The 144,179-nt window shown below is 43.2% G+C and overlaps 2 protein-coding genes across 17 annotated transcripts in view; both read right to left on the bottom strand.

The window, feature by feature from the left end:
• BICD1 (BICD cargo adaptor 1) overlaps nt 1-10,313 on the bottom strand; it is a 398,310-nt gene extending 387,997 nt beyond the window's left edge. For 3 of the 16 annotated variants that reach the window (XM_084617596.1, XM_084617582.1, XM_084617595.1), the window contains exon 1: nt 9,288-10,308. In XM_084617596.1, coding sequence (XP_084473722.1) covers nt 9,288-9,500 — 213 coding nt within the window. In that variant the 5' untranslated portion in view covers nt 9,501-10,308. Of the gene's footprint in view, nt 1-9,287 lie in introns of all 16 variants that reach the window. The other 13 variants (XM_084617584.1, XM_084617586.1, XM_084617585.1 and 10 more) reach the window with 9 other exon arrangements.
• Nucleotides 10,314-57,026: 46,713 nt separating this feature from the next.
• RESF1 (retroelement silencing factor 1) lies at nt 57,027-111,859 on the bottom strand. Its single transcript, XM_084623542.1, is given in 8 exon segments — nt 57,027-58,315; nt 58,318-58,431; nt 59,072-59,146; nt 59,915-65,743; nt 66,484-66,563; nt 70,517-70,603; nt 78,266-78,307; nt 111,555-111,859. Coding segments are annotated over 4 exon segments (5,997 nt in total). The 5' UTR covers nt 65,697-65,743; nt 66,484-66,563; nt 70,517-70,603; nt 78,266-78,307; nt 111,555-111,859; the 3' UTR covers nt 57,027-58,289.
• Nucleotides 111,860-144,179: the final 32,320 nt, after the last annotated feature.

The following is a 144,179-nucleotide window of genomic DNA, read 5'->3' as shown; positions in this document are numbered from 1 at the left end:
TATGAATTACTACAAAGCTTTCACCTGAGGTTTATCTATAACAATTACTTCGAGGCAAGCTGAAGTGTGAATGCAAGAGAGGTTAAGTGACATGGGGCTTGTCTACACAATCAATTAGTTTTGGGGAAGCTGGGGTGTGAATGTAGCCTGCTGCAGACAGTCCATGTGGAACCTGCTGTGTCCATTAACAGTTTGTTAATGAGCTTTGATCTAGTCTTTTTGAAACAGGAGTAGATCAGAGCACATTAAACTGTTATCACAGATCAGCAGGGTCTACACAAACAATTAGTCTGCAGCAGGCTAGTTCAGGGCACATTCACATCCCAGTTTCCCACAAACTAATTGTTCATGTAGACAAGCCCTATGTCACTTAACTGCTTTCTGCCTCAGTTTCCCCATATGTAAAAAAGGGTAATAAAACTTGCCTGTTTAATAGGAAAATGTGGCTAAATGTATTTTCCCTGTGCTCTCCCCCTCATCCAACAGAATTTTACAAATCCCGTAGGCAGTGGTTATCAAAGCCGGTCCGCTGCTTGTTCAGGGAAAGCCCCCGGTGCGCCGGACCGATTTGTTTACCTGCTGCGTCCACAGGTTCAACCGATCGCAGCTCCCACTGGCCGCGGTTCGCTACTCCAGGCCAATGGGGGCTGCGGGAAGCGGCACGGGCCAAGGGATGTGCTGGCCGCCCTTCCCGCAGCCCCCATTGGCCTGGAGCGGCGAACCGCGGCCAGTGGGAGCCGTGATCGGCCGAACCTGCGGACGCGGCAGGTAAATAAACCTATCCAGCACGCCAGGGGCTTTCCCTGAACAACGGCTTTGAGAACCACGGCCGTAAGGGACTATCCCACAAAGGAGGATCATGATGGTGATACTTCCACAGAGCGAAGCAGCCAAAAACCTACATAGGTTCACTCTCAGTCTCTGGCAGGCCTACTGAAAGAATTGAGAATGTATCTAGCACTTGTACGTCCCCACTCCAGTCATTGTTGTATCTGTGCACAATATGGAAGAACACAAGCCTAGTCTGTTTCAAGGCCTCTAGGGCCTTGAGGTGGGACAGCCCCAGACCTCAGGCTGCAGCCCAAGCCCAAGTGTCTACTCCACAATTAAACAACCTCTTAGCCTGAGCCCCGCAAACCTGACTCAGCTGGCACAGGTCAGCTGTGGGTGTCTAACTGCAGTGTAGACATACCCAATGTGACCTTGAAATATTTTCCTCCAAATGCCAGTGGCACAGTGTAAATAAAAGCTACCCAGGTGCTGATTTAACCTTTATATCTGACTTTGAGAATTTTCCTAATCTTACTCTGATAAATTTACACAAATTGTTACTTTTGGCCAGAACTTCCTTTTCCCCACCACAGTCTCGCCCCAATCACACTTGCAAGAGAGCTCCATGTTCAGCTCCAAGTACAACAAATATCCAGATTGCACATGTCATGCCCTCAAGAAGGCAAAACTGCTGAAAAGCCATGAGGCAGAAGATTATTTTTTCATAACAGATTCAAAGAAAGGATGGCAGCCAAATTATATAAAACAATTCTAATACCAAGGGCCTAATTTCACACAGATTAAGACCCTTAGACTTAAAATTATTCAACCATCCATAACCTTAATTCCCAAGTTTAAACAGGAAATATTTAACTTAACAATAATAATGCATGTTCCACCCATTAACACCTTTATCAATCATTTCAGATTTTGTACTAATACAAGATTTTATTGAAAATCTATGGAAAATTAAAGTTCAAATAACATATGGCACAAGTTCCCACTCTTAATAGTTTAGGAGTTAAAATCTGACCATTTGTGTCGTCAGGATCCCATAAATTGACAGTATTTCTCAGAGGGAATAGAGAAAGGTAAAAATGGCTTAATTAAGGAAAAGGGAAACAAGTCATATTCCAGCTGGATTTAGTACAGCAGAGTGCATCTCCACTATCAGGCTAAGCATCGCTGCTTTCTGTTTAAAGGTCCACTATTGTAAGTGTGTTAAAATACACACGCTTATTTGGCTTGTTTTGAAATTTGCTGTGGCTCATGGGGACACGGGGTAGAGTTAGTGGTTCACACTTGAGCAGGAGGTCCCGCTAAAATCAGCTGTTTACAAAATCACCTAGTTCTACCTTTTTCTGAGCACACCTGGGCCACAAATTATGTGTGATCCCTGACCAACATTGCTGTGCTGGCAGAAGTCCCTCGTGTAGATGCAGCTGTACAGGCAAAGCTGTGCTTTTACTGGTATAATGCACTTCACTCGCGGGACGTGGTTTTACTATCACTGGCAAAGCTGTGCTTTGTATCAGAAGAAGGAATGTTGGGAGCGGGGAAGATTGGAGCAGTGAAGGGATGTGGGGTTTGGGAAGTTACAGGATGGGGACTCTGGCACAGCTATTGAAGGGCCAGCACACCCTTAGACAACAACTTTTATTAGTGCCCCACATTCTCCCTTCTTGTTTGAAGCTGCCCCTTCCCTCCCTTGCTCTTCTTGTCCCAGGCACTCGGCGTTAAGGGGAAATGCCTCCCATTCACACCCCCTCTCTCAGGACATTGGTTGCTTCACTCCTACCTGGGGTCATTCCTCCAGACTCCTCACCCGTTTCCAGCCTCTGTAAAGTTGTCCTCCCACTCTTGTGCAGAGCAATGCCTTTCAGGGCTTTCTCCCTCCCTGGTGGTAAGGTCCAAACTCAGTAGTTCTTGTCCCCTTTGCGTTTTCTGGTAGACTGGAAGGGAAACCCAGACCCTCCCTCTGCTCTGGGTTCCAGTCTAGGAACCCTGTAGAAGACTTCCTCCTACCTTGGCCTTCCTTCAGGCCCTTTTCCATGACCCTCCCCGTCCCCGGTCTTACTGTACCTCTGCCTCTTTCTAGCCCTTCTTTCACCCTCTAGCAACCACAGAGGTATTGAAGAGATCTTTCCCTAGCTATCTCCCTGCAGCTCCCTCCCTTCAGGCTTCCACCCCAGCTCCTCCCACAGCTGGGATGCCTCTTTAGTTGGGCCTGGCCCACTCTTTAGGAGCAACCTGGTGTTTTAACTGAGGTCTCTAGTGCCTGTTAACTTTTTAGTGAAAAAGTGATTTTAGTGAAAAAGTAATTACAAAAATTATTCTTATTGCAGGAATTGCACTGCAAGTGCTAATATGTGAGCATGCAAAAACACAAACTCTATTAAAAAAAAAAAAACAGAATAGTTTCCAGAAAACAATTAAATGTAGGCAGTTAAGCCCCCAGTTTAACAAGATATTTTAAGCACATGCATAACTTTAAGCATTTAAATAGTCCTACTGAATCCCTACTCGCATGATTACAGGTACACATGTGCTTAAGTACCTTGCTGACTTGGTGCCTAAAAGCAAGACATTGCCACTGCAAGCCTAAAATTCAGTTTTTATACTTGAAATGTAAACTAGTGATGAACAGAAACCTTATTTATAAGATGGGGAAAAAATCAACAGAACTAAAAGAGCTTTTAAAATGATAAAATTCATGGACATTTGGCATACTGTTACACTATTCTGCCAATCCTCCCTTAAAACCTACAGCTATTACAACTCCATGTTACAACCTTGAAAGCTGTAAACTCAGCAAAGCAGCATCTCTGTTTTCACCTTCCTACTAATTGCTTCAACTCTTGGAAAACAAAAGATAATAGCTGATTGATTCCTCATTTCTTCCCACCAAATGCTCTTAAACCTGGACGGCAGACTTAATGTAATAACTACTTCACTTACTGGAAGTCAAGTTTGCTATTAGCTCATTGATTACAGCCTCATATCTTTTGTATCATGTAACATCATGACACCTCAAAACACCAAACTCTTTGTTTAAAATATGGCCATTTTAACTACTGTACAAGAAATGTCATGGGCCACCACAGTGATTTGTATTTTAATGGTGGCACAGCAAAAATCACATGTACAGAAATTAATATTTAATGCAATGCATTACAATTGATTGCACTGCTACTCCCTACCGTGGATTTACTTTCCCGTCTCACTGACCCATAATACTGAAAAATATTTCATTCTTTCAAATTTGAGGCTTCCTACTGCAGTCCTTATAGAAAAGTCCCTTTGAAGTGATGGGAGTTTTGAAAGTGTAAGGACTGTAGGATTGAGTTTCATGGTATGTTTCTTGCATCCAATGGGGCACATCCAGTAGGGAGGCAAAGGTTAAAGTGACAGGTCTGTCTGATCAGTGATAACATGCAAAGAGTTGCTAATAGCAGAATGTAAGGGTATAATAATGAAATAATTCATTAATTGAATGAATACCTGTGTCAGTACAAATATAGACCCAAATTCTATCCCAGTGTGCAAATGAATTCAGAACGTGGCAAATATACAGTGAAAATAGCTTGAAACCCAGTCCTTCCTCCCATGCACAAACCACACACATACACACACAGATAATTCTTGTAGAAGCAAAATAATCTGTCTTGGGAGTTCCACCTCTACCAGGAGTGGATTTACCATGAAACAAACACGGAAACCTGCTGACCCCCTCCCCCCAAGGGGAGGCACAAAAATGTGACAGCTGCAGGGCTAAGGCGGCTTCCTGCCCGCTCTGCCTCCCTCCCTCCCTCCCTGCCGCGCTGCTCCCAGAAGTGGCCGGCATGGCTCTGCGTGCTGCCCCGCCCTGAGCACTGACTCCACAGCTCCCATTGGCAGGCCAATGGGAGCTGCAGGGGCAGCGCCTGAGGGCAGAAGCACACGTAGACCCCCTGACCCCACCCCCACCTATGAGCTGCTGCCAGAGGGGTGTGTGTGCCGGTCACTTCGGGAGCCGCGCTGCCCAAGGTAAGCACCACCCCCCTACCCCCCTCCCGCATCCCAACCCCCTGCCCCAGCCCAGAGCCCGCACTCAGCACCCAAACTTCCTCACAGAGCCCAACCCCCACACCCAATTCTGCACCCCAACCCTCTGCCCCAATCAAGGTACCGCACTTTATTTTCATTTACTTTGCATTACTTATAATATAGGAGGATTGAAGAAAAAAAGAATGAAAAACAGGGAGGAGATAAGATAGAATGTTCCTTTTCTTGGCTGGGTCCTGGGGGGTGGGGGGGGAGGTCTGAAAATGAAGCTGCACACAGGGCCCCACTAACTCTAAATCTGCCACTGACTTCTACCATTGCTTAGTCAAAGGTCTTAGTTGCCTGCATGTGCAGCCCACACCCCAGAATACCCTCTGCAGTGCATGTTTCAGAAGACACACAGAGGCCATTTTTCATAGGTTTTGGAGGGAACCTGAATTGGGGCAACTGACTTTATCCCTACAACACTATCCTGTCTGTGCATACTGCTGCACAGGAACAGACTGGTTTAACACAACAGTATGGGACACCTTCCTCCTTTTTAAGTTTTCATTGTATTGTACACGTCAGTAACTGATCACCAGTGAAATAAGGGTTCACATTCTGGGCCACAATCAGGATGCACCTAATGCAAGTCTGACAGCATTTTTCTTTCAGTCTTACTGACTTGTTTCCATTGCATGTGTCACAGATCCACAGGATCTGTGCTATGCTCCAGTTTTTAATCAGTCTCTTAGAGGAATCCCTTTAGTGTGGCAGATCCCCAAGGAGTCCTACTCTTCCTTCAGGCCAGGGCAGGCCACACAGCCTCACCACATCCTAGACTGAGCATCTGCTGACCTCTGCCCAGTGCTGGTGGAAATCCAACTGAGGTAGCCTTCTGCTAAAGACTTATACACTCTTCAGAGACTAAGGCAAGTATTTGCAGGGACAGCCAAGCAGCATTGTCAAAACACAGTGGGATTTGTTAGTCCACTGGAACACAGCACTGGAAGTCCTTAGGTCAGTGTAGAGAAATAGAAAGGTTAAATCACAGTCCATTCTGGTCAAGCCAGAGCAATTCACCAGCCAAGCTGTAGAGAACTCCATTTCAGCCTCTTTCTCTCTCTGACCATCTTAGTCAGTCACAAGAGAGAGCAGCCACGCTCCCCCAGAACCAGAAGCCCACACTCTATCCTCTGCGGGTCACATCTCAGTTTTTGTTCCTGAGCTGGGGACTTGGTTGTGGTTTCCTAGGTGTCAATGTTTAAGTCACTGGGGATTTCTATTGTCTCGTTGGGATTCTGCATTGATATGGAATCGCTTTCAGCAGGTTCCAGCCAGTTCCTCAACAATTCTATTCACTGTGGATACCCACTTTATTTCTGTGGATGCGGATACCTGCTTTACTTCTGTGGATGTGGATACCCGCTTCACTTCTGCATATGCGGATATCCATGGACCATGTTTGTAGATCGCGGATCGGATGTGAATATAAATTTTGTATCCATGCAAAGCTCTACTTATATGTAACAGAATCAGTAGCTCTTCTGCAGGGAGCAGGAGGAAGAATAGAATTCTGGTAGCCTGTTGAGAGGGTTTAAATGCCCTGTACACCACAATGTACAGCTCAGGGGAGTTGCCCTCCTCTCCAGAATTGATATATACGCCAGAGAGAGCCAGGATCCTGGAACTCAATTAGCAACTGTGGAATAGTTTCACTGCCATTTCATGTCCGGGAGCAAAAGGATTCTTCCCCTTCCTCCCTCAATGGTTATTTCCTATCATAGAATCATAGAATATCAGGACTGGAAGGGACCTCAGGAGGTCATCTAGTCCAACCCCCTGCTCAAAGCAGGACTGATCCCCAATTAGATCATTCCAGCCAGGGCTTTGTCAAGCCTGACCTTAAAAACTTCTAAGGAAGGAGATTCCACCACCTCCCTAGGTAACGCATTCCAGTGCTTCACCACCCTCCTAGTGAAAAAGTTTTTCCTAATATCCAACCTAAATCTCCCCCACTGCAACTTGAGACCATTACTCCTTGTTCTGTCATCTGCTACCATTGAGAACAGTCTACAGCCATCCTCTTTGGAACCCCCTTTCAGGTAGTTGAAAGCAGCTATCAAATCCCCCCTCATTCTTCTCTTCCGTAGACTAAACATCCCCAGCCTCTCCTCATAAGTCATGTGTTCCAGTCCCCTAATCATTTTTGTTGCCCTCCGCTGGACTCTTTCCAATTTTTCCACATCCTTCTTGTAGTGTGGGGCCCAAAACTGGACACAGTACTCCAGATGAGGCCTCACCAGTGTCGAATAGAGGGGAACGATCACATCCCTCGATCTGCTGGCAATGCCCCTCTTATACATCCCAAAATGCCATTGGCCTTCTTGGCAACAAGAGCACACTGTTGACTCATATCCAGCTTCTCGTCCACTGTAACCCCTAGGTCCTTTTCTGCAGAACTGCTGCCTAGCCATTCGGTCCCTAGTCTGTAGCGATGCATTGGATTCTTCGGTCCTAAGTGCAGGACTCTGCACTTGTCCTTGTTGAACCTCATCAGATTTCTTTTGGCCCAATCCTCCACAGCCTGTGGGTCCAGAGACAAGGATTTGGTTCTGTGGACTCAATTCTGTGCTGATAGGCACCCCGTGCAATCCCATAGGCTTCAGTGGGGTGTAAATCAGAACAGAATTTATACCTATAGGTTTTCTAATGTCAACAAATCTTGTCAACACAGACATCAGGAGCTGAATAACTGCTCAAGCTTAATTTTTTCACATTTAATTTAATTTCTTGCATTAATCATTGCCCCTCTGTTAATGCCCAACCCTGTGTCCTCAGTAGTTCCTGATCAGCACTGATGTACACTGCTTTGAGAAGATCACAGCCAGATGCTGTTACTTATATCTCCTTTTTCCCTATCAATTACATTTTATAATTGCACCTTCGTTATAGTTCCCTTTTACTACTGGACCACTTTTACCAGCTCAGCCCTCATGACAGCACAAGTTACCCATCCCAATCCAGGAAGCTGAGGTCACTGGTTTCAAATCCTGAGCCCACTGCACTGGACCAGCGAGTTTTGGAGGAAAACCTCAGCTCTACCTTTTATATAAGAGCTTAATAAGAGCGTGAGTGTGAGCAGCACAACAAATCAGATAACTCTGTTACAAAAATATTATTTCTGAAAACTATCCTGGTCACTGGAACAAAGTATTTAACTTATCACATTTATCAGGAGGTAAAACAAAACCTTTTCATGTATAAACAAATATTTATAAAAGTGCATACAGCTTAGTGTCTGAACACATATGTAGATACGTTATTTATAAGCTTGGTCAACAAATTACTGTTCTCAATGAGAAATATCTAGTTCATTGTTTCTCACTGAATAGATCTTCCCTATATTTGATTATAAATGGCAATATAATTTTACAGAAGAAAAACATTACTTTAAATGTTCAGAAAAGATCATTCTTATACGTTTCCTCCTCTTCTCCAAAGGTTTACTTAATTACATCAATGTAATTTTTGTGTGTGAATTAATTTGCTCTGTCTTTATAAACAAAGATGAGACCATTTTAAAATTTAGAGATTAGATAGGATAATACTGGCTATGCAAACACATGCTACCATAGATGGACTGTATGCTCATTGTATGAATCTTTGTTACTTCTCTTAATGATAAATATAGGTAGCAGGATGACAATCCAAAGGTGAGGAATAAATAAAAGGTTACATGATAAAGGTTATGTGTAACACTCATAATTATACTTTCCATGTTATACAAACTCAGCTGAAAGACATATCCAAAAATATGTATTAGATCAAATACTTCATCCTTTAAGTATGAGCTAGAAGTTTAATTTTCACTGATTAATGTGATCTCATAACTATCTTCTGGCTGCTTTGCCCCTGCTGAATGAGAGGCTGCCCCCTAAATGTATCTAAGTAACCCAGAGAAGGTGTCTCTGTTTCCACATATTACAACATACTGTATACATAACACCCATAATATTATAGACTGAGATTGTCCAGGTTTCACCAAGTGTTTCTCTTTAAATAAGGGCCAAACATTCATGTATGGCTGAAGTATTTCCCAGTGCTGCCAATGTCTGCTATTAGAAGTTGTGGTTCCCAGTTGTTATCTTGCTACACAGGTTAGGGCAATGCCTAGGTATCATTGGCATCTTAAGTAGTTTAAAACGTCATATAATCCACTCTAAACTCTACAGTCATTGCTGACTCTTGGGCCCCGAAATAAATCACTCCTCCCCATCTCATCAATTCATGCCTCTAGGGTTCTTTACACACATTCTCCACAAGGCCATTTTTGCTTCCATGTCTGATCAAGGGGCTCAGGTAGATTATCAGAGGGCATCAGTAAGAAGAGCTCCTTAGGCACCTTTCCTTATTTCGTTTCGTTTAGTGCATGGGGTTTATTCGGGAGGGAGAAGAAGAAGGGGAGAGAAAAGCATCCGCTAACTCACCTCCCTCAGCTGCTCCAGCTCCTGTTTAAGGCAATCATAGTCAGCCTCCAGCTCGTCATATTGCTGCTTCAGGGTGAGTTTTTCCTCCAGCACCACCAGCCCATATTCAGCAGCCTGGATCTTTTCGCGGGTTGTTTCGGTGAGCTCCTTAGTCAGCCTTTCGATCTCAGTCTTGTAGTGATCCACGGCCTGCAACACCTCTTCTGCAGCCATAGCCCCTGTGGATGGCTGGCGGGCTGGACGGACAGATAGATGGAGAGGGGGTGGGGGAAGGGAGGGCTGGGTGGCACTGTCCCTGGATGCTCCTGCTAGCAGCAGCGGCTACACGGACTGAAGCACCGAAGAGAGATGCAACATGGAGAAGAAGGGGAGGAAATCAAAGAAAAGGCTGCAGCACCATTTGTCCTCTGGCCGCTTCTCTCCTGCTCCTTGGCCTGGCAGCAGCCGCCCAGCGAGCCGGGGCTGGGAGCGGAGGCGGCTTGGGGATCTTTTTGCTTCCTCAGAGGCACTGATCCGCCATGTCTCGAGGGCAGCTTCACTGCAGTCTCTGAACTCTCCACCTGCTCCCGCTCTCCCCGCTGCTGCTGCAGCCGGTGCAAAAAAATGATGCAGTCTGTCTGCTGCCTGCCTGGAACCAAACGAGAGGAGGAGAAAGCAGATGGGGAGGAAAGCTGGGCTGGGGGGGAAGGGACAATTATTACCATAGCACAGCAAGAGAGAGACTACAGCCACCTCCCCAGCCAGCCACCCCCCTACACACCTCTCCCCAGCGGCCAGGAGGAAGGAGAGGCAGAAAGGACGAAGGAAGGGAGGAGAGATGGGAAAGTAGCAGTGATGTCGCCTCTCTCTCCCCTCGAGGGCAGGAGTGTTTGTGGTTGCCTCCACAGAGGTTTGTTCATATGTATACATCTCTCTCTCTGGCTCGCTCGCTCGCTTTCCCTCCCACCCCCAGCCCAGAAATCCCACACAGACGCCCACCAGGTTATTCTCTGGCAGGTTTGCAAAAGGAGACGAGCAGGAAACAATCCTCATCTACTTCCTGTCAATGCATCTGCACTCTTGCAAACAGAGCGTTGCAAAGAGGATATCAGAAGGGGGACAGCTTAGACCCCCTAAAAATTCACTGTAAGGCAACACCCCCCTCAGTACACACATATTACTGAACCCCAAAGTCATTCATCCTCCTACCCTAGAACACACAAACACATTGGGGGGGGGGGGGAGGGATAGCTCAGTGGTTTGAGCATTGGCCTGCTAAACCCAGGGTTGTGAGTTCAATCCTTGAGGGGGCCATTTAGGGATCTGGGGCAAACACTGGGGACTGGTCCTGCTTTGAGCAGGGGGTTGGACTAGATGACCTCCTGAGGTCCCTTCCAACTCTGTGATTCTATGATTGCGGCTCCCACCCTCACTGGGATTAGGCTGAAATCTTCATGGAAGGCAGGATTCTTAGACCGTCCTTTGAGGTATCTGATGTTGGCCACTGTCAGAGATACTATACCGCACCGGTTGGACTTGGGGTATGTGTCAGTATGGCAAATCCTGTATCCTATGGGAGATGTCAGTCTCCCCAGGCTGTCTCAGTACAACTCTGTCCTAACCATACTGAATGTAGGACGTGTGTTTATGGGAATGGAAACACTCATTAGTCTGAATAATTTAGCCACCGAGAAGAAAGCGCCCTGTTTCTCTTCCTCTTCCTCGCAAGAAAGGAACAGAGCCTGCCACCCTGCCTACACAACCCCGACCCTGTGACAGTGCGGCCCCAAGGTTTGGAATTCTCCACTTCATTGTCTAATAAATTGAAAAATCAGGGAGATTATTATAATACACACAGAGTGTATTATGGATACAAACTGACCTCTGTGTTGTGCACATCATACCCACAGCATACATGCACCCTGAGAGTACTAAGTCCTGTGTTCGTATTTCTAAGATGCTGCATGTTTAGTAAGATCAGCCACTGTAATTTTGAAGTCTTGCCGGTACATATTCATTAAATCTCTTAATGACTAGCCCTTTTGCTTTTTGAGCATGTTTCTCTGATGGTGACAGTACTGACTGTGCTGTTAAAAACAGAAGCTGAGACTCACTCCAGTCCATTACATGGACAAGAGCACAGCCTGTAGCTTTCACAGGCTTGTTATGGAATAACTGACTGGTCCTTCACTGGGGAAACACCTACATGGAACAGAATTTGGATTGTGGCTCTAATTTTCATATAAAGTCAGTGTTGAAAACTAAGAATGGAGTCCTAATCCCTACTAAACCCTATTGCATCAGGTTTTCCTGAAAATCTTCTATTTTCAAAATATTAGGAAAATTAGATTTACTAACTAGAATATGATTTGTCTGAGAAAGACTAATTGTATTTTAAATGCTGTCTTTAAAACCAGGGATAATATTGTCCAGTGGACAGAGCACTATACTAGGAGTCAGGAGAGCTGCATTCTAATCGCAGCGCTGCCACTGACCTGCTGTGTGACTTTGGACAAGTTATGTCATCTCTGTGCCTCAGTTTCTCCATTTGTAAAATGAGATAATGATACTTTTTTTCTTGTGTAAGGTACTTTGAGATTTGTTACTAGACATATTAGAGTTCAATGTTATTATTCCAACATGGTCCATCTGCTTAAAATACTAAAATTGTGTTTATTTCCTGCTTCCTTGAAAACAAAAATGAGATAAATAAAGAAAGCAATAATTATTTGTTAAAAACACCAAACAAACTTTGCTACATTATTGTGTAGTTGGAAAGTAGCTTTTAAGCAAACAAGGAAACTTCTAACAAATTGAAGTTGAGAAATAAGAGTGAATATTCACAGCAAAGTAGACAAATCAGTGACAGGCTTCTGCACGTAATTAAACATCAAAACAAGGCCAAAAAGCCAGTTACTCCATGCTTGCTTCATCCAGCAACATTTTTTCCTAAAACAGGATGAAAGATACAAGAAACCAACAATAAAATGGGTTGGGGGAGGGAAGGGAGCATGTATTTTCCTTGACTTGCTAGGGTTTGAAAGTGCTGTGTTGCTGTTCTCTTGAACTTTCTACTCATGCCACTTTAGAAGCAAAGCTTACATAAATAATTGTTCAACAATAGATTGAAAAACAAACTGTTTAAGTTCAAAGCTAAAAAATACATGGTTGTTGAGAGATACTAGACCGTTATATGTGTTCATGACAAAGATCTGTATGGAAATCGATGGATGCAACTGGATGTACAGGGCTACTCCAGCCTTGGTCTAACTCCACTGAAATCAGTTTGTTCATTGTCTCATACACAAGCACCACCACGCCACATGCACAAACCCAGTCTGGGCACCGTAAAAGAGATGAGGGGCCTGACTGATTACATTTTGGCATCTTGCTGCCATATTTCTTTCCACACAGTAGGCGAGTGAGATTTTTTTTTTTTTAACTGAGATTCCTAGCACTGGGTTGACAGAGGCAATGTAGGGAGACTTATGCTGCCCCTTCCCCATAGAGTCCTTGATTTTTGGGAGCGGAGGTGGGAGGATGCAGGGAAGCCACGAGTGGGAGATGGAGTGAACTCCAGCTGTTCGGGACTGTGGAGCAGCTCCCTGGCAGTTGGGGGAAAGTTGTCCTAACTGAGAATAACTCCTACGGCTGCTCTAATTATGCTAGGGGCTATTCCACCCCCAGTATAGCCCATCATTTGCCACCATTATCTCCTCACTCTCCTGGGCTGTGCCTCCTGCACTGCATCTCCTAGCAGTTGCAGCATAGTGCCCCATTCTGGGGTACAATCCAGACCCATGAAGAGTTGTGTCACCTCTTACCCTGTAACCCACACAATGCCTTGTCCCTGTGGCTCTCTGTCTGGGACACAAAGTCAGCAACAAGCATGCACTCTGTGTATGTATTGGGCAGCCCTGGTCCAGTGCTTTGAATCCTGGACCCTGTGTGCAATACCACAGATTTCCACTGCCTTCCATCAGCCTTGGTTAACAACTGGAATGGTGACTTCACACTCTCCCCAGCCCTGAATTTTCCCAAAAGTGTGAGTTCTGAAATGTCTAGCCCTGTCCTGGAACAATCAGGGGGATATTAAGATTCATTGGCCCTTTAAGGAGTCAATAGTCAACAGTTTATTATTTTAACTCATGGTACCAAACAGTTTAGTTCAAACTCAGCACACGGTTAGTTTAGATTAAAAATAAAACAAGTTTATTAACAAAAGAAGATAGGCTTTTAAGTGAATTCCAGTATAAGAAAGAAAGTTAGAAAATAGTTCCCAGCAAATAAAAGTGAAAACACACATCTGCAAATCGAAAACTTAATCTAGCAAGTTTTGGTTCAAGGCTTTGTTCTAGATGGTCTCTCTCAACTACATTTTCCTGCAAGACAATGACTGACCCTCTCCTCAGTCAGGATCTCTCCCAGAGGCCTAAAGGTGCTGGGTCCTTTGTCTCCTTTGGTGAAGCAGATAACTTGTGGTTCTAAGGGGGAGGGATAGCTCAGTGGTTTGAGCATTGGCCTGCTAAACCCAAGGTTGTGAGCTCAATCCTTGAGGGGGCCATTTAAGGATCTGGGGCAAAAATTGGGGATTAGTCAGGGGGTTGGACTAAATGACCTCTTGAGATCCCTTCCAACCCTGATAGTCTAGGATTCTCTGCTCCTTTCTTTTATAGCCCTTTGAAGTGCAATCTGCTGAAGGTTACCCTTCAAAGTAAAATTTATCTAAGCAGTGAGAAAGGCACAGGCCAAGGAACGTACTCACCGTCACTTCCAGCAGCTCCCATTGGCCTGGAGCAGCGAACTGCAGCCACTGGGAGCTGCGCTCAGCCAAACCAGCAAACACGGCAGGTAAACAAACCAGCCCGGCCCACCAGGGGCTTTCCCAGCACAAGCAGCAGAACAAGTTCGGGAACCACTGCACTAGGAAATCATATTTCTGGTGATGACCCATTCAGATGAGAGGGAGTTGCTACCTTCTCTGACTAGCCAATTATGTAATGCATTGCTCAGTGTCCACCTTTGCACCAACCCAGAAAAGTCAATGGAAACCCATCAAAGAAACTATAAACATCAAAACCACTTGGGAGTGAAAAGGAATGATAGCAAGGGATCACTCTCTCTGTGAATAAAGACAAAAGACTGATTCAGTATATCACATGATAGAGAAAGACACTAGGGGACCATTCACTGAGGAGGGACCTTGATGAACAGGGATACTTCATGAAAGACTGATAGTACCTCTGTGGGGCTAGCAAGCACTGCAAAAACTGTACTTAGGGATGGGAATCTACTTTATTAGATAGGAAAGGTAACTTCTTGTTTAGGATTTTGTTTTTTATGAAACCACTTGTTTCCATCACTCACACTTGTTTCTGTCCAAATCTCTATTCTTTCTTAAATAAATTTCCTATTGTTTTGCCATAACTGAACTCACGTGTTGTGTGATATACAGGACCGATGGTCTAAGAGGTAAAACTGGTAAACTGGGATACACTGTTCCTTTGGTAACAGATTTCAGAGTAGCAGCCATGTTAGTCTGTATTCTCAAAAAGAAAAGGAGTCCTTGTGGTACCTTAGAGACTAACAAATTTATTTGAGCATAAGCTTTCATGAGCTACAGCTCACTTCATCGGATGCATGTAGTGGAAAATACAGCGGGAGATTTATATACATAGAGAACATAAAACAATGGGTGTTACCATACACACTGTAATGAGAGTGATCACTTAAGGTGAGCTATTACCAGCAGGAGAGTGGGGGGGGAGGAACCTTTTCTAGTGATAATCAAGGTGGGCCATTTCCAGCAGTTGACAAGAAAGTCTGAGGAACAGTGGGGTGGGAGTGGGGGAAATAAACATGTGTCAATTTATTCTTTTACGTAGAGACTGTCCAGTTTGACCAATGTACATGGCAGAGGGGCATTGCTGGCACATGATGGCATATATCACATTGGTAGATATGCAGGTGAACGAGCCTCTGATTGTGTGGCTGATGTGATTAGGCCCTATGATGGTGTCCCCTGAATAGATATGTGGACACAGTTGGCAACAGGCTTTGTTGCAAGGATAGGTTCCTGGGTTAGTGGTTCTGTGATATATGCCATCATGTGCCAGCAATGCCCCTCTCCCATGTACATTGGTCAAACTGGACAGTCTCTTCGTAAAAGAATAAATGGACACAAATCAGACGTCAAGAATTATAACATTCAAAAACCAGTCGGAGAACACTTCAATCTCTTTGGTCACTTGATTACAGACCTAAAAGTTAAGGAGTACTTGTGGCATCTTAGAGACTAACTAATTTATTTGAGCATAAGCTTTCATGAGCTACAGCTCACTTCATTGGATGCATACTGTGGAAAATACAGAGATGTTTTTATACATACAAACCATGAAAAAATGGGTGTTTATCACTACAAAAAGTTTTCTCTCCCCCCACCCCACTGTCCTGCTGGTAATAGCTTATCTAAAGTGATCACTCTCCTTACAATGTGTATGATAATCAAGGTGGGCCATTTCCAGCACAAATCCAGATTTTCTCCCACCCCACCCCCGTCACAAACCCACTCTCCTGTTGGTAATAGCTTATCTAAAGTGATTACTCTCCTTACAATGTGTATGATAATCAAGGTGGGCCATTTCCAGCACAAATCCGGTTTTCTCCCCACCCCACCCCAAACCTAAAAGTTGCAATTCTTCAACAAAAAAACTTCAAAAACAGACTCCAATGAGAGACTGCTGAATTGGAATTAATTTGCAAACTGGATACAATTAACTTAGGCTTGAATAAAGACTGGGAGTGGATGGGTCATTACACAAAGTAAAACTATTTCTCCACGTTTATTCCCCCCCCCCCCCACTGTTTCTCAGACGTTCTTGTCAACTGCTGGAAATGGCCCACCTTGATTATCACAACAAAAGGTTCCGCCCCCCCCCGCTCTCCTGCTGGTAATAGCTCGCCTTACCTGATCACTCGTTACAGTGTGTATGGTAACACCCATTGTTTCATGTTCTGTGTGTATATAAATCTCCCCACAGTATTTTCCACTGAATGCATCCAATGAAGTGAGCTGTAGCTCACGAAAGCTTATATTCAAATAAATTTGTTAGTCTCTAAGGTGCCACAAGTACTCCTTTTCTTTCTGGGAACAGAGAATCTGGGATATATGTGGGTATCCAGTGATCAGGGAGGCTGGACACTACAGAGGGACACTTTGAAGAGACTCAGGGGTGCATCTATTGTCAATCTGCAGGGCAGAGGCAGGGCTGATATGGCCCAGCGAAGAAAGCTTGCATGGCTCATTATGGAGCTAACACCCAACTGGCATAGGCAAGACTCCTCCATGCTGGATGCAAGTGGCAACAAGGTGAGTCTCAGCCCTGGCTGCCATGTGAAGCATCACAGCACGGCACCTGATGCTGTAAATGGCATTCTGCTGATGATGGCTTTATCAAAGAAGGTGTTGCAGTGTGAGATAAAGGTACTCACATTCTGGATTTGTCTAATCTTTTCTGGAAATCCACTCAACTGGATCCCCCTTGGCTGAGACCCCCCTGATCCCATCCTTATTTCCCATGAAAAATAAAAGTTAAGGCTAGCTACATGGAGGTGCAAATTAAGCACTGGTTCTAGGCCACAGTTCTGGGGCCATCAGGTATTTACTTAATAGTCAAAGTGCACAGCCCTAAGCATACTGTGACTATTTTATATAATTTCATTGCATAAACATAAGTTATCTCATGGACTTTTATGCCCTGCCCAGATCTCTCTTTATGCTTTCTGCCTTTGACAGCTCAGAACCCGTGTGCCTGCATCTTATTAAGAGTTGACAGATCTGATTTACCTGTATTATTATTTCTTCTTCACTTTTATTCTTTGGAGTTAGTTTTCTCTTGTGTAATGATTTCAGCCAGTCACCCTGTAGAAGGCTTGAACAGTAATAGTTAGTACTACTAGTGGGTTGAATAATACCTCTTATAGGAGGATCTCAAAGCACTTTACTGATATTAAATAACCTCCGTTAGCCGATGGCCAAGGATGTTTGGTGAGGTGCCAGCTATGCCCGTTTTATACCATCCGTGACTTTAACCGCTAGGACGCACTGTCCCTTCGCGGCAGGCAGCCCGGGCTAGGCTGACGGATGCCCCAAGGTCCTAAACACCCGTGACTTTAACTGCTAGAGCTCAGAGCTCCTTTGCAGTGGGCAGTCAACACTGACTGATAGGTGCCGCAATGGCAGCACTAAGAGCCTCTCCACACCCGTGACTTTAACTGCTAGAGCTCAGAGCTCCTTCGCAGCGGGCAGTCAGGATTGACTGACAGGCGCCCCAAGAGTTTGCCCCGTGGAGGCGGCACAACTCAACACTAGGCTCTTCGTACTCTCACCTAATGGCCAGGCTTTATAGCCAAAACGGCTGAGGTTCTTTAATTGTGTTGGCTGCTTTACAGTAAACCAGAGAAACAAGTCAGGCTTATGCACAAATGGTTACCAAAATTTATTAAACTAGATTCTAATCATGTGGTTACAAAATTGCTAGTGCCTACTTATTTAAATGTAGAGATGTTACACACACAAACAAGTTACAAAACTGAAGCCACAATCCCAAAGAAAGAAAACAAAGTATAGAGCTCTATTTCAAAATATGTGTACACTAAAGATAGGAGATCAGGTGTGGGTGCTTCTTACCCTCCTTGCATCTCTCGATTCCAGCGGTGCCAAGCCAGGATCGGTCACTCAATTCCGCGGAAAGACGAATAAGGGACAAGGCTTAGGGACCCTCTTAGCTGCAGAAGCCTTGGGAGGCTGTCACTTATCTGACCAGCAGATAGATAGTGAAAAGCACTCAAAAATCATGGTGCTGTAGGTCCCATACTTATACCTCTGTACTCCTTTATTCTCTTTCTCCTTTCTTATGCCAAACTGAGGCTGGTCTGTCTGGGCGACGCCAGCTTTCGCAAGAGTAGTTTACACTTGCAAGGGAGAGAAACAATAAGTTTCGACTACTGGACATTCCTTTTATTAGGGTAAATATTTTCCCACCTAGGATGTTGGGGTGTGTGCATCACGCTATTTAGTAGGGGCTAAGAGCCATGTCTGTCACAGCTTCTCTGTCTGCTGTGAGCCTAATCGTTGTATATGTTCCCAGAGGCACATTGTAGCAGCACACCTGTGCTTCTCACAGCTTCAAAGGCTGTGCTGGAATTTATGTTAAGTGCCCTGTTGTTTTGGCTCCCTTGTGTTCCCAGCAATGCTGGTCTGAGAGGGGGGGCGCTGGCTGTCTGGCTACAACCTCCCATGACGCAAGTATTATCATCATATCCATTTTACATACAGAAGTTGCCCTTTATATGCTTTGAAAATGGCACTGTTATTTTTTGTGCTAGAAACAATAGATCATGCAATGAAGTGCAGATTTTTGAGGCAGCCAAGCATTCAAGGACTGGTAATAGGATATAATTCAAATCTAGCTCAGGTCAGTACTATCAAAAGTCATTACCATCCAGAGGGTACTCAGTGGCCTGTGTGAAATGAGCAGTCAGTTTTAGTCCACATCCTAGTGGTCATTGCAATGTAGACAAGTCATAAAGGCCCTGATTCTGCAAACTGTTCCAGATGGGCACATCTCTGTGCCTGCATTGAGTCCCATTTGTTTGCCAGGTGCAGGGGTCTGTATAGAGCCTCTTGCAGGATCAGGGCCACATCTGCTATTGGGCATCCTATGTAGCAGGCTCAGCATATTAGCCAAAGAATGACTAGGTATGGGGACTAAACAGTCCTCTCACCAAGAGATGTGGTTCCCTGCAGATTGAAATTGAAGGAGGCTGCAGGCCAATGGAGGAAACAGGCACTACCATGGCCTGTGCTAAACAAGTGAATAAACAAGTGACTTCACACTCCCTAGCTGACAAGCCTGCACCTTCCTGGAGCATTACATGGACACAACATGCTCTTGCAGCATACTCTAAGTTCCTAGCCTATGTAAAAAGCAGGCACTGGGGAGAAAATATAATTCAAGAACATGTTTGAAAAGTGTCGTGTAGTAGAAGGAGCCATAGAATGTTAAGTAAAAACATTTCTAGGGAATGTTAAGGGAAGCTTTAGACAAAAATTAATAAAAGGGAAATTATATTATACTCATGAGCATACCTCTTGTGACAGAATATAAAATGGCAAAAAGGAAAGAGCAGGATAAAACTGAAGAGGTTAGCGAGAAACTATGGAAAAGAAGAGCACATAGAAGAGCCAAGAAAATTCAGATCTAATGAGGAGATGGGGGGAAATCACTAACATTTGTGACAAAGTTCCTGCTCTACCTTGGTGGGTCTTGCGCTTATTGGCGGATTTGCTCACCTTGGAGCTTCACGGCAGCCCTCAGCTTGGCCATTTTTCTGAATTCACAGTCCAGGTCAACTCCTCCTGTGTCTGACCAGGAGTTGGGAGGATTTGGGGGGAACCCAGGCCAGCCCTCTACTCCGGGTTCCAGCCCAGGGCCCTGTGGAATGCAGCTGTCTAGAGTGCCTCCTGGAACAGCTGTGTGACAGCTACAACTCCCTGGCCTACTTACCCATGGCCTCCTCCCAACACCTTCTTTATCCTCACCATAGGACCTTCCTCCTCGTGTCTGATGATGTTTGTACTCCTCAGTCCTCCAACAGTCCGCGTTCTCACTCTCAGCTCCTAGTGCCTCTTGCTCCCAGCTCCTCACACGCACACCACAAACTGAAGTGAGCTCCTTTTTAAAACCCAGGTGCCCTGATTAGCCTGCCTTAATTGATTCTAGCAGTTTCTTGATTGGCTGCAGGTGTTCTAATCAGCCTGTCTTAATTGTCTCCAGAAGGTTCCTGATTGTTCTGGAACCTTCCCTGTTACCTTACCCGGGAAAAGGAACCTACTTAGCCTGGGGCTTATATATCTGCCTTCTATTACTCTCCTATAGCCATCTGGCCTGACCCTGTCACACCTTATTTTAAGAAAAAAATTGCAAGGCAAAAAATAGTACAGTGATAATTACAGACAAAAAGCAGCAAGAATAAAGGTGATTCCTGATGTGGGAAAAATATATAATAATAATAAAGAATCTGACAGTTATTTAACATTTAACTAAACTAACTACTCAGTTTTAAATGTTGTTTTCCACAAGCTTTGTGCTCATGGGGCCAGACACAGCTCCTCTGAAGTCAGCTGAAGTCTTTTCAGTGACTTCAATGGTCACAAGATCAGGCCCTTGGCTAGGAACTACTTCCATGTTCTACAAAGAACCCTAGAATACAGGAAGAGCCCAAGGCAGCAAAGAGGATCAGAAAGGATTCTTAAATATTCATTACTATTTTAAAGTCCTAGGGCCTGTCTTTGTGGGAGAAATTTTCTAACTAATTTCTAATTTTTTAAAGTTTTAAACCATTTCATCTAAAACTATTAGAATCTTAGCATGGGCCCACTTTTCCTGAACTGGTTTACCATCAGGAAGAGGTGAGAGGGACGACATTTATTGCAGACCAATAAAGCCAGCATCCAGTACTCAGCTTTCAGCCAGTCAATGTCTTTGGAGCAAGCAGACATACAGAATTCATTTGCAGACAGAACATTTTCTTCTTCTTGCATTGCTACACATGACCAGGAAAAGAAGCATGATTAGATGAGCTAATAGCCTTAAAGATCTATGAAACTAAGAAAGAGAAAATAAATTGCATTTAATATCCCTTCAAAAGGAGCATTACCTTCTTCAATTTATCAGCCTCCTCTCCCCACCTTTTAATAACTACTTATTGAAAAATTTGGATTGGCGTTTGATCAGTTTCTTTAAGTCGAAACCAAAAATCCAGAATCTGTAGCATGCCTATATCAAAACATTATTTTTCTATGTAATTTAGTATTTGCTTGACTAACAGTTAGCACAATTATAAATTAAACATCTGTATTTTTAAAACCTTTAAAGGCAGCAATTATTGATAGAGAAAAATGGAGATTTTCACAAGAAACTAATTTGGTTAATAAATGAGGCACAATTGTAGCTGATTTTTTTAGATAGAAATAAGCTAACATAAGCATCTAGCTTAATTGTAGGATTCTTTCAAATGCAGCCTGCTAAACCAACATTATCATAATGGATGCAGGATACACATAATAAAGAAAATTATATTATGTTTAAATTTAGTGTTTAGGACAGGTGCAAGATTTATGGGCATTATCCCTTAAACTTCTGGCTCGTTCCAAACGTTTGTCCTAACATTCAGTACAGAACTTGTGGTGTTTGTTTCGATATTTACAAAATAACATGAGGGCTTACACAGAAGGCATGTGGGCCCATATGGCACATATTTTCCTCAGGAAAGAAGGGTGCCACTGACCCTTTTGGAAGATTATGGCCCCAATCTTGCAAAGACTGACACAGATGGTTAACTGTACATACACAAGTAGGCCCATGGAAGTCAAGTGTCAGAGTTAAGCACATGCCCAAGTCTTTGCAGGACTGGGGCCTAACGGATGGTCTAATATACTGCAGAGAATCACAAACCTGGCAGATTTGTTTATTTTTGTACTTTGAACTCTGGCTTATGCAACAACGGTAAATGAACAATGAACAACATTATTCAACACTCATAGAAAGAGCTCAGAAAGATGAAACCCATATTTCATAAACCTATTTCATGTGGTTTCAATTTCTGTCAACCCCAGAGGATAAAAAAATCAGGCCCCATAATATCATGAGATTACATTTCGTTCATGATGTTTAGCCAAACTAATAAATTTTGGGTTGTTTTAATTTGTCTTCTTGTTTTTGAGCCTTCAGGATACACTTAGGTCACAATTTCAAGCTTTTCCCTGCAACCATGAGGTCTAAACACTTATTTCTTTTCAATGAAAGCAGAAAATCTCACATAATCACTTATCTCTAGGATCTAGGACTTTAAGTAAAACACCGTCATGAGACTTATGATAAAAAGCACAAGATTTGGCAACACAAGGTTTGTAGTTCAGAGCATTTGACTGAATGCTCAGAATATCATGGAAAGGAATGGATGGATTTGGGAAGGAGACTATTTAAAACAAGAAGGCCACTATGAGCAAGTGTGGAAAGACTTGTGTCACTGTGATAGCTTCATAAGTCCTAGCTAAATGCATCTAGCAGGGAAACAACAACAATATGGGGTTTTTCTCCCTAAAAAGGCTGAACCCGATACTGCCAGTGGGCCTGAGCTCCTTATCTTATGTGAAACCCATGAGAAGGGAACAGAGTTAACTGGTAACTTCTAGAAGGTGAAAGCCTCATGAGTTGTCTTTCCCTCCCATGAAGGGGGAGAGGTTTCTCAAAGTGCTGCAGAATCAGTGTTTTCCCCAGGAATTGAAATGGGTATTTTTTGTTTTTTTTTTCAAATTTACAGGGCGGGGTCAGGGCCGACAAGGGGTGAGACTGTGAGGGTGAAGTTGGGCTGTATGGCACCATAATAAAAACTGAAAAATGTTTCATGACCATTTTATTAGATTTTAAAATCATCACACAAATTAAAGTTGGCTACTCAAGCCTTCTGTGAAGGACTACATCTACATCCTTCTTGGTTTCTTGTTATAATTTTGCACAACTCTGTTAATGAACTTCTTGAATGCAATGCGTTCATCTTCGGTGGCTTCTCGTGTGTCCGGTTCTTCCATTCCTTCAATTGATATGTTCATTAGTTCATTCACATGATCAGGCAGAAGGCGACTTCTTTCAAAACACAAAATTCTATTCAATGATGAAAAAGAATGCTCAACTGTAGCTGTTATGACTGGGAGTAACAAGAGATGAATTCCTACTTCTTTCAGCACAGGAAACACAGCATAAAGATTGGGTCGAGCCACTACTGATGATAAAAAAGAAGTTGAAGTCAAATCTTCATTCATTCGTCAGATGATATTCCACTCTGTGTTTAAATTCTCTATTCTGTCCTGAGCACATGCCAGCCCCATTGCTGGTAGTGCCTCACTCCACTCAACTGTCAATGTTTTATAAGACAGTGATCTGTAAAAGCTACGTAGAGGTTGAGTAGAATCCAGAAGTCGCTGTTGTAGATTTTTAAGAATCAAGTCTGTGTACTTTTTCAGTTGTCTTAACAAACACTTCTTGTCCTCTTCACTTAAGGATTCAATATAAACGCCTTCATTAGTCAACTTCTGGACTGAAGACTTTGCTTCTTCCAATGTACTTTTTCAATGGATAGCTCTCTGATTGATCCAAATGTAGCTTCTATTGCTGGACAAAGATCTACTAGTGTTATAGCAGATGCCTGGATGGCATTGTTTAATGATCCAAGTGGTTTCAACAAGAGAGAGAATGGCAATAGTCTTCTCTGAATGTAGTAGAAAAAGTAATCCACCAGCCTCACTACTTAGATTCATCCCATCTTGGTAGATACTTTCCAAAGCAATTAATAATGGCTGGAGTAATTTTAAGAAAACAGCCAAGGATCGCTCACGAGAAAGCCAGAGGGTTTTCCCAGGTTGGACTAATTTGAACTTCAGTCCCAGTGTGTCTTCTATATTTTCCAAGATATTCAGTCTTTTTGGACTCTTGCTGAAAAAAAGAATATAATGAAGACATTAAATTTATAGCTTTTTAAATGTCTTTTGAAGATTCTGCAGCTCAGTACTAGCGCTAGTTGGAGTAGATGGCTTCTGCAGCATGTATAGGAGAGGTTAAGGTTACACTTTTCTCTGGGCAAAGCTTGTGCTCCACCATGTCTTCCAGAGAATTTTGCAGCTCCATCAAATGCACAAGCAACAATCTGTTTGGGGTCCCATTGACAAGCATTTAACTCTTCTAAGATGTGGGTTGTCACAGATGCAGCCAATCTGTCTTCTTTAACTTGAACATCTAGAAATGCATCTACTGGCCTACCACTGACATCAAGATAACATACACAGTGACTTAATACTTGATGACCATTTGCATAGGTGCATTCATCAGCCATGTATGCAAATTTTTTGAATGTGGTGAGAGAGTTCTTCACTTTTTCAACTGTTGAGTCTTTCACTGTTGCACCACATGTGTCTAGCCAGTCAGTTCAGTTTCTTGCAGAAAGATAGTGAGCATTTGCTGGTCTTGTTCAGAACCAGTGTTCAACTTCAGGATGAACAAGTGACAATGCACTTAACACGGGCCTCCAGTTTGTAGTATGTGGTATCTCTTGCTTAAACAGAAAGTATGATGCCATAGCCATGTTTGTTCGCATGAACTATATTGTGTCTCCAGCATTCTTAACAGCCTCATTAACACTCATCGGTGTTGTCCTTGGTCAGTGGAGACTCAGAGTTCAGAGCTGTTTTCACATGAGTTCACCTCCCATGTGAGGGGCATGAAGGTGCCTTGCTCGTTCCTCCAGCTGCTCACTGTTCGCTCTGGCCACTGTTGTTCATTGTGCCACTGTTCACTCCATCACTCTGTTGCCAATGGCCCTGCGCCATCACCTTCTGCTGCCACCTGCCACTGTGACCTCTGCGAGTTGGTCTCTTGAAGTTCCACCCAGCTCTCAGGGATTTCAGCTGAGCTCTAAGTGGGGGAACCTCGCTGCTAGTACAGACTGGGCCGTCTCTTCCACAAAAACGCTGTCCCACAGCAGGTCTAAGCACTTAGACCTGATTATAGGTGATTTCAGCTGTCGTGGTCACTTAACAGAACAAAAGACTATCTATGGAGCCTAATCAGCTCTGTCTTTAAACAGTGGAGAGGGGCAGGTCAAATAGTACTTGTGACTCAGGCAGACCATCAATCAAAACACCTGCCCCCACCCTCTCTCTCTCTCTCCAGGTAGATTAGGTGTGAATGTAAATACAATCTGGTCCTGAAGCCTTTCCCCCCAGCCCCCAGCTCATCACTAGCTGTCAGGGAGAGCTCATTTAGACTTTGCTTATAAATCATAATTTGAAATTATTAGGTTGGCCAACAATCACCGAAATGAATGCACTGACGTTGTCATAAAAAACAACAGCTGTATAAGGAAGCTAGTCTATGTTCATACCTTTCAAATCTATTATACTTTTTCAGATACATGTATTTTATGACAGGTTTCAGAGTAACAGCCGTGTTAGTCTGTATTCGCAAAAAGAAAAGGAGTACTTGTGACACCTTAGAGACTAACCAATTTATTTGAGCATGAGCTTTCGTGAGCTACAGCTCACTTCATCAGATGCATGCCGTGGAAACTGCAGCAGACTTTATATATACACAGAGAATATGAAAAAATACCTCCTCCCACCCCATTGTCCAGCTGGTAATAGCTTATCTAAAGTGATCATCAGGTGGGCCATTTCCAGCACAAATCCAGATGCTTTTAAAGTGTGTATTAATGTTTCAATTTCAATTCACATTTCCGAACAATCACTAAATTGGCAATACTGCATGTAATGAGTTCTCAAAACTGGGGGGGGGGGGATGTTGGGGAAATTCAGAGGGGAGGGGGTAAACACCCCCATGGGGGGGTGTAGGGAAATCCCTGCTGCAGATAGTGCAGCTTGGGAAATCTATCAAGCATTAGCCATAAATACTGCTCCATAGTCCATTGATACCACAGGTTCAGGGGTGCTTGCAGGAGCTCTTTCTCCCATAGGGAAAAAGGCAGGTCCCAAAACATGATGTCCTTCACCTATCGCTGACTGGCCTGTGGATGATTGGGCAGCAGAGGAAAGCCTGAGTTCTGGAGCAATTCACACACAAGGATACAACTGTGGGTCACTGAGGCTTTCCAGTTTTATCTCTACCCCTGCCTCTGCCTGATTTCCTACTGCTTTTGCTCTCCTCTGCCATCTTACACAGAAGGGGCATCTGGACTATGTCCAGAGGCAATTGAACAGATGGGAAACATACATCGAGGGCAAGATAGGCCTCCAGGGATGCAGGCCATATAGGTACCTAGACAGAGCTATAGGGGTTTGTACGATCTGTTTCAAGTGTTAGAATTCACTTTCCTTAATCTAGTAAGAAAGCAAAATGGTAGCTGCTACATTTTCAGAGATTAGGCAATTAGCTGCTTTATTGAAGACATCAAAGGGAGGGCTGATTTGCAAACTTGTCTCAGATTGTCTTTATATACTTTATACCTCTTCACAGTTATGCATGAAAAGGCAATATTCTTGCCACTTGTCATTGCTTTATGGTATCTTTAGTATTTCACATTCTCCCAAGATATTTGACAGGCAGTGTGTAGTATTAAATGAATGAACATTCATTGTAAAAGAGACAGTGAAAATGTATGTATTTGGGCAGAGGGAAATTGGTAGGGAATGATGGCTTTGGCAATATGGTAACAAGAAGAGAACTAGCAGTTATGGTGGGAGAAATGAGACAATAGTTGTTATATTCATGACATTAACTCAGCAAAGTTAGATAAAAACGTGAATGCTCTGTTTGGAAAGTTGCAATGTAACACTACTTTATTTGTTAGACTCCAAAATAATAGAACTCCAAGAACCCCAAACCAGAAAGAGACAAAGCAGGCTGCTCCCTAAAACAGAGAAGCACAACTCACCCTACCTAGCGTAGGCTGGCTGGCTGCAGATTGACTGCTGCTAGACCCAGATCACTTGCTTCCCCATAGAGCACTCCAGGATGCAAGCTGGACCAGGAAAGCCCCTGAGAATTTAAAGTGATAGCATATTTTTAATAGTTTTCAATATACCACAGTACTGAAGATGCTACAGCTCAGAAGGGAACATACCACAAGCACCAGGGAAACAAAGAATTGGAAAGAGCCTAACAGAGCTCACAGGTGAATTAGTACTCCCTTTCCTGGTAGTCTTTTGGGGAATGGCTGGTTCCTGCAACCCACTCCTCTCTCCCACAAATATTTTGGGAAACAGTCAGCTGGGCCCCTCTCCCTTCCTGAATCTCTAGAAGATCTGTCCATTAAGTGTACAGCTTCCTCCAACCTCACGGGAAAGATTTTTATGGAAACAGGCAGCTTGATAGTTACAATTCTGCAGCATCCCACATGATTCAGTTTTTACCTCAGTCTCTTTCTTGTATGCAGTCATCAGAACTCAATGTCCAGGTTCTGTAACCAGATGTTGGCAGCAGTATCAAAGAGATGCTAGGGAAGCTTGAACAGAAATCCCAAAAGGAAAATTATTGATGTGTGAACTCCCCCCCCCCCCCCCAAAAAGAAGAAAATCGGAGAGGCCTACTATTTATTACCTCCAGACTGGTAGAATGAAACCCAGTGCTGAAAAATGATATTGTACTCAGGGAAAACCTGTTAGGCGCTGTAACGATGCTGGTTCTGGCAGGACCCCACTGAGAGAGCCAATTCAGGACAAATTGCTTAAAGCAGGGCAGTTACAGCCCAAGGCTGAGGTTTTTCCACCTCTAAGACAAACCAAACCAATCAGACAGAGAGGACTTTGGTTTTATCCCACTGGCTAACCACAAGTCACACAAGCAATTCCCTTAGACACTCCAGTTTCCCAGTATCACCACCAGTGCCACTCGTTATGGGGATGAATGGTTACGAAAACCAATACCGCAGTAAAAGAAAAAAGGTTCTCCCGATCCCAAAGGATCAAGCCCCAGACCCAGGTCAATATACAAATCAGATCTTACCCACAAATCACGCTGTTGCCAATCCTTTAGAATCTAAAGGTTTATTCATAAAAGGAAAAAGATATAGATGAGAACTAGAATCGGTTAAATGGAATCAATTACATACAGTAATGGCAAAGTTCTTGGTTCAGGCTTGTAGCAGTGATAGAATAAACTGCAGGTTCAAATCAAGTCTCTGGGATGGGTCTTTCAGTCCTTGGTTCAAAGCTTCAGTGTAGCAAAGTTCCTCCAGAGGTAAGAAGCAGGATTGAAGACAACATGGAGATGAGGCTATAGTCTTTACCAAGTGTAAGAACACTTCTTTGTTCTTACTGTGGAAAATTACAGCAAAATGGAGTTTGGAGTTACATGGGCAAGTCCCTGCATACTTTGCTGAGTTACAAGGCGTGTCTGCCTTCTCTCAATGGGTCAGTTGTATAGCTGATGGTCCTTAATGGGCCATCAAGCAGGCTAGGCAGAGATGATACCAACTTGTCTGGGGTGTCACCCAGAAGCATGGCATAAGTTTGAAATACAGACAGTATAGAGCCAATATTCATCACTTTAACTACAAAATTGATACACATATAGACAGCATATTTATAACCAGCAAACCATAACCTTGTCTTAGACACCTTATTTGACCCGCTTTATACAAGATTTGGTGCGACTACAGGACCTTGGTTGCAACAATGTTCTATACAGTCCCAGTTCAAGTCAATAACGTCACAGGAGCGTACATGTTGCTGTTCAAAAGTATTTTAAATGTCACTTTTTCTATATTATACAGGTGAAGAAGGGATCAGAGTAAGTCAAAATATATTAGCATATTAAATAAGAAATAGCTTTGTGTGTATTTATCCAAGGCAGCAATACTCAACTCCTTTCTCTTCATAATCCTGCAAGCAGATTTCTTCCAGGGTTTGAGTGGTGTCATGTCTGCAGCTGCAATTTGCTAGTAGCTTTCCCAAATATAAGTAGTTTTGCATCACTGGAATTCACTCTGTTGGTTTGGTAATAAGCTTCTTACTCAAGTGCCTCTGGGTCACACACTTACAGGCACTTTCTCTTCAATCTTTCACTGTGCTGTGAAGCCAACTTTCTGATTTTAACTGTGCAACTCTAGGAATGCATTGACATACCGTTGTTGTTCATGGTGGGGGAGGGATTGTTTGTTCGTTCGTTCTGGCACCCTAAGTAGTTTTGGTTCCCCCTTATTAAAGAAACATAGAAGCATAAATTTAAAAAAATTAAAAAGGAGGCAGAGATAAAAATGATGACTGGTGCCAGCTTATTTTGTGCATAAATCTGCTCATAGTGAATTCATTAGAGCCAAGATTTTCAAGACTGGATATTGAGCAAAGGGGCCTGCTAAAGCTACTCAGTACTCTGCACTTTTGAAAAATCAGGCCACTTAGGTATATTTCTAGGAATGGATTTAGGAGCCTAATTTTGAATTTGTCTACAATGTCTACTTGTCTGCTCATTTGGGCTCTGACTGGAATCAATGGAACTTCCATTGATTTCAAAGGGCTCTAAACCAGGCCCATAATTTTTGTTTGCATTTAGATACATACTGAACTGACTGGTGGATCATAAATACCTAGAAGGATATTCCAACTTTTTGGTTATCACTTTATCTATCTATCTCTTTCCTCTTCCTGCCTTCGCATTTAAATCACACCCTGGACTGAAGAAGAGGTGAACAGATTGCATCCTTGCAATGTGTTACCTTTTATTTTCACACTAATCTGATTTTGTTCCCTGACCAGTGATAGGACTTCCTTACAATGTTCACTGACTTCTCTTTGGGACACTGAATACTGTTAGGATTTTCCATAGCTCTTCCATACAGAGTAATCCTATGTTTTGTTAATGTCAAGAAAACCTAAGGAAAAGGATCTCCTTTTGGTTACATCCTCATTTTTTCCTGATATTGTTAACATACTAACCAGCTTTATATTTATGGTAAGGATTCCCTCAATTAAGAATTACATTTAAATGAAAGCAATGCTAATGTACAAAAAGAAAAACAATTTAATGTGGAATTTTGCAGATAATGAGTTGCAGTACCTGCTGATGCACAAGGGAGATTAAATATATCTTTCCTAGAAGCCAGCATGACATTTCAAAGTTAAACCATTAAAATACCTTCCATACTGATCCTCAAGGGTAGCTGAATTACAAGAAAGCTAGTATAGGTTATTAATATTTTAAATTAAGAGAGTAGTTCAAGTTGTTAGTTTTTGTCAATAGAGGTTATATGTATTCATATAAGTAGCGCAGACTCCAAGGCTATCAAGATGGTTGGGAAACCAGAAATTTCATGTCAGAAAATTATGGGTTTCCTCAGAACAGTTAGAAATTAAATGAAAAAATATTTTTTGTTGGAAAATAAACAATCATTTTAATTTAATTTCAGCTTAAACTGTCATTTCAATTTGGTTTTCAGAAACCAAAATATTTTATCTTGTTCTGATTTTCCCATCTGGAAATGAAAAATGTAATGGGAAAATGTCAATTTTGATGAAACCACACTTCCTGATGGGAAGATTTGTTGACCAAAAATTTCAACTGGCTTTACTTAGAGACATATTAACACATATTTCTTATTTGATGTATTAATATATTTTGATTCAATATAACCTGATAGTGAATGGTTTGTGAGAACATTAGGGTAGATACAGTAAAAGGGTCCAATTCTGCCAAACTTACCTATGTGAATAGTTCTATAGACTTCAGTGGGGACAACTCACATGCACAACATTAACAACGTCTGTAATTCCTAGCAGAATTGGGGCCTGAGACACATTTGTTAAGTCATTTTAATTAACCAGTTTCCCATACCATGTGTCTTATGTATTCATTGAACTTTCACTTGCTTAGCTGAAGAACAGACCAGACTATATTATACATTTATGTTTTATTAATCAAAATTAAAATAAAAAATAAAAAATTACAGAGGGTAAAATATAGGGGATTAAATAAAAGTGTTTACAAGGTGTTTACAACCCAATTCAAGAAAGCATGTTGGACATGATTGTGCCTAGTGAACAGAGCATTGGATTGGGACACAGGAGACCTGGGTTCTATTTGCAATTCTGCCACTGGCCTGCTGAGTGACCTTGGGGAAGTCACTTTACTACCCCATGTCTCAGTTTCCCTATCTGTAAAATGAGGATAATGATTCTTACCAACTCTTTGAGCGCTGCTGACAAAAAGTGCATTATACAAGCTAGGTATTCAGAAAGTACTTAACTCATGCTTAAGATCACTCCTGAATAAGGATGGACTTAAGCACTTGCTTAACTGCTTTCCTGAATCAGGGCCTATAGGAATCAATTTAACATGAAAAAAATACAAATGATAATAAATCAAATCACAATAAATAAGTCTTATTACATAGTAGTAACCTTTTTGTGATTCTGTACTACTCTAGGAAGATGGTTTTCGTTTCAACACATACCTATGAATCCATAGTACAGGTCCTTGTCAATCTGCCATTCAAGCTCCATAACAATCAAATTGCTGGGAAATTAAAGTGGTCTGATTTTCAAAATTTTCTGAACATGAGGCCCCTTTAAAGTGTCTCAGACTGAGCAACCAAGAAACGGAGGCCCCTAAAATAATTAGTTACTATAGAACATTTGTGCTATGCTTTTTTACATTTCTTCGTTTTTCACATTTCTTTTCTTTCTTGCAATCCACACAGTAAGTTAAAAAGAAAAAATTAACTCCTAAATATACGTACATAACTTTCCAAAAAGGTACAGATGGTTACTGAATAGTATAAAAGATCATCAACAAACTGGTTATTAAACTTAATGTCAGGTGTGGTTTTACATTTTTTACTACAACTCTTTTAAAGATATTACTCAGTGATAGTGAGAGCAGATAGAGAGACAGCTCATAAATATTGAAGAATTAATTTGCCACAGGCACTAATTCTTTGAACTTCTGCCTTTTTCCTCTCCATGGGCATCTATGTCAACAGTTTCCAAGCTACTTTTCAGTCTCTTACTTAGGATACAAAAATGCAATTTGTTTGGTCTTTGAAAGACCTTGTTTTCCTTAAATCCCATTTTTTCACATCACGCATAAAACTCTTTTCCCTGTTCCCTCTCTTCCTCTTCCTGTCCTCCATCCTTTTCTATTATCATTTGCATCCCCTGCTTTCCTCAGATTTCTTCTGCAGACATGCTAACTATTCTGTCAAATAACTTTAGAAAAACTACATTTTTCCAGATAAGTTAGTTTCACATTTACCTTGTGTAAAGATTAAACTGGAAAATCTGTATTTTCTAGAGCCATAGCATTGCTATATACTATTCTACTCTCGATATATTGACCTCTTACAGGGGGCAACAGATGTCTAAGATCTGGACTGTCCAGAAGAACACATGTTTTGGAGGAAAATCTGGGGCTGGGAGTGTGTTAGGGTCAACCTGCAAGTGATAACCAAGGTGGATGGAAGCCAGAGTGTTGACTGGAGTGTTGCTGGCAAACTCCAACTATACGCAGATACTTAGGATGTGACCTGCAGGCTGTTTCTGAGGGGCCCAGGTTGGGAGTACAGCACCAAAGCATTGTGAGGCACCCAAGGCTGCAGGTCAAGTTGTGACACAGGCCCTCACTAGTCTGGATTTCCCCCAGGATTGTGATACTCCCCGAATAGCTTAAACACCCCTTTTCTCAGATCTCCACCTGAAGGTATGAGCCTTCTGGTTTAGCTCCTCAAGGGGCCACATGGAAGGTGTAACACATGAAATTTACAGACACTGTGCACAGGATTCTAGCACACTATCTATCTTTCTTTAAAAGCATGAAAAATACACAGATTGATACAAAAATAATGAACCCCACATTCACTTCCCTGCCTCAGTTTCATTGCCACTCTAGAGCATTCGTTGGGCTGTGGTCAGAGCTATTTGGGCCCATCTAGTGTCCTGCAGCTGCAGAGCACAATATGGGTTCTGAAACCTGGAGTCTTTTCTCCCCACTATGCCTTCTTTCACCTTAGCTGGTTCAACCCCTTCCCCTCTCCTGCCCATAATTTCTTGTGTGTCTCCTTGAATCTTCCCTCCTGCTTTGTCACCTCTGTCCCTTTGTCCTGCTTGGGGAATTTCCACTCTCCAAACTCCAGCCCCCTACAGATAACGTGAAGGAAATGGCTTCTCCCAGCTCTAGACAACCTATCTATTGACTGGTCTAAGTACAGTCATTAAAGTTAAGTAGTCTCCATTGCCCCTACTCTGGTGGGTATGGCACACCCTTGCCAGCAATGGTGGATACACATAGACATAGAGGCAGTCCATGATACAGAAATTTCATAACTTCACATCAACTAGAATTGATAAACTGTACAGACAGATTCCCCAAATCATCACAATATGGAAAGAGCAAAATAAATTACTAGTTCATTTGAAATTGGCCCTTGAATGAGTTATGTGATTTTATAATATCTAGTAATTTGATATTTTGCCCTACGTGTATAATTTTGCCAGTTTTGGGCTTGAGCCTATACCACTGAAGTCAATGGAAGCTTTGCTAGTTGCTAAAATGGGTGTAGGATCAGGTAATTAATTCGGAGGTCATGTTGGGTTTGTGGTGTAAATTCCCTCTCAGCAGCAGGATCAGCAAGGCAGCACTTTTATAAGAGGACTGGCGAAACTTAGGTCATGCCAGTTGCTCTTACCTCCCTTGTTGTTCTTTTCCTTCTTTGTGCCCCCTTGTCCTCACCCGTTCATGAACCATTCAGAGACAAGGTAGAGGCATCAACCCATGCAAAAAAGAACTGGGGATAGAATAAAAGAACAGGAGTACTTGTGGCACCTTAGAGACTAACAAATTTATTAGAACATAAGCTTTCGTGGACTACAGAATAGATAGAATGCAAGGACCTTTCCAAAGAAACAGAACTTCACTATATGGGTGAAATCCTGGCCCTATTGAAATCAATGGGAATTTTCCCATTGACTTTAATAGGGCTATGCTTTCACCCTAAGGCTTTCATTTTCTGTAGAATAACCATTAGGGGCAGTGGTATATATACATACTAAGCAGTCCACTTCCAACCCAGAACGTGGCAAAAATGAGAATATTTTTCAAAGTCACCTGATTTCAGAATTCAACTGATAAATAACATTTCCCATCACTTGAGCAGTTATACAATTAGTAAGCACTGAAGTTGCAACGTCAAACCTAGTACACTTTTTCACATCATATGTGAATGTCAGATCAAGGTAATCCAGGGTGAGGTTATCAAAAGAATTGCCATAGTATCAGTATTTAACCTATCCCACCCTTTATGTCCCAGTCACACCAAATATATAGTAGGAAATTTGTCAGTGAGAGATCTGATATTAAGGAAAGTTAATTACTGAGAGTCATCATGACAGATAGCTACTTTAAGAAATTATTACAAGGATAAAATCTATTTCTCTAGTTAAAATAATAGACTATCCTACGGTAATGACTAGCAGCTCTGGAGAAAATATCCTTTAAATTATACAATGTGCATGAGAGAGATTTTTAATATGAAGTAGTCTTCCTACTTAGACATCTGTGATTAATTATGTCAACTGTGTAACATGCAAATGTACCCAAGAAATGCGTTCTTAATAATTCAGGTAAATACTGGTGATTCTTTACTCTCTACTGGAAGCTTGCAACATTTTCCATTCTGGACAGACTATTCACCGTACATCACTTTTCTTTTTACATCGATAATTGAAAATTGAATCAAACTATTATATATGAAGAAAGAGTTGATTATAGAGTGGTTCTGACAGTGCAATGGCCATTTAATTAGTGCAGATGAGGAGGAAAACATTGAAATGCACTTAATTCATTTCTCTGACTAAAGTGAAATATGGCGGTAGCTATTTAAAGCAGCTGATTTTTCCCAGTGTCCAAGACTTATGAATAGCTAGTTGATGTAATTCCATTTGAGCTTGTAAGCAGGACAAATAAGTGTTTCAATATCTTTTCAGGGGGCTAGTAACAGTTATGAATTATTTAGTAGAAATTCCAATAGATTCTGTGAGCATCTTTCAGCGGGACTCTTTTGCCCTAGTAGACCCAGTAGCATGAGTAGACTAAGGACACTTTACTTCTGAATAAGAGCATTCATACAGGGGTATAACGTGCTTTAATTAATGCTCTTTAAATTCTTTTGTTGATGTGACTTAACTTTCCTGAGTATCACCTAGTAGACAAGCCCTAATATATCGTTTGCATCGTTCCCTAATAGATCATTTGCAGGAAAGAGAGGGATCAGGTGGAATTTTTCAACTGAAATTTCCACTAGAGTTACATTCCTTGTGCTTCCATAATACTTTACAGTACAAGAGAACAAACAATGATAAATTGTCATCAAATCATAATCATCAAAATATCAGTAGTTATTTGATGTATATGAATGAGGATAGAGGTTTCTGCTGAGAAGAATTTGAGAGATAGATAAACTGTTCCTTTTAAAATCAAGGTATATGCAGGACAAGTTTTAACTGTTTAGACCACAACCATTTTAAGAACTTCTGACAGTTTTGAGAGGTCTAGAAGCATTTTATCATAACATGATTGTTCAGAATATAATTACTTGGATATTTTGCCATGTGAAACTTTCAGTTAGTAAAAGGCCAAATTCTGCTCTCTGTTACACCCATACGATCCCATTAACATTAACACTTTAACTGGGGTTCCATTGGTTTACTGGGGTTGCACAAGTGTACGTGAGAACAGAATTTGGCCTAACAACATGGGTTACCATTGCTTGATTAATAACTGCTTACCAGTGTAAAAGGGGGTGGGGAAAGGCAATATGTCCCTATATTAATAATAATAAAAGTTTGTTCATAAACTATATTTTGACAAGTGCCTAACATATTATATGGGTCAGGGCATATCTTTTAGCTGAATACGGAATCAGATAGGAATGCTGTGGAGAAAATAAAAACTGATCACAAACCTTACTGAAGATATCACACATCTGGATAGAATAGTAACAAATGGGAGATTGGGTAGAATACCTTTCAGCTCTAATTATTTCATTAACAGACAAATAACCTCAGAGAACTGTAAAATGTATAAATTAAAAGGCCTATTAGATCATCTTCTCTTTTTCCATGTCAGTGCAGGATTACATTTATTACTAACTTTTTGTCCAACATAGTTTTACATGTGCCAGGTAATGAGGCTTCCGTGACTTCCTTTGAAAAGTATTCCAGAGGCAAAAAGATCAGACTAAATATGCTAATATGAAGGCTTTCCCTTAGATGCCTATCCTAAACTTGTCCTGAGTTAATTTTTTGTCTTTAATATTTCAGTTGCATGTTCTTATAAATAATCCATCACTGGAGCACGATGTAGACATTTTATGGTATTTTACCACAACATAGACAAGATGAGAAGCCACACAATTACAACCAGGAATTATGGCAGCGGTTTCCAAACTGCAGGTTGTGACCTCAAATGGGGTCACGCCCTCAGCAGATGGGATCATGGTGATCCCTAGTGTGCGGAGGACACCATTTTGTGTTGAACAGTGTGACCTCTCCTGTACAGTGTGTGTGAAGTCACACTGCATAGAGGACACCATTTTGCTCTACAAAATGGTTACTGTGCATGCACCAGGCAACACGGTGTGCAGGACTCCATTTTGTAGAGCAAACTGGCATCCTCCATGTGTTGTGACTGGACATGCACCATATATGCGAGGTCACATGGTCAGGAGCAAAATGGAAGATCTTCACACACTAGGGATCTCACACATACAATGCGTATGAGGTCACGCTGAGCAGAGAACACCTTCTGTGCTACAAAATGGCATCCTCCTTGCTGTCTGGGGTCCTGGCAGGAAATATTTCATTCAAATGGGTTTGTGCAGCTTGGGAACCCCTGAATTATGACTTTTTGGGCTGGTTGCACACTCCATTGGCACAATAAATCTATAATGTGAATGTTTCCACATACCTCATAGGAAGAATAAAGAGCTTTCTGGCATATGTTGGATTCTCTAGGAAAGCTCAGGAACTAGTAGGCTTACAGTGACCAGACATCCTGATATTACGGGCTTTGTCTTATATAGGACCCTATTACCCCACCACCACCCCAGTACCAATTTTTCAGACTTTCTGTCTGGTCACCTTAAGTAGGCTGTTTGTGTTACATCCCACCAAGACCATTCAGCTTGCTTTCCCATTTTCTTACCTAGCGAGTAAGTGGGGAAAGGAATGTTAGATTATATTCTTGTTACAATTTACAATGTTTGCAAGTTCCCAAAAGAATATGAGTGACTCGTCTCACATGAAGCTTCTTTAATACTGAACACCTTGGCGGCTATTTGGATTTGTTTTTTTTTTTTAAATGGGACTGGAATTAGTTATCCTGGAGATATTTTTGGAAGAAGATTAATTAAGCAGTCTCCATTAGCTTGACAGCTACTGCTTATTCCCCAAACATCACACTGCTGACTTTCTTGGAGACAGTGGGGAAGATTTTCAAAAGCAGAAGGGGGAGTCAGGCATCCAAATCCCATTAAAAGTAAACTCCCCTGTATGCCTTTGAAAGTCTCCCACAAATATCCTTTTCCCACGTTTCTGCTTCTAGCAAGGCCCTTCAGGCCTTTTTTTTTTTTTTTTTTTTTTAAAGGAAAACTTCTTAAAATGTGAAAGGCCCAAGTACAGTTCAGAAAAGGCTCCATTTTGTAACTCTTATGCACATAACATCTGATCCAAAGGCCACTGAAGACACATTGAGCAAATTACTCAGTGAGAGCACCCGCAATACTGCTCTCCTCTTCTGTGCAAGTATAGGCTGCAGAATCAGTCCCCAACATTTGGCAAATTAAAAATAATGAGGGAATATTGATTTTCACTGCCTTGATTCCACAGCCAGCAGGCGGTTTCACGAAGAGATAGTCTGTTAAACTGACTTTGCACACTGAAACAATTTAAAATAAGACACACACACACAATATGAAGGATTCATAAAACAAATAACTCATTAAAAGGGAGCACTAGGGAGCTATTCTGACAAAGGGCACCCTAACAGTTTTTATTCAAAAGACACTTTAACTAACAATAATACTATGTTTGAGGCATGAAGTGACGATGTGAATACTTCATTGAATTATAATCTAAATTAATTTTTGAAACACAAAGACAGATGAAGCTCATTCAAAGGATGTGCCAAATCATCCTCTACATGGAAATAAGAGTGGAATTTCCTTCAATTATTCCATATAAAAGCAAGTTTCTCCACCCTGTGGAACACAAGAGGGGTTTGGCCCACTAAATCCATGGCTGTTGAAAGGTTATTGGGTCACTTCCCAGAGGTTACGGCCATATTCAAGGATAATGTGTGTCCAGCAGCATCATGGCTAAGGCACAATCTGAGGGTATTATAGAATTCCAACTGCTAGTGGGTGTCAGGCCCAGAACAAGCTGCCCCACAATCAGTGGCACTTGCAAGCTGACATTTCATGGGACATAACAAAACTAACCCTTAGCAAGCAGATATCAGAGGGAAGGGATAGGATAAAAAGTTCTCAGGCTCTCAGTGACAGGGTCAGTATTAAGTTTGCTTGTGCCCTGAGCAGTACATCAAGCTCATTTCAGTGCTGCAGAACAACTAGTGATGGACAACAACACTTCACTCTAGCAGAATTTCTCATTCAAAATGAAACATGATTTTGGTCATATTACTAGGAGAGCACCCTTTACCCACAAGTGACTGGAGAGGCTGCAAGAGCTGTACAGGAAGCCAAGAAAATCCTATAGCAGGGAGATCCATTCCTTGCTCTTCCAAATTACAATTACATCCGACATCATGCAGTTAGAGAACTGCCATGTCTAGAACCTGGTGACCACGTTCATGCCAAACTGGATGGAGAAAGGATGGACTATGCCAGCTGTCACAAAGAAAAAGAACTCAGTGCCCAGATCATATGTGGTCAAGACCGACAGTGGAGAGTTCAACAGAAACTGTACAATCAACAGAACAAATTCTACAAATAGCAGATGTAGACCAACAAGACTACCCAAGGATTCCAAACCAATCACACCCAGTCATTGCAACTAATGGACAGCCAGAAGACCAATTTGTTACACGCTCAGGTCACGTAATAAAAAAAAACAGTATAATTCAGAGACACTTAGTAGACTAATACCTACTGAACTTCAAAGATAATGTGATAGTGTAAATATTGTAAATGGTAAGAATGTAGAATTTAAAGGGGAGAGATGTAATGAAATGCTAATCTGTTATATTGATCAGCCACTAGGTGGCAGTGTGTGTAAAACACCTTATTTAAAGCTAACCTTAGCCATAACTTGCAGATCATTACAAGATCATATGATGAACACATCAGATGTGTATAAGCAAGCTCTATAGCTAGTCCATATCTGGTGCAGAAGTACATGCCGGTGTCCACTAAAACTACAATTCACTATACCTGGAAAAATAGTCTGCTATAACCAAGTAATGATTTTCTCTAAATTCAAGTAAATCTGCAGCTAACCTCTTCCAATGTTTGAACACTGTATTGTTAATAATTGTCTCAATTTAATTTGTACTGGATCTCCTTTAAAAAGCCGAATGTCATCAATCCTCCATTAAGTTCTTCCACATTTCTCACTAGGCCCATCACAGCTCCACTCTGCAGCTGAGAAAGTTGTTGGTCTTTTACCCTATGATCATATGCATCCTGAATACAGAACTTTTATCTTTGTAAGTTGTTTCTGTGGTGGACTGGCCCATGCAATTCACTTCAGAATACCTGCAGGTCTAGTCAGAACTGTGTCAAAGTGACTTCAACTCTGGGTTGAAGGTGATTCTAAGTCCCTTCTGAGATGACTGTGACATCACACTCATCAGTTTCTGACTCAATTTTGAAGTCAATAGTCTTGCCATGAATATTCAGTTTCATTCTCCAAGCAGCTTCTGTGTTGTCACAAGTGATAGATCCCAGAAAAAACAGCTCTTGAGTGTTCGTAATGAGGGTCAGTTCCCTGACTGCTTTGGTGCTGCAAATAGCTGCAAAATGTCCATATTTTATGCATGTATTACACTGGGTGCCTCTGGCTGGACATGAATCATCTCTCGGGATATGACTTTTTCCAACATCTTGAGCATGTGGGCTGGAATTTGTCCCTCTTAGCTTGGAAGTTGTCTCTCCTTGTCTCAGGGGTCTTATGGTGGTAACTTTTAGCACTCAAGCTGCATTTGCTAAAAGCTTCTAACCTAGTTTCTTGTTTGGCAAGTTGCTCTTGGTTTTGCAGTCTCCTGAGCTCAAACCCCTTTACTATTTGAATAGCTGTGGCTACGGTTAATTCTCTCTTCAATTGTAGCTGCTGTGAAAGTTTTTTAATTTGTTAACTCAATCACTAGCCTGTCTCTGGTATTTTCATGTTTTGCATTCGCCAAAATCACATTTTTCAGCCAATGTATGCAATTTTCTTATAAAAAACCCACTGAATATTTTCCCCTGGTCCTTGAATTCTCTAATGAAAGCTTCTCTTTGTACCTCAGAGAAATGTGTTTTATGAAAGTATGCATCAATCATACCCTTTAATAGTTACCATTGTGACTGTCTTCAGTAAAGTCAAAGGATTTAAAGATATGCTCTGCTTGCTTCCCCACGGCATAAATTAAAGAAAATACCTGTATATCTCGAGTTTCTTTGTGGAGCTTGGTAGCAATGCAAAATCTTGCAAAATATTGTTTCCAGTCTGTCCATTCTGAAGGTTTGTCAAAGCTCCGGTTCTCTTAGTAATTGGAGAGTGGCCATTGTTGCTTTGTTCCTTCTGTCTGCAACCTTTCCTGCTGTTTTCCTTCGGTTTAGTTTACTTCTGACAATGTTATGTACTTCTGTACCAGAAATAGACTGACCACAGAGCTTGCTTATACACACCAGATGTGTTCATCGTAGCATCCTTTAATGCTTTGCTGGGCATGGCTAAGATTAGCTTAAATAAGGTATTTTACAGACAGTGCCACCTAGAGTGCCATTCTTTGCACCTTTCCAGTGCCATTCTTTGGCAGGAAAAAGGATGTGGGTGAAAATTTACATCTTGATAAAGAAGCAACTGGGGGTTCCTAGCCACACAGACTTGCTGTCTTCTGAGTCTCAGCTGAAGATGGTTCTCAAAGAAGAGGAAAAAAAACATAAGAAGGGATAGTAAGCATCCCAGATCATCTCTTTCCTTCCTCTCTGCCCATGGCATGGACAACACTTGAGGAACACAGGAAAGATCGGGGGGAAGGGAAGGGAAGGGTGGGCGGAATCCTGACTGAAAGGAATTCAGCCAGTAAGACTGCTGGAATATGTGGTGAAGGAGACATTTGCTTTGAATTCACTTAGCTTGTTAAATTAGACATTTGTGTTTTACTTTCATTTTCTTGTAACCAGTTCTGACTTTTTATGCCTTATTACTTGTAACCACTTAAAATCTATCTTTCTGTAGTTAATACATTTGTTTTATTGTTTTATCTACACCAGTGTGTTTGGATTGAAATGTTTGAGAAATTCCATTTGGGATAACAGGATTTGTGCATATCATTTTCTAGTAATAAAGTGACAGAATTTATACGAGCTTGTATTGTCCAGTGGAAGCTCACACAGTAAAGCAGTGTAAAAGGCACCCCAGGTTGGAGAACTGAGGGGACACAGCTATTCATTGGTCCAGATTGTACCCCGGGTAATGTTACAAACCTCTAGGATCTTTTTCTTTGGGCTGGTATGATGTCCTTAACTTCCGCTGGCTCCCTATGTTCAACCAGTGATTGCAGGTTGCCACCTCTCTTCTTCTCTTGGATAGTTGGATCTTTCCTTTAAGATCAAAAAGATAGAAGTTTCTTGTCTGCACAGAGTTAATGCCCCTGTGCATTTACGTACCACAGGTGACTCCAGGTTCCCTTCTGGCTCACTTCCAGTCTTCTCCAAAACTGGCTGCTATGAGTCTGAGCATACTGGCTGGTGTATGGCGATGGTGCATCTTCATTCCTTTTTTCCAAGATGGCCTCTACTCTTTCTATAAAGCACCTTTTGGCTCAGACTACCTGGAGTCTCATACTCTGAGAAATTTCTGGATTCTGCTTGTTTTTTGTCAACACACCCCATCTAGTCAATCAGTGGCACGGAAATACATAAGAAATGTTATAGTATTATTATTTATATTATCGTAGTGACTATGTGCCCCAGTCATAGACCAGGATGCCATTTTGCTAGGCACTGTACAAACACAGCACCAAACCTGGTCCCTGCCAAACAACAACCTTCCTACAGATCTTCAGTCATTTATCCAGGTCTTACAACAAGGAAGGAAAGGTGATCTGCGAAGGAAAGGTGATCTCCATTTTAAAGTTAGAGGAACTGAGGAAAAAGGCTAGGTGACTTATGAAAGGCCACAATGGGGAGTAAAAGCTCATTCAGATTACAGTTGCAGTTGTGTTTATTTAACTGGTTAGAAGGACTTGCATCTTCATGGTTTGCAAATAACAAGGCTTGGTTTGTATGCACACAATAGCGTTCTCCCATCACAGTCATGCTTTGGCATTCATACCAAGCAGTAACTGTGGGGCGGGTTGTGGGGTTTTTCCTTTGGTTGGGTTTTTGTTTTCTAGATGAGTGCATTTGGGCCATTATATCTCAGAAGCAACCGCCTGCATGCTGCCAAGGATCAAGTGTGGTGTGGTTTTGGTTTTTATAGAATTACCCTCACCTTCCAACCCTTCCACTTAAGATTATGGGAAGGAGATGTAGTTGCTCTGCAGCCCAGACTAGTCAGATATCTCAACAACATTGTGAGCACCGTGTCCAGCAAAAGAAAGTGCTGGAAATTTTAAGCTGGCCGGTGTCCTCTGGTTAACACAGCCAGGAAAGCCCTCTGGGATAGCTTATACACATGGGCAATAGTCTTGAGATGCCATGCACATGGAATGGTATCTTCATCACACAGCAAAGGCACCATAAATTGTTTAGTCACAAAGAGCTGGAGGTGGGCCTAATATTACCCGTTATAGGGCACAGTTAGAAATGGCCATCAGCACAGCAAAATAACCTCAAACCTGACATGTTATAGGAATATGCCAGACAAGACAGCTAGTCAGACACAGCTAAGATTCTCTGGTTAAGGGATTATGAATCATGCAATATGGATGCCCACCATAATTCCCCTGGGGAGAGGATGAGAGAGAGAATGAACCACACATAGCAGTAGCTTAATGCAGTACAGGAAGAAATTAAGATACTATGGAGTTGAGGGTGATATAAGAACCTATATCAATAATAATTATAATTTTGTAAATTTCAAGTTTATTTTTCTAATAATTGAACTGTACTCACTATGATTTTTAAAAGAATAAACCTCAAGCAATTACACAGCACCATGTTATTCTGCATTGTGTGTTTACTACAAATTGTATTCCAAAGCACTTGAGTTAAGAATTCAGTTACATATAATAGACTGAGGGAGGGAGATATTGGTATGGGCCAGGTAGAAAAGATTTTCAGATGAGATTTAAAAATAGACAGTGGAGAAATACAGGAAGTCTGTTCCAGGTGGAAGGAACATGTTATGAACTGTTAATACCATAGGAACCTAACAATAATGACTGCCTACAAACAAAACAGGAAGCCGTACAAATCTCAGTAATTTTAAGACAGAATTACTCGTATGAATGATTAAAGACAGAATTACAATGTTAAACCAGATATTATTAAGAAGCGCTAACTATTGTAAATACAAATAAGATCAGTAAAGCTGGAGTTAGAAGGATGTCATGTCTTTCTGCAGTTGAAAGATATCTTTGACATGTTGACTTGAAATGCCAATAATTATTATTAACTCTTTTACAAAGTGCCTGGAAAATACCACACAATTCTTGTAGGAAAAGCAAAGTTCTAGGAAAGAGGCTTGAAAAGGCAGATCTCTAAGTGTAACATGTACGGCACCATCCTGAGAACTGTGCAGGCGGATCAGACTGCAGGATCACAGCCTCTGTTAAGAAAAGTTTGAGTTACTATTATGGAAAACTTGAAGATACATTAAAAAAATTATAATGTAACAAGCTGCAATTAATCAGCATGGATTAATGAAATGTAAATCATGTCAGACAAATTGGCTGCTTTGTTGTTTTAAATAGCAACTTGTTCATCATTTAGACAGTTGCAACTCTGACTTAGCTTTACTGGCTCTGATCTTTTATTATCTCATCTGCTCATTATTTATTGCTGTCATCCAATTTTAAGTTTAAAATACTTGTTTTCAGCTGCAAAGATCACATACCTCCAACCACGTCCGATCTGTCAGACCTTGCTGCTTTTCATGTCCCACAGCTCATCTTCCTCATACCAGAAACAATGCCAGTGATGAAACAATTCTATGCCTTCTCCCACTCCTATCTCTTTGCTTTCTTCCATAGCAGTTTGTTTCTATATAGAGAATGACTTCACAAACTTAGCTGCCCGTTTTCTCTTCAGGCAAATCCATTGGGTCCTGACCACTTGATCATTAAAGATCCAGTGGCACCTTTTGAATTAGGTAATAAGATTGTATTGAGTACACCTTTATATTTTAAATGAATAAAACATCAATTTTTCAATTTAGCCGCAGAGTTCAGTGTCAGAGTGCTGAAGAAAGCAGAGACCTTGTTCATGTGGAATTCTACTCTATAGAAGTTTGTACTCCATGCCCATCGCTACAGTAGGCAAATGCTTTACAATTTCTCCTATAATATATGCACCATAAGGATAATATTTTCTCTTTCTGTTCATTTTATAGGAAAGCTAAGCTGAAGTGCATATTACATTTAAGTTTGGAATGACCAGCATCAAACTCATTTCGATTTCATTAGACGGACTTCCACAATTACATACCAGCTGATGAGACGGTTTCATCTCCCTCAAAGTCTCAGAGGACCAGCCATGATTATCAAAGAGTTTTGGTCTATCCCATGAAGAGTCTTGAAGATTAAAACTGAAAGCTTGACTTCAACTTGATAGGAAACAGAGATCCAGAGTAAAGAGCAGAATACTGGGCTGTACGTAAAGCACTTTGGTACCATAAGCAGAGATGGTGGCACTGAGCATTGTTAAGGTTGCCTGACTCTTGTCATTATAGTATGCAGTGTTGTTGTAGCCATGTTGGTTCCAGGATGTCATATTTCATTTCAGTTGTTTATAATACTGCCAAACTTTAACTGTTCCATCTGAAATTTTTCCATGCCAGCTGTTTGCCGCAGGCTGAATTTGCTCTTCCAATGAAAAAACACTCAATTCTGGCTAAATTAAAAGCCTCTAAAAATATCACTTACCACATACTCAGTAGAGACTTGTTAGAGTTTGGCAGCAAAATTCTCCAAAGATTCCATCAGTCCTGAGCATGCTCCAGCCCAGGACTGCAGGGACTGAGAAGGACTTTCCCTCTAATTGCTTCACTGGGCACAGGAACTGAGAGTGAGGAAATGGTTTTTCCTGTGTTCTCAATGCTGGCACCCTGGCAGCAAAGAAGAGGAAGTTGCCTGACTTGAATGCAGAGGGGGCAAGAGTCAGACTGGGGTGAGGGAGCAGGGGATGGATAGCTCAGTGGTTTGAGCATTGGCCTGCTAAACCCAGAGTTGTGAATTCAATCCTTGAGGGGGCCATTTAGGGATCTGGGGCAAAAATTGAGGATTGGTCCTACTTCAAGCAGGGGGTTGGACTAGATGACCTCCTGAGGTCCCTTCCAACCCTGATATTCTATGATTCTATGGGGGGGGATGCAGAGAAAGTAAAGTGGGACAAGGAGTATGGGAGAAGGGCAGGGCACTGGGGGGAATGTAAGGAAACACATAATGAACTGTTAAACAGATAAATATTAAATAATGTTAGAGAAGTATCTATTATATAGTTAATAGCATTTTAAGAAAATGTAAAAGGAAACTTCTGCTTTCTTGTTAACACAGCTTTCAAAGGTTGTAAAAAAAATCAGAAAGTTTGCTTGTGTCTTATCTACACTGAATTCTTGGTTTGTGTAAACAACATGTCAAAGCAAACCAAACAAAAGTGTAATTTACTAGCCAGGTGAAGTTGTGCCTACTAAGAGACTAGGAATTATGGGTACTGACTGAACAGAAATAGATAACCCAGGCAGTAACTTCAAGGTCACAAAATGAAAATAAGTATGACTAAAACAACTGTTTTAAAAAAAACCAACAGATTAACTGAAAGCAATGAAAAGATAGCTGGATTGAGTAAGGAGGGAAATAGCAATGGCTAAAAGTCAAAGGGAAAGATAAGGAGATGCATTTTTATTTATCCTGTTAAAACTCTAATAGGTATCAATTAAAAGGATTTTGGGATACTATTATGAAAATATATTTAGAATAGAAGTTTTATAGATGAGGTGGTTTTAATAAGATGTGCCTGCGTAATGTTATGAAACAAGGTATAAAGAATGTGTTTCACAAATGGGGATGGAGCAATGGAGGACTCACCCCTGATTGGACCACCATAAATCTCATAATGACAGAAACAGCCTACTTGTGCCCCAGGATTGTGTAATTAATCATTACGCTATCCTGTTTTACTTTACTTATGCACTATGTTTAACTAAGGCAATTATATACTGCCAAAATGCTGGAATACACTCAGGTCCACGCCACCAAGAATTGAAGGAAAAATTTGAAGTGAAGGGAACAAATGGGACAATTCCTTCCACATAACTGTCCTGTGGCAGCCGTGATGGGTGCCCCACCAGGCATGGTGAAAAGAGTAGGAAATCCAAATCTCCTTCTCATGATGGAGCGTTTCTCTCCAGCTTGAGAAGTGGGGACACTCCCTCAGCGAGGCTTGGATAGGAGATGTTTGACAAACAGTTTTAATGGATATTGGGGCGTCACTTCTGATTTATTATGAGAAACAACCAAGAACAGGACTCTGAACAAATGACATCGCAAATATTTGATGGTAGTGATTCAATGGCATGTATTTAAATGCCAACCTCCATTAAAATTGGCTCGTGGAAAGCACAAGCCACATTTCCTTCAGCGAATTTGCCCACAAGACAGTCAATTGTGAAGTCTGATATCATGGTCAAACATGGGCTCATGGTGGATCTGCTAATATGTGCCTCCAGATCATCTCTGCTGCTAAGAGTGGACAGTGGGTTATACCAGTTGCTCACCCAATGTATATTGTGAAGGGGTGTGCTCCCTCAGCAGTACAATGACCTCACTTTAGAATATGGACTGAAGAGTGTGATGCAGACATGTAAAGGCAACAGCAAGCATTTACCTCCTCCAAGCATGAATGCGGGAGGATACAAGCTTCTATGGTATCTCTCCATGGGTGCGCCACTGTAGGTGTATCTGTGTCCCTCTGCCTCGGATCGGATATTTTACATAGCAGTGTTCATTTGAGCTGCCCATGCACTGTCTCTCTCATGCTCTGCCTTAAGGCTAATTAGAACTGTGCGAGTGAACCACCCTCAATTCCTTCTTTATCGCAGAGCCATTATTGAGAACTCTGAAGCAGAGGGGAGGAGGGTGAGTTGCGAAGCACCCATAGGGACACTCATCTTGAAGAACCATCATTACTGCACAAGGTGAGTAACAACTTCTTCAAGGAGTAGTGTCCTTATGAGTGGCTCTACTGGAGGTGACTCCCGAGCGGTATCCCCGATGCAGGGCTGAGGTTTCAGATTCGAATCTGTTTTGGACGACAATGCTGTGGAGCCAAAGACAGCACTGGAAGCTGAGTTGCTAAAGATTATGTAGTGTTCTGCAAAAGTATGAGCAGATGCCCAAGGCACTGCCCTGTAGATTTCCGAGATGGGAACATCTTTAAGGAAGACAACTGAGGTGGAAACTGATCTCGTGCATACGTATGCATTCAGGATGGAGGTAGCAAATTACAAGTATGATAACAATAGTTAATACAGTTTGAGACCCATTTGGAAAGCGTCTGAGCTGGTACTGCAGCGCCTTTCGACCTGTCCGCAATTGAGAGGAACAGCGTAGGAGATTTCCTGAAGACCTTTGTCCTGTTCAAATAAAAAGCCAAGGCTCTCCTAATGTCAAGCGTATGAAGCATAGTCTCCCTATTGTCACAGCAAGGTTTTGGGTAGCAGGTGGGAAGGTGAATGAGCTGGTTCATGTGGAAAGATGAGGTCATCTTAGGGAGGAACTTTGTGTGTGGCCTCAGGGTGACTTTGTCTTTAAAGAAAATTGTGAAGGGTTGTGTGTGCCATTAATGCCACAATTTCCCCTATTTGACGTGCCAAGGTGATGGCTACTAGGAATGCTGTCTTCATGGACAGATATATAAGAGAATAAGAGGCCAGAGGTTCAAAGGACAGTCTAGTTAGGCTCTTTAGAACTAAATTCAGATCCCACGTTGGAGTGGGGTGTCTGGTTTGTGGGAAGAGATTTTTCAATCCCCTTGATGAATCTCTTTGTTGTTGAATGGGCAAAAAGTGAGTGTCCATCTATCTGTTGGCAGAAGGCCGTGATGGCCATAAGATGTACCTTGAAAGAGCTAAGAGATAACCCCACTCTCTTGAGGCCAAGCATGTAGTCCAGCACAAAGGGGAAGGAGGAAGATATCAAGGCAATTTGCTTGGAATTACATCAGACCTGGAATCTTTTCCATTTTTGCAGGTAAGTGCAGTGGGTAGCCGATTTTCTACCATGTAATAACACTTCTTTCACCTCCTCAGAACAGCAGCTCTCTATGTATTGGAACCATGAAGGAGCCAAGCCTTGAGCTGGAGAGCGCATGTGCGGGCTGAACGGACACTGCTATCAAAATCTCCTATCAGAGATGCAAGGGTGCAGATACACCTATAGTGGAGCACCCATTGGACACTACTCGAAGAAGCAGCTTTCTGGCTGATTTTAAATACCAGCAGAATCTCATAGTATATGTGGATGGTTTGTCAATACTCACTGTAATATTCACTCAAGCTTTGTTAACCAAATTAATACAAGGAGATTGAAAATTAAATCCACTGCGGGCACAATTGGTAAAGCAGAAGGCAAACGTCTTGAGACTAACGCTGCAGCATAAGGAAAGATCTGTGGATCAGCAAAAGGTAAAAGTAATTCTATCTTTGCCACTGCCCACTTCTGAAACTACTAAAAACAATTTTTGGGAATGTTGGAGTTTTCCTGGGATTTTATACCAGGATATGCAGAAATAGAAGCTCCATTATATGCTTTGCTTAAAAAAATGCAGCAGTTAGGAGTGGAATCCACAATTAACTGCAGCAGGCTCTGGCCTCAGTGCCTATGTTAATTCAACCTAATTATTCACAACCATTTGTGTTGGAATTAGCTGCTGCTGTGATAGCATTAGCAGCCACCCTGGGTCAACATAAAAACTCGAAGTTAAGGCCAACTGCTTATGCATCCAAGGTTCTAACCTTTATGAAACAAAAATATTCGTGATGTAAAAAACAAATGCTAGCAACCCTGGATGCAAAGTGGAATGAACAAAGCTGACATGGCAGCGAAAGAAGCAGCTATAAAGCCTCCAGAATGGAAATTACAATTCAGCACAACTCCTGTTAACACTGGTAAGGCACAATGGAAGAATTTTAATTTGTTGGCCCTGCAAAACCAGGATACCACCATACAAAAACGTGTTCCAGGCAGGAATTGAAATAAGGGGACCCCACTAAAGGTAATCCTAGCCCCCTCAGGAGAAAATTTATGAATGGCTCAACCCTCAAATCAGAGGGGGTAGTTGTTCCTAAACTGCTACAATTTGCACTAATATATATGTGCCATGACTTGCCCAATGGGGAGCATCAGGACGTTGAAAAGAGAGTGGCCCACATATAACAAGTTGGTTGGTGGCCACAAATAAAGTAAAATGTTAAACGTTATGTTAAAAACTGCCTGGTATGGGCTTGAACTAACCGAGGTCCTACAAACCGGAAGGCCAAATAAGGACATCAACAATAACAAAAAAAAGGACCTTGGGTCCAGTTAAAATGAATTACACTAGTCCCTTATCTAAGACGGTTCAAGAAAATATATTTGCTTGGTAATTGTTAAAGCTTTTTCTAAATGGGTTGACGCTATTCCCATGAAATCTAACAGAGCAGCTGCAACTGCTAAAATTCTGCTACAGCAGGTCTTTACCAAATGGGGCTCTCATGGGTAATAAACTCAAATCAAAGGACACACTTTACCTGGGAATCACATCAATGATTTTACTGAGTACACAGCAAAAATATCATGGTCTATCATCCTCAATCTTTTAAAATAGTTTTAAAAAATCGTACCCTAAAGCTAATACTCACTAAAGACCTATAAAATTAAAAAGAACTGAGATGTTAAGTTGCCACGAATACTAATGGACTTGTGAGCTACCTTTAGATCTCTTTAAAATGATAACTGGGTGTAAAACAACACTTCCAAAACACTGTTAGCCCAGAGCTTGTACAGCAGGGGACACTAATGAATCAATGGCTGTCACAGTTAAAATGACAACTTAAAGAAGTTGGGCAGCTAAAAATGTAGGGGTATGACAGCAAAAAGAAGCTCAATAATTCAGTCACTGTAAAAAAGTGGCAAGTAGGAAATAGGGTAATGGTAAAACTGTATAATACTAAAAAAACAAAAACCAACCTTGCAACCTAGCAAAGGAAAGGTATTTATAGTGAAAAGAAACAGCCCTCTTGTCCCCCGATAGGCATTAATAAAGAAAAGTGAAAGTGGAACAAATGGGTTCATATTAACCTGTTAATTTTTTCTTTTTTTTAAGAAAAGCATAATACTGCTATTAATATTTTACAGAATAGACGTGTACTGGAATATTTTGTTGAACTATGAACTTGAACTATACAAATTAACCAAACAAATCAAATCATCCAGACCTTCCGACCAACAAACTTTGCAAACTCATCACAAACTACAACTACAAGTGGGCAATTGGACAGCGCCAAGGACAACAGGAATGTCAGTGCCTGTCACAAATAAGCTGGGTACTAAAAAATAAATGTAGTCAAAAGGTTGCATAGTAACATTTCATTAAAACTACACTAAAAACACTTGTAAAAGAGACTTAACAGTACCATATTCTCAATGTGAAGAAGGGATGTCAAATTTCTATAACATGAAGATACAAAATGGGGGCACAACTCCTCAACATTGTAAAATTACAGTGCAGTTTTAGAGCCAATGTACTACCTAGAATGTAATGGGCACAATCCCACTAAAAACGTCTGAAAAGGCAGTCCAAATAAAAACTTATATTGTCCCTAAATAAATAAAATAAATAAAAAAAGTAAAGCCAAACAATTAACTTGCTAGAAACCAACTTTAAAACGTATAACTTAACAGGAATGTGTATTGGAAAATCAGGAACATTTTAAGTTATATCTATAGGATGTATATATATATATAAAAAAAAAAAAGAGTTAAAAGACAAATCCTCCCAAATTTTTACTTATGGAATCCAGATCGTTCAGAAGTTGTGTGTAGAGTCATTTGGCAAAACAGCAATGGAAGTGGGTACCATCTGGGTTTAATAGGACTTGGTCTGCTCCATCTGAACAAGTAGCATGTTGGGGCATTCATAAATTGGCAAAAGTACTTTGATACAACCATGAAAACAAAAATAGTTAAGAGGAACCAATGCAACTGGCTACCAGTATATATACCAATTTAATCTCTCTTTAAACTGGTGTTTTAAACCTGAGGTGTTCTGAGGGCTGCCCTAAAATAATTCCAGAACGAAAAAGTGATTTAAATCAGTTCCCCATCAAAAATAAAAATAGCATATTATACAATAATATGCATCGGTTCTATGTCCCGGTAATTCTTAATATCACTCAATGGAATCTTTAAAAGGTCAGTGTTTGTACAGGTAGCCAACTAAAAATTTGTGTACAAAAATTCATACAGCAATGATAAAACAGCCCTAAAAAACTAAAAATAATAATAAATTAGTAAAATAATATGGGCTTTCAGTTCATTGTTTAAATAAAAAATGTCCTTAATAAACCAAGGTAATATACAAAAGAACAAAGCCAGATAAATAAAGTAATGACTCAAAATAAGGTGCTCAATCCCCTCGCTAAAGTTAAAAATAAATTGATTGTAAAAGCCTATTAATAAAGAAACATACATCACATTACCACATCACTTAAAAAAAATAAAATAAGGTTAACCACTTCATTAGTCATAACAACAAGGCTGAAATCCATGCTATGGCTAAAAAAGTAATGTGTAGGACAGTAAGTGCTCATGAGGTGGGTTTGCCAGTGTGATGCCCTTGAGGCCATGCAATCAGCTTGTAGCATGAATCATAGTAACAATGAGATAGGACCCTTGGAAAGGGCCCATCTTACGTGCTCAGTATGGCTAATTGGCTGAAATGGACATAAAACCAGAACCTCGTGGATGAAAAAATAAAAAGCACTGTGCAGTTACACAGCAAGTAAAATACAATTATACAAAAAAGGGGTCTAACTTATCAACTTAATTTGTGTTTTACGCTTACATTTAAAACTGTAATTGAATAAATCCCATACCTAAATTTATTAATCCAATAGTAATCAAAAATCAGCCAAATTTTTGTAATAAAGTTACTTTGGTGGCTCCTTAACTTTACACCATTGCTAAAATAAATTTATATTTAAAATCTCTTCTACTGTATAAAAAAATAAATTAGGTAAATAAAACAAGTGTTACCACCAGTCAACTGGTAAAAACAAATAATCTTAAAAAAAGATCCAGGTAGTGCTTTGCTGCTGGTGCCAAGAATACTCATTGTAATAATGCTTGCCCTTGTGCTGTAAAATAAAATATATGCTTTAAACAAAACAAAAAACAAACACAAATATTAAAGTCACACAGCCCCACTGCACAGTTCTAAATGAAGTAAAGCCCCTGTCAAAAAAATAAAAACCCAAAGGTGAGGTCGATAAAAAAAGTATAAATTAGGGTAAATATATATATATATATATATAAAAAATAATGTTTAAAATAGATTTTTAATAGTTTTATAAAAATGTAAAAAAATATTTTCTGCTCTCTGTTTTGTTGACAGCTTCCAACAGCTGTAAAAACAAGATTAAAATAGTTGGTTTGTGTCTTATCTGAAGTGAATTTTTGGTCTGTGCAAATAACATGGCAAACCAAACCAAACCAAAGTGCAATTTACTAGCCAGTACATCTCCCAAGGAAAAAAAAACCTAACCCCTCCCCTCATTAAATAAACAACACTAGCCAAACAGTAACGCCAAGGCTATAAAAAGCAAATAAGTAAAAATAAAAGTTATACCAAAAAAAAAAAAGCTACAGAAAATAGCTAGAATAAGTAAAAAATAGGTTAAAAAATAAAATTTTAGCAAAATAAGTAAAAAAGGTTATCAATAAAAAAACTGGGAGTATACAAAAATATTTATACATTTTCTTTTTGAAATAGAATTTAGTTTTAATAATCGGCACCAGGCCAATATTACAAAACAAAGTTTAAAAATATATGCTTAACAAAAAGATGGTGAAGCAACATGAAACTCACACCAAATAGAACCAGTGCAAAATTAAATAATGACCAAAACAGCCTACTTGCACTTTAGGATTGGGTAATTAATCATTAGTCTAATTAGCTATCCTGCTCTATCTGCTTTACTTATGCTCTATGCTTAAATAAGGTGGCAACAGAATGTCCTAAAATTCTTCAAGTTTAAAACTAGTTAAGTTTACCAATTGGTGTAAACTGAGCTTTTTACCAGACAGGAGGGACCTCTGACTGACTAGTCAAGTAGACAGGCTAGGAGCCAGTGCGCAGGGGAAGGCAGATCCTGCAAAGTCCAGGGGCAGAAGCGAAGAAAGCGGGGGATTGGCTGAGCACAAGGAAACTGGGACAAGGAAGCTGAGGGAGTGGAGACTACTGAGATTAGATGAGAAACTGTGGAGAGGGGGGAGGACTATGAAGAGCCTCTAGAAGAATACTGGAGAGAGGGTGGGTCGATACTGAGACAGGATAGGTGAAGAAACTAGGACTGGCACAAGGAGCTGGTAGGGAGCATGAAGGAGGAGGGGAAGACACAGGGCTGGGTCAGTGATAGACTAAAGGGGACAGGATCAGAAATGTCTGTGAACACAACAAATCTTCCCTTCAGGAGTCCATCACCAGCAGTATTCAGTGACAAAAGAACTTTCTTAAAACCACTGGATTTTTTATTTTAACAGTGGGAACAAAGCATTTAGGGAAAAGGATTTCAAAACAGTCCACATGCATGCCTATCTTACCACCAACCTCTCGACGAGGTGGCTGCCTCCTGGAGTGCCCCCTCTCAGACTGGGGAGGCCCTGCCCCAGTTCCCTCCTCAATAACTGCACAAAGGCTTGTGTCCAGTAACAACCCTTCTCGGGGTCTCGTTTGTTAACATAAAATTCAAAACAAACACACAAGTCTTCTATCCCAGATTCAAGCTGGGCACAGCCCCTCTTTCCTGAGGACTGTTTCTAAGCGGGGCACAGCTTTTCCACTCTTCCCAGTCTCTGCTTAGTCTCTCCCCTCAGCCAGCTCGGAGCAATTTTGCGCGACTCTGCAATCTTCTGAGCGGCCACACCCTAGCTTCTCGACCTAGTCTTCCAAAGGCACGGAGTGACCAAGATGCTCTCCAGGGTCAAACATGCTCTCCCCCTCCCTCCTGATCTCTTCAGCACCTGCCTCAGCTTCCTCTCCTTGTTTCCTGTTCCCCTCTGGCTCTCTCTAAAAACCAGATGTTCTCTCTCAGACTCCATCAAAGAGGATGTTAATGAGGCAGAGTTGGGCTAGACCGGTTTCCTCTTAAAGGTTTCAGTCCACCCTGTGAGGCATCCTCTGATGGCCAAAAAGGCAGGCCTAGCTTCTTCCAACACCCCACTGAATGCCTGCATCTTAGGCTGGTACCCACAAACAACTTCTCCCTCTCTTGCAAGAGGATTCCTTTTTAAAACAGCCAAACCTAGTAATTTTGTTCAGCGTTATCAGGCTTTGGGCTTTCTGGAAAATGATAAACACCACCTCCCTATTTTTTCCGGTTGGCTCGGGAGGAGGTAAAATCTGCAAAGCCAACAGATCACGCATTGTTCTTTAACAAGTATTTGAGGGATGATTTATCCTGAGCCATTCTTTGCCTTTCCCACTTATTTCCCTTACAGCCCTGTAGAACTAAACCAATATATTCATACAGTAACCATCGCAAAAACCAGCTCGACATACAGTATTAATAAATTAGAGCAGCTCCACTTCTGTCCAATGTTATGAAAGAGGCAAGGGGTTACAGGAAGAGAACGGATGCTAATATAGGTCAGGCAGTTGTATGCTACCCTGGACAACTGGATTCTGTCCATGCCTCTGCTGCAGATTACCTGTGAGATACTAGGCATGTCTATAAACCAGACTTCTCACAGGTGGCCAGTAACTGTTTTTCAGCATGCCCAACATGTGACCTTGGGGTCTGATTTTGTAGAAGTGCTGAGCATTTACAGCTGCAGCTGACCAGGAGATGTGCTTTGGACATATAAAATGTTAAGTACTCTGAAAAATCAGGTCTAGGTGCCTCAAATTGGGCATCCAAAATTCATGGAGCACGTTTGACCTTAATTTCTGTACTTCATCTGTAAAATTGGGATACCTCACAGATGTGTTGTGAAAATGAAATCATTAATGATTGTGAAGTACTCAGTTACTACAGTGATGAGCACCATAGAAAAGCCCATCAGAAAATAATTCTACCTTCATAATAGAGATGTAATAGTGGATGGTAAATACAAGGCCACACACTGAAAAATGAAAGTAAGACAGAATATTGTATATCTTCTCATTTGGTGAGCACGGTCCATCCTGCACACTCAATGAGGCAGGGGACTTGTGGAAAAAGTAATATGCAACCATGTAGAGAAAAAAAAAATGCAGGGAGCCCAAATTAAAGTTGCACAAGCAACCTCAATTCTGACATTTCCTAGATTCTGCAACCTTATTGTTCCTTTCATGTATTTCTTGTGTGTAATGTACATTTTATTGTCATATAGTAAGCTGTTAGCCTCACTAGGTCAGTCATCCAGATAGAGAGAATCATAGGGATACCTTCTGGAGGACCATCATAATACTACAAAATGGGGCCAAGAACATCCCAAAATATAGAGCACGAGTCCAGTCTGGTGGAAGCCTACTATTGATGACCATGTGCAACTAATCCATGTATCTTAAATATTTTTAAAGGCCTATATACACACAACAGCCATAGGCTGATTGCTCAAATTGTATCTTATTGGAGGGTCCTCTCAAACTAAAACAAAAAAATACCATTCATTCATTTTTTATTATTCATCTAACTCAGATGAACACCTTCAGATTTTCTGAAGCAGAACAAATCTACCCAATGAAGTTCTGGACATGAAATGGGTACCATTAGCAATTTGGTAACTAATACATGTGAGACTAGAGACGAACTTTTTCTTCATGGGGTGGGGGTCAGAAAGGTGACGGTAAGCTTCAAGGTTAAAAAAAAAAGCGAACACACCAATAATTCCCAATAGTATTAAAAATCGTCCAGGGACAACACTTCCTGTAAGCCACCAGAGGTTGTGCATCTTAATATGGAGAACTTAACATGTTATTAGGATAGTACACTCTCTCCTGCCCTCTACCCTTCAAAATCAAACACTTGCAAAGCCCCTTTTATATTTTGAAAGAAGAGAACACAGGTTTTAAATGGTAGTGGGATTGGTCTGTTGGATAACTCGTAGATTGTTCACATCCAAAGTCCAACACAACCAATGGGCAGGTCTTCTGAGTGTTGGTGCCAATTCATGACCAACTCATCTATGGGCTTCTTCCCCAGGCAAAGAAAGAGAAAAAAATGCCAAACAAGAAAGATGATCCTGAATGTCACCAATCTGTTGTTCAGATGCAGAAGCTCAGGACCAAATCCCACCCTCAGTTACATCTATGCAACCTTTAAGGAAATCAGAGTTGAACACTAACTAAGGGCATTCTCTGGTACTTAATTTTGCGTTGCCTTTAAAATAGTCTTTTTGAGCAATTTTAAGAAATAAATTTTCATACAATTTTTGGTCTCCTTCAGTATCCGTTCAGCTCGTTAAAAAAATTCAGACAGCTACAATTAACAGCAATCAGTAAATGAGAAAAATAACCTGGCGGGGAAATACCAAAACGTAATGCTCAAAATAAGTTTATTTAATATATGAAAAAGGTTCAGTTAATTATCCACACTGGCTATATTTTCAGTATAAAGGTTTAAACATGTAAAAAATCAAATGCCAAAAATTCTGAAAAAATACAATTAAATTCAAAATTCTGAACATTGTAAGCAAAAGGAACAAAAAACAACAATGAATATAATCCATCAGTGTGTGTGTAGTTTTAAACATTAGCTAATGTAGCTTAGAAACATAGAAATCCACTTTATTCACTTTAACCAGTGACTGTAATAGCTTAGACAACATGAATTCAAACTTCCTAGAATTTAACTACTGCTCCTTTTCTTTCAAATATAAAGAAAGTAGGAGAAAATTACCCTAAATTAAGGATGAAAAGCATCAGCTGGTCATCAACTTGCAGTACAAAGTTAAGATAAGGAATTAGTGATTAAGGGCTAATCTACACTACTGCGCTACACTCTGGTGAATATGCGCTACGGTGACAGGAGAGTGCTCTCCTGTCAGCATAATTACTCCACCTCAGTAAGAGGTGGAAGATATGTTGCTAGGAGTGCATCTCCCGCCAATACAGCACTAGCCTGGACAGTGCTTAGGTCGCTGTAACTTGCGTCACTTAGGGGGTGGCTTTTTCACACCCCTGAGTGATGTAAGTTACATTGACTTAAACTGTAGTGTAGACAAGCCCTTATATTTTCTAACAAGTTTTATAAAGTTCAGTTTAGTAAAACTGAGTAGCAGCATAAATACTTCATGGTATCCCTTGATCAGTATGCTCAGGTTCAGTTACTTTGTTACATTGTACACTGTAAGTATGTAAAAAAATACTAACATCTCACCCTTCCCCCCTACCCGGCCTCAAATAAGAAAGCCTTGTTAAAAACAGAACTAATTAGAACAGCATAAATAGAAGATATTATGTAATGCTTAGGAATCTACCATTGATCCCTTTGCACTGGTCATATTATTTCCATTGCCAGCAATGGAAAGTCTCTGAGGAGAGGAGATTTTCCAGAACCAGAAAGTAAAGCAGTTGATCTATTGATAAAACAACAATCTCGATGGTTTAAATGCTCTTGAGATTTTGCTAGCTTCAATTAAAGCCTGTAGTTTGAAAAAGAAAAAAATATCAAATATATTTGAAAAGGGATAACATTTTTAACACCAACATTTTCAGCATAAGATCTTATTTGCTTAACAAAAAACAAATGTATAGTGAAGATCAGCAACACACAAATTTAGTTCGCACAAATGCATTTTTGTTGGTTTATGACTAAAGACGACCTATTTTGAACAGCTATCATCTAGGCTTCTGCTTCTTTTTGCCAGATACATTTTCCTGTAGGTCTGAAACATTGCTTTCGAGTCTTTGACTGGAACATGAAGAGCCTCATTTCCTTCCAGGATTTCCATTGCCGCATCAAGTGGAATATTATCATCAACTGAAAGACAGATATGAAGTCAGTTACACTGAAAGTCACTGCTGTTCTTTTTGCAGATACAGACTAACACGGATGCTACTCTGAAACCTGAATACTGAACATTCATCACTTACTTATAAATTTCAGCAAGCTACGTTTTACCTTTTAAAATAAAGTGACATACAAACACAAATATTTATGAGCATTTTACCTGTGTGGTATTTAAGACCATCCACTGTGAAAACAACAATTACATAACCTGATTTACTAAACAATCTAGCATTTAATTCCTTTCCCCACAACCATTTTTAATACTGAATTGTAACTGCAAGAAGAAGTGTGGACAAAAAGGTTTAGGCCTTGTCTACACTATGGAATTATAACAAAATATTCCCACCGATGCTACCGTGGGTTCAGCTGCATCCAGCTGGAGCTGAAATGTAGATGAAGCTTCACAAGCCATTACCACTTTATTAGGACAGTAGATCTCCAGAAAGCACCAGAGCCACATCTGCATTCAGACTCCCATTAGTGCAGCTGAACTAGTGGTAGCACCAGCGATAATATTTTGCTAAAATGTCTTAGCGTACATTAACAGTTTTTGAAGCCAAGCAAACAGTATTTGATATTTATTCCAAAATGAATAATCAAGTCATTTCACCTTGAGCTGTTCCTTCAGTTTTTCTTTGCTTCATTGGGATGTAATTTAACCAATCTTCCTTTTTGCTTTTGACCCCTGAAAATTAAAAAAAGATAAAAAATTGAAGGGAGGGATAAATCGTACAATCACCACTAATTCTTACCTCTCACGTTATAAGCACACAGCCAGGCATAACAGGAGAGCCAGTAAGTGTTTAGTCTTAAATTGTTCTATATAGCTTATTGGCTATTTATAGCAGGGGTGGGCGCAGCTGGCGAGCCACATGTGGCTCTTTTACAGTTAGAGTGCAGCTTGCAGATCCCCCCAAATCCCCACTCCATTCTTCACTTACCAGACTGGGAGGCGGGAGAGCTCAGTGCTTGTGCCCTGCAGCAGGGTGATTGGGTGAGGGGCTTTTCCCTGGGGAGGGGGTCTCAGGACTTCAGCCCTGCAAGATGCGTCTGTCAGGGCTTCAGCAAGAGTGGGGCTGAAACTCTGAGCCCCAGCTGGCGCACCTGGCTCTAGAACTTTTGAAGATTATTGTATGCGGCTCAGAGGGACAGTAAGTTCGGCCACCCTGATTTATAGTTTTGTATAATATGAAATCTAAAAGACTGGAATTTCTACTGTTTTACTTAACTTCACAGGAGAACAATAAATCCTAAAATTATATTAAATTCCCTTTCCCCACCGTCAAAAAAAATACCGAGGGTATGTGGTTTTAAGCCCAATACCAGCAACAAACTGCTCTTGGCTTTGCATCACAACATTCAACCTAATTTTTGCCTCATTTCATATGCAATACCCCACGTTATTGTTTATATGGTTTCACAGAAAAGGAGAAAACTTTAATTTATACTGCACCTGCCACAAGGGATGTGTCTCTTTCAGAGGAGTGTGCAATATCCAAACTCTCTCCATCAGTGGCTGTATTTCTGAACAGTATCTCTGGACACAATTTAAACTCAAGCATTTGTGGTCTGTGTAATTTATCCTCTTCTGAAGGTGAGCTATCAGTTTTCCAGTCCTGGCGGGGCTCTGGAACTTTATTCAACGATTTTATATGCCATACAGGTTTGGCAGGTGATGTGTCTAGTTTTGTCAGACAAATGCTTTCTTGGGCAGTACGTATAAACGCAACTCTATTCAGATAGGTTTTTTGTTGTTCTCTTTGAAGAAAAATTTTCAGTCTACTAGTTTTTCTATTTAAATACTGTGGATTTTTTTCAGAATGTTTCTCTCTGTTCTGAACATCCAGGTCTTTCTCTCTGCCAGAAAAGTAGGTTTTAGACTTTTTAGAAGGGCGCCCTTTTTTGTCTTGTGGTTTGGGGATATAATTATGATTTGCTAAGAAGTTTTTATATTTCCAGACATTTTCTTCTTTCGATGTCGCAGACTTCTCAAAATATGCCACATCAGTTGTTTGTTTATTATATCCCGCATGTTCAAAAGTGTTTGTTTCATATTTGATTCTTTCACTTTCCAATGTTGGTTTTTTTGAGTCTCTCTTCCCAATCATATTTTCTTTCCGTTTTCGTCTGTATAAACGTTCCTGTGAAGGTAGGACATTTATAGATTTATGCTGAGAATATTCATACTTTCTTGAGCTTGCATTTGGGGATTTTCTTGTGGCTCCATGATTATCCGACTTATGTTTTATTTCTGTTGACAATTTTGTCTTCTCTTTAATTTGTATGTTCTTGCTAAATGTGTAATTATGTCTCTTAACTCTGTGTGCTTCACCTGCACTCTGTTCAAGCTTTTTATATTTATGTTCTTCATATATTTTAGTTTGTTTGACCTCAATGGTCTCTGAAATTTTTGAATTGTGGACATGTGTATTGGATTTCATGGCCAAGCCTTCTGTTTGATCTTTTTCAAAAGATTCCATCTTACAAACTTTTTCTTTTTGTTTAGTTGATATTATAGAGTGTTCTACATTTGTGTGATGGACCTTTCCTGAAGCAAATTCCTCCCTTGTGCATTTCTGAGAATCTGTTTCAGTAGTCCAAACCTCTTTCCCTGAAGAGGGAGTTAATACATGGAGTTGCAACTCTCCCCTCCACTGGCCATTTATTCTTTTGAATTTATCAATTTCTCTTTCCTCAGAAGGATGAAAAAATCTGATTATTTCTTGGTGTGCTTTAGCAGATTCGTTACTTACTTTTAGCTTAATATCTTTGTTTGTTGTAGAGTTTGGGGCATATTTTCTATCTTTGTCTACTGTGGGAAGATTTTTGCTTGTATCATGTAATTTGACAGGAAGCTGCAGGTTGTTTTCCACTATACAGTTAGTCTTTGTTATGCGACCGGTTCTACTTGTCATTTCCTGTCTCCCTTTAAAGCCAGTGTTTTCAGATTCTAAACACAGATACTCACCATCCTGTTTCTCTGAAGTAACATCCTCTCGAGATTTGCATGAGCACCCTGGCACTGCATAAACTGCAGCTAACCAACCCATTAAACAACAATATGTAAATTTTTTCTCTTGTTTTGGGGTTGTGATTTCCTGTGTATTCTTTTCCCTCTCCATGCCTAGATTCCGATCTGGCTGGATATGGCTTTCTAAAGTCTCTCTTTCTGATGAACTGATTTCCAGTTGTTGATTTTCAGTGTTTTCCACCATGACTTTGTTACAGGATTGGTGACTATGTTCAGGGAACAGTTCTTTCATTTGCTCCGAATTTAGTATTGTGATTTTTATTTGGTCTATTGGGTCTGTAGGATCACAGCTTTTGCTATTAGCTTGAGTTCCTTTTTCAACTTGATTCTCTGTTGGCTCAATCACAGAATCTTCATTTTTAGTTAGCTCTCTCATCAGTACATCTGCACCTTCAATCCCATAAGGAAACTCTTTTAAAAGTTCAGTCAGCTGATCATTTAGAAAGGTTACAGGTACTGCTCTATTACCACTAATCCCATCATCCACTGTATTTTCACCTTCACTGGATATATGTTCTTGTGTATTTTCTTCCTTTGCGGTAGAATAGACATCTGTTTCACCTATTACATTAAATGACAGGTCTTGTTTGTTTCTGATCAACTCCTGGTTAACATCAACAATGTTCTCTCCATTCCTGGAAACTATATTTTGTACCATTTTTTGTTCCGAGCTACAAATAGTTTTAGAAGTGTCTTCATTTTTTTCTTCCTCCAAACTGCTTACATTTACATCATCCAAAATCCTTTTATTACACTGCTTTGTATCACATGAAAACGTCTCTAAACTTGGTACTCCTAATGACTTTGTTGTGGAAACAGATTTAGACAGTTTTTTTTGCAATGGCAGAAGCCTCTCCCCCTCAAACACATTGGTTTGCATTTCAGATTCTCCTTTAGAAGTGTCCAATTGTTGTTCTTTATGCTTTGTATTAGAGGTATTTTCTTCTAACAAGGCACCATTTTTCGTTAAATGCATCAAAGGGACAGAACTGAACATACTGGCTATTTGTGAATTATAAGATGCATCACTTTCAACAAGTGAACATACACTGGAAATCTGTAACATGTCATCCTCTGATACAATCGTGGTAGTGCCCCCCCTGGGTTCTACAAAGTCCTCACAATCTTTATTCTTTGTTAGATCTTCTTGAGACACTAGACTAGAACCATTTGTGCTTGTTTTGGGCAGAGAAGTTTTGTTTTGTAAACTGAGCTGCATATTAGCTTTTTTCACTTCTTGTGCAAACTGATCAGCTTTCCTTTTGTTTACATCATACGAGCAGTTTGAATTTACAGCATCTTTTACTATTTTGTTTCCATTAGCTGATTTGGTGTACTGCATATCTGAATCCACTTTCTGTATTGGAATACATTTGTCTGATAGTAAGTAAGTAGCTTCCACTATCTCTTTATTGGTATTTGCCACTACAGAAACATCTTTTTGTTTATCTTCTTGTAGGCTACACACACTACCTCCTTCAATCACTGGATAAATTATTTCAGCAGAAAATGTTGAACTTTTTTCTTGATGTTCACTTGAAGTTCTCTCTTTAGAAAGTATCAAAGGAGAAACTACAGCAACTTGGGGTTCAGAACCCTTGATCAAATTGGAACCCAGCGTATCATGTTTTTGCCCAGCAGAAGGAGTTGTGGAAGACAGAGTTGTTTCATTTGTACTTATTGTAACTTTATTTAGGTCATCTTTAGCTACTGCAGTTTGGTTGTTTTCCAAGATACGACACGTACTCTGATCATGAAATCCTACATCAGATGATGAAATCAGATTTGACTCTATGCTTTTATTTGACTGACTATACTGAACATCCAGAGATTCTGAAGGACACTTTCTCCACAAAGCAAGACATGCTGCTATCTCTTCCATAGAAGTAGTACAGCTGTTAATTTTAGAAAATGAGTTTCCAGTAACAACTGGTGGTGGTGTATTCTCAGGTAAACCATTAGTTACACCTAGTTCAGCTGTTTCTGAAGCAAGAGGATTTATGTGAGAAGTACTGAGTATCTTCTCATTGTTCAAAGTTTTGGTGTTCTCTGTTGGCTGAGAACAAATGCCTTTAGAGTGCTGATCCAATTTAGGACATGCAGATATGGAATACTGCACGGTCTCTACAGCACCTTTTGCTTCTCTTTTGCTGGCCAGTGAACTTCCTCCTGAGAGTGTTAAATTTGAAGTTATTTTTTCATTCTGAAGGAGGCTAGGCATTTTATTAGCAAGAGCATCAGACTTTTTTTCTTGCAAAATACTCACGCTGCTTAGAACAGAGTGGAGAAGCGAAGCTTCCCCAGTGCTAACCGATATATTTTTTGGTAGGACTCTGTCAGAGCTACTAAGTTTGGTAAAACCCGAAGTGTTTTCAGTGCATTTCATGGTCTCTTGAGTAGGACCTGCAGCTGGTGCATTCTTTGGGCCTAATACTGAATTTTTCTCAAGATTATTTAAATGAACTGGGAGTTTATCCTGATAGGCAATCAAAACAGAGCTTGAAGCAGAATTTCCTTGGTTAATCCAACGACTATTCTGAGTCTTACCTAATCCTTCACTGCCAGCGTTGGTAACGTTTTTGTCGTTTCTTTCTTCAAGTGAAGACTGACGAAATGGCAGTTGTTGACTCTTCATTCCCACTGTACCAGAGTGTGAAAATGTTTCAGTCTGACTGGCCACATGTGGAAAAAGTTTAAGGTTAGTGTTTTGATTATGTGGAGGAAGGTCACAAGTCATTTTATTATGTTCTGAAGATGCCAAGAGTTTTTGTTTTATTAAAAAAACCCTTTCAAGTATTGCATATTTTTTTTTAATGTCCAACAATTTCTGAGCTTCCACAGCCAGACTCTCTTTTGTTACTTTCAATCTACCATCTGTTGATGAAATAGTTTTAGAATTATCGGGCAAATCTGTTGAACCACTCATTGGGCTTTCTTGTACTGAAGCTATTTTATTCGGTGGCTCAGAAGGAACTGTCACAACTTCTTGCATGCTGTTAAAATACCTTTCTAAAATGTATGTTGAAGGCTTAGCGGGCTCATTAAAAGACTGATTTGCTGTCATATTTCCACTTAAATTATATACATTTCCAGTTCCCTGACTGGTTTCTCTAGACTCTAGTTTCTGCCAGTGCTGTTGTACATCTTTAATGTAAGAAACATTACTTTGATCTGACATAGGTTTCTGCTGGTTTTGGATTTGTTCATTAGATATACTTGGAACTACCTGTTGAAGACCTGTCAAAGATTGTGCTGTAGCTCTACAATCATAACTAGAAGGATAGTGTGGAGGATTTCCATTATGATCTTCAGAGCCAATTTGTGCCGATGCATACTGTTGCGATTGTACACCTATTGCAGTGTTTGGACTTGATGAATGTGTATCCTGAAATGTAGTGCTTGAACAGTGTACTTGTTGCTGGAGATGTTGTGTAGGCAAAGCAAAAGCCAAAGAGTTCTGTTGAGAATTTACACACTCATTTGATGACTGATTAATAGGTACTGTAGTACATTGTTGAGAAGATGCAGGCCCATTCAAGTTATATTGTAGTACCCATTCTACTGGCTGTTCCTGTGAAGAAGTATTGCATGCTTGGTTACCTTTATAAAACATCACAGTTCTTGTAAAATCAGGTTGTGCTATTTGAGGCTGTATAGGATAGGCATTTGTGGTCACATACTGATTCTGTGGCTTCTGAGGTATACTCTGTATATTGTTTGCAGGGTTTGTTTGTGTTGATGCAGGAGCTATTCTTGATTGGGAAAAAACATGCATGTTGGACACAGAGTTTGGCCAAAGATTTAGAGTAGTCTCTACTGGCACATGTGTAGCCTGTTTAGGGACATGCTGCCTGATTTGTACACGTGAAGGTGGATGCCTCTCAAATGAACGTTGTGAGGTAACAAAAACTCCACCAGCGACAGATTCTTTTGGAAATGCTTGCTGCAATGTTTTGTATCCCTCAGTATTTTGAAAAGGCAATCGATTTGTAACCATGTTCATGTTGTTAGACTGCAGAAATACTGTCTGGTTACTTCCAGGATAAGTACAAGCATTCTGAGTAGAGTACGTGCTTGTCTGAGGGAAAGCACATGCATTAGAAAACATGTGAGAAAAATGAATTCCTTGACTTTGCAAACTATTTTGACACTGCAAGTTATTCTGATTAGCAGCGTTTTGGGGTGGTCTTACATTCCAGTCCATCCTGTCTTGGTGTTGCTTTTATTTCTGTTGAGTTTAAATTCAGAATTCTAAAAAGAAGTCAAAATATTAATTATATTTATGCCAATAAATGTTTTTATTCTAACTTCCAAACATCCACTAACAGAACTGTTTGAATGAAATGAAGTTGCTAGATAAAACTTCACTTATGAGACATAATACTGATATCAAAAATCCCAAATGCTAAAAAGTATGTTAAAGTTCTTTCCCAGAATATAAATATGTTATGAAAAATGGTCACAGCATATGAATTTGGATTTTTATATTTATTTTCACTCTTTTTGCTTAAACAGGGAAATGTATGCAATAATAGGCTAAAATAAGCAACAAGTAAAAACAGTTGAACTCAAACACTTACAAAGCATAATGTCAACTCAAGGACTAATAAAACATAAAACATTTTATAAAAACAAGGCTTCCCTTTGAAAAGTCCGTGATATACAGAGAAGCAGACTTCCAAATATGAAAAAAAAATGGAAAAGAAAATCATTTGTAGTTAAAAGATTTCCCCTCAAATGTGTGTCCTATTTTTCTCCAGTTCTATTGGAGATGTAATTTCACCCTCCTTGCAGTTAGGGGCAGCCACTAATTTCTGTATGCAAAGTTGTAAAATTCAGTATCATCAGTTTGACACTCTTAACTACAAAGTATAAATACACCTCTTCCTTTCTTAATATTGTTTGTCAACATTAACTTATTCAATAGCCAGAAGGAATGGAGTCAAGCACATATATGACATCAAGAGAAAACAGTAATTTGTAAAATTTACATTTGATAAAGGGCTTTGGTGTCCAAAATTTCTGTTTCATATAGATATTTCAGATACCCAATATCACGCCATAAAGTTTCCTGAAAATCAGAGAAAAAAAACATATTTGCTTTCAAGATCTGAATTAAATAACTACTGGACTGCTCAAGCATTTGTATACATTTCAAGAAAGATGACTAAATAATTTTAAAGACTAAAATACCAATTAATATAGCAAGTTGCAAGACAATTGATAGACTATACAAACTAATAAAAACTAAGCAGCTACAGAGATTGTACTCAAAAAATTCCTAAAAAATGAGATAAGAGCAAACTATAGTCGTTGGTACTAGTAAGAAGAAATTTATGAATTAAAACGGTAGTATGAATCTCTCAAATGACTATGGGGTAGAATTAAGGCTGTTTGTAAACTGTACTCTCAACCTTAAAATTTTGTCTACATTTTTTTTTTTTTTTTTAAAATAAAGCAAATTATACTAGTCTCCAAACAAAGGGCACTTATGTTCTTATTTAGGAGAAAGCATTATTTTCCTGACTTTCTGAGGTTTGCAGGAGAGGAGCCAATTTCGTGCAGATGTTAGAAAGCACACAATAAAGGAGCTTCCCCAGAGCATCAACTCTCTGGGAAACCTTCCACAGTTCACGGTTTCCTCCTTCCCTCAATCCTTTGTAACAAGCCTTTAGGAAGGTCACTGAGGAGCTCCCATAATCCCATTCTGTGAATCTCAGAATGTTCTTTAGGGGTGCCAATCAATCCCTCCTCTTCCATGCAAGCCCAAGACAGCTTATTTCCCTTTCTAAACTAGAACAGGAGAGTCATTCAAGAGCCCATCTGGGGCTTGTATCTTTTTTGGCTGTTTCAGATCTGCCAATCCCAAAGTGACTCCCAGATGGTGAGGTTGTTTGTACCCCAACAAGCCTTTAAAGTTCCTTCAGTTCCAGACGAGTTTAAGGGGGCAACTGCTTCAATTAAACTCCTAAAAAGCACTGCATGGAGGGGTTTACAAATATCCTGAAAAGCCTCCATAAATCAGTAAGAGGAGTGAAATAATTCCCGGGCCTTCTTTCTCCACTACTCCCTCCTATAGCTGCATACTCATCCTGCCCACTCCACCGCCCCATCACCACCAAAACCTGCTAAAGTGGACCACTTGCTGGCCATTTAGAGCCATAAAGAGGAAGGGAAGCCCAGCGAGCTTGGAACAGGCAGAAAAGTTATAACTAGATAAATCCCCGGCTAGATGAATACAATTAGTTTAATTGCTTACTTTAAGAGGCCTCTCACAAAGAGCTATAGAGATGAACTTAAAAAAAATTAAAGGAAGACAGTTTTCCAGCAGACCTATCATCTTTTGATATCTTATTTTAAATCTATTGGAGCAGACAAGCCATTCTGATATTACTATTTAAAATCTTAATAACTTACCAAATTAGTATTTAATTGACCCGTCTGTATACTCATTAAAGTCATTGGTAAAACTCCCATTGACTTCAGTGAATGCAGAATCAGGCAATCATCTCCACTGAATGAATCTAATAAATTAAATTTTAGACTTTTTCCTTCCTCCACCACTCTTTAAAAGCGACCAGAAGTTTGAGATATTTTTGCCTCTACAGAACCCCTCTCATTTTTAATTTTAAGACAAATAGGAATTCACACAGAGTCAAGACATAACCTACCAATTGTGAAGGTTAATTTCTCAGTTCATCAGGGAAAACAAATGTGTCAAAGCAACCCCTCCTGGCACACCCTCCTCTGGGAGGGCGCAGGATGGCAAGTGATACTGCCATAGTTTACCCTTGGCCCAGCCATAAAAAGGAACACAGCCCCAACGATTCAGCCCCATTCGGCCTCTCTTGCTCAGGAAGGTCAATAAGCTAGCCCCTCCACTGGTCTCCTAGCCAGTTCTTCCCTATTCCTGGGAAGACCTTTCCATTCTCTGGAGACTTTCTCCCAGGCAGCTCTCACATCTGCCAGCCTATGCTCTCAGTGAATGTCTAATCAGGAATTAGACACCTGCAGCTGGCCTGTGCCAGCCGACTTGGGCTCACGGGACTCAGGCTGTTTCACTGTTGTTGTTGACTTCTAGGCTTAAGCTCCAGCCTGACCTCTGGGACCCTGTGCGGTGGGAGGGTCCCAGAGTTTGAGCTCCAGCCCGAGTCCAGAAGTCTACACAGCAATGCAGCCTGAGCCCAATAAGCCAGAGTCAGCTGACACAGGCCAAAAGGGGTGTCTAGTTGCTGTGTAGACATACTCTCAGTCAGCCTTGACTCACTAGGTCTCCCCTCCCCTCTAGGGCCCATCTGCCCTCTTTAAGTCTAATCAGGAGGCAGCTAAAAAAATGCACTGGCGTCTTCCCTCTTAAAGGGCCAGGGCAACCCTGTGATAATGGAATTCCTCTTTTTTGGAGGGAGGAGAGCACTTATAAGAAAAGGTCAGTTGGAATGAATAAACTGATCACTGCCAATTCATAATTCAACATCTAGTGTAAAAAGAATTGTCTATTGTGACAGGGTCAGGCCAGATGGCTACAGGAGAGTGATAGAAGGCAGATATATTAGCCCCAGGTTAAGTAGGTCTCTTTTCCATGGGTAAGGTAACAGGGAAGGTTCCAGAACAATCAGGAACTTTCTGGAAACAATTAAGACAGGTTGATTAGAACACCTGCAGCCCATCAAGAAGCTGCCAGAATCAAGACAGGCAGGCTAATCAGAGCACCTGGGTTTAAAAAGGAGCTCACTTCAGTTTGCGGTGTGCGTGCGAGGAGCTGGGAGCAAGAGGCGCAAGGAACTGAGTGTGAGAGGGCGTGCTGCTGGAAATCTGAGGAGTACAAACACTATCTGGCATCAGGAGGAAGGTCCTGTGGTGAGGATAAAAAAGGTGTTGGGAGGAGGCCATGGGGAAGTAGCCCAGGGAGTTGTAGCTGTCACACAGCTATTACAGGAGCCACTGTAGACAGCTGCAATCCACAGGGCCTTGGGCTGGAACCCAGAGCAGAGGGCGGGCCTGGGTTCCCTCCATACCCCCAACTCCATACTTGATACCGGAGGAGTTGACCTTGACTGTGGGTTCCACCAGAGGGGAAGGTCTCTGGCCTGTTTCCCAATCCACTAGGTTGATCAGCAGAGACTGCAGGGATTATTGTTCTTCCTTTTCCCCATGCTGGCCAGTGATGAGGCTAACTGAGCGAACAGCAGATTTGAGCCACGAAAGAGGCCAAACTGAGGGCTGCCGTGAAACTCTGAGGTGAGCAAATCCGCCAATCATTGCAGGACCCACCAAGGTAGAGGAGGAACTTTGTCACACTATCTTAAATCCATCCAAGAACTATTGTGCATGCCATTCTACTGTGAAAACTGATTGCATCAGACAGCACCTTCAAACTCTCATTTAGTCCCTGTGTTTGTTCAAAGTCATATCTTCTTACTGTAGTGTCAAAAACAAACATTTAGTACTTTTTCCTTATTAGCATTATAGCATCAATACAGTCAAAAGAGGGAAGCATAGTCACTTTTGAAAATTTTGCCCAAGTGACTCATGAGCTTAAGTGCCATTTTCAAAAATCACAGGTTCCTAAGTGCCTAAGCTAGGTCTACACTTGGAAGGCTTTGATGATATAGCTATACTGCCAATGTGCTCAAAGCATGGGTGCAGCTACACTATTGCTGGTATAATTGCACCCACACAAGGAGATTCTGCTGGCACAACTATTTCTGTCACAAATTACATGTCATCCCCTGCACACACACACAGACCTAGGTATGCTGGCAAAGATCTGTAGTGCAGATCTGGTCTAAGTCTCATTAAAAATCCATGGGATTTAGGTGCCCAGCTGCACAGGCCATTTCTGAAAGTGGGACTTACAAATATTATAAAATATTTATCCTATATTCCCTTTGTGTGCATTGGTACAATTGTAAGCAAGTTCAAACTGAAGTGCCAAAAAACAAACAAAAAAAACCTACCAACCACGCAGCAATTACATTTGTGACATGTCAGTTGCACTGTAGGGACTGACCTTCACTCTCTTACCTGATTTGAAGTAACTGTGTTATTTAGTGACAGGCAAAGGGAATCCAATTTATATTTCAATTCCTAAGGGTCATCCACTCGCAGTACCTGGTAAAATTAAAAGTAGAAAGTAGAAACGTATTTGAGGGTCTTCCTGAAGTTGGCCTTTGATTTCTGAATATTTTAAAATAGCTGAACTATATACTTGAGTACTAATTTTAAGGATTGAATGCTGTTATATGTAGACAAAATCAATACGTAATACAGCACTATACAGAAAGGAAAAAACATATATACCAGTCTCAGACTGCAGAAGTTTGGTGGCTCACTTCACTTCTGACCAACTCCCCAAAATTCATCCCTTTATATAGCAGTAGGTCAAACAAAATCCTCTCATGCTTTGAATTTTATTTTGAATCAATAAGCCAAACAACATTTGTAACTAATTTAGCACTACCAGGACCATCAGTGGCCACAATTAACTCTTAATGAATGGACATTAATCAATGCATTACTCAGTGGTTTGCTATTATACTGATTCTAGTACACATTTGTTATAACAAATGTTCCCTCTCCATGTTGTTAATTACTAGTAACTTATTAATAACAGTGTGCATTTATAAGCATCCCTTATTACACAGTCCTGTCCATTACAACACACATCTATTAGTTGCCAGGGATCCGTTCCTGGACATCTGAACTAAATTAGCAAGGTGAGGGGAAAAAACAGATTAGATCATTAAGTACAGTCCAACTTGATTACAGGCATCCATTTATCTAAAATCACATACAAGATTCTGGGATTTTGGGCCAAGGAATCAAGAGAGTTTAATATACAAAAGAATCATAAGATTAATATTTACTAACAAAGCAAACATCTGATGTCTGTTCCATAATTTTTAGAGGCACATTAGTATCTCCTCCTTCTAGTTCTTTCTGTCCTACTTTGTTCCCAAGCAGCCACAAAAACTGAAAGTAACTACATTCACTCCCTACTACTTTCACAGCCCATCAACACATTATTAAACTGTCATAGGCACAATATAAAAGACTTAAAAAGGAAAAGAGGAGGTTACTTACCTGTAACTGAAGGTTCTTCAAGATATCTGGCCCACATCTGAATTCCACTGAGAGTTATCCATGCACATCATGCATCAGAAGTCAGAGAATTTGAAAGTAGTGTCCACTGGTCTACGCACATGCCCTGGCTCACCTCATGCTTCCATCAGAGGCAATAAAGGGGGAGTGGATAGACCACACCTTTAGTTCCTTCTCCACTGTAAATTGACCAATCTGCAGCAGAGGGAAAGGTGGGCAGGAAGTGGAATACAGATAAGAACCACACATCTTGAAGAACCTCCACTTACAGGTAAGAATCCTCTGCTTCTTCTTCGAGTGATGGTCCCTATTGTATTCCACTGAGGGTAATTAACAAGCAGTACCTAAGTTGGAGGAAGGTGCAAGATTGAGGATGAAGTGGTCATGTGGAGAACTGCCATGATGAAGGAAGCATTGACTGCAGAGTCCTGCACTAAGGTGCAATGTGCAGCAAAGATGTGCAAAGAACTCCGCCTGGTTACTCTACATATGTCTACAAGAAGCACATCCTGCAGGGAGGCCATGGTTGAAGCCTGAGCTCTTGTGGAGCGAGCCTGCAACAGTCAGGAGAGGTAGGCCTGACAACTGGTAGAAGAGTTTAATGCAAATCAAAATCCACTTCGAGATTCTCTTCGTGGAGATGGTTTGCCCAGAGTATCTCTGCTATTGAAACAAATAGTCTAGACGACTTCCTAATTGGTTTCATTCTCTGCAAGTAGAATGCCAGAGTTTGCTGGATGTCGTGGGACTGGATAGACATTCCTCTGTAGTTGCATGCAGTTTCTGGAAGAAAATAGTAAGAGAATGGCTTTCCTGCTGCTCAATAGGATGTTGCACACTTTTGATGAACACGCCTGTTCTAGAGAAGATGCCCATCCACATACCACACTCTGAGGTAAAGCATCTGAGGATCGGGATGTCTGATTCTGCCATTGTGCTGTGTCAGTAGCTCAGGGAAAATGGGGATGGGAACTGGGGGACGAGTGGACATGAGGAGGAGGTTGGGAAAAAGGAAATGTCTGGGCCAGCAGAGGGTGATAAGGATGACTGTCGTCTGTCCCATCTGATCTGTCCCATCTGATCTTGTGGAGTACTCATGGCAGAAGGTGAAGAGGAGGGAAGACATAGTTGATCTGTCTAACCAGCAGAGTATGAGAGCATCATTCTAAGAATGGCAATCAATACCCCCGCAGAGCAGTATGTGCTGCATCTGTTGTTGATGGGGAGGCGAAGAGGTCCATGGCCGGAGTTCCCCATTGGTCGAAGATGTCGTGAACCACGGTGTTGAGAGTTCCCACTCATGGTTGATCACAAACCATTTGCTGAGTGAGTCTGTGATCACATTCTGAGTGTCCAGAAGACAAGCTGCAGAGAACAGGATCCAGTAGGCAATGCACCATTTCCAGAGGTTGACTGCCTCTATACACAGAGTGATGGATTTTGTGCCCCCGTTTGTGGATGTAATGAAACAGTAGTGGTATTGTCCAACATACTAAGAACATGATGGGACTGGATGGATGAGAGATATGCTTGGCATGCCCTCCTTACCACCTGGAGTTCCAGGATGTTGATATGCCTCCTTGATTCCTAAGGAATCCATATGTCCAGTGTCATGTGGTCTCCCATGTGTGCTCCCCATACTATGTGAGATGTGTCAGTGATGACTGTCCTGTCCAGGGAGGAGAGGAGAAAGGGGACTCCCAGGCAAATCCGCCGGGGATCCATTCACCACTGCACAAAAGAGAGTACCATGGGGGCAACTGTCAGCATAAGGTCCACGGTGTGCTACATGGGTGAGTAAACTCTCAGGAGCCATATCTGAAGGCAGAGGCATATGTGCATGAGGCCAGGTTGCCAAGGAGGCATAAGGCAAGTCCTGGCTGGGGCAGAAGGACTGTTGACTACTTGGACTATGATTTCCTGTAGAGTCTGGAACCTGTCCCTTGGAAGGTAAGTTTGTGTTGATGAATCCCTCTATAAAGTCTTGGGATTGCGTGGGGATTCATTGTTGATTTTTCTATGTTGATGCAGACTCTGAGGGACGAAAGGAGTCCGTGCAACATGGAGGTTGAAAGCTGATCTTCCTCCCTGGATCACGCCGCTAGGAGCTAGTCATCTAGACAGGGGAATACAAGCACCACATAATGCCTGAGGTAGGGTACCACAATGGAGAAAATCCTTGGTGAAGATCCTGGGAGCAGCAGTGAGTCCAAATGGCAAGACCTTGTATTGAAAATGTGGTGGACCAACTATGAACCTCAGGAACAATCCGTGGATAAGATGAATGCCTGCGTGAAAATAAGCATCTGGCATAGTGAGAGCCATAAACAACAAGACAGTCTAATGATGGGGTGATTATTGCTAATGTGACCATAGAAAACTTGAGTTTGCAGATGAAGTGATTGAGATGGTGGGAGTTCCAAAATTGGTCTCCATGCATCTTTTTGGAGGGGGGAATCAGGAAATAAGTTGAATAGAAACCAGTCCCTTGATATTCTGGAGAAACCTGCTCTATTGCCCCTCTTTGTAGTAGGGAGTCCACCACTAAAGTGAGGATGCTGTTGTGAGAGTGGGCCCTGCGCCTCTAGTCAGAGAATTTTGACAGAACTACCCGGCTGGGCTGCACATGCACTCTCCCTATCTCACACCTGCAGCGGCAGTTAACTAGTGCTGTGCAGCTGCGCCCCTTTCCCTCCTTCCCTCAGTCCCTTCTCTACTGCAGAGGACTTCAGTTAGAACTCCCAAGTAAAGGGGAGGAGAGTGGGTAGTGAAGCACCCACAGGAAGACACACCTTGAAGAACATCAGTTACTGCAAAAAGTGAGTAACCCCCTCTTCTTTCTTCAAGTGTTGTCCCTGTGGGTACTCCACTTTAGGTGACAGTAGAGCAGCACCCCTCAGAGGGATGGAGGAGCTTCGGAGTTAGGTCTGAATGGATGATAAGATTGTCTCTCTCAGCCAAGTGACAGATGGTGAATCCTGGTCAATGACAGTGTTGTATGAATGTGTGAGACGATGTCCAAGTGACTGCTTTACATATGTCAGTAATAGGTACGTCATTCAAGAAGGCTATCAATGTTTCAACTGATCTTGTGGAATGTGTTTTGACTCATGATGGGAGTTGTAGCTCATGTTGACAGAAGCAAAGCTGGATACAACTTGAAATCCTTTTGGAAAGTCTCTGCTTACATATAGGTTTGCCTTTAACCCCTCTGTAGTGGAGAGAAACAATTTAGGAGTTTTTCTGAATGGTTTGATCTGTTTGAGATAAAAGGTTAGTGTCCTTCTGATGTCCAGGGTCTGGAATGCCGCCTCTTGTCTGTTCCTGTGAAGTTTAGGGAAGAATGTGGGACGATGAATGGGTTGGTTGAGGTAGAAAGAAGGACTTTAGGTAAATATGGAGGATGTAGTCTTAGGGTGACTTTATTCTTGAGAAAGATCATATATGGTGGGTACACCATAAGGGCCCCAAGATGTCCTACACGCCTTGCGGACACGATGGCAATGAGAGAGGCTACTTTCATGGAAAGGTATAGTAGTGAGCATGAAGCCAAAGGTTCAAATGGGACGCTTGTGAGAGATCGAAACACTAAAGTGAGGTCCCATGGAGGAGTTGGGGCTCTGGGTTGTAGGTAGAGATTGCGTACGCCCTGTAGAAATCTTTGGTAATTGGATGACCAAACACTGAAACCTCATCCACCTTATGGTGGAAGGTTGTGACTGCTGCCAGGTGTACTTGGAGCGAACTCACTGAGAGACCAGATTTCTTAAGATGAAGTATGTAGTCCAGGACTAATGGCAAGGTAGACATGGAGGCTTCAATTTGTTTGTTTAGGTACCATGTTTGAAATCTCTTCCATTTGTGGAGGTATGTTGAGCGTGTAGTTGACTGTCTACTGTTTAACAAAATGTCTGACTTCCTCATAGCAGATCATCTCCTTGCCTTGGAACCACTGAGGAGACAAGCTCTCAAGTGGAGTATCTCCAGGTTCAGATGCAAGGTCTGACCTATATCCTGTGAAAGGAGATTTGGAAGAAGTGGGAGGACATGTGGAGGGCATGCTGACATCCACTGTAGGTATGAATACCAGGTTTGCTTGGCGATGCAGCGGCTATCAGGATGACTTTGGCTTAGCTGGTCCTTGTATGACCACAGACAGCAACAGGGTAGAAAGGAAGGTATACAGGAGACGTGTGTTCCATAGGATGAAAAAGGCATCGCCTGTGGATCTTGGTCCCAGGATCCTATTAAAGTTGCAAAGTGAAGAACTCAAACATTAGGAAATGTCAGAATTACCTGTGCACCCTTGGCAGCTTTGTTTCCCCTCCACGTCCAGGCCGCCCACTCTGGTTCCCAGTCCCAGTCTTCTCATACTGGGAGTCTCAGTTTCCTTCACCTCCCAGCTCATAATTTGCCTTGCTGGCTCCCAGACCTAGTCTTTTTACTCAGTCTATTCCAGTCTCCACCCCCTACCAGCCTCCAGCTCCAGTCTCCATCCCAGGATTCTTGTCTATTCCTCTGGTCCTCCCCAACATGTCCTACATCTGGCTCTTATCCCCTCTGCATTTGAGTCAGTCTTCTCCACAATGCTGCGGTGCCCGCAGTGGGGAGCATGTGTCATTGAGAACACTGAAGAAACAGGCTCCCTGCTCTCATTTCCAGTGCCTGGCCCTACCTCAACCTAGAGCAACCATTACAGGGAAAGACTGTCTTCACTCCTGTAGCCTTAGGCTGAAGCATGCTCACTCACTCTGGAGACAGCACTTGTAGTCTGGTCACATGTAGAAGCTGCGAGAGGAAGAAGCATGTTCAGCTGCTCTATTGCCAAATCTATAGCCTGGTCAGCATTAGGAGCCTGGTCAGCATTTGGAGCTGTGAGGAGATGGTGCATACTCAGTATGGGCAGAATCTTCAGAGATTTTAGCTGTTAAGCTCTAACGAGTTTCCACTGAGCATGTGTGAACAACAATTTTTAACGGCTTATAACTTGACCAAATTTGAGTGCATTTTCACGGGAACAACAAAAGATGTATCACTAATACAAAGCCACCTCCCTGCCAAGTTTCAAGTCCCTGCTCCAAGTCAGGGGAACACCAAAGCTTTCCTAAGAAAAGGTAACCAGGGATTTTTTCAACAGTGAAAAACAAGCTCCATTCTCTCTAGCTCCACTCTCAGAAACAGTTGAACTGTTTTGGTTGAAGTCTTCCAAAAACATTCAGACTGGGAAACCTTAGTAACAGGCAGTGCTACCTGCTCCATCTAGAATGAAAATTCCCATAATCTTTATGAGGTAGTTTGATATTATCTTCATTTTACAAAAGGGGAATCTGAGACAGAGTGGCTTGCCCATAACAACCAAGGGCGAGTCCCCTGGCACCCAGAGTTGTGGTTTAGATCTCGAGAACATTTAGTTCAAGTCTAGCAGAAATAAGGCCTGAAGTTGATAAACTGCAAGAGTGCTAGCCTGAACTGGATCATACAGTAAGAATATTCAATAGGATGCTTTTCGCAATTATAGAAGGAAGGATAGTCTTGTGGTTGAGGCTTAGGACAGGGAACCAAGAGATCTGGATTTGCTCCCAATTCTGAGCAAGACACTTACAACTGTGGGGGAAATTACTGTTGACCTAACCCCTTCCCATTCTGCGGCACAATCTATGCATTATATGCAACATATGCAAGAGCTGTAAGGCAAGAGGCCTACAGGCCTGTATACTGTAAGACTTGGCTTAAGCTAAAAGCATTTACGTATGCTGGGCTGTGGCACTTGACACAGATAATGGACTAGGCCAATCTCTAACTAGAAAAGAGCCAAAAGGGCCTCCAGAAGAGTCCCTAGCTGTCCATTATATGCACCCTCCACCCTGCAAAAGTCCCTAGTCAAAACGCTGCCACAGCAAACCACAGATCTTGATAATAACAAGGTGCGTCAGCACAGTGCTAATTATGAAATGGTCTTTCCATTATCTCCTCATAAGGCTTTATTAATAATGCTTGAGTGGTGAAAAATAACTAATAAGGAAATGTATCATTTGGCTTGGATTTGGACCTATATAAGACTGGTATTATAGGGGCAGAGTAGAAAGAGACCAGGGTGGTACCTGCGTGTGACCATCTCTGTCTCCCTCTCCCTGCATGCTTGTATTCAATAAAAGGCCTCAGATTGTTTGAGCCAAACAGATGGTGTGACTCGTTTTCCACAACACACTCTACCCTATAAAGTGGAAATACTGTTTAAGTTCATGGAGTAGTGAGAGGCTGAAGTCAGTGTTTGTAAAGCCATTTTGTGATCCTTTATTAACTTTCTGTACCTTTTTAGCATCTGCTAGGTTCAAGGACAGTCACTTGCAGATACTTATTTAAGCAAGTATTACAGACCTACATATACAGAGAGATGCATAACGACAGTGACAATCAAAGGAATACAAAAGCCAAAATAAGATTCTGCAGAAAGAGTAAAAACAAAAAAACCCCCCAAACCCTGAATGTATATGAGGAAACCTAAATGCCAGATTTGAACAAGCACGTTTTAGATACATGAACCTTATTCTTCCTCCAAATTAGGTTATGTTTTGTGAGTTATAAAATAATTTCACACTTACCGAAACCATGACAAACAAACTCATTGATCAAATTCATTATTAAGTTTGTGTAACAATGAAAACCACTTACTCTGATGGTATTTCGGACAGGAGGCTTCCCTCTTCATACAATCTGCAATATAACAAAAATTAGACACTAGAAGCCAACAGAAGTTGAGAATAGCAGCCCCTAGTCAAAAGGAATTTTAAATTACCTGTGCTTACCTCAAGCTAATTTGAGAGCTTCTGTTTATGGTTTGTTTTTGTTTTTTTAATAAATACAACATTTAGACCAGTGGAGTTTTATTTGTCCATCCCCTTCCTTAGTTTACTACTTCATGCATATAGACAGGTAGTATTCTCTAAATTGCAGTTAAGTTATCAGGCTGTGGCTCTTCAAGACACTGTCAAAAAAACAGACCATATAGCTTAACTGGGCTTTGATTTATTTAGTTTAATAGTGCTTTAGAGAATATGGTTATCTTCTTGGAAGATTACCACTTTATTTCATCACCATCATTGGTACTTATTAACCCCATTTGGTATTTGCCTTTTCTCCTTTAAAACATCTAAACCTAAAAGCTTCTCTCTTTTGAGAGTGAGTGGGGAAGGAAAGGGAATTTTGTCCCCTTATACATGTCACCCTTGGCCTACATAGAGTTCTGCTTCTTCAGGTAGCAGATTGATTTGTTAGAGAGCTCAAGGAACTTATCTTCCTCCATAAGGCCTATGGTTAGCCACCTGCAAGTGCAGATCTAATACTGAATTAATACATTTGGAAGTTTCTACATCTCCTGGGTGTCTTGTTTTTAGAGATTCTCATCAGGAACTTCAGGCACTCTATCCAAGGGCTTTATATTAACAGAGCCTCATCCATGTGTCATGTGGCTCATATAGATCACAGCATGATGCTACAACAACAAACTGCCTTGAGATCAAACCAGGAAAATGTCTTGAACCTGTAAATTCAAGTAAAAAAACCTCCAAATCATTTCTCCAGAATCATCCTTATTGCCTTACCACACTATAAAAGTTAAAGGAAGGTCATTAATGATGCATAACTCCTAAGATTTATTTCCCATACTTCAGGGAAAGGGAAGAAGAGAGACTGGTTCATGACGAAAATACAGTGTAGCGTCTATGTTTACCAAGCAGTTGTATTTTTAAATTGTTGCAACTTTTTGGGGAGAAGGGTGGAAAAGTAGAAGACAGTGATCAGAATGGGAAAGTGTGTATCTGCAACATGTAAAACTGTCACATTTCTCTCCGTCTACAATCAGAATTGTTGTAAACATGTAGGATATAAATATAGCTATGTGAGCGAGTGATTTTTGGAACACTGTGAAGCTGCGAACCTTTCCCCGGAATGGTCAAAGTTTTAACGCTTTCCATATTGAGTTATCTAAATCAAACCCTCTTACATTCCTTTTGTCAAACCATTTCCAAATTTTAGGAGCTTTACTAGTGGTTTCCCTTCAATTTGCTACTCACTGAAAATGAACAGTTTTTGCAAGCAAAAGGAAACTGACTTCCTATTTTGGCAGAGCCCAGCCACGACTGATTTTTCAAGCTACCAGCAGCCTTATCTTTGCCTCAAATATCAAAATGTTCATAATTCTTTAGATTGGGAGTAATAAAATACTGTTATTGGAATTTTTAGTATTTTTTGTTCTTTCCACTACAATTAACAATGATTTCAGTAATCTTCACTCTAATATACTCTGTACTCTAGGGGTGGATCCAGCCTGCAAGCCATTTTAAACCAGCCCACGAGCCACAAACTAAACTAAACTCAATTTAAGAAAAGGTATTTACAAAGGAAATCTACTATTAACATTAAACTAAACTTAAAAAAAAAAGCATTGCAACTATCAAACCAAACAAGTAATTCTCAATATTGGATTGGAGGTTAAATCAAATCAAATTAATATAAAAATTAGTTAATCACTCCAAGGATTAAGGATTCCAAGAAGATGTCTACCTATTTGCTTATAAATCCCAACTAAAGATTTACCAGGCTCAATTAAATCTACAATTTGAATGATTAAACATCTTAATATGAAATCAAATTACCTAATGTCTGAATCACTATCTCAGAGCCAATTATAAAGCTTCCTTAAGATATCAGTTCTTATGTGGTAGCTAACCCTTTCTACTCCCCATATTTCCCCAAGAGATATTGATCAGAACACTTTTGATAAACAGAAGTTTGACAACTCTTATTTACCATAAATTACAGATGACAATCTGAATTTCTCAAGACTTTAAAACATAAAACACAGAACACATTTTAATGAATAATTTTGTGAGAAAGTATTTAAAGCTGTTTAACCCTGCAAAACATTTGAGGCCTTCCCCAGGTGGACTTTATGGGTGTTATCATGCACATAGCCACACTTTCACATCCTACCCTAAAAAAACCCACCACGAAAGAAGACTTGGACATCTGCAACTAAAAAAAAAAAGACAAAAGGAGGTTTGCCAACTCTTCATTCAGCTCTGAGTCTTCTGGTCTCTCAGAGTAAGAGCTAGAACTGCAGACAAGGATCCAGATGGTGATGTTCTCCTGGCACAGTGCTTCTTGCTAGCAGTTCTTTGGGTGCAGAGAAAGAATTTGGTTAAAAGCCTGGAGTGGCTTGTTTGTTGACATCATAACTTCTCCCCAAGCTCTTAGGATTTCTGAAATGTCAGTCTTCCTTCAGATGGCTTGTTGACCTGTAAAGTGAGGTTTCTCAAACTCACCCTTGATTCTTAATAGTTTGTGAACTTTGCTTCCTCCACCTTGCATTGCCTTTCTCTTTAGACAAATCAGGTGTGAAACATACTGTGCAACTTGGTCCAATCAAAATTAGGTTATCCTTAGCAAGAGTTGTGTCTGAGTTAATGACTACTTGATTTTTGAACAACAGACTCAACAAGTTATTTAACCAAAGATTATCAATCAGATTAGTACAGCACTATACAGAATACAGCAAGAAGAGATGCATTATCACCCTTGATGTGATAAAGAGCTGGTTCTGTGTCTCTTCTTCACTGCAACTGGTGGGAAGCACAGTTTCATTCCCGAAATTCCAAAAACACTGTCATTATATCGGGTTTTTAAAACAAAAACCCTATATAATTCTTTGCCAAAAGAAACATACGTTCTGATTTCATTTCTTATACATTCTCAGTTTACCTGATTTATGTGTGAAGGCATAATTATTTACAGCTGAGAGGACTAACAATTCACCAAGATAATATCTTTCAGTGGGTCTTTCTTCCCCCATAATCATAATCATTCCCTAATAGGAAACATCTGTTTAACAATCATCCGTCATCAGTTTCCCAGGTTTATATATGCTTATGTAAGGATTATATAATTTATTTCTTTTAAGAGAATGGTTTCTAAGACTATCTGGAGTTTTACAGACATGGAGATGCCAAGGATTCTTAGATACAGCCTAATACATACAATTCCTGAGTAGGGTTATTTACAGGTCAAGAGCTAGTATTCTGGGCTTTAGAATTCAAACACACACTCTGCTAATATCAAAGATTCTAAAGAATAATTTATTTTTATGTTAATGAAATATGCAGAAAGGAAAGGACTAAAAGGGTTAATATTTACTAACAGGTAGGTATTAACACAAGCATCAATTTGTAAGAGCCCCACTTAAATCAGTGATGCAAAAAAATTTGGTGTTATTTGTATCTCAAAGACTATAGGTTTGTGACCTCCGAAAAACAGTAACAAAAGCAACATGTGACCACTTTTAAGGAAGCTGGCATGGTCTCATGTGAATGAAAAGTCATAAGATGACATTGTATCACCAGTTTAAGGACACAAAAAATATATAAAATGGTATAAAAATTGATGATTGGGAAAAACTAGCAACAAAATATACTCTCCATTCATCAGCAAAATTCAAAAGTTCAAACTTATGATCAGTTCCATCATCTACAGTTTCTCCTCCACTAATTTAGAACCAGACAATTGATCCTATCAGCAAGGCATTTATGCAGTAAGCTTCTTATGCTGCGTTATAGATCAAACAGCTTATCTTTTGAAATCAACATCTTGATAAAAAAAATTTTTTTAAGCTTAGAATGAAACTCATTTGAAACACAGAAGACTTAAATTAATATTTTAGCTGAGGTTTGTATACCCACACATGCTATTCTCCTCAAAACATTTCAGAATTAGGGACCAAGAACATTTCAGTGTTTTGTGACACACAAATCTCAGATCATATCTGCTACTATCTTACATCTGGCTCCGTCAAACACACTAGATGCTAAATCTCACACCACATTCTGCGCAGTCCAACCCCAGAAACTTGAGATCCTCAAAACACTTGTTTTGATGAGATGCCTGATGTTGGCATTGCTATCCCATCTGCATTGGATCCAGCTAGCTCACAAAAGCTTATGCTCAAATCAATTGGATAGTCTCTAAGGTGCCACAAGTACTCCTTTTCTTTTTGCGAATACAGACTAACACGGCTGTAACTCTGAAAGCTACATCCTTGTTCTCCAACTGCCTCTCCTGCTTCCTGGATGCCTGGACTCAGATTACTTCAAATTGCTGGGTTCTCAGCACAGCAGAACTGGGTTACACCATTCAATTCCCAGACAGCTGCCGTGGCACCAGGTGAAGTCCTGGCAACAACTCCCCGATGCTTGAGGGCACCAGTGGTGCCAAGTCTTGCCCCTCTGGGGACGCCGGTACCAGTAGGGTAAGAAGGTCCCTGGCTGCTGCGAATGCCTCAGGAGCCGACAATACTATGAACTGTGCAGTATGCTGTCTGCCCCAAGGAAGCTGTTCCTGTGCCAGTGGAGCTTGCGGCAGCACTGGAGTTGCGGCGACCTGAGTTGCAGTTCTGGGAGAGAAGAGCAGGTCTCACTCTCACGGTCTTTTTGCCTTTGGCATCGGGGACTGACTCTTCTCTTGGTGCTTACGGTGCTTCTTCTTAGGCACCGGGGAAGACAATTGGTGCTGTGAATCCAGAGGTTGGGAGAGCTGCTTGGTGTGAAGTTCAAGCGTGGCTCCAAGGCAGGTCTTAAGGCTGCCTCCATGAGGAGGACCTTCAGTCTTGCTACTCAGTCCTTTTCAGTTTGCAGTCTGAAGTCCCTGCAGATTTGGCAGCGGTCCTTCCTATGAGATTCCCCCAAGCACTTGAAACAGCTCAAGTGCGGGTCTGTCATAAATATAAAGGGAAGGGTAAACACCTTTAAATCCCTCCTGGCCAGAGGAAAAACCCTTTCACTTTAAAGGGTTAAGAAGCTAGGATAACCTCGCTGGCACCTGACCAAAATGACCAATGAGGAGACAAGATACTTTCAAAGCTGGAGTGGGGGGAGAAACAAAGGTTCTCTCGGTCTGTGTGAGGCTTTTGCCAGGAACAGAAAAGGAATGGAGTCTTAGAACTTAGTAAGTAATCTAGTTAGATATACATTAGATTCTGTTTTGTTTAAATGGCTGATAAAATAAGTTGTGCTGAATGAAATGTATATTCTTGTTTTTGTGTCTTTTTGTAACTTAAGGTTTTGCCTAAAGGGATTCTCTACGTTTTGAATCTGATTACCCTGTAAGGTATTTACCATCCTGATTTTACAGAGGTGATTCTTTTACTTTTTCTTCTATTAAAATTCTTCTTTTAAGAACCTGATTGCTTTTTCATTGTTCTTAAGATCCAAGGGTTTGGGTCTGTGTTCACCTATGCAAATTGGTGAGGATTTTTATCAACCCTTCCCCAGGAAAGGGGGTGTAGGGTTTGGGAGGATTTTTTTGGGGAAAGACGTTTCCAAGCAGGCTCTTTCCCTGTTATATTTTTGTTAGACGCTTGGTGGTGGCAGCAATCAAGTCCAGGGGGGAAAGGAAAAATAGTTTGTACCTTGGGGAAGTTTTAACCTAAGCTGGTAAAAATAAGCTTAGGGGGTTTTTCATGCAGGTCCCCGCATTTGTACCCTGGAGTTCAGAGTGGGGAAGGAACCTTGACAGGTCACCCAAAGGAACAGACTTACCACAGAAGGCGCAGGGCTTGAGACACAGCGACTAAGGTATGCCCTGGAACTGGGAATGCAAATTACCCCACTAGCTAAGCACGGAGGCGTCCAAAACTATTAAATTTACTCAACTAATTCCTAACAAACTACAATAACCATTTACACTAAGAATTGGAGAAAAAACCACTAGGAGGATTGGCTGAGCAAAGAGGGGTTCCAGCAACCAACACAGGCGGTAAGAAGAAACTGAAGGGGAGGGGGGTCAGCAGGGTCCTTTATATGAGCACTATGAGGGTGTGGCACCAGAGGACACTGTAGCCAACTCGACAGATACCACTGGGGAAAAAAATTCTCAAAACTGTGGTCTGGGCGCACACGCACCTACATTGGAATAGACATGTGCAAGCACTCGAACAAGAACAAGTGTTAAAAGCCTACAATGTGTCTTAAATTGTAATCAGTTGTTTGTTCTCTTATCATTGGAAGGCAAAAATAGGTTACCCAGGGTAACTCTCCCGAGTTTACCAAGGGTTCCCTCAAAACAGCCCACCTGTTCACCAGTTATCCTGAAGTATGGGTCTCCAGGGCCAGCGAGCATCTTGGGTTTGCCAGGGGTTCCCCATTTAGAAGCTCTCCAGAATAGCTTGGACCTGTGACCCCCAGTGGACACACACACAGCCCTCCAACGACTGACACAAGCAGTGTTCTTTTCTAAAATAAGGCACCCTTTTATTGGTGCAAACAACAATCCAACACAACAATATAAAACACAAATCCCTTATAAGTTAAGGAGTACTCCAAATCATGTTGCCTTACGGAAGTGACGCTAAGCGATACGTCCCGCTTCAGATTGCTAGTCTTCCACTAGTCGCTGACAGCAGTTCTTAGATGTTCTTTAGATCTTACAACACTATATATATAAATAAAAAATATGTGTGTGTGGGGGGGTAATAAAGATAATGGGTGAGTGTGTGTTGACTGTAAGAGGCCTTTATATATATAAGGCCTTTTACAATCAACACAAAAACGCCCATTCATCTTTATTAACCTCTCCGAACACATATATACACAAAACACTCTACTATATCTGTGACCATAGCAGTAACTAAGTTTTTCTGACAGACTTACTCCAGTGACTATGCTGCATTATCTCTCCCACGCGTACTCAGAATCTTTGTTCATCTCTCTCCTCAACTGTCCCCCTCTCTCAACTGCCAGACTGACCTTTATACCGTTTTTCAATTCTATTTTTAGACAGGACAGCATCCTACTTATTTACCTTCTTTTGCTAATTGTCAGTTCTATTTTTAGACTTGCAACCGTTATTTACCTCAGTGTTATGATCTTAAGTCATTGTTTACCACCCTTTTACTGCCAATTCTCTATTTAGCCCAATGCGATCTGCAGTTTCCATCTAATGGTGGAGTGACTATTACTTATTGAAAATGGAAGCCAGGGACACAAAACAGAATCTGGGGACTTTCACTGGCATCAGTCCTAGTTTTAGTCAGTTATGCTGATCACAAACTACTGCCTGTAAGACTTGCACTGCTAATATTATCCTATCTCAGTTCAGCAAAGCCTAAATCCCTCTGTGAGCATTACTTACTTGCCCTGTGCATGTTCCAAGTTAATAAGTTATAACAAATTTTATCAGTATTATAGCCTGCTTCAGGAGACCCTCATTGAGAAAAAGGTTGGGGTCTGGAAGTCAGAGCCAGAAGGCTGAGCTCCAGCTAGGAAGAGCAGGGAGTGGTAGCTTCACAGACTGTGACAGAAGAATAGCTCTGGGTGTGATGGAAGATTCCAGAGCCAAGTATGAACTTTGTGTGTGGGGTGGACTTTATTTTGAGACCTTGAGGATTGTACTTGATTTTTTTTGTTATTAAACCAGTTCCAGGCAGGGATGGTGGTAGTCATGAGGCTGTTTGGAGTTCTTAGAGGGCCCTGAAGAGGGGAAATAGAGGCATGGTGCCTCAGAGCCACCACTGGCCATAAGAGTGCGCTTTGGAGACAGCTGAACTTGTTATAGGCTTAAAAAAAGTCCCCAACTTCTGTGAATCTTGAATCTTCTAGCTGTCAAACAACTCTATTGATCTATGACCCTTCCCTCTCATATTTCACTAGTACAGCTGGGACAACAGACACTTCTCACTGAGTTAACATTTTTTAATGGATCCCCATTTCATCATCATTTCAGAAAACATCTGCAATAACAACTGGCGATTGAAAAGGAACCAGCCCTGCTCATATTTCTGTAGACACCTTTAGCAGTTTGAGTGGCCTCTTTCCCAGACATCTGTTTTCCCATAGACTTGGGCTAGCCATAATGAAGTACAGTCCAATATTCAATATTCAATTCCTAAATATAGGTCATTCACAGATTATAAACCAACACTTTGGCCTTACAACTTATACACATTCTTTGCTAATACCATGAAGATTTTGGGAGAATGAATAATATGGGAATTTAAAATACAAAAAGGAAAAGAGGACTAAAAGGATTAATATTTACTAACTAATACTAATACCATCAATTGACAAACTAAGGTTCAGCTAAAGTACAAGGAATTGTAGATATGAGCATTATGACTTTGGTTCATGCATAAAGGATCATGGGAACCTGGTTCAACTGCTAACAGCAATGATGACTGAATAACCTAGAGGTCATCTTCTGTCTAGCAACTCTTTCCCCCTTTACATTGCTTCTTTTGTTGCTGCTTACAAAGAGAGGACAGGACGAGTGGCAACACTTGTTGCTTCTTCTGATGAGGCTGCGTCAAATCTAAGAACTGATTAGGACATCAAAACTTTCATTCAAACCTCACTATCACAGGTGCAGTCTTCATAATGCACGGTAAAGCAGGTCCTCCACACTGGACTGTGTTTTCACGGACAGATGATGACATGAGCCAAGAGTGTCAAGAACAATCACAGATGCCACAGTTCTACACTGGGTCAGATGCATTAATAAGGAGGACTTTGGGCAACATCATCCTCTGCCAGTTACTGGATCACCTGACCAAACAGCAGAAGATAACCTGGATTCCTATGTTCCTGTTCCCTCTCTGTCAAGTCATCATTACTGGCGCTAGATACTATTTTTGTCCTTGATATCAGACACGACTGAAGAGTTAGAAGCTCAGAGGATTAAAATGGCTTGATAATTGACCGGCCATGTGCCCTCTAACAAGTCATTTCGCCTCTCTGTGCCTTCGTTTCCTCCTCCATGCATTGTCTGTCTTTTTTATTTAGAATGAAAAGCTCTTTTGGAGGCAGGGATGGTCTCTCACTATGTGTTCATACAGTGCTTCATGCAAATGGGCCATGATTTCAGTTGCGATCTTTAAATGTTACCAGAATACAAAATAAATTTGAAAACCAACAAAATTCTGCTGAGACACAATAAAGTCAGCTGCAACCAACACTGATATTAGCTAGATGTCTTGTGGGTTACTTTTCCTTTCATTCAAAAGTGTTCAAGAAAAAAAACCTTTTTTAAAAAAAGTAAGATTCTATGTTTTGTATCTACTAAACAAGACAACACAACAGTTGTTGAAATTGCCTGTAACTGTCTGGTGGTGACAGATGTAAAGACATGTAAAGAGCTTCCTGGTAACTGGGATTGGAGAAAGCCACATCATTCTCAAACACTGACATGTCACTTGGCATATTAGTTAAGAATGTCAGGAAGGAACAAGCTCTGTCTGCAGCAGGAAATGGTCCTGACCTTGTGGGGTAACCTAGTAACTGTTTGAGCCATAGTTTAAGTTAGAGAGCAGTGCCAAGGTCGTTATTTCGGTGGGGGTGGGTGGTTCATCACCAGAGCACAAAACACACTGGCCTCATATCCCCATGGATTTCCCTACACAAGGCCAATTTCCAGTTGCCCTGTTAAGGCAGCTTTCAAGGTACAAAGATGATGAAATGAAGACTGAGAATCTGGTCTTTTCTCTGCCATGCTTGTGTTCTCTCTCACACACACACACACACACACACTCACACTCTTCTCCCCACCCTCCCCTCCCACCAACCTGGCTTCACTCCACTTCCTGTCATTGATCATAATGCAGAAAAAGATACATTATTTACAGCTCTTCCCTTTTCTCTCACATTCTCCCTATCAGTAGTGTTCTTTATCTCTTCGCCTATATTTCTCCTCCTCCCTTTATCACCAAGCCTCACTCACCTTTTGACAGTATAAAAATGTTGGTTACGTATGTGATTATTTACAGTTGTATGCCAACAAAAAGTCCTAGAAAAGATGCAGTTAAACCATCAAAAAGTCTTTTTGCCACTATAGCTTATTTAGTTTGGGTAAATGGTATTAAAAAATAAAACAAGAAACACAACCCCACCCCCACCTGCCAGTGTTAGCTGTGCCTCCACTATGAGATTGTGCTGGTATAGCTGTACCTTTCCTAGAGCAGTGGTTCTCAACTAGCGGGCCCCAAGCAGGTTATAGGGAGTCCGCCAAGCAGGGCTGGCATTAGACATGCTGTGGCCAAGGGCAGAAAGCCAAAGCCCCACCACATGGGGCTGAAGCCTGGGGTTCCAAGCCCTGCCACCCAGAGCTGAAGCCAGAGCAACTTAACTTCACAGGGCACCCTGTGGCGTGGGGCCCCAGGCAATTGCCCAGCTTGCTACCCCTAACGCTGGCTCTGCCTTTTATATGCAGGAAAACAATTATTGTGGCACAGTTGGGCTGTGGATTTTTTTTTTATAGCATGTTGGGGGGCCTCCAGAAGAAAAAGGTTGAGAACCCCTGCTCTAGAGGACAAAGCTTCATTCTCCCACTTCTCACTTTCAATCACTTTCCCTCACATCAACCCCTTCAGTCACCCCACCTTCAGGGTCTGCTCCTAGAGATGCCATCTGTCCAGGGTTTTTTTTTGTACCTGAGAGATGGCAATACGATCGTCTCCAGCCTTACAGTAAAACGGGCAATGTCTGTAGGCTGCTCTGGTCCTTTGTTCCCTTCCAGAGAAAAGAACAGTGTCTCCTTAAGATACCATACTCAAAATAAGATGACCTAATGAAGCTGGCTTCTCAATCACCTAATTGTAGACACCATATTTAAATTACAGTATCCTCTTCTGCAGCCGTAGTGGAGTATTTTCTTGATTTCCGATCATTGCTTCAAGTATGAAAAACCAAGTGAAAGGGAAAAGCTAAGTCTCCGCATTTCAAGTAATTAACAAAACCCAAGTTGATAGGCAAGATTTAACATAGGCCAAAACACTTAGGTTTAGTCATTGAAATCTTTATTTCAACATAAAAGCAATAACTACTTACACATAAGTCCCTGCAGAGGTATGAAGCAGGATTGAAGACAAGATGGAGGAGCTGCAGCAGCTTTTTATATTCTTTCGCCATGTGGTCTTTCTTGCTTTGTTCCAAAGACAAGCATTCCATCACATGGCATGGAAAAAACCTCAGAGTTCTGTCCATAGGCATGTCCCTGCATACCTTGCTGAGTCACAAGGTGTGTCTGCCTTCTCTCAATGGGTCAGTTGTATAGCTGATGGTCCTTAATGGGCCATCAAGCAGGCTAGGCAGAGATGACACCAACTTGTCTGGGGTGTCACCCAGAAGCATGGCATAAGTTTGAAATACAGACAACAAAGAGCCAATACTTATATCTTTAAATATAAAAATGATACATACAAACAGCATAATCATAACCAACAAACCATAACCTCATCTTAGACACCTTATTTGACCCCCTTTATACAAGATTTGATGCCACTACAGGACTGTGGTTGCAACAATGTTCTATACAGTCCCAGTTCAAGTCAATAACATCACACCCCCAATGCAAAATTAATGCAGGAAGGGATGATACAAACATACCTGACTGCATCCCAAGAGCTCCCCATCCTTGGTTTTGTCTTACTACAGCTAGTATGGGGTGAGAAGCCATACTAGTGTATAACAGAAATGGTTTATCAAAGTCATGTTCAGTAACATGATTGAATCTCTTTACAAACGCAAGATAAAACTTGGTTAGAACAATAGCGGATTGAATCTGCTTTTGAAGCATGGTTCCTGCAGGTCTCATGTGATCTTGCCAAGAGCTAAAGAACATAGCTACTTTATCCATACAAGCTCTGGCAAATGTTTGAAACACAATTAACATCAAGTCAATGTAGAAATTAATGTTGTCCATAGTACAGAAATCTTGGCATTTAACCATGAAAGCAATATGGTAGAGTGCCTCAGTTTCCCCTTTCATACAGCACATCAGGTTTGGAATGTCTTTTCCCCTGTGAAAAGTTCCAAGACTTTTTACAGGCATTAACTGTGCAACAGTAGCACTACAAGGCCTTTTAACATAAAGTGTGTTCTTATGTATCACGCTTAACGTGTTCAAGGGATTTTCCAAAAGATTAGGCACATTGCATACTTTTACAATTCTTGGTAATAGTAACACATTAGTTACAAAAATCACCATTAACAACAACATATTTATTGCCAGTGTCCATCGACGATCATGTCTGTCTTGCCACACCTCTGGCTCAATACCATTGGGGTTTGGACCTTTTAGGGTCACCCTGTGGCTTCCCTTTGAAAAAATAAGATTTGTTTTCCTTTTTGTTCTGTAGGATTAAATCTTGATCTCTCTTGCTTAATAGAATTCACTGGCTGATTGGGTGTGCTCTCTATGTTAACACCTATTAGCAAGTCTTTCCTCTCCAAGCCAGACAGGTAATTTGCATTACCACAGACACTAGCTTTTATATTCCTAGCTGCTACCAATTTCAAGACTGGACACTCATTCTTCCCTTCAACAGGATGGGGTTCTTTCCCCCCACACCTTTTTCTTAGAAGGTTGAAAACTGAAATTTCCTGCTCACAGGAATTCCTTTGCTGGCTAGGTGTGTTCACCAACTGCAGACCCTGAAGCACAGACTGCTCACTTAAAGAATTAGCATGCAGACAATCCTGTCCCAACACCACTGTCTTCCCAACAAACTAGCCACAAACAGCCACTTGGTCATAGGGCTGTTTAAATTCCTTAACAACCTTTACTCCATCTGAGACCTTCTCAAAGCTATTCACACTGGATCTTTCAAAAGGAAAGTCAGTGGATCCATTCACCACAGATAATTTCTGGCTGTTTGGAACTGAAACTTCCTTGATTAACTCACTTTCACACCCTTCAGCTACAGCAAACTGCTTGCAAAGACTACCATGAGGATTCCTTTCCCCAGGAACTTCTTTAAGCGACAATTCACCCCTCACAGAAATTTTGCCTTTACCCTCTTCACCTACAGCTTGCTCTAAAGGAACACTTTTCTGAGCACCAACAGACTCTTTCTGGGTCTCACTTACATCCAGAATTACCTCTGGCCCATCAGGTGGATTCCTACACAATCCCCTTTTGGGCAAACGTATAAACTTCCTAGATAAAAGTTTAGAAGCATTCTCCTTCCCTTTGCCACCCACAAGTTCATGAATCTTTCCCTTCTTGCTACAAGTTTCCACATCACAATCAAATCACCTTTATGCTCTCCTTGTGCCCTGGCTAGGATATCGCCCTGATTAGACCGAATTCCTATACTCTTTCCCAACAACACATTAGCAACAGGTAAAACACAAGCACCAGAATTGTCTGGTCTCTGGGATTTTGCTAGGACACTAACTGGATGCAACCTAGTTACAGTGCCACTCTCCCTTGCAGACACAAACTTAGTACCATTCCCTTCCTGGGCTTTAGTTGAATCCAGAACCAACTCTGAGACAACTGCACAATTCTCAACCATCACAGGCTGAAAGGCACCTTCTGTCTGCTCCACAGACAAAGAAGAGCCAGAGACACATTCTCCTTTACCAGACACACAGCTTGGAATCTCATTTCCCTTGTCCCAGCACACAGGGCTGTTCATAGACAACTGGTTGGAGACCTGGGTAGCTCCCTCCATAGGCAAGTCAATACCACTGACAGACACAGGTACATTTCCTTCGCTGTCACAATTCTCCACACAGGCAACAGGTAAGGTACAGGGGGGACACTCATCTTCCACTATCCTCGCCTTCCCAAACTGCTGACTAGACAAGGCCATCAGCTCACAAGGCTCCCTAGGCCTATCCAAACTTTCCTTATCAGGCACATTGCCACTCCCCACAGATAAACTGCTGCTCTTCTCACTACTTCCAGCAAATCACAATTACCGTTTTCAGGTTCACTTTTACAAGCTATACTAGCCAACAATCCATTATCCATCAAAAATCTACCCTTTCCTTTCTCATTTAGGGTTTTAACCTGACCATCCACTTTAATCTGCTCCTGAGAAACATTGTCCTGACCAATGAGTTCTTTCTGTGCTTGATCTAATTCCAGATTCACTTCTGAGACATTAGACAGACATTCAGAAACTTCATTCACAGACAAACTGCTCTTTTCCTCAAACATTTGGAGAAACCCTCCCCAGGCAAATCATTGCCCATAACAGACACAGATTTAAGATAATTTCTTTCCTGTGACTGGCTACATGGACTGAACAAAGCTTGAATATTTTCCCCAATCAAAAGACCCTTAGGCAATAACTTCCTTACACCAGCTATAACTTCATGCTTAGTACCATTCCGTTCAAGGTGGATTCTAGCTAAAGGAACACTTACAGTAAACTCACAGAGAACAACAACTTTCACTGTCTGATTTGGTAAGTAATCTTCCTCTTTGACTAGATCTGCTTTAACAAGAATGATGTTAGAAGCCATAATTTGCCCTAAACAGCTTTTACCACTGACTGTTACACTCTCTATGAATTTTTCATTACCATTCCCAGACATAGCATTGGCACAATTTATGGAGCCACCCTCTACTGAACTCACAATAACAGCATTTACATAAAAGGTGGCAGTGTTGGGGTACATTTGGTTATACCCAGACAACTGCTCAGAGTTATACAACACACCAACATTGTTATATACTGGACTTTCAAGAGGATACAATTTCTGCTGTTCTTCCATTGCTTTTTTGACTTGGAGCTGAAGTATTTCCACTTTTGCCTAAGCTTCTAGTTCCTGGAATCTAATTTCTGCCAGTCTTTGTTCATGCTCGAGTTGCAGTTTACCTGCTGCCTTTTGCATTCCAATTGCTTTTGCAGCTTCTGTAGCATCAGGTAAGGGCTGTGCTCCTGCCTTCTGATCACTGGCCATTAACAGATTTCTCAGTTCTTGATTTGTAGCCTTCTTTCTAAAGCTTATCCCCTTTTCTGAACACAAATCTTCCAGGGCTTTTTTGCCAAGGCCCTCATATGCTCTTCGCTCCCCATTGCAACTGCTTTTTAACCAACCAAACTCTCAATACCAAAATTCAAATTTGGATAGCGTGGAGTTCTGACCCAAAGTTTAATTGACCTAGTTCTGTGGATCCTTGCACGAGTACGCCACTGTAACGAAGCTGGTTCTGGTGGGACCCAACAGAGTGCCAATTCAGGACAAATTGCTTAAAGCAGGACAGTTACAGCCCAAGGCTGGGGTTACTATGCATACCAAGGCAAACCAAACAGAGAAGACTTTGGTCTCACCCCACTGGCTAACCACAAGTCACATAAGCAATTCCCTTAGACACTCCAGTTTCCCAGTATCTCCGCCAGTGCCACTCTTTATGGGGATGAATGGTTATGAAAACCAATACCCCAGTAAAAGAAAAAAGGTTCTCTCGATCCCAAAGGCCAAGCCCCAGACGCAGTGGTTTGAGCTTTGGCCTGCTAAACCCAGGGTTGTGAGTTCAATCCTTGAGGGGGCCATTTAGGGGTATGGGGCAAAAATTGGGGATCGGTGCTGCTTTGAGCAGGGGGTTGGACTAGATGACCTCCTGAGGTCCCTTCCAATCCTGATATTCTATGATCAGATGCAAGGTCAATATACAAATCAGATCTTACCAATCCTTTAGAATCTAAAATCTAAAGGTTTATTCATAAAAGGAAAAAGATATAGATGAGAGCTAGAATCGGTTAAATGGAATCAATTACATACAGTAATGGTAAAGTTCTTGGTTCAGGCTTGCAGCAGTGATGGAATAAACTGCAGGTTCAGATCAAGTCTCTAGAGTACATCAACAGCTGGGATGGGTCATCATTCCTTTGTTTAGAGCTTCCGTTTGTAGCAAAGTCCCTCCAGAGATATGAAGTAGGACTGAAGACAAGATGGAGGAGCTGCAGCAGCTTTTTATATTCTTTCGCCATGTGGTCTTTCTTGCTTTGTTCCAAAGACAAGCATTCCATCACATGGCATGGAAAAAATCTCAGAGTTCTGTCCATAGGCATGTCCCTGCATACCTTGCTGAGTCACAAAGTGTGTCTGCCTTTTCTCAATGGGTCAGTTGTATAGTGGATGGTCCTTAATGGGGCCATCAAGCAAGCCAGGCAGAGACAACACCAACTTGTCTGGGGTGTCACCCAAAAGCATGGCATAAGTTTGAAATACAGACAATATAGAGCCAATACTTATATCTTTAAATACAAATTTGATACATACAAACAGATAGCATAATCATAACCAACAAACCATAACCTCATCTAAGACACCTTATTTGACCCCCTTTATACAAGATTTGGTGCTACTACAGCACCATGGTTGCAACAATGTTCTATATGGTCCCAGTTCAAGTCAATAATGTCACAACAGCTTTTAAATTTTACTACACAGAAGAAAAATGCAGCTTTTAACCATCTTAATTTAAATGAAACAAGCACAGAAACATTCTCCTTACCATGTCAATTTTTTAAACTTTCTTTTTTTTTAGTAGTTTATATTTAGCACAGTTCTGTACTTGTTTTTACTGTCTCTGCTGTTGCCTGATTGCATATTTCCAGTTCCAAATGAGATGTGTGGTTGACCAGTCAGTTCATAACTCTGGTGCTCGTAACTCTGAGGTTCTACTGTATTTTCATAATGTATCGCTTTTCTAATTCATTTCCACTGATCATGCATGCTGACCAGGCCATCTACCTACAGTGACTTAGTAAGGACTTCCTGTTTTTTGCATAATAGCCCTTTGGCAATACATTCTGTACATCCATTGTACTGATAACTTCCTCTTATCTATAAAATATCCTCCAACTTGGATACGTTCTATGGTCAAAACATCACCTTGGTCCTACGCCACAGCTGCAAGCATCAAGCAAGCTTACATAAGGACAAGTCAGTGAGGCAACACGCATGCCAAACAAAGACTAGGCCGAAACTAGCCAGCTTACACATAAGTAGCATCTTGGCCCCAACAAAGTGGCAAAGAGAATGTTACTCACCTCATGCAATAACTGAAGATCTCTGAGACGTGTCCCCCTGCGAGTGCTCCACTTGAGGTTCAATGCGTCCTAGCACTGCTGATCAGAGATTTTCGGTAGCAGTGCCAAGTTGGGATGTGCGTGCACAGCAGCTGTCTGGTTGTGCCATTCGCGATTCAACCAGGGCTCATGCGTCCCAATCCCCTCAGTTCCTTCTCTACTGTAGAGTCCTTACTGCAAACTCTGAAGTAGAGGTGAGGAAGGTGAGTAGTTGAGCACGCACAGGGACACATGTCTCTAAGAACCTCAGTTACTGCACAAGGTGAGTAACCTTCTCTTCTTCGAGTGCTGCCCCTGTAGATGCTCCACTTCAAGTGAATGTAGAGCAGTGCCCTCATGAGGATGGAAGGGACTTTGGAGTGGAGTTCGTAGCTGAGGCTAGTATAGTGAGACCTAGACGTGTGTCCAAGCTTGAACCGAAAGCGATTGCACAGTGGTTCGCAAATGTGTCTTCAGAGGCCCAGGTGCCTGTCCTGCAGATGCCCAGAATGGGAACATTGTAGACAAATGCTATGGAGGTAGCTAAAGCTCTTGCCGAGTGGGCTCTGATGCCCAGAGCGGCTCCACTGTTGTGTAGTGAACAACATGTATGGATACAGCTGGATGTCCATTTGGATAATCTTGGTGTCGATATGGCAGAGCCCTTTGATTGTTCTGTGTTTGACACAGAGTCTAGGAGATTTATGGAAGGGCTTCCTTCTGTCTAGGAAAAAAGCTATGGCACAGTGCACATCCAATGTGTGCAGGATTGCCTCTTGAACATTAGTGTGTAGTTTTGGGTGGAATGTAGGTAAATGGATTCGTTGGTTGAGATGGAATGAAGAGAATATTTAGGGCATAAACTTAAGATGTGTTCTAAGGGTTGAAGAATATTGTATATGGTGAGTGAGCCATGAGAGCCCCTATTTCAGTAATTCTTTGTGCCTATGTAATGGCGACCAGGAATGCCACTTTCATAGATAAGTGAAGTAATGAGCACGTGGCTCAGGGTTCAAAAGGGAGCTCTGGTTAAGACTTCTGAGAACCAGATTTAGGTCCACTGCAGGCATGGGTTCTCGGATGTCTGGGTATGTATTCTGTATGCCCATTAGGAAACGCTTAATAATCGGGTGGGCACATACCAACATCCCGTCTACTCGTTGATGGAATGCTGGGGTGGCCACAAGGTGAACTCTAAGAGAGCGCGTAGCGAGCCCCGAGTTTTTCGGGGATAATAAATAATCCATGCTAAGCGTAAGTGGTGCCTGGTTTGCAGGTATTTGTTTGTTTTGGCACCATAGGAAGAATCTTTTCCATTTCTGGAGGTAGATAGTGTGTGTGCTGTGTTTCTTGCTTTTTAACAACGCTTGTTTTACCTGTTCTGAGCAAATTAGTTTGTCAGGGCAGAGCCATGCCTTCAGGTGAAGTCTCTCTGGGTCCGGGTGGAGGACTTGACCATCGTCCTGAGAGAGAAGATTCCATAGACGAGGGAGAGTAAATGGTTTGCAGATCACCAAGCATGTCAGGGCCATGCGGGTACTATGAATATTATTTTGGCTTTGTCCATTTGTATTTTGTGTATAACTCTGGAGATCAGAGGTATTGGTGGGAATGCGTATAGGAAAGGAGCATTCCATTTGATGAGGAAAGCTTCCCCAGGGATCGTGCTCTTAGTCCTGCTTGTGAGCAGGACTTTGGGCATTTCTTGTTTCTTAATTGCACTGTTAAGCAAGAGACTACCAACTGAAATGTATTAAATATTTTGGATGTTTTAATACATTTTCATATATCTTGTATTCTGCGTAACTGAAATCAAAGTGTATATTTTGATTACAAATATTTGCATTTTAAAAATGATAAACAGAAGAAGTAGTATTTTTCACCTCATACAAGTACTGCAGTGCAATCTCTTTGTCCTAAAAGTACAACTTACAAATATAGATTTTTTGTTACATACCTGCACTCAAAAACAAAACAATGTAAAACTTTAGAGGCTACAAGTTCACTCAGTCCTACATCTTGTTCAACCAATCGCTAAGACAAACACTTTTGTTTACATTTACAGGAGATAATGCTGCCCTCTGCTTATTTGCAATGTCACCAGAAAGTGAAAACAGGCATTTGCATGGCTCTTTTGTAGTCGGCATTGCAAGGTATTTACGTGCCAGATATAATAATTTTATTAAGATAATGTTGAAGTAAAAAGAAAACGGTACAGAGTTCAAGCATAGAAGTTTCTGGTTATCAGAAAATAAGGTAAAGATTATCAAGTGGTGCGAAATTCGGTTTAGGAACGGGTGCCGTAAGAAATACATAATCTGCAATCTCCCCAATTGGGGGTAAAAGTTTAACCGGTCAAAGTACAGACATTGAGATATGGGGGTATGTTGTCCATGTAATGGCTATGTTCAGGTGTGGAGTATAATGAGTGGATACGATGATGGAGATGGATCTACCCTCATTTGGTGGGATTTAATGTTCAGTGAGTTTATGGTTCCAGTTCATATGGTCCACTGGAAAAAGTCTGTCAGTCCCTCTCCAATAGCTGATGCACGCTGTCGTACCAGCTCACACCACCTGGTACTGTCAGTGGCCGGTGATGTGTTCGATGTAGATGTCCCTGGACCATCGGATGGTGTCTGAGACCATGAGGCGCCGCATGAGCTATGCGTAGCATCAACCAATCCCACAGGTCCCCAGCACACGCTTGTTGCAGGGGTCCCAAGTGCCCAGGGCTTCGACGATCAGGGCATCCATCTGCACCACGTAGCCCTTCGCTCTCAGGGTGTCGGCCAGAGGGGCGTATTTTTATGCCCCTTCATGATTCGGCCACCATTCCAGAGGACATGATTCCATGCTGATGCTCGTTAAAAAAATGCGTTAATTACATTTCTGACTGAACTCATTGGGGGAGAAGTGTATGTCCTCTGCTCTGTTTTACCCACATTCTAGCAATCTCCAATGATGACCCAGCATGTTTGTTTTAAGAACACTTTCACACCAAATTTGACAAAATGTAGAGAAGGTACCAATATGAGATTTCTAAAGATAGCTACAGCAATCAACCCAAGATTTAAGAATCTGAAGTGTCTTCCAAAATCTGAGAGGGACGAGAGAGGGAGCATGCTTTCAGAAGTCTTAAAAGAGCAACACTCCATTGTGGAAACTACAGTACCGGAACCACCAAAAAAGAAAATCAACCTTCTGCTGGTGACATCTGACTCAGATAATGAAAATGAACATGTGTCGATCCACACTGCTTTGGATGGTATTGAGCAGAACCCATCATCAACATGGACGCATTTCCCTGGAATGGTGGCTGAAGCATGCGCATCTAGCACGTAAATATCTTGCGACGCCGGCTACAACAGTGCCATGAGAACACCTGTTCTCACTTTCAGGTGACATTATAAACAAGAAGCAGGCAGCATTATCTCCTGGAAATGTAAACAAACTTGTTTGTCTGAGCGATTGGCTGAACAAGAAGTAGGACTGAGTGGACTTGCAAACTCAAATTTTACATTCTTTTATTTTTGAATGAAGTATTTTTGTACATAATTGTATATTTGTAAGTTCAACTATCATGATAAAGACATTGCATTACAGAACTTGTATTAGGAGAGTTGAAAAATATTATTTTTTGTCTTTTTACAGTGCAAACACTTGTAATGAAAAGTAAATATAAAGTGAGCACTCTACACTTTGTATTGTGTTGTAATTGAAATCAATATATTTAAAAATGTAAAAAACATCTAGAAATATTTAAATGTATTCTATTGTTTAACAGCGAGATTAATCATGCGATTAATTTTTTTAATCACGTGGCATCCCTAGTTTATATAGAACATACACATGACATTGTCCGTCAGGATCTTTATCATCTTGCCTCGTATGATAGGGAGGAAATGTAGGCACGCATTGCGGACCACGCAGAAGTCGAGCAGGTTAATGTGTAAGAGTGTTTCCGTGGGGGACCACTTGCCTTGGGTTGTACGTTGGTTTATGTAGACTCCCCATCCAATAGGTGAGACATCTGTTGTGATTTGTATGGATGGCAGATCCTGTTGAAACGGGATGCCTGAGCAAACGTTTATTGGTTTCTCTACCATCATAGTGAATGTAGGACCTCTGGGGTCAGCATGAGTCTTTTGTGTAGGCTGTGCTTTCATGGAATATACACCGAGTTCAGCTATCCTTAAAAGCAGCAGACGTGTAGTCTGGCGTGTTTTACAACAAAAGTGGTGGCCGCCATAGAGCCCAGGAGTTGTAGGCAGTTGCATGCAGACACCCACACGCTGTCTGACATCACCAATATGAAGGAGGTCAGCGCTGTGAATTGGGGCATTGGTAGCCCTAACGTGTGAAAGAGAGAGATTATTTGTCGAGCGGTGTGTAAGGGTTCCGTCCTGGTAGGATCTTTTAGTAGGCAATTGTCTAAGTATGGGAAAATCAGTATTCCCTGTCTGCGCAGATGAGCAGCTACCACTACTAGGGTTTTGGTAAAGACTCATGGAGTCACTGACAGTCCAAATGGCAGTACTCTGTATTGGAAGTGATCTTGTCCCACTGTGAATCGTAGGAATCATCTGTGAGCAGGATAGATAGTAATGTGAAAGTAAGTATCGTTGTAGGTCAAGGGCTGAGAACCAGTCTCCCTTTTCCAGCGCTGGGATGATTGAGTTAACTGTGACTGATTTGAATCTGTGGTTGCGGACAAATTTGTTGAGTTTTCTGAGATCTAGTATGGGTCTCCAACCTCTGTTTTTCTTCTGAGTCAGGAAATAGTGGGAGTAAAACTCTTTCCCTCTGTGTTGTGTTAGAACTTGTTCTATGGCCCCTAATTGTAGAAGGTGATCTACCTCTTCTCTCAAAAGATGCTTCTGAGAAGGGTCCCTGAAGAGGGACAGGGAACGGGGGTAGGTAAAAGGGATGGCATAACCCATTTGAATGATCTCCAAAACCCAATGGTCCATGGTGATAGTGGCCCACATATCGTAGAACGGTCGGAGTCAATAACCAAAAACTTGGGTTACTGGTTCTATTGACGCTGGTGGTCAGGGGAAGTCCGTCAGACCCTCGAACAACGCTTCAAAATTGCATCGTTTGAAGGTGCTTGGGACATCGCAGCCTGGGATTGGATAGGGCGACGTCTCTATGGTCTGTGCCTTTGGTTATCAAAAGACCTCTGTTGTCGCTCTCCGGTTGTGTCTCTGTTGCACTGGTGAGGTTGCTATCTCCTACATCTGTTGTGGGGGTGGGGTATAGATGCCCAAGGTTCGGAGTCTTGTTCAACAGTCCTTCATTGAGTGTAGGACTTCATCTGTTTTTGCCGAGAATAGTTTTTCCCTGTCAAAGGAGAGATCCTCAACTTTAGTTTGGAGGTCCTTTGGAATTCCAGAGGATTGTAGCCAGGAGGCCCTCCTCATGACTACTGCTGTAGCTGTTGTGCAAACAGCTATGTCAACGACGTAAAGGGACGCTTGTAAAGCTGTCCTTGACACAAGTTGACCGTCAGTTATGGTGGACTGCAATTGCTCCCTTCTTTCTTCTGGGATGTCTGCCACAAATTTGTTGAGTTTTTGGTAATTATCATGGTCGTATTTCGCTAGTACTGCTCTGTAGTTGGCCATACGAAACTGAAGTGCTGCCGATAAGTAGATTTTTCGACCAAACAAATCAAATCTCTTCAAGTCTTTGTCATGTGGAGTGGCTTTATAATGGGATTGTTTCCCTCATTGGTTCGCCGCCTCCACCATCAAGGAGTTTGGCTGAGAGTGTGAAAATAGGAAGTCCATAACCTTGCTGGGCACATAATTTCTATCCATCCTTTTGCATGTCGGAGATATGGTTGCTGGTGTTTGCTACAATAATTCTGTTCCCATCAGTGTGCTATTAATAGGTAGCGCAATCTTAGTTGAGGATGCTAAGTGTAGGATTTTGAGGAGCTGATGTTGGTTTTCAGTCACCTCTTCCAGCTGGATGTTCTGGCTTTGCGCCACCCATTTTGAGTAACTCTTGAATTGTTTTGAGTCATCTGCAATGGTGGGTGGGGGGGTGGCGGCATGACTGCCTAATCCAGAGATGAAAATGAGTTGTGAGTTGGTGATTGTTCTTGGTTATTAGAATCATCCAATTCCTCTACAGAATCCTCATGCATCTCTGTGCTCAGTAGACTGCCCATGGCTCCCACTGTGCCCATTGCATTTGGAATGGCATGGGGGGGTGGGCACTTTCACAGGTCAGCCAGCCATGGGGGCATGTTCCTGTGTAGACGTTCCCTACCTGAGGAAGAGTAATGTCCAGAGTAGAAGTCTGCCTCATCAACATCAGTTTCCTCGTCACTGGAGAATCTGGAGGCATTTGGTGAGTCCGGTTGTACTGGTGCCATTGGCAACGGAGAACTGTTGGTTCTGAGTATTGGTGATCCCCATGTGGATGAAATTCTGATATCGGCTGAGGGAGCACAGTGCCATGCTCTTATGTATAGAAGCCTGGGAGATCGATCCTGTCCGCTTGTGCATGGCCTTGACCAGTGCCAACTTAGTGCAGTCAGGTCTCGGCTCCGTAGTGTGCAGCACCGCTGGAGGTGGCATAGCTAGCTGAGGCGCTGTCAGCACCATGTCCTTCTTCAGAGGTTGACTTATGCCCGCAATCCTTATCTCTGTCAGCAGAGATCCCGGTACGGATGGTGCCGGAGGCACTCGGAGCATCAAACACGTTCACCCTGCTGGTCGTCGGCACTGCAGTTAGCGATCTTGGTGGAGACTGTTTTCTCTTCAATGGTTCTCCATGAGCAGGAGATGTCTCCCTGTTCTTCAACTTTCTGGAGGAGAGAGTACTCGATCTGTCCAGGGAGGAGGCACCTGGAGAATCCCCTGATGGGGTTGTTCCTGAAGCAAACAGGGGTATGAGGGATTTATCCATAAGAATAATTTTGACTAAGAGATCCCTGTCCCTCCTCATTCTGGCTTTAAGATTGCTACAATGGGATCATTTCTGGGGAATGTGCTCCTCCCCTAAGCAGTGGACGCACTGTGAGTGTCCATCGGAAACAGACATCACATCCTTACAAGAAGCACATCTTTTAAACCCAGGAGAGTCTGACATTTTCAGAATCCAACTTCAATTGGGGAACTAAAAGAAACAGAGGGGTAACTCCCTTAGGGAGGGGCTGTTTTTTTTAAAAGGGGAATTTAACTGATTAAAAACAGAAATCTAGATGAACAATGAACTAACTATTGAGGATTAAACTTAAGTATTTCTAACTCTTTCCTAGATGATTTTGTGACACTGCCATTGGAGCTCTGTCTGCAGCAGAGGATGGTTGAGAAGAAACTGAGGGGGTTGGGCGAGCACTGGTTGAATCGCCAACAGCACCGCAAGACAGCTACTGCGCACACGCAACCCAACAAGGCACTGCTACTGAAAATCTCCAATCAGCAGTGCCGGGATGCACTGACACTTGAAGTGAAGCACCCACAGGGACAGCACTCGAAGAAAAATACAAATTTCTTCTATAAACCTAGTGAACAGATGAATTAGAGACTGTTCTGATCTCAGTCACTGTTTTGTTTTTCCCCTTTTCTGTTTAACCATATTTGATATGCAATATGCTTTGGATTCTGTAAAGAGCTTTTCTCTAAAGACACCAAAAGTACTGAACTGAGATTTGAATTGCTGAGTTGGCCAGGCTATAAAAATTCTGTCACAACTGATTAAAAAAACATTGTAGGTACAGTATCCATGTCAGGTCCACTTCAATAACGAATATACAGATACAATGCATGAACAGGATGGATTAACAGGTTCAGCTAAATACTTAAGTTATAATATAATCTTTGTTCAACAAAACATTACTAATTATTATTTGTATGATCATAGCACCTAGAAGCCCTAGTCATGGACCAGAACCCCTCTGTTTCCAGCGCTGTACAAACATCACAACAAGACAGTCCCTATTCCAAAGAGCTTACAGTTTAAGGGCTTGTCTTCACTGCAACAGTTAGTTTGAGTTAGTGCATTCCGAGTTAGCCTAGCTCAAGTGTGAGCAACCACACTTCAAAACACTGGAGCTACACAGAGTGATTTGGTTAGCAGCATATATTGACTGGATTAACAGTTGAAGAGTTGTCCAAACTTGAGTTGTTGCATCCTCTCTGCATTAGTAGCTCAAGCATCAACATCACTTGAGCTTTACTAGTAAATATTAATTTTATTATTCTTTTGTACACTTCTTCTAGCATTTGCAGTGCTTGCCAAGCCACCCAACAGCAGTTTCATCAGCAGAATGAAGGGCCCTAAGCCTCCCATGAAGTCTAGTTAGTGGACATTCGTTGACAACATGAGCTATTGACTGACGGCAGCGACATTGACAACGTGGGCCATCGTGCAGACCCAAGCGTAGAGGCTGGCTGCGCGTATTCCTTGGCCAGTTTGGAACCTGCTCAACAGAGTCCAAAGCTGACATGGAAGGTCAAATCCCAATTGTCAAATGGTTGGATCACTGACAAGCAAAAATATTTCAAACATCTTTAGCTAACCACTCATTGTGCCATGGGGTAGCTGCTGACAGCTTCCAATCTGGCAGTTGAGACTACAGTGGATGCCTCAACATAAATTGTGCTTTGGGGTGACTGAAGATGTCCATATACAATGGGAGATCAGGACTGGCACATAGCTTTTCCACCAGTCCACCTGTAGACTCTCCATGATGAACATGTGGAGGAACTATGTTGCTCAGAACTGGTAGCCATGAATAGGAGTGGGGCGCAGGATGCCTGTGATGATGCACATGGTCAAGTTCAAATTCAATGTCGACCAATTTACTGTGAGGTGAATGACACCACACAGGGGCACAGTATTCCACTGAGGAACAGCGCCAAAGCCAATGTGCAAAGTGTACACTAAACTGTCATGATTCTTTGGTCAAAGAACAGAATCCTTATCGTGCAGCACTTTGTTTTAGACTGAGCTAGTGTGCGACTAGTCGTTAGGAATGTGCGTACTCTATAGTGCGTACTCTATATACTCTTTACCTTAATCTTGCTAATTTAATCCAGATGCCCAAAAAGGGACCCTTAGCAAAGTAACATAGGATGTCTGTTACTACAAATGAGTGACTTAATGAACAAAGCATGTGACTGATATGGAGTTACGATCAAACTATGTTCAGTGATGGTTAAGAGATTTTATTTATGAAGTAATCACCCACTGACAAATGTTTTAACTTACAAAAAATTGCTTTCTATTACAGTTGCACTTAATAATAATGACTGTGTTAAAAATCCCTGAAGCTTATCAATCATGTAAGCTGTATTGAGAATAATTTTAAGGGTCATTTCTAATGCATAAGTTTGGACATATAGAAATGACACTTAGACAAGCAATGCTGGCTTTAGCCTAGTTTGCTTAACATGAGGGCAATGTTGCCTTAGTGACCTTGTTATTAAGCAAACCTGCTTACAGTTGTAGCTGTAGGTAATGATGTCCTATACATCACTATAAGCACCACTTCTTTAATTCCTTATTTTGCAGGGTGGATTGATTAAATCAAAGCAATATTTAAATGCCTCAACTGAAATTAATTTTAATCATCTTTTCCATTTGTATTTCAGTTATTTTCTACAGGTACATTCTCACTGGTTGATATAACTATTAAAACATGATGACTTACAACTACATAGAATCTTTACACTAGATTTGGTACATTTTTTTTTTTATATCTAGGAGGGTACACCGTAGCTATACACATGTATTTAAACTAGGACTGTCAAGCAATTAAAAAAATTAATCACGATTAATCGCACTGTTAAACAACAGAATACCATTTATTTAAATATTTCTGAATGTTTTCTACATTTTCAAATATATCGATTTCAATTACAACACAGAATACAAAGTGTACAGTGCCATGCAAATGTAAACAAACTGCCTGGCAGCCTGCCAGCGGATTACCCTGACGGGCTACCTGCGGGGCATGTGCCGCAGGTTGCCCACCACTGATTTAGACCATCCCTGACAGATGTTTGTCTAACCTGCTCTTAAAAATCTCCAATGATAGACATTCCACAGCCTCTCCTATACATACTAGTTTAGAATTTAAAAAAAAATTTAAAACCTTTTTTCCCCCAGGGATTGTTACCCAAAAACAGGTTTTGGGAGCCCCTAGAATAGCCTACCTATTGCTCCCTTAATCTGTCCTTCCTAAAGTACAGGTTTCCAGGTTAGTTAAGGAAATACTTGAAGGACAGAGATACAGCCTTCCAATAAATGATAGGCAATATTCCTTCCAAAACAAGGCACCTTTTTATTAATGCAACTAATAATTTCTAATACAGTAATAACCTAAAAACCTAAATAAAATACAAACCCCTTATTCTAAGCTAAAAAGCATTTTAAACCGCAGTAACGTATACAGTTCAAATGATTTTAAGTGAGTGTGCTCTTTAACAGATGGCCAGTCTGTTACAGATCGCTGACACATATACATCTTTATTAACCTACACACACACTATAATATTTTATGCTATACTACGCTACACTATAATTATCACAAGCAAGCTTACTATCCGTTGATTTCTGCTGCAGCCACTTGGTTGCCGTCAGCTTCAGGAAGCTATCAGCTTGACTCTGCTCCATCCCAATCGCTTCAACTCCTCTGGGAGCTCCTGTCCTCTCCATCCCAATCTTCTCCCTACTGCTCTTGCTGCTCCTGAGTGTCTACTTTTATACTGTCCTGTCAGCTATCAGTTCCTTACTGCACATGGTCACTGACAGTTGTTTACTTCAAAGTTATGACCTGCTGAACTTTCACTCACTTGGCTTTCTGCCAATGCATTCTGGCTTTCTGCCAATTTTATGCTGTTTACCTAGTTTGAAGTTCAAGTAATCAATTGTCAAGTTCAGAAAATATCTTGTGACCTGTGGTGACCTCTCTTTTTTTTTTAAACTACTTTAACCTACCTTCTGCCCTTGACCTATTTTCAGTGACCATGTGACTCGCAGCATCCAATGGTATGTGACATGCAACTTCTAACAGAAGAGTGACTTTTGCTTATTCCAAATGGAAGCTAGGGACACAAAATGGAGTCTGAGGAATTTCTCCAATATCAGAATGGCCTTACTGAAGTTTTCTCTCATGTTTTAACCTTATTTAACTTACCTAATCAATAAGCTAATAACAGCAGTAACTATTTAATCATTACTTATACTCCTGGGGGAATTCTGCACCAAAAAATTAAAAATCTGGAACAGGTTTCGGGGGGGAGGGGGAGGGACACACACTTTTAGGGAGCTTCCCCCATGCAGACCCTGGCTGACCCCTAGCCTCTCCCAATCAGTCAGGCACGTGTCCTTCCACCCCCACTCAAGACACCCACTCCCCCCATCCCCATGTGGCCCTGCACCCCCTTCCTCTTTCCCCATGTGTCTCTGTGCCCCCACTTAGCCCACTCCCCCATCCTTATGTGGCCCTGCCCCTCTGCCCATGTGCTCCTGCGCCTCCATTCCCATTCAGTCCCTGCCCCAGTCTGTCCTCCCCCACTAGCCCTTATGAGCCCCTGTGACTCCCCAGCAGCCCCACACTGTCCGTCTCCCCACAGCCCCTGCCTCTTGACCTGGCCCTACAGGTGCTGTGAAGAAGGCTCTGCAGGCTCTCTCTCTTCCCTAGCTGGCTGGCAGCAGCTGCTGTGTTCTATCACCCTCTGGTGGACAAAAGATGGAACTGCAGCAACTTTTCAGCAGAAGCTTTTTCTGTGCAAAAAATTAAAAATATGTGCAGCTCATTAATTATGCGCACGTGCAATGGCGCAGAATTCCCCAAGGAGTATACTGAGACCATCTGTGGCCATAATTATCTCTTAATGACTTGGATATTAATCAAGTCATTACTCAATGGCTTGTTGTTACATTGATTATAGAATACATCTGTTATAATAAATGTTCCCTGCCCATCTGGTCAATTACATTGCCCATTTATGACAACCACCAACTTTTGTTAACTAGTCCTTTCTCCGCCTCTGGACTATGTCAGCAAGGTCAGGATAAGGTGAGTGGATATTACAGTACAGTCCTACTAATGATAACAGATGTTAGTCTCACAGTAGCTCCATTTAAAATAAAGCACTATTTTAGACACACTGTGAAGGAAAAATCTAGTAGGCCTAAACTAATAGGCCTAAAACTTTGGTCAAGCTAACTGTGTATATAAAGCATAAGAAGAGAGTGAGGAAAATTCCACTGAGGGGCAAATAGCAAAAGCACAGCTTAAGAAATGTAACCATAACCGCTAAAAGTTAGAAAAAAAGTTAACCACAAAGGGAACACCTGTCAATAACAGGAAAAGCTTAAAGAAAAGGAGTACTTGTGGCACCATAGAGACTAACCAATTTATTTGAGCATAAGCTTTCGTGAGCTACAGCTCACTTCATCGGATGCAACAAAAAGCTTGTTTTTTGCTAAACTCCAAGTAAGGCAAAGCTACTGTTGAAGCTTGCACTATATGCCAAATAAGGAAAATGCTGTTGAAGGAAGTGGGTTTGGCAAACTGTGGTTTTCAGCAATATAAGCTCCTGTATTTCTGTATTGTTTACGCCAGAGAGCTCCGGCTGACTCTCCCTGTATGCACATGCTTGAATAAAGCTGGCCTCATGCTTGTTCTGAACCAAACACAGCGCGTGGTTAATTTTCCACCACAACACTTCAGCCAACACAGCAAGAATTCTGGAATTTTTGGCCAAAGAATCGTGATCTTAATACATGTAAGCAATCATAAAAGATTAATATTTACTATCACTGGTTTACATAATTGGTAAGCTGAAGACACCTGTTTCAGGGATAAGGTCAGCAGAAACCATTGTGGTCATCTAGTCTGACCTCCTGTATAACGTAGGCCAAGAACGTCCTCAAAACAATTCCTAGGTTATATCTTTTAATAAGAAGATCCAAACTTAATCTAAAAATTGTGAGTCATGGAGAATCCACCACAACCCTTGGTAAAATGTTCCAATTATTAGTTACTCTCACCATTAAAAATTTACCCCTTATTTCAAGTCTAATTTGTCTAGCGTCAACTTCCAGCCATTGAATCGTGTTATATCTGCCTCTACTAGACTGAAGATCCCATTATTAAACATTTGTTCCCCCTGTAGATTCATATAGACTGTAATCAAGTCACCGCATAACTTTCTCTTGGTTAAGAAGAATCAACAGCTATTAGCCAAGAGAGTTAGGGATACAACCCCAACCTTGAGGTGGTCCTAGATCTCTGACTGCCAGAAGCCAGGAGGTGAAAAACTGGGGAAGATCATTCCAACTGCCCTGTTCTGCACACTCTCCCTGAAGCTCTGGTACTGGCCACTGACAGAGAGAGGATACTAGGCTAGATCAACCATCGGCCTGACCCAGGTTCTTAGAGTCTATCACTATCAGGCATGCTTCCTAATTCTTTTATTATTCTGAGTGCTCTTCTCTGAACCCTCTTCAATTTATCAATATCCTTCTTGATAAAATAATGTATTGTTCAACCATAAAAGATATCTGTAGCCATATCATTATGACAAAACATCTGTTAGAGTGCTTCCTGATAAACTAAAAGCATCTCTCAAAAGATCATTACTTCATCAATTTCAGAAAACAGCTACCCCCTTTCCTCAATCACAAGTAGCCCGTTTCTGGCCATCTGGACACACTTCCTAATAGTCACTGGGTCAGAGGACACACAATCTATCACTAACAATATGCTATAGTCAAGCAAAATTCAGCTTATTGATAACACAATAGGGCAGATAAAGTTAAGCTTCAATACAAAGAATTATAAACACAAGGCATGGTGGGACTCTGGCTCACCTACAAGAATCAAAGCGTAGTCATAAGTTACTATGGTGAAGTTATTTTTTTTAAAGTCATCCTGTGGGGCTAGCTAGAGTAAGGAAGCCTGTTATTAGCTCAATGGTCAAAAAAACAAAGGTTGAGAGGGCTGTACAACTTGGTTCTTAAGACTCACAATCTTCAGCATTCCAATAGCTTTCTGAGCACAGACCAAGCCTCCTCAGTGTTTATTTGTAGAGAGAACCTTCCATTGGCATGAGAGTGAGTTTATGGAGCAATTTTTAGTGATTCTGTTCTTGTATTTCCTTTTTCCGCTACATGCTTTGGCCTTGGAAATAGCATTAACTATGTTTTCAGAAAAAGAAAAGGAGGACTTGTGGCACCTTAGAGACTAACCAATTTATTAGAGCATAAGCTTTCGTGAGCTACAGCTCACTTCCTCAGATGCATATCGTGGAAACTGCAGCAGGCTTTATATATACACAGAGAATATGAAACAATACCTATTCCCACCCCACTGTCCTGCTGGTAATAGTGCACTTCAGAGAATTCCAGTTCATCACATCTGTGATGCTAACAATTTATATCCCTTATGATGAAAGTTCTCTTCTTCTTTAGCTCTACAGATGGGTTTGGTAGTTCAGTCACACCACTCAGCTTCTGGGTGTCCCTTCTAGCCAAGCCAGAGTTTTATATCCTCACAGTATAACCTTAAATGTGCATTAACGGTTCTAGGCTGAATCATAAATGCAAGTCCTGAATGGACACACCATGGTATTGAGGGATATATGGAGATCAGCATGTCACAAAAACTGATGACTGGGGGATTTTTACTTACATCGCCAAAGTTACCATCTTGAATTGAACATGAAAACATCTTTGGAAATTATATTTTCCTTTGTGTTCAAAAGAATTCTAATCTGCACTAGTCTATAATGGTTCTTATGTCAGGGTCACCACCTTTGTATCTGAGCACAGTCTGACCAGAACAGGAATCTGAAGGATCTGCCCCCTCCCAGGTGAGTGCCCTGGGCTATGGCAGGTCTTTCTAGTCTCTCTGGTTGAAGCTGTTCAAATGTGTATAAACAGTTGAAGGAGTGTTAGAAGAGTAAAACTAAAGTGATATCTCCAAGACAAAACATGGAACTCAAGTTTTAGAAATAGTGGATATCTCAACACCATCTATTCTAAAGATACTATGCACACTAAATAGAAAACTTTTAATTGTGTATGTGAAATTATCAAACAAAACGGTTAGTGAATTGAATTACTTTGTAGTCATGCTAACCTTTATTGTGGAATCCAACTAGTAGTTCAGTTGTCCTAACCTGTTCTTTTTATATGCAGAATAGGTCAAAAGCAAGATGCAAGTTGTGTTGCTGTTTGCCAAATATAAACTGGGTGCTAGGCAGCTAATGCAGATGTCTCTGTGGGCTACTGACATCTAAATGCTGTGCACAAAACCACTGAATCATTCCATTTAAACTATCTGAACTAGTACCATCCAAATAGATATGCATTAAGTTCTGTGTAAACTCCGAACAGGTTTGAATAACAGGAACACCAAAGTGTCATTATTTCCTTAGTATACATGGACAATAAACTGTGCGTGTGTATTTTGAGTTACAATTGATCACTGCGTTTCCCTACACATACCCCCTGAAGACCGTAATGAATAACTGCGGAGCATCGCGCACCCAGGCGGCTAACCCCTGGGAAATTTATATCCTTTGTGCGATCCCAGGGGGCCCGTTTGAGTAACAGCAACGCAACACGGGCTGGAGCAGGCATTAACCTGGCGACACGCCTGGGCCCCAGGCTCTTTCCCTCGGCACCGGCTACACGGAAAGCCGGGAGGCGCCGCTCCCTTCCGAGGAGCGGAGACAAAGCCCCCACCCCAGCCGCTGAGAACCAACCCCTGTTCGGATCGGCGGCTCACAGGAAGCCACGAGGCCGGCGGCAAACACTCCCGGCTGCGAAGCGTTGGGCGGAGGCAGCTCCCCGCCCCCGGCTCCCTGGGGCCGCTCACCCTTCCCCCCACTAGGGGGGCCCCTGGAGCCGCAGACAGCGGCGGAGGCTGATGACCCCCAGCTCCCTCCCCTCTCGGAGGAGCAGCGACGCCCCCCCCCTCCACCGGGGCAGCGAGGCTGATACGCCCCCCCTCGGTTCAGCGAGCCGGGGCGGGGGCGGGGGAGGGGGGGGGAAGGTTCCTCTTGCCCAAGTGCCCCGGAGCCCGGCCGCCGCCGCCACCTCTCCCGCGCGCTCCCCAGCCGGCCGCGCAGGTACCTGAGCATGTAGCGGGCTCGGAGAGGCGGGCGCGCGGGACGGACGGTCCCCGTGAAGCGCAGCCGCCGGCGGGAGCTGGAAGGAGGCGCGGCCAATGGAGTTGTTGGGCCGGAGGCGGGGGGGCGGCGCGGGAACCGTTCTTGGTCCCCAGAAAGCGCGAGACGCTGCCCGAGCGCCGCGTTCCAACCGGGTCCCGGACTGACCCGCAAACTGCCCGGCCCCGCCCCGTCCGCCTGGACCCGCCCCCAGGAGCGCGAGGCGCTGCCTCGGCTCTGCTCGCGCGCTGCCCGGACGCCGCCTTCCAACCGGGTCCCGGACTGACCCGCAAACTGCCCGGCCCCGCCCCGCCCCGTCCGCCTGGACCCGCCCCCAGGAGCGCGAGGCGCTGCCTCGGCTCTGCTCGCGCGCTGCCCGGACGCCGCCTTCCAACCGGGTCCCGAACTGACTCGCAAACTGCCCGGCCCCGCCCCGTCCGCCTGGACCCGCCCCCAGGAGCGCGAGGCGCTGCCTCGGCTCTGCTCGCGCGCTGCCCGGACGCCGCCTTCCAACCGGGTCCCGAACTGACTCGCAAACTGCCCGGCCCCGCCCCGTCTGCCTGGACCCGCCCCCAGGAGCGCTCGCCCCAGAGGAGCCGGCGGCGGCAGGAAAACTGTGTCTCGCGCGGTCCTAGCGTCCTCCGTATTCCAACCGCCCTCACCCGCACCTTGCGAGCAGAGCCCAGCGCCAGGCACCCGCGCGCTGCTTCCCCCAAGCCGAGCGAGGTGGGGAGGGGCTGCCGTCTGGCCCCAAGGCTGCCCTGCAGCCGCCCCGAGTCCCGCAGCCGCGGTGGGGGGGGGAGCTGCTGAGCCAAAGTTTATGGCGGGGGAGCGGGTTGGGTTGCAAGCAGTGAAGAGGCTTTTGCAAGGAACTGGAAATTGTTCAGCAAAGAGGGGCCCCCCGCTGATGCAACTGGGCCAGTTGATCACTGAAAACAAAAATGTGAAATAAAAATATTGGGGTGGGGGCATTTCTCTTTCTTTCCCCTCCCTCTTTCCCTCCTCCCCCATTGGAATAAGCCCAGCAAACACTAGGGGTCGGTTTGGTGAAAATTCATAAATTTGCAAATAAAACAAAACCCCCTGTTATTGTCGTTATTGATTGACTGCAGAAAACAAATAACAAGGGGAAGGGACCTCAGCTACACACTGGGCTGCAAAAGCACTTAGTCCAGAATCAGAGTGGCCTGGCCACGCTGAGAGTTACACCAGTGTTGATGATAATGGAACCAGAGTTCCATAATGCTTTGACCTAGGCCAAAGGAGAAGGAGGAAAATACTGTCTGAAAAAGCAATGTTGCAATGACAATTTCCATATAAGGAATGAAATTATGCTAAAAGACTACAAAATCAGTTCTCACTAGCAGTTGCATAAAAAGTGTACTTTGCTTTATTTCTGTAACTACAAACATAATTGAATACGGTGTTTGTGTAACTACTATAAGACAGTAGCTAGTACTAAATAAGTGAAATATATGTAAAGTGCTTTGTATGTATGCTAAATTGTATCACTTTGGAGTGCATTGAAGATGAATACTTTTAATTTCCCTACATGCAGAAAGCTTAGCAGAACCTGTCAAACTATTGGGAAGAAGGAAGATCCTGGGAACTACAGGCCAGTCAGCCTCACCTCAGTCCCTGGAAAAATCATGGAGCAGGTCCTCAAAGAATCAATCCTGAAGCACTTGCATGAGAGGAAAGTGATCAGGAACAGCCAGCATGGATTCACCAAGGGAAGGTCATGCCTGACTAATCTAATCGCCTTTTATGATGAGATTACTGGTTCTGTGGATGAAGGGAAAGCAGTGGATGTATTGTTTCCTGACTTTAGCAAAGCTTTTGACACGGTCTCCCATAGTATTCTTGTCAGCAAGTTAAGGAAGTATGGGCTGGATGAATGCACTATAAGGTGGGTAGAAAGCTGGCTAGATTGTCGGGCTCAACGGGTAGTGATCAATGGCTCCATGTCTAGTTGGCAGCCGGTATCAAGTGGAGTGCCCCAAGGGTCGGTCCTGGGGCCGGTTTTATTCAATATCTTCATAAATGATCTGGAGGATGGTGTGGATTGCACTCTCAGCAAATTTGCGGATGATACTAAACTGGGAGGAGTGGTAGATACGCTGGAGGGGAGGGATAGGATACAGAAGGACCTAGACCAATTGGAAGATTGGGCCAAAAGGAATCTGATGAGGTTCAATAAGGATAAGTGCAGGGTCCTGCACTTAGGACGGAAGAACCCAATGCACAGCTACAGACTAGGGACCGAATGGCTAGGCAGCAGTTCTGCGGAAAAGGACCTAGGGGTGACAGTGGACGAGAAGCTGGATATGAGTCAGCAATGTGCCCTTGTTGCCAAGAAGGCCAATGGCATTTTGGGATGTATAAGTAGGGGCATAGCGAGCAGATAGAGGGACGTGATCGTTCCCCTCTATTCGACATTGGTGAGGCCTCATCTGGAGTACTGTGTCCAGTTTTGGGCCCCACACTTCAAGAAGGATGTGGATAAATTGGAGAGAGTCCAGCGAAGGGCAACAAAAATGATTAGGGGACTGGAACACATGACTTATGAGGAGAGGCTGAGGGAGCTGGGATTGTTTAGCCTGCAGAAGAGAAGAATGAGGGGGGATTTGATAGCTGCTTTCAACTACCTGAAAGGGGGTTCCAAAGAGGATGGCTCTAGACTGTTCTCAATGGTAGCAGATGACAGAACGAGGAGTAATGGTCTCAAGTTGCAGTGGGGGAGGTTTAGATTGGATATTAGGAAAAACTTTTTCACTAAGAGGGTGGTGAAACACTGGAATGCGTTACCTAGGGAGGTGGTAGAATCTCCTTCCTTAGAGGTTTTTAAGGTCAGGCTTGACAAAGCCCTGGCTGGGATGATTTAACTGGGAATTGGTCCTGCTTTGAGCAGGGGGTTGGACTAGATGACCTTCTGGGGTCCCTTCCAACCCTGATATTCTATGATTCTATGATTGTGCCAGCTGCAGAGCCATACCAGGAATGACAGGAGAAGATGAATGATTTTGTTGATCCTTAACCAACACTCCTTCTGTACTAAGCTACGGCTAGTGTAGGATATCTTTACATTTGCTGACTTCTGGAAAATTATGTTCAAAACAAGATAAGAACCTGGTAAGAACTGTTGTGGAAATCTTGGGTAATGCATGGAGAGTTCCATCAGTCATAAACAAGTATCCTATATAGATAGGCTTGCATTCTTTTGAAACAGCCCTAGGGTATTATTATTACCTACAGTGGGTTATTCGACACTCAGACCCTAACACAGTGTAACTATTATTACGAATTATTCCAGTTAGGACACGTACAGTTCATTTCTAGGCTGAGGCAAACAAATAAAGACAAACTGCAGAGTATCTCAAAATTTGTAGGTTTATTACGCTCGAGCGTGGTACTGCTCCGTTAAGCGGAACGGGACCCCAATTACAGGTTACACACAGATTATATACTGTTGGCAAAACATCCTGCCTGTGTGCCTCGGGGGACCTAAACCAATAAACAGGCCTTCTCCTTATCTATTACCAATCCCCTGCAGCCACCTTCCCTATGCAAAAAAGCTGAAGTGGTAACTATTTCAGGCATGTCGGCTGGTTCCTGTCTCCTTTGTTTCCCTTATCTTGAAACTTTCCAGCTCTCCACCTTGAAGGATCCTTCTTTCCTTGGTACGTGATGTGATCACTTCTAGTTAATGGCCGAGAGGAAACCCAAAATGGAGTCACATATGCTAACTAAGTCGATTTCCCCTTACAGTCCCTCCTTTTCTTATGTACGTCAGTAAACTATATCGGGGCAGAATAACCTCAATGCAAGATTAAAATTTGCCGGCAGCACATACTACAGCATTGTAGGCATAAAAAGAATAATACAAAAACAGAAACAGCTATAAGAATGAGGTACAAAATATGCCTTCCCCAAGCCCCCAAGTCTGGCAGCTAAGAGGTGAGCCAACTCCAGGCCTCATGGAATCCAGTACTGGTGTCATCAAGGGTGACACAGTGAAGCGAGGTGGCCTGCTGCATAAGGGTGTGGATATCGGTTTCCACCCTGTGGTGTTGATTCACAAAGACACAACAGCTTGAGATAACAAGAGCACAAACGCCCCCCTGGTTTGCAAGGAGATAGTCCAAGGGTAAGCGGTTCTGCAGTGTGGTCTGAGATAACTGAGTCACCTCAATTCGAAGGGTAGACAAGGCGTCTGCGGTGGCATTTGCCATTAATTCTAAGGCTGCAGAAATATTAACTATAGCCTTTTCCAATTCACTCACCCCCTCCCAGGGCAAAAACCAACGAACAAAGGAGTGAAAGCCTGTAGGCCGTTCAGAGAGAGGGTTTAATGGGACATTTTGTCGGTTCCTCCATACCAGGTTCCGATTTTCCCCCCTGGGCCAGGGTCTGGTGTACGGCAACAGCGGGTACTGTGGCTCCTAAGGTGCATGTACCCCACCAACCTGCCGGGAGGACCTTATAAGCCATGTGGTTGCACAACCAGAACCAGCCTGATCCCTCAGGGACCAGCCACAGCGCCCTGGAATACTTGGCGGGACTTGCCACATCAGAGCTAATGCAGGTGGTATCATTGCACCCTACAAAGTTACCCACAAAAACTGTATTTTCGAAATTCTTACATCGTGACACACATAAAGCATAACTACCCTCGGCCACCATATCAATAGACCAAGTTTGGATTGTAACATTCCAGTTAAATGGAGTGTCTGTCCATAATCCGGCCTGGAGCATTTGGTTGAGAGGGATAGACACCCCTACCAGCGGGATTCCCTGACCTATGTACGTGGGGGTATGAATACAGACCCAACACTGCGTTCGGTTAACCCCCTGTGCTATAGCATGGGTTAAATCCAGGAAGCTGTTGTCTTCCCATCTGTGTACCAAACTCGAGAATAGAGAGGGGATTCCACAGGCCACCCATACCAGTATTTGCATCTTCCCGTGTACCACGCAAAAAACAGGACAACAAATATAAGTCCAAGTAACAAGAAAACAAGAAGTTCTGATGGAGTCTCGAGATCCCAATAGTTGGGGAGTTCAGCCCAGGGACTGCCAGTGGTGTTCATTTGCGGGGCGGCTCATCAGACAGCTCGTCGGGCCCAGGCGGGGGTCCCTGCGCCAACTTAGCGTAGCTGTGATGGATCCAGGAACTTCAACCTGCAACTTTTAAAGCAGAATAAGTACATAACAGAACCTGGTATGGCCCCTCCCATCGGGGTTCCAAGGGGTCTGTATGTGGGAATTTTTTTACCACCACCCAATCCCCTGGTTTGAAGGGATGACCTGTAACCCCAATGGTGCGGTTTGAAACAATTGAGCCACAGACTGGTTGTTACTGAGCTCTATTTGTAATCTGGCTACATACCTGGCCAAGGTCTCATCTCCATCCAAAAGGCTAGTGTGAGCGGGAACATAGGTTCCCGGAACCAAAGCCGGCCTCCCAAACAATACCTTGAATAGGGACAAGCCCAGGGGCATGCGTGGGGCCCGCCTTAAGTGCCACAGGACTATGGGCAAAACCTCTGGCCACTTCAGTCCAGTCTCTTTGCAAAACTTTGCTACCATCGTCTTCAGGGTTCGATTCATGCACTCCACCTGCCCTGCCGACTGGGGGTGGTAAGAGGTGTGGAGTTGTCGTGCAATCCCCAGGCACCGGTACAGCTCCTCTAAAATCTTTGCAGTGAAGTGTGATCCTCGGTCCGAGCTGATGACTTCAGGGACTCCATATCTGGGCACAATGTCTTTCACTAGAAATTTTACCACAGATCTGGCATCTGTTTTTCTGGTTGGTACTGCTTCGGGCCATCCAGAAAGTTGATCCACTATTACAAGGACGTGGCGAAACCCCGAGCTTTTAGGCATTTCTGCATAGTCCACCTGTAATCGCTGAAACGGGAAGTTAGCCCAAGGTCTCCCCCCCAAGTGTTGGCATCGAGCCGAGACCAAGCAGAGAAGGCCAGGCAAGTAGAGCAGGAGCCAAGAGCTCGCTTCACCGCCGGATAGACATGAGGCGCTGACCAACATTTAAGAATAGCAGCTGCAGTGGCCTGAATACCGGCATGACCCAAAGAATGAAAACAGTGGGCGGCCGAGAGCAGATAGCGATATGGGAGAATAGGTTTGTTCCCAATTCACCAAACCTTATCGACGCCTTCAGAGCCTTCCCAACGTTTCCAGTCCTGGAGCTTGTCAGGCGGCACATCAGCATACAAGTGCGTCCAGTCCGTCAGCAGGAAGGACGTATCCAGAAGAAGAGTTGCTGACACCGGAAGGGGCTGAAGGGCAACAGTCTTTGCGGCTACATCAGCCAAGACATTACCTTGAGAGACAGGATTCTCAGACTGCTGGTGAGCACAACAGTGGACAACAGCCAGTTCGAGAGGACCTTGAATGGCGCCCAAAAGTGCAGAGATTAAAGGGCCGTTTGTAGTTTTAGTGCCTGAGGAGGTTAGAAATCCTCGCTTTTTCCAGAGCTGGCCCATAGCATGGCAAATCCCGAAGGCATATCTAGAGTCTGTATAAATGGTAACAGATTTCCCAACAGACAACAAGCAAGCTCTAGTAAGAGCTTGCAATTCCGTGCCCTGAGCACTAAAGGAAGGAGGAAGGGGGGCTGCTTCTACAACGGTTGTCTGAGTAGTGACGGAATAGCCGGATACCCGTTGGCCCTCCAAATAGAAGGAGGAGCCATCGGTAAAAAGGGACAGGTCTGGGTTTTTCAGAGGGAGGTCATGTAAATCCGGGCGAGGCTTACCGCTCTCAGCGACGACGTCCATACATACATGGTGAGGCGTGCCATCCTCCGGAAGGGGTGTCAGTGTAGCGGGGTTGAGGATGTTGCAGCGGCGAAGGGTGATGTTGTCAGCGGCCAGCAGAATCAGCTCATATTTGTGTGCCCGCTGCGGAGACAGCACCTGCATTGTATGCTGTTTTAAGAGAACCTCAATCTCGTGTGGGACCCAGACAGTCAAAGGGTGCCCCAGAACAATAGGGCATGACCGTTCCACCATAAGGGCTGCAGCGGCAATGGACCGCACACAGGAGACTGATCCCCGAATGACAGGGTCTAATTGTACGGAATAGTAAGCTATGGGGCGTGGGCTATCCCCTTGGTACTGCAATAGGACACCGCTGGCCACTCCCCGCTGCTCGTGACTGAAGAGAAAAAATGGTTTCCTGTAATCCAGGAGTCCCAAGGCGGGTGCAGAGATCAGGGCTTTCTTTGTGGACGCGAAAGTGGCTTCCATCTCCGGGGTCCAGAGAACAGGATCGGGGTTAGAAGTTGTGGTGGCCTGGACTAACGGTTTCACCAATTCCCCGAAGGCCACTATCCAGGGTCGGCAGAACCCCACAGCCCCCAGGAAAGCCCGCAACTGCTTTTTTGTAGTCGGGCACCGGTAATCCTGGATTGCCTGCACCATATCAGGGGAGAGTAAACGCTCTCCAGGCCGAATCACAAAACCTAAATAGATCACCTGGGTTTGGCACAGCTGCAGCTTGGATGGAGATGCACAGTGGCCCTTATTAGCTAATGCAGTAAGCAGAGTAACAGAATCAGCTAAACATGCATTATAATCAGAGCTAACAATCAACAAATCATCCACATATTGGACTAGAACAGAGGAGCTAGGCAAAACAATGTCTTTCAAATCATCGGCTAGAATTCAGGAAAAAATAGTGGGGGAGCCTGAGAACCCTTGGGGGAGGCGTGTCCAGGTTAGCTGCTGACCCCCCCAAGTGAATGCAAACAGATATTGGGAGTCGGGGTGCAAAGGAATACTGAAAAATGCAGCACACAAGTCTACAACCGTGAAACAAGTAGCCGACTGGGGAATCAGTGTCAGAATAGTACTTGGATCAGGGACCACTGGGTGTGGGGTTATAACATAACTATTTATCGCACGCAGATCTTGAACGAACCAATAAACTGGGCGCCCATCCAGGCCCGGTTTTGGCTTTTTCACAGGAAGGATAGGAGTATTACAAGGAGAAATGCACGGAACCAAGACCTCCTGTGTTAAGTAGCTAGAGATAAGAAGGGAAATACCTTCCTCCACCTCCTTCGGCAAGGGATATTGTTTTACGGAGGGAGGCGGCCCATCCCTCACCTGCAGACTGACCGGAGTGGCTGATTTAAGGAGGCCCACGTGGGTGGAACTCATGCTCCACAAAATGGGTGGAACGCTGGACAATTCTGTGGGGAGATCAGGAATCAGGGTAACCGAGGCCATAAGACAAGCAACCACTGAGTCCGGGATGGACATGAGAAGACCTCAGGGGCACAGTATACGTGGGCTCCCAGCTTGCTAAGCACGTCCCACTCAAGAAGGTTAGCGGGGCCTTCTGGCATGACAACAAATCTATGTGACAACTTTAAAGAACCCAGGTCCACAGGGATGGGGCAGGATAGGGGAGCCGGGCACGGGTTGCCCTCAATACCCTGCACTCAGACCTTGGTATTAAAAAGAGAGCCTGGAACAAAAGTTAAAATGGAAAGGGTGGCTCCAGTATCCACCAAAAAGGGCACAAACCGTTCCCCAATTTTCAAGTAAATTTGCGACTGCAATCCAAGATCCCATTCCAACTCTCCCATGGCTCCCAAAATCTCCGCCTCTAGTCACTGGGGATTAGCGAAGTCCTGGAGACCGTTAGGGGGAAAGGAAGAACCGGTCTCTGGCTGATTCTGCCAAGGAGCCCCTGTTGTGGTTCAAATGCAAGACAAACAAAGCTTTTAGCAAGCAAGCGGGAAGGTCTGCCGTGTCGACTTTCCACCCTCTCTTTTATTCTTTCTCCACTCATGCGCATTACATACTCCAACCACAAAAGGAAACAACAAAAGGAATAATATGACTTTGATTAATATTCTTATTTACCAGCTTCTATCTACTACATTCTTTGCTCTCAGGCCTTGAGCCCAGTCCAAGGAAGCTTCCCATGGTTCATGTCCTCTGGGCGACTTCCCATGGTCCATGTCCTTGGAAGGAGCAGTGTGTGCACTGCTCCTACACAACACTCAGGGTGTGCCCTGAATGTTTTTAGGTGCATGAACCTTGCATGAACCCTTCAAGCCCCTCCTGGAAGCAGAGGGCATTCCCTCTTCCAGTGCCCCGGTTGCTTACAATAATTACAGTTCCCGTTCCTTGTCCCACCCCAGCCTCCTCCCCATCCTGTCCCGCGTCCGCATCCCCTCCCCCTTGTATTCCCGTGTCCCTGCCAGTGCTGATTCCCCAAGGGAACCTGCAATGCGGCTGCCAACATACTTACTTCCTCCTTCTTTTGCTTACATTTTTCCTTAGCTTTCTCCTCGTCCCTGCCATTAAACACAAAAGTGGCCAGGCGAACTACTTCTCTTAGGGGTTTCCCTGGCCAATCGGGAACATGTTTAGTTAAATATTTCTTTATGTCCGGCGCCGCTTGATCGACAAAGTAAGAGACCATCATCATGCAGCTAACCTCAGCTTCTGGCTCCATCCCTCCCCCATACATTCTAACCTGCTTAAACAAGCGGGCAAAAAATGCAGACAGATGCTCGTTTAGGTCTTGCTGGCACTCTCTAATTTTTGACCAATTTGCCGTCTTACTACCCGCCCTACGGATGCTCTCCAGGAGCCCTTCCCGGGCAGCTGAGAGGCAGGCCCAGCCATCGAGGTCGTTAGTATTCCAATCTGGATTGGCTTCGGGCCAAGGGGTGCGATTCTTAGCGTCTCCCATCCAATGCTGATTAGCGTCTAGAATAGAATACCTCTCGTCGGGGTAAATAGGGTTTGCAAAATAGCCTGGACATCTGCCCAGTTAGGGTTGAATGCCATAAAGACTGAACGGATAATCTCTAGGACTCTTTCCGGATCATTGCGCAACCTCGGCATCTGTGACTGCCAGGTTACCAGGTCCCCAGGGCCAAAAGGGCCATAATGACACAGTCAGTGCCCATCGCAACGGGCTGTTGTATCAGGGGCGCTTGAAGCGCAACAAGGGGTAGGGTTAGAGACGGGTATAGAGGGGCAACAGGAGGAGGAGGAGGGGGAAGAGACGGAGGAGGGGAAGCAGCACAGGGCGGAGTGGAACCCGTAAGCGGCATGCAAACCTTAGATCTGGTACCAGTGCCCAAAGTTGAGGGGCGCCCCTTATCTCGGATGTATGCCCAATTATCCCATACATACCAATAATCCATTTGAGCTGGATGCTTGTCCTCCAGCTGTTGTCTAAGGCAGGTTAATTCATCCTGTCCAAAAATTCCTTCGGGTGGCCATCCAAAGGGCGTCTGAATAGTCAGCGCTGGCCACTCGACTTTACACAAAATTACAGCTCTCCTTTTACCTAACCCATGGGTGCCAGAAATATTTTTCCAATTCTCGAGAATCTCAGCCAAAGGGGTTCCCCTGCTCACACTCTGCCCAGAGCCCATTCTAAGGCTACCAAAAGAACGCCTAATGTGCCACCTTATCGCCTAAGCGACGGCCCACACTCCCGTTCCTCGGAGTTCTCGAAGGTGAACTCACCCAGTGCCGGCTGGAGTTCTCCGAGGGAAGGAGTGCGGCTTCGCTTACAAGGGCGAGCCTAGAGTCCCATCTGGGTCGCCAAAACTGTTACGAATAATTCCAGTTAGGACACGTACAGTTCGTTTCTAGGCTGAGGCAACCAAATAAAGACAAACTGCAGAGTATCTCAAAGTTTGTAGGTTTATTACGCTCGAGCATGGTACCGCTCTGTTAAGCAGAACGGGACCCCGATTACAGGTAACACACAGATTATATACTGTTGGCAAAACATCCTGCCTGTGTGCTTCGGGGGGGCCTAAACCAATAAACAGGCCTTCTCCTTATCTATTACCAATCCCCTGCAGCCACTTTCCTCATGCAAAAAAGCTGAAGTGGCAACTATTTCAGGCATGTCAGCTGGTTCCTGTCTCCTTTGTTTCCCTTATCTTGAAACTGTCCAGCTCTCCACCTTGAAGGATCCTTCCTTCCTTGGTACGTGATGTGCTAGCTTCTAGTTAATGGCCGAGAGGAAACCCAAAATGGAGTCACATATGCTAACTAGGTTGATTTCCCCTAACACTATATAGTATTATACCAGTAAATTTCCTCATGTGGACAAGTCCTTTTGCACCATATTTGGATACCTACGTAGCTGCAGCAGCAAAAAATGCTCTCTGCCATCTGCAGCTGGCCAAAAGATTGTACCTGATCTAAATGAATGCTGATTTGGCCGCAATGATCCACACAAGTGTGACATCTATCTGGGACTATTTCAAGTCAAGTCTCCTGCCTTGAGGAAGCTCTAGCAGCCATCTACACAGCAACACAGGTTACCAGGAACACATCATCCCGTTATGCCACTCTCTGTACAAGTATCAGGGGGTTGCCATGTTAGTCTGTATCCACAAAAACAACAAGGAGTCTGGTGGCACCTTAAAGACTAACAGATTTATTTGAGCATAAGCTTTCGTGGGTAAAAACCCCACTTCTTCAGATGCATGGAGTGAAAATTACAGATGCAGACATAAATATACTGACACATGAAGAGAAGGGAGTTACCTCACAAGTGGAGAACCAGTGGTGACAGGGCCAATTAGGGGGGAGGGATAGCTCAGTGGTTTGAGCATTGGCCTGCTAAACCCAGGATTGTGAGTTCACTCCTTGAGGGGGCCATTTAGGGATCTGGGGCAAAAATTGAGGATTGGTCTTGCTCTGAGCAGGGGGTTGAACTAGCTGACCTCCTGAGGTCCCTTCTAACTCTGTAATTCAATCAGGGTGGATGTAGTCCACTCCCAACAACAGATGAGGAGGTGTCAACTCCAGGAGAGGCGAAACTGCCTCTGTAATGAGCCAGCCACTCCCAGTCCCTATTCAAGCCCAAATTAATGGTGTTAAATTTGCAAATGAATTTTAGTTCTGCTGTTTGAAGTCTGTTTCTGAAGTTTTTTTGTTCAAGTATAGCTACTTTCAAATCTGTTATAGAATGTCCAGAAAGATTGAAGTGTTCTCCTACTGGCTTTTGTATGTTACTATTCCTGATGTCTGATTTGTGTCCATTTATTCTTTTATGTAGCGCCAGTCCGGTTTGGCCAATGTACCTGGGAGAGGGGCATTGCTGGCACATGATGGCATATATAACATTAGTAGACGTGCAGGTGAATGAGCCTCTGATGGTGTGGCTGATGTGGTTGGGTCCTCTGGTGGTGTCGCTAGAGTAGATATGGGGACAGAGTTGGCAACGAGGTTTGCTACAGGGATTGGTTCCTGGGTTAGTGTTTCTGTGCTGTGGTGTGTAGTTGCTGGAGAGTATTTGCTTCAGGTTGGGGGGCTGTCTGTAATCAAGGATTGGCCTGTCTCCCAAGGTCTGAGAGAGTGAGGGATCATTTTCCAGGATAGGTTGTAGATCGTCGATAATGTGCTGGAGAGGTTTTAGCTGGGGGCTGTGTGTGATGGCCAGTGGTGCTCTGTTATTTTCCTTCTGGGGCCTGTGCTGTAGCAGGTGATTTCTGGGTATCCATCTCGCTCTGTCAATCTGTTTCCTCACTTCATAAGCTGGGTATTGTAGTTATAAGAATGCTTGATAAAGATCTTGTAGGTGTTTGTCTCTGAGGGATTGGAGCAAATTCGGTTGTATCTTAGGGCTTGGCTGTAGCAATCCTGTGATGTGTCCTGGATGGAAACTGGAGGCATGTAGGTAAGTATAGCAGTCAGTAGGTTTCCGGTATAGGGTGGTGTTTATGTGACCATCACTTATTTGCACTGTAGTGTCCAGGAAGCGGATCTCTTGTGTGGACTGGTCCAGGCTGAGGTTGATGGTGGGGTGGAAATTGTTGAAATCCAGGTGGAATTCTTCAAGGGCCTCCTTCCTGTGGGTCCATATCAGTGGTGAGCTGGAGCCGGTTTGCACCAGTTCTCTAGAACCGGTTGTTAAATTTAGAAGCCCTTTTAGAACTGGTTGTTCCGCGAGGGACAACCGGTTCTAAAAGGGCTTCTGAATTTAACCGGCCAAAAGTGGCGCCTTAGGCACCGACTCCATGGGTGCTCCAGCCCTGGAGCACCAAGGGGAAAATTTGGTGGGTGCAGAGAACCCACCGGCAGCTCCCCACCCCACCCCCGGCCCCAGCTCAACTCTGCTCCGTCTCCTCCCCTGAACGCACCACACCGCTCTGCTTCTCCGCCCCCACAGGCTTCCCGTGAATCAGCTGTTCACGCGGGAAGCTGGGGCAGGCTGAGATGCAGGCCACGGCTTCCCGCTCAGGCCCAGGGAGGTGGAGGTGAGCTGGGGCAGGGGAGGGGCACGAGGAGGGCCGCCCGTGCAGCAGCAGGCAACCCGGGGGCGGGGGGGCACGCAGGGGAACCGTTCCCGACCCCAGCTCACCTCCGCCACCCTCGGCCTGAGCGGGAAGCTGCCGCCTGCTTCTCAGCCCTCCCAGGCTTCCTGCCGAACAGCTGATTCGCAGAAAGCCCGGGAAGGGGGCAGAGAAGCAGAGCGGGGCGGTGCATTCAGGGGAGGAGGTGGAGAGGAGGTGAGGTGAGCTGGGGCCGGGTGTGGGGAGGGGAGCTGCCGGTGGGTGCTCTGCACCCACCAAATTTTCCCCGGGGGTGCTCCAGCCCCGGAGCACGCAGGGAGTTGGCACCTAAGGCGCCACTTTTGATGTGATCATTGGGGGAGCAGCCACTCCTCTCCTAGCTACGCTCCCCTGCCCCTAGGAGCCAGAGGGACCTGCCAGATGCTTCCTGGGAGCTGCCCCAGGTAAGCACCTCAGGGACTCCCCCTCTTCGCCCCCCCACAGGTGCCTCTGGCTCTTAGTGGTGGGGTGGGCACCCACTACGGTGGCCCATGAGACCCTCCTGCCCGGTTCTGGGGAGGGGAGTAGATGGGGTAGGGGTCCTGGGGGGGTCCATCAAGGAACGCGGGGGGTTGGATGGTGCAGGAGTCCCGGGGGGTGGGGGTGGGCAACAACCCCCTTGTGGGGTAAGGAGGGAACCTGTTGTTAAGATTTTGGCAGCTCATCATTAGTCCATATGATGAAGATGTCATCAATGTAGTGCAAGTAGAGGAGGGGTACTAGGGGACGAGAGCTGAGGAAGCGTTCTAAATGAGCCGTAAAAATAATGGCATACTGTGGGGCCATGCGGGTACACATAGCAATACCCCTGACTTGATTGTATAAGTTGTCCCCAAATCTGAAATGATTGTGGGTGAGGACAAAGTCACAAAGCTCAGCCACCAGGTGTGTCGTGGTCTCATCAGGGATACTGTTCTTGACAACTTGTAGTCCATCCTCATGTGGAATATTGGTATAAAGAGCTTCTACATCCCTGGTGGCCAGGATGGTGTTTTCTGGAAGATCACCAATGGACTGCAGTTTCCTCAGAAAGTCGGAGGTGTCTCGAAGATAGCTAGGAGTGCTGGTAGCGTAGGGTCTGAGGAGAGAGTCCAAATAGCCAGATAAATCTTGCTGCAAGAGTGCCGATGCCTGAGATGATGGGGCGTCCAGCATTTCCAGGTTTATGGATCTTGGGTAGCAGATAGAATACCCCTGGTCGGGGCTCTGGGGGTGTGTCCATGTAGATTTGTTCCTGTGCTGTAGCAGGGAGTTTCTTGAGCAGATGGTGTAGTTTCTTTTGGTACTCCTCAGTGGGGTCAGAGTATAATGGCCTGTAGAATGTGGAGTTAGAGAGTTGCCTGGCAGCCTCCTGTTCATAATCCGACCTGTTCATTATGACGACAGCACCTCCTTTGTCAGCCCCTTTGATTATAATGTCAGAGTTGTTTCTGAGGCTGTGGATGGCATTGTGTTCTGCACGGCTGAGGTTATGGGGCAAGTGATGCTGTTTGTTCACAATTTCAGCCTGTGCACGCCTGTGGAAGCACTCTGTGTAGAAGTCCAGTCTGTCATTTCGACCGTCAGGAGGAGTCCACTCAGAATCCTTCTTTTTGTAGTGTTGGTAGGAGGGTTCCTGTGGGTCAGTGCACTGTTCAGTGGTGTGTTGAAAATATTCCTTAAGTCAGAGACAACGAAAGCAGGCTTCCAGATCATTGCAGAACTCTATCATGTTCATGGGGGTGGTGGGGCACTAAGAGAGTCCCTGAGATACGACGGACGCTTCCACTGGGCTAAGTGTGTGGTTGGATAGATTAACAATATTGTTAGGAGAGTTGAGGGTACCACTGTTGTAGCCCTCTGTGGCATGTAGGAGTTTAGATAGTTTACTGTCCTTATTCCTCTGTAGAGAAGTGAAGTATGCGTTGTAAATGGATTGTCCCATTTTTTGTACTCTCTGTACAAATTCAGAGTAACAGCCGTGTTAGTCTGTATTCGCAAAAAGAAAAGGAGGACTTGTGGCACCTTAGAGACTAACCAATTTATTTGAGCATAAGCTTTCATGAGCTACAGATAAAATAAATTGGTTAGTCTCTAAAGTGCCACAAGTACTCCTTTTCTTTCTGTACAAATTGAACACAAAATCCAGTTCAAGGTTGCTCTCCTAGTTTTCAGAAGAAAGTTTGGAATGGGTCCATCTCTCCTCCTGTAACCATAACCTCCCACATCAGCCGCATTCCACTGTAACAATGTTACTGTTGACAAATTGGGTTAGGCCTGTGGGAGTTAGGAACTGAACCAGAAATATGGAACCATGTTGCATTCAGATCTTAATATAAAACCTCTCATTCACTTCAGCCAGGCTTTCCCACAATAATACTCTCAGTCTCACAGATATATTCATTTCAAAACAGCAAAAACCCTAAACTCTCTTCCCTTTAATAATATCGTTATCTCACTAATTCTCCAATCATAATGTCTTCCAGTCTAGGCAGGAACTGAATTTTTAATATAAACAAAACTTTCTTCTGCAAATACCTTTCATCATAAACAAGCAGAAATGTGTGAAAGACCTTTTTCACCCCCATTTTCAGAGTCACCTTTAAAAGCAGATAGAGATGAAGAGACACATGGACCTGGTCTTCACTAGAAAAAATGTTTGTTAACATGTGAAAATCCTAGTGTAGACAAGACAAGTATTTTTAACACATATGAGGTGGTGAGTTAAACCTGAGGATCCTCACTAGGGCTAAAGAGTTAATACAAATCTATGCTAGGGTATTAACATGTTAACATGTTAGCTAACACACCTTTTTCTTTGTGAAGACATGGCCTATAAAGGTGTGTTCAAAGCTAATACACATCAGCAGTTAAAATAAGTGATTTCAAACCCAACAACTAAGTTTGTATTCTGTCTCTCTGAGCAGCATCTGCTGAAAGAGAGAAAAACAAGATGGAAACAGTTGTCTCTGCTCTGATTGTTGTTTATGTCCTGGATGAAGAAAGAAGAGCTCTGGGAATTCAGCTGAGACATCTGTATCAGAGGTTATCTGGATTACTAGCATCTTATTTTTATAAAGGGCCAGAGAAAGCTATTATGCTGGCCATGACATCCTGGGAGTGAACAAAGATTCTTGTGCAGGAATGTAAACTATCTCAGCAGAGGCCATCTAGTTGAACACATCCTTTCATATTTTACCTCAGAGCACAGAATAAATTACTTCCCTAATGATAAAAAATAGCAGAGTGGCAAGGCCATTAAGCAAAGCCATTGTTTTATATGTATCTCATGGAAACAAAGTACTAAAACCCCCACACCCTCTTCAATACATATGATGACTGAATACATATGGGAAAGGCACTGCCATTAAAATGCAATGTAATGCAAATCAGCCAAAGAAAAACAGGACACTTTTGCCTCACCTAAAATGGGCATTTAATCAAATTAGCTGAACTGATTTTAAATGGCTTAAAAGAGGTTAATAGTTTTAACATGGTTCCAGAGTAACAGCCGTGTTAGTCTGTATTCGGAAAAAGAAAAGGAGTACTTGTGGCACCTTAGAGACTAACCAATTTATTTGAGCATAAGCTTTCATGAGCTACAGTTCATGCATCCGATGAAGTGAGCTGTAGCTCACAAAAGCTTATGCTCAAATAAATTGGTTAGTTTTAACATGGATTGACTGACCAGTGTAGCCTGGGCTAGACTGAATGTATCTATCTAAGGTATTTATCTGGTCCCCATCACTGCAGTATCTGAATACCTCACAATTGTTAATGTATTTATCCTCACAATACCCCTGTGAGGTATGTAAGTACTATTTTTACAGAGGGGAAACTGAGGCACAGAGCTCAAGTGAATTGCCCAAGGTTACAGAGGAAGTCTGTGGTGGAGCAGGGACTTGCATCCAAGTTTCTGGCTAGCACCTTATCCTCTCTAAACCCAATTTAAACTTTTAAATATTTAAACAGTTAAAACATTTTCAGCTAACTCAAAGGCTCAGTGTAGTCAGTTTCTGAAGAAGGAGTGATCTAAGGAAGTCTAGGAGAAAACAGAATTATAACCATAGAAAGTAAAATTAAAAGAAGAAAACAATTACAATCGGAGAAAATATCAGTTTGGAGAGTGAAGGAAATGATTGTCTCTAGTCTAATTTATCAATTCAGGGGACTGATGACTCAGAGCCTTTCATCTCTAGTTTACCAATTAACATATAACCCAGGGTTCTAGTTACAGAAGGTTGATATCACCTTATGTTTGGCAGACTGTGTGCAATGAGTTTTGGTGGTCTAAGTCCAGTCACAGGAATTAGTGTAGCATAATTTGGAATTTTGTTGGTACTTGTAGCCTAAGCAAGGATTGAATTGGCATGGAGAATTCACTGTCCTTGCTCAATTGAGGTGGTTGCTACAACGGTTGAGGCAAATTGTGGGAAAGTTTACAAGTCTGCTACCTATCCTGTATCTGTTCTTTGGACAGAGAACTACAGTCTTCAGAGCTGGCAAACTGACACATTTGCTGAATATTACATTCAAATCACACACAAATAAAAACTTTCCAATGTAAAGAAAATGATCAATCTTACTATGATCAGAAATAGCTTATAGGGTGACCAGGCTTAATTGCTTACCAACATTGCCCCAGCTTTGATCAAAAAAAGTATGTTTCCTGATAAGAGACTAGAGTAAAAAATCTTTCAGCGGCTGAGCATACTTACCAAAGACCTAAAACTATGGAACTTCTTTCCATCACAGATCAGGATGAGCCCCAGTTTCACGAGACTCAGCACCAGATACATCTGTGTGTAGATCTTCCCTTTACTTGAACTATAGGTCAACAATGTCCTCTGAGTAGGCAACCATTAGGTACTATAATCATTTGGGATAACAATGAAAGAAGGATAAAGAATGTTTTTGCTTTTAGAGCAGAAGCAGTGTGATCCTCATTTCATTGTATACCACACCTCGATACTAGAGTGATTGCTACGTTATAACTAATGAATTAGATTAGATTATCAAAGAGATAAAAATGGAAACCTGATTTGAAGGGGGAAAAATATGAGTTTTCTACTATACTAGGAAAGAAGAAGCTGGACATAGCATTTGAGTAGGGTAGATTAAGAAGGGTAGAAACAGGCTAATTGATTACCCAATATTCAGTACCTGTTGTGGAGCATATCTCCTAAACAAATGTAGTTAACACTGAAAACAATTAATCTGCCAGTTTCCTTTGCAGGACTAGTTGCATTTCAAAGAGAACAATTTGCCACCTTCAGCCTTTCGGAAATTTGTCTCCAGCCAGACAATAGTAGGAGCAAATGTATGCACTCTACCCCCATCCCACCCATACAACAAGATGTTATCTTCATTGCCTGCAAAAGCTATTTCAGGCAGCACAGACAATATATCAGCTAGTACAGGGGTTCTCAACTGTGGCCCACTGCTTGTGCAAGGAAAGCCCCTGGCGCGCCGGGCCGGTTTGTTTACCTGCCGCATCCGCAGGTTTGGCCGATCGTGGCTCCCACTGGCCGCGGTTTGCCGCTCCAGGCTAATGGGGGCTGCAGGAAGCGGCGTGGGCCGAGGGATGTGCTGGCCGCCCTTCCCGCAGCCCCCGTGGGCCTGGAGCAGCAAACCGCAGCCAGTGGGAGCCGCAATCGGCCAAACCTGCGGACGCGGCAGGTAAACAAACCGGCCCGGCCCGGCAGGGGCCTTCCCTGCACAAGCGGCGGACCGCAGCTGAGAACCACTCAGCTAGTAGAACTTCAAAGATAGCAACACCAGAGTTACGGACTGACCAACTGGACAGCGTGTGGGACTGGAAGTAAGCAATCAGGCAGCAGCACAGATCAAAAAACCAAACCAGGAAATGCTGTACTTCAGGGATTTTCAACCTCTCTCTTTCTGGGCCCCCCCTCCAACATACCATAAAAATTCCAGGGCCCAGCAGGGAGGCTTCAGGGCTTTGGCCCTGCAGGGCTCCGGGCTTCAGCCGCAGGGGTTCTCCAGACTTCAGTCATGGGGGTAGGAGGGGTTGGGGCTGCAGCTGCAGGGTGTGGGGGTCAGGGCTCCAGGTGGGATGGGGGCTCAGGGATTCTTACTCTCAGGAGCACCAGGGCTCAGGGCTTTAGAGCCAGGTGGAGCTCCGGGGTGGGTGCTGCAGCCCCACAAGGGGATGCTGGGGCTCAGGGCTTCAGCCCTGCGGTGGGACGCCGGGGTCTAGCTATGTGGGGAGCATCGGTGTCAGCCCATCATCAGCATGGAAGCTGATGGGCTGAAGGAAGCATGTCCTCTGGAATAGTGGTTGAAGCATGAAGGGACATATGAATCTTTAGCACATCTGGCACATACATATCTTGCAACGCCAGCTACAACAGTGTCATGTGAACACCTGTTCTCACTTTCAGGTGACATTGTAAATAAGAAGCAGGCAGCAGTATCTCCCCTCAATGTAACCAACCTTGTTTGTCTGTGTGATTGGCTGACCAAAAAGTAGGACTGAGTGGACTTGTTGGCTTTAAAATTTTACACTGTTTTGTTTTTGAGTGCAGTTATGTAACAAAAAAAAAATCCACATTTGCAAGTTACACTTTCACGATAAAGAGATTGCACTATAGTACTTGTATGAAATTAATTGAAAAATACAATTTTTTTGTTTTTTACAGTGCAAATATTTGTAATAAAAATAAATATAAAGTGAGCACTGTACGCTTTGTATTCTGTTTGTAATTGAAATACATATATTTGCAAAATGTAGAAAACTCCAAAAATATTTAAAATAAATGATATTCTATTGTTGTTTAATCATGTGATTAATCTCAATTAATTTTTTTAATCACTTGACAGCCCTACTTTTTACAGAACAACAATCCACAATCCTAACCTCCTAACCATACTAAAAACAAAATGGAACAATCTCTTCTCGCTAACACCACAACAGAATAGAACCATTTCTTCTTACCAATTCAAAACACATCCTACTAACAAAATACAAATATTGCTACGTAAAACAGTTCTCATATTAGCATTTAAAACAATTTTCTCTGTTAGACTCTCAGGCCTACAAGGGTGTGGTCAAGGTGAAAAGGGTGGACTTAAAAGAGGAGATAGGTCAACTGGGAGAAAAATATGGGGAGTTCCCTCTCTCTGAAAAGCAGCCTGAATGAAGGCTGAGAAGCAGATTGGAGAAGAATAGACTGGCTACTCCCAGAGTGAGCTGGAGGCAGGAACCCTGATGAATGGCACTGCCTGATACATGAGCAAAGATAGGAACGTACCAGCGTCTGGGCAGTGGGATTGTTTGAGGCAGAGGAGTCTGTGATGTGGGGAGGGGGAAGACTCACAGCTGAGGCATGCCTGTGAGTATGAGGTGGCCAGCCCCAATGGGCTCAGTAGAAGTTTCAGTTAGAATCATAGAAGATTAGGGTTGGAAAAGATCTCAGGAGGTCATCTAGTCCAACCCCCTGTTCAAAGCAGCACCAACACCAACTAAATCATCCCAGCCAGGACTTTGTCAAGCCGGGCCTTAAAAACCTCTAAGGATGGAGATTCCACCACCTCCCTAGGTAACCCATTCCAGTGCCTCACCACCCTCCTCGTGAAATAGTGTTTCCTAATATCCAACTGTAGTGAGGCAGTGTGGGTCCCCGCTGCCCCAAAGAGAAACGAGCCCCTCCGGACACCAGAGTGGGCAGATCCAGGGAGCTCTGAGCCCACCCCACAGAGGGTCAGGTGTGGCACAGGAAATATAAAGGCCCGACCCCAGAGCTCACTAGGAGAGCAGCCGCCTGGGAGACCAGAGGCCTCTGGCCTACCTCCCAGTAGGGAAGCCCCAGTAACCTGCGGTGGGCCCAAGGGCTGGCCGGGCCTGCGCCAGGCCAGCTACCCGGAGGAGTTGCCGAGCCTGCCCTGTGCCAGCTATCCTGAGGAGTGACCAAGCTTGCCCTGCACCAGCAATCCTGAGGAACCCATGGTGCTGGACCCCCCTGAGGACATCACCCTCACCCAGGTACCTCAAGAGGGGGAGTCTGGAAGTAGCCCAAGGACAGCCGACCCTAGTCTGGCTGCGACACTGCCAGAACCCATATCAGTGTGTTGTGGCCAGGATCCCCATTGACGCAACAGCGGGTCTTCTGCTGCTGCGAGGACCCTAGGCAGGGATGCAGTGGAGTGGGAGGGCCTGCATCCCCACTGCCACCCAACTCATGGGTGGCAGTCTCCCCCTCTCCCAGGCCTTCGGATCCAGGGCCTGGGCCTACTGTTTATCTACTGTTTTTGCTCAGCCCCTGCCTGAGGGCCTGAGAACCTGACTCACCATTGCCCCGCCCTGACGACTAACTGTTGTTTCTGCCCTCACAAAGGCCACAGAGGAAGACTCCTGCAGCTGGACTAATTCCCTGCTAGACCTCTTCCCAAACTGAGTGAGGTGGTGTGGGTCCCCGCCACTCCAGAGAGAGGCGAGAGCCAGCTAACCTCTCTACACATGGTGGAGAATGCGGTCATGATCCCTCAACCCCTGTGAGAAGGGGTCTGGGGGGACCATACCCCAGAAAGAGCCAGGGATATGGACAAACTTATCAAGTTCCTGACTGAGAGCCAGGAGCAGCAGCTGGCAGCCCAGCTCCAGCAGCAGCAGCAGCTCATCCAGCAGCTAGGAGCACAGCAGCAGCAGCAGGTTCGGGAACTGGTGGTTCAGAAACAGGAACACCAGCGGCAATACCTGCAGCAGCTGATGACGCTACTGCCTCGCCCTGCGGAGCCCCAGCCAGGAGACACGCCTGAGTCACCCTGCACCACCGCGCTGATGCAGCTAACCAAGATGGGACCCGACAACAACCCCGAAGCTTTTTTGGTAACTTTTGAAAGGGTGGCACTGGTCGTGGGATGGCTCCCTGACCAATGGGCCACCCTCTTGGCCAAGTACTTGACTGGGACAGCCCAAACAGTGTACAGAGGGTTGTCCATAGAGGATGCAAAGGACGATAGCCAGGTAAAGGCCGCGATCCTGGACGCCTTGGACGTCAGCCCAGAAACCTTTCGGCAGTGGTTCCCGAACCAGACCTACCCCACAGGCGCCAAACCCCTGTTGATGGCCCAAGAGCTGAGGAAAGCAGGCAAGCGGTGGCCACAGGTGGAGAGGCAGATCGCAGATGAGGTCACCGAGTAAATTATTTTACAACAGTTCATCCACATCCTCCCGTCGCGGGGAAGGGCCTGGGTGCTTTGCCATTGGCCAGTGACGCTCGCTGCCACTGTCACACTGATGGAAGACTTTCTCACAACCAAAGTGCTGGTGGGACCAGCTACCTGAGCCCACCCTCTAGAGCCAGAGTGCCCTAACCCTGAAAAGAAACAGGGTGCTCAGACCAAGGCACGGAGCCTCCCACATGTGCAAGAAGCTCGCTCAGGGCTTTGGGCCAGACACCCCGAACTCCCACGTCGACAAGGATCTGTGCCCCCCCCTGCAGGGTCCCGAGGACTAATCTGAGTCCCCCCAAGGGCCTGACAGTAGTCCCCAACTGGGGTGGTCACCCGGAACTCGGGCCCTGTTTTTTATGTGGGAAATATGGGCACTTGCAGCATGATTACATGGAAATTGACTGCAGCTTTGGCCACGTCTGTGCAGGAGAGACCAGGGCCCGGCTGCCACAGGTCCCCAAGATCACGGTTCCAGTAGTTGTCGGGGACCACCCAACCCTGGCCCTGATCAATTCGGGCTGTGGCCAGATGCTATTCTGGCAGGCCCTGGGGCCCCAGGTCAACCCCTACCTGGGGATGATCTGATTGCAATGCATCCACGGTGACGTGCGGCCATACACCAGTGCCTGGGTCCCGCTCACCATGGCCGGGGTCACACACCAGATGGTTGTCAGCGTGGCTCCTCAACTAGCCTATCTGGTGATTCTGGGGCATGACTGGCCAGCATTTGAGGAGGTCTTTCACGTGACCCCTGCACTGGAAGGGGATTGCCCCGAGGCCCAATCAGAGGAGGCCCCAGACCCCGAGTGAGGGACCGAGGAACCTGAGGACCCCCAACCTGAATCGGCTGTTGAATCCCTACTTGACACAGACTTTTGCCATGATCAAAGAGCAGACCCCACCCTTAGTCAGGCCTATGGACAACTAGCTGCCATCGATAGGGCTGTGATTGACCTGCGTCGTGCAAATCAGTGGCCCCATTTTGAGCTACACCATGACTGTCTTTACAAGGTGGAACGGGATCCCCGTATGAAGGAACCACGAACCCAGCTGCTGAAGCTCGCACATGACATCCCAGCTGCAGGGCACTTGGGCCATGAAAAGACCCTCGCCCAGATTTTGATCCGGTTCTTCTGGCCTGGTGTTCACCAGGAGGTTAGGAATTATTGTAGCTCCAGCCTGGAGTGCCAGTTAGTGTCTTCCCCCATGGGTGCCCAAGGCCCCTTTGGTTCCCATGCCCATAGTGGAGATGCCATTTGAGCGGGTGGCCGTGGACCTGGTGGGCCTGCTCCCAAAAAGTGAAGTGGGATTCCAGTATATGTTGGTCATCGTTGATTATGCCACACGTTTTCCCGAGGCCGTGACATTGCGGAGCACCACTGCCAGAACCATCGCCGGCGAATTAGTGAAGGTTTTTGCTCGAGTGGGGCTGCCCCGGCGGAGCCTAATGAACCAGGGCACCAATTTTACTTCCTGGCTGTTGCGACAGGTATATGAGCTCCTGGGAGTTAAACAGTTGCGCACCTTGGTCTACCACCCACCGACTGACGGGTTGGTAGAACGATTCAATTGGACCCTGAAGGGGATGCTCCTCAAGTTCCCTCCAGAGGAGCTATGCCAGTGGGACCAGCTACTCCCACCTTTACTGCTGGCCATCAACAAGAAATTTTCCACGTTTGAGCTACTATATGGCCGCCACCCACAGGTCTTATTAGACTTAATGTGAGAGACATGAGAGCAGTCACTGTCTCTGACCCAGGGCCTCCTGAAATACGTTCTCCAGCTCCAGGAGCACCTTGCTCAGGCTGGAGCCCTAGCGTGTGAAAATTTAAAAACCACACAGAAAGCCCAGGCATGAACCTATAACCAGGAAGTGTGGGTCCATGCCTTTGACCCAGGTGATCAGGTCCTGCTCCTCCTGCCATCAAGCGAATTGAAGCTGCTAGCTGTGTGGCAGGGACCGTATTAGGTTGTCCAAAAGGTCGGGCCCATCACTTATGAGGTCCACCAGCCCAACTGGTGTAAGAAGAACCAGTGATATCACGTGACTCTCTTGAAACCTTGGCGGGAGTGGGAGGGCTTCTTAATTAACCCATACCCGCCAGAATTAGAGTTGGGTCCCCACGAGCCCCTAATGGTGGACCCTGCAGGACCCCAGCTTGGGGACATGCTCACAGAGGAGCAGCGAAAGCAGGCCCAATGTCTCCTGCAGGCTTTCAGGGGAACCTTTACAGCCCTACCTGGTTACATAACCCTGGTCCATCATGCCATCCAGACGAGTCAGGAAGGGTAATCCGGGAGACAACCAGGTCCCTGACTCACCGAATGCAGCAGGAGGTCGAGGTGGAAGTACAGGCCATGCTAGCCTTATAAGTCATTGAGCTGTCGCAGAGTGAGTGGCACAATCTTATGGTACTGATACCCAAGCCCGACGGAACATAGCACTTCTGTATAGACTTCCGGTGAGTCAATGCAATCTCAAGGTTCGATGCATATCCTATGCCCTGCATGGATGAACTGCTCAGCCGCCTAGGGGAGCCCCATTTCATCACAACCCTCAACCTCAGTAAGGGGTACTGGCAGATCCCGCTCGACCCCATCTCTAAGGAGAAGACGGCGTTTGCCACTCCAACAGGACTTTACCAATTTACCTGGATGCCCTTCGGCCTCCATGGGGCCCTGGCGACGTTCCAATGACTGATGTACCTCCTACAGCCCCATCGAGACTATGCAGCAGCATACTTGGATGATGTAGTAGTCTACAGCCGCCAGTGGGAGGAACACCTGGGGCAGGCAGCTGCGGTCCTGAGATCCCTGCGAAAGGTGGGACTAACAGCCAATCCAAAAGAGTGTTGCATTGGATGGCAAGAGACAACCTACCTCAGATACACCATAGGGGGAGGATGGGTGAAGCCCCTCACTGGGAAGGGTCAAGCACTGGCAGAATGCCTGCCACCCACCAAAAAACATCAAGTGCTACAATTCCTGGGGCTCGCCGGCTACTATGGGTGATTCATTCCCCAGTTCACTTCCATTGCATCCCCCTTGATGGGACTTTTGACTAAGGACAGCCCCAAGTGCATGCTGTGGACTCAAGAATGCGAAGACACCTTCCGGACACTCGAAGAGCGCCACTGCTGGGAGCCGGTCCTATATAGCCCAGACTTTGACTGTGACTTTATCCTCCACACGGACGCCTTGGAGGTGGGGCTTGGGGCAGTCCTGTACCAGGAAATTGATGGAGAAGACCACCTAGTCTTATATCTCAGCTGGAAATTATTCCTCCGCAAGAACTTCGCGGTAGTAGAGAAAGAAGCACTCGCGGTGAAATGGGCCTGTGACACCCTGCAGTACTACCTTCTTGGGGCCTCATTCACACTAGTCATGGACCATGCCCCACTCCAGTGGTTAACCAAAATGAAAAACAACAATGCTAGGTTAATGCGCTGGTACCTGGCATTACAGCCCTGTGCTTTCACAGTCCAGCATAGAGCCAGCAAAGACCACGCCAATACGGACTTCCTGTCCCACCTAGGAGGTATGGAAGAGCCAGTCCCCAACGAGCGGGAGCCAGACTTGGTGGGGGGGGTAGTGAGGCAGTGTGGGTCCCCCCCACCCCAGAGAGAGAGGAGCCCCTCCGGACACCAAAGTGGGCAGATCCAGGGAGCTCTGAGCCCACCCCACAGAGGGTCAGGCATGGCACAGGAAGTATAAAGGCCCGACGCCAGAGCTCACTCAGAGAGCAACTGCCGGGAAGACCAGACGTCTCTGGCCTACCTCCAGGTAGGGAAGCCCCAGCAACCTGTGGTGGATCCAAGGGCTGGCCAGGCCTGCCTCAGGCCAGCTACCTGGAGGAGTTGCCGAGACTGTCCCAGGCCAGCTACCCAGAGGAGTGCACCAGCAATCCCGAGGAACTCATGGTGTTGGACCCCCCTGAGGACACCACCCTGACCCAGGCACCTCAAGAGAGGGAGTCTGGAAGTAGCCCAAGGACAGCCGACCCTAGTCTGGCTGTGACACTGCCAGAACCCATATCAGTGTGTTGCGACCAGGATCCACACTGACGCAGCAGCAGGTCTCCTGCTGCTGGTAGGGCTCTGGGCTGGGATGCAGTGGAGTGGGAGGGCCTGCATCCCCCCTGCCACCCAACTTGCAGGTGGCAGTCTCCCCGTCTCCCAGGCCTTCAGACCCAGGGCCTGGGCTCACTGTTTATCTACTGTTATTGCTCAGCCCCTGCCTGGGGGCCTGAGCACCTGACTTACCATTGCTCCACCCTGACCCAGAGCCTGGGCTGACAACTAACTGTGTTTCTGCTCTCACCAAGGTTGTGGAGGAAGACTCCTGTGGCCAGACTAATTCCCTGCTCGATCTCTTCCCAAACTGAGTGAGGCGGTGTGGGTCCCTACCACCCCAGAGAGAGGTGAGCCCCGGCTAACTTCTCTACACCAACCTATACCTCCCCCACTGCAACTTGAGACCATTGCTCCTTGTTCTGTCATCTGCCACCACTGAGAACAGCCTAGCTCCATCCTCTTTGGAACCCCCCTTCAGGTAGTTGAAGGCTGCTATCACATTCCCCCTCACTCTTCTCTTCTGCAGACTAAACAAGCCTAGTTCTCTCAGCCTCTCCTCATAAGTCATGTGCCCTAGCCCCCTGATCATTTTTGTTGCCCTCCACTGGACTCTCTCCAATTTGTCCACATCCTTTCTGTAGTGGGGGGGCCCCAAAACTGGACGCAATACTTCAGATGTGGCCTCACCAGTGTTGAATAGAGGTGAATAATTACTTCCCTTGATCTGCTGGCAATGCTCTTACTAATGCAGCCCAATATGCCACTAGCCTTCTTGACAAGAAGGGCACACTGCTGACTCATATCCAGCTTCTCGTCCACTGTAACCCCTAAGTCCTTTTCTGCAGAACTGCTGCTTAGCCAGTTAGTCCTCAGCCTGGAGCAGTGCATGGGATTCTTCCATCCGAAGTGCAGGAGTCTCCACTTGTCCTTGTTGAACCTCATCAGATTTCTTTTGGCCCAATCCTTTGCATTACATAGCTTTGCATGTATTTGTGCTTGTCTTTTAAGTAGTCCAAGTGGATGCCTGTAATGCTGTCGTTCATTAGCTCCTTATACATATAGTTTTGTTTCTCTTTAAAATATTTTGTCACCAGAAATTTAAAACTGGTGAATAAAAGCTTTACTTATGCTTGTCTTCAGGGCTTTTATTATAACCTGCCACAGCCAGCATATGTAAAGTTATTGTTCAAAAACTCACAAATGATCCACAATATTACATGTACTTGCGCTTGTCTTCAATATAATCTGCCATTTGTATTAATTCTTATTCAGTGCTGGTCTTTGATTTTCCTTTTTTTGTTTTGTTTATGCTGTTATTATAGTCAAAATTCATTAAAAACCTTCCTTAAGAAATAATTAGTAGTTCTTACTTATTTTATACAAACATCACTTAACCTCATTACATCTGTGTTGGGTGGTGGGAAGTAGCAAACACCCCAGGGTAAATTAGGGCCCCAAGGCGTGCCTCCTTCTTCCTTTATCTCCGCAAGTACTTCAGCTTTTTCCACATCATCTGTCACGAGGTTGCCTCCCTCATTCATTAAAGGTTCCACACTTTCCCTGACCTTTTTCTTGTTGCTAGCATACCTGTAGAAACCCTTCTTGTTACCCTTCACATCCCTTGCTAGCTGCAACTCCAGTTGTGTTTTGGCCTTCCTCATTACAGCCTTGCATGCTGGAGCAATATTTTTATACTCCTCCCAAGTCATCTGTCCAAGTTTCCACTTCTTGTAAGCTTCCTTTTTGTGTTTACGCTCACCAAAGATTTCACTGTTAAGCCAAGCTGGTCGCCTGCCATATTTGCTATTTTTTCTGCACATCGGGATGGTTTGTTCCTGCGCCCTTGTCAAGGTTCCTTCCCCACTCTGAACTCTAGGGTACAGATGTGGGGACCTGCATGAAAACCTCCTAAGCTTACTTTTACCAGCTTAGGTTAAAACTTCCCCAAGGTACAAATTATTTTACCCTTTGCCCTTGGACTTCCACTGCCACCACCAAACTTTATCTGGGTTCCTGAGAAAACGTTGTTTGGAAACGTCTTTCCCCCCAAAATCCTCCCACCCCTTGCAGCCCACTTCCTGGGGAAGGTTTGGTAAAAATCCTCACCAATTTGCATAGGTGACCACAGACCCAAACCCTTGGATCTTAGAACAATGAAAAACCATTCAATTTTCTTACAAGATGACTTTTAATAGAAGTAAAAAAGAATCACCTCTGTAAAATCAGGATGGTAAATTCCTTACAGGGTAATTAGATTCAAAACATAGAGAATCCCTCTAGGCAAAACCTTAAGTCACAAAACAGACAGAAATATTCATTCTATTCAGCACAGCTATTTTCTCAGCCGTTTCAAGAAATCATAATCTAACGCATCTCTAGCTAGATTACTTACTAAGTTCTAAGACTCCATTCCTGTTCTGTCCCCAGCAAAAGCATCACACAGACAGACACAGACCCTTTGTTTTTCTCCCTCCTCCCAGCTTTTGAAAGTATCTTGTCTCCTCATTGGTCATTTTGGTCAGGTGTCAGCAAGGTTACCTTTAGCTTCTTAACCCTTTACAGGTGAAAAGATTTTTCCTCTGGCCAGGAGGGATTTTAAAGGTGATTCCTCTTCCCTTTATATTTATGACAGCCCTCAATAAGTCTTCTTTAAAATACAGCCAGCTTTCCTGGACTCCTTTCCCCCTCATATTAGCCTCCCAGGGGATCCTGCTCATGAATTCCCTAAGGGAGTCAAAGTCTGCTTTTCTGAAGTCCAGGGTCTGTATTTTGCTACTCTCCTTTCTTTCTTTTGTGAGGATCCTGAACACAACCATCTCATGGTCACTGCTGCCCAGGTTGCCACCCACTTCTACTTCCCCTACAAATTCTTCCCTGTTTGTAAGCAGCAGGTCAAGAGAAGAACAGCCCCTGGTCGGTTCCTCCATTAGGTGCACCAGGAAGTTGTCCCCTATGCCCTCCAGAAACTTCTGGGTAGTTGTTGCTGTACTTCTGTTGGAGATGTTAAAGGACTCTGGGGCCCCAGAAGGGGTCAGACTCCTGAAATTGGCTTAACTGGAGGGTCAGGCTATTCCTATGGCTAGAATAGACCAAAGAACACAAGAGAAACTGAGGCACAGCTATGTGTAGAGAAGTGGGGCATTTAAGATGGCAGTGCCCTCAGTGGAGAGTGAACTGCAACCAGAAAAAGGAGCAGGGTGCCCACAATGGGATGGAAAAGAAGCAGGAGTCCCATTGCACCTGTGCCATGAAGACTAATGTGAGAGAGAGTTCCAGATGGGAAATTAGTTGAATTGGAGAAGATGAGGGTTAATATGAGAAGGAGGGGGGGGTATGGAATTGTTTAAAGGAGAGTCTACAATGGGTCATGCTGAAGGGTGACCTCTCAGGTTGGAGGAAGGTTGTTACCCCAAGAATAGCTCACTTATTGCCCCCATCCTGGGTTTATTAAGGGTTCCCTTTAAACTAGCCCACCTAGCTATCATTATCTTTCTATGAGATAAAAGGGCCCATTCCCTGAGTGAAATATTTGGGTTTACCAGAGATTCCCCTGTTGTTAATTCCCCAGAACAGCCTGGACTTGTTACCCCGGGAGGGCAGAGATACAGCCCTCTGATAAAATGATTGATGCACATGGAGTATTCTTCCAAAACAAAACCTCTTTATTAGTGCAGATAATACCTTCTAATACAATAGTAATCTGAACACAAATAATCTAAACACAAATCCCTCAGATCACAAATTAAAGTTCCTTAACTATAATGTCATATGGTTGGAATAGTGCTAAATGGCTGCATACGGTGATCAGTCATCTGCAGTTGCTGACAGCAGTTTTTATACACTCTGCATGTGATACATTAACATAATATGCATAACACGTACACACATCTTTAACTCAAAACAGACATGTGCAGGCTTACTCTCTCTGCTGGCTTCTTTCCTTCTGCTCTGGTGTTTCCCCAAGATTTGGACTTTAAGACACCCCAATACAGGCCTGCCTATAATTATAAATTGGATTGTTAATTTGTTCTGCCCAAATGGGAAGAAAGGTGGTGACGCATCCTAAAGGAATTGCCAAGGTATTACCAGGGTTTGTCTCCGACCCGCAGGGGACTCCCCAGAGCAGGCTAATCCTGCTAACCCCTGAAAGGACACTAATACAGTCCTCCGCTCAAAGGATTGTCACATAAGCAGTAATTCTTTGAAAACAAAGTCTTATTTATTGAGAGAAAATTAGGTGATTCTCGCTTTACTGAATATATCAAAGAAAGCAGTACAGTATATAATAGGCAGTAAAGCACAAGTACATTACATTTAAAGATTATATATTCAATTGACACAGAAGACTATACAGACTACATGATGGTTACAGTGTTGCAGTATGGGTACACTTTGACCCCTTTATACATATGCATAAGGCCTTTAACATTAGATTTATCACAATATAGCATACAAATACTCTCTGCACATGTATAGAACAATAACACTAAAAAACCATAATCGGCATAGTGTAATGGTGTATATCAGAGACAGACCATGTGCAGTTACAATGCACTACTTAAAACATAAAGACCTCTCATACATATGGATGGAGCTTTTAGGACGTTGTTACAGTATAACATTGAATCTGCAATGATGTAACATGCAGAACTTCTATACATATGTATATCATACAGGAAGATCTGGATGACCTTGTGAACTGGCGTAATAGGATGAAATTTAATAGTGAAAAGTGCAAGGTCATGCATTTTGAGATTTTTGTTATAAGCTGGGGACTCATCAGTTGGAAGTAACAGAGGAGGAGAAGGACCTCGGAGTATTGGTTGATCATAGCATGACTATGAGCTGCCAATGTGATGTGGCCGTGAAAAAAAACTAATGTGGTCTTGGGATGCATCAGGCAAGGTATTTCCAGTAGAGATAAGAAGGTGTTAGTAACGTTATACAACGCACTGGTGAGACCTCGTCTGGAATGCTGTGTGCAGTTCTGGTCTCCCTTGTTTAAGAAAGATGAATTCAAACTGGAACAGGTACAGAGAAGGGCTAATAGGATGATCCGAGGAATGGAAAACCTGTCTTATGAAAGGAGACGCAAAGAGGTTGGCTTGTTTAGCCTAACGAAAAGAAGGCTGAGGGGAGATATGATTGCTCTCTATAAATATATCAGAGGGATAAATACCAGAGAGGGAGAGGAATTATTTAAGCTCAGTACCAATGTGGACACAAGAACAAATGAATATAAACTGGCCATCAGGAACTTTAGATTTGAAATTAGATGAAGGTTTCTAACCATCAGAGGAGTGAAGTTCCTGAAAAGCCTTCCAAGGGGAGCAGTATGGGGGCGGGGGGGAAGACATATCTGGCTTCAGGACTAAACTTGATAAGTTTATGGAGGGGATGGTATGATGGGGTAGCCTAATTTTGGCAATTAATTGATTGATCTTTGACTATTAGCAGTAAATATGCCCAATGGCCTATAATGGGGTGGGATCTGAGTTACTACAGAGAATTCTTTCCTGGGTATCTGGCTGGTGAATCTTGCCCATATGCTCAGAGTTTAGCTGATCGCCATATTTGGGGTCGGGAAGGAATTTTCCTCCAGGGCAGATTGGCTGAGGCCCTAGGGGTTTTTCGCCTTCCTCTGCAGCGTGGGACACAGGTCACTTGCTGAAGGATTCTCTGCACCTTGAAGTCTTTACACCAGGAGTTGAGTGTGAATAAATTGAACAACTGTCTTGTCAAGCTTGAACAAAATAAAAGTATTGCAACTGTTAGGCCTCAAACTTCCGTATACTGCAAAATGCAAACCTTGCAAAAATAAAAGCTTAAGCTTGTGACTTGTGGTCAGGAAGTGCTGCAACCAGATAACAATTTATGCTGACTCCTATATACTTAACCCCAAATTACCCACATTCAAGATCTAATTGGCTACAGAAAATAAGTAGGCCTCAATTATACGAACAACTAACAATTGGACATAAAAATTAAATAC

This window comes from Lepidochelys olivacea (genome assembly GCF_965140295.1).
Source record: "Lepidochelys olivacea isolate rLepOli2 genome assembly, chromosome: 1".
Classification (NCBI taxonomy): Eukaryota; Metazoa; Chordata; order Testudines; family Cheloniidae; genus Lepidochelys; species Lepidochelys olivacea.
Note: the sequence above shows the minus strand (reverse complement) of the source record. Positions and strands in the feature narration are given on the sequence as shown.